The sequence below is a fragment of the Tinamus guttatus genome, unplaced genomic scaffold (assembly GCF_059628265.1).
Source record: "Tinamus guttatus ecotype Peru unplaced genomic scaffold, ASM5962826v1 Tinamus_guttatus_pri_ptg000489l, whole genome shotgun sequence".
NCBI classification, from domain to species: Eukaryota; Metazoa; Chordata; class Aves; order Tinamiformes; family Tinamidae; genus Tinamus; species Tinamus guttatus.
The window spans coordinates 3,241,369-3,360,344 of record NW_028289023.1 but is presented as its reverse complement, the minus strand read 5'-3'; the positions used below and the strand labels follow the sequence as shown (position 1 = coordinate 3,360,344).

The following is a 118,976-nucleotide window of genomic DNA, read 5'->3' as shown; positions in this document are numbered from 1 at the left end:
TGTATAACCACTCAAAAATGTTTTCTAAATCAGAACAGGATGCTAAAAATGAGCCTTTCTGTTGACAATAAGTGGATGATGACATGAATATTCAATATCATTGGATTGCTCAAGGTAATATGTACATCAGGAAGAGTACTTGGTGTGTGATTAATCTGAAGAATAACAACTATCATACCAAGCTCTCACAGTATCATTCATTTAACACCCGATGCTAAGTGTGCTATCAACAGATTGTAATGTAAAAATGACTGGACTACATGACTATTAGTATGAATGTGACCTGCTATAAATGGTGTTTACATAGCATGCAAGGCACTATGAATGAAATTATGCAATTTAGAAATGACCAAAACTAAATGCTTTGGTTTTTTTTTTTCCAGGTAGCGGGTTGTACATCATAAACATCTTTGTGTTCCCTGTCTGGTAACAGGGAACAAAGCCAATACTTTTGCACAGGTCTTCTATCATATGCAATTAAAATCCATATATACTTCAAATACCTCTGAACTAGACCTAAAGCTGATGATATTACACCTCAAACAGAAAAATTAAACTTTCCTTGCAATACCTAAATTACTTGTCATTCTAGGCATAGGCGATAAGAAATCCAGTACTTATCTTTTTCACAACAGAAGGCTGATATTTTAAATTTATATCTTTTCACCTCATCTAACAGAAATCAAACCTGAGAACAGATTCTGCAGACACATTTCAAGTGGGTATGATCAGAAAGTCAGAGCTTCTAAGGAAATAAGTCCTAAATAAATGCAGAGACAGGTGAAGCAGAGACCCACATTTGGGAATACTGTAATTACATCTACTTGGAAATGGCTGGCTTTACAAGGGTCAGCATCCAGTCACAATTTAAACAGGGCTATGAAATTATTTAACATTTTTGGCAGCTTCAGACCTAAAAAGTACACAATTTCAGTGTATGCATGAGATATACAGGTCCAATCTCAACTATGATTGATTGCTCCCTCAGCTAAGAGTATTAGAAGCTATTGACTTACAGAAATTGTGTTTCAGCCACTTCAGAGGTCTCAGTTTCCTCAGCCAAACTGAATGTTGTTTCTCTTCATAAAGCATCATCAGCAATAATGCAGATACCATCCACGTATTGCTAAGGCAGCATCCTTTGTGCCCAGCATCATGGGAAAATCTGCCTTTTATTCCTAACAGGACAAACAGAGCTCATTTGATAGATATGGTCAGTACTAGCAAAGGCCATTCAGTAACACAAAGTTTAAAGAGGTTCAAGTTTTAAGGAAATCCAGATTAAAAATCATCATATGTGGAATTCTTAGTCCCATGTTGCTCATGTTGATAAAAAAAGGCTTTGAGTAGATTTGCACCAGGACTCCATGTGTCTGCTTCTAATCAAGAGAGATCAAAGAGCTTCTCTTACTGAAAGGAAGCTCTTGGGTTCTAATGGAGCTGCTAGGAGGAAGCTGACAATATGATCCCCAAAGCTCAGTACTGCATCAGAAACTGAAGAGACAGGCTGCAGAATTATTAATGTTCTTTTAACTCCCCAAGCACCAAACAAAGCAGACAAGCTACTTGGAAGCAGGTTTGCGTGGGAACTATCTGTATTCAATGGATCTTCACCCATTCTACAATATAATTCATATGTCAGTTCTTATAACAAGTGATTTCATAACAATTCAGAAAGACTTTCTCTTTTTCTTTTCTTTAAAAGATTGTTATTAATGAATAACACAAAATGCAGTACTACTTCCAAAACAGTAAATCTTGGGCACTTGCTCAGAAAAAGGAAATTAGCTAATTATCTGACAATTTTGCAAGTCAAAGTTTTAAGGAAGTTATTTTCTTCCTCTGAGTTTTTTCCCCCTAGACTGGGGAAGCCAATTCAAGAAAAAACACTTGCCTACCAGAAAAAAAAAAAAACTTTTATCTACAAGAAACTCCATTGTTCCATTACAGTTTTATTAGTTTGGCTAGTAAAGATTTTGAATTCTATTTTTATATACACAGCCATAAACACTGCTATCAGACACTTGCATCTTGTAGAGAAGCACTTTTAAAAACCTTCTCTGTGGAGCAGACTCTCCTCACTGTATTTAGCTCCAAGACAGAGTAACTCTCCAGTCAACTCTGAGCTTCCTTTCTAAGGTGAGGAAAGACTCCATGAGTTGAGATACCAAAGGAGAAAAAAAGGATATAATCTAAAGACTGGAAAACTTAGAAATTCCCATTACTTCTAGGTAATCATGGCATTTAAATAACCTCAGGTATGAGTGGCACTTCACTAACAAGAAAAACAACAGGCTTTGAAAACAGGTACTTTAGTACCATAAGCAGAGTTCTTGCAATTATTGATCCATCAGTGTCCTAGGAGACTTTGTAATGAGTTGAAAAATACAAATAAAAACCCAGGAAATCCACATCCAACCCACCCACAGGTGGTTGCAGCATCAGCTGCTGCAGGGCTGGGACCTACTGACCAACCTGATCTGCTGCAGAGCTGAGTTCACCAACTCCATCAGTGTGGAGCAATGGATGCTCTCTCATCTCAAGGAAGAAATAATTACTCGGTGCTAAAAATTGCCCTCTGAAGAATAGAGGAAAGCAGAAAAATGTGGGTCAAGATAAATGCATGTTTAAAATGTTTTTGAATGATGCATTTAACTAAACAATCTCCATTTACACCTAGGAGAAGACAGAAAACAACAGTTCACATTTCTGAAAAGCTACATGTTTTTCCAAGTGTTTTTTTTTCTTCTTTCAGCTGGTTTGAGTTACCAAAACACTTGAATTTCTTAAAGCTGAATAACTCTAGCACATTGCCAGCCAAAGTACCCAACGCAATGACAGATTTTTTTGATCAAGCTTAATAGGGCAGTGTCAAGATTTTCACCTGCCTCACAGTCCATGTGCCATTGTACCAAAACATGATTTTGCATCAAACCTAAAGCAGTTGGGCATCATGAAAACCCCACAGGGAAGTGGAAATTTTCCAGACAGAACCTGTTATTATGTTTTGACCATGTCACATAACATAATATATTTAAAGATTCTGGTAAGTGTTACTGTTACGCTATTACCGTGTTATTTACATAGCCTTTAAGTCTTCACTATACAAAAATTTTGCTTTGCAAATCAGTTCAGAGTCCAGCAAGAATAACGGTAACACAAAATAAAGTAGGCTAGAATTCCCTTTTTAGCCATTAACCATTTCTAACTTATTTCTAACAATTTCATTAAACCAAAAACTTGGGTTTAATGGCACACAATCTTAGACTCTACAACAACTGATTGGCCAGCCCCCTTTATGTTTTTAAAATGCAAGTTAAACACAGAAAATTACTAACAGTCTCATTATGAAACTGGAAAGGTTTCTGCAGTTCTCCCAGTCTTCTTGAGTCTAAGAAACACAAAGATGTAATTGTTTTCTACAGCAGTGGGACAATAAATACCAAATATTAAAAATCTGTTTATATAATCATCAAAAGATAAAAAAGAAATGAGGAATAGCTCTTAAGGGGAAGCTATCCAATCATCTTCTAATTGAACTCCTAGCCTTGAAGCAGCTTTGAATTTAGATAAGGAGAATAGTAAGACTGTTGATTACTTTTTATTTTTGTGAAAATTGCAAGCTACTTTGAGCATCCAGGGTAGAGCTCCTCTTCCAGTGTTACTCCAAGGGCACTAGGACAAGCTCTGAATGCTCCTGAAAAGGGACTAGTTACAAACTCGTAGCTGTTGATGGAGGCCCAGTTTAATGAGTTTGTTAATTTAGAGTCTTTCCAACAGTTACATGAAAAGTATGAAATACATGGTTTATTGCCAGAGATAAAATAAGCCTGAGAGAGTGAAAGGAAATTACCACCATTTCTGTAGAGGGGGAGGGCAATGCAACCACATTACTTGCACATAGCCCAAAAATGCTGAAAGAGATGCAGGTGTCAAAAAAACAGGAAAAAGATGTAGTTTCAAGGCTCAGCTCCAGGTGTTATTTGTGCTTTGAAGACTATTAAATCTGAGGGAGGCATTAGTAACTGCCTGCCCACCACGCATTCAGCAGGGAACCCTGAGGCTCCTGCTGGGCTGTTATTTCTGCCCGCAGTCAGAGGTGGCAGACACTGCTGCAGAGATGTGCAGTTGGCTATAGAGGGGACCTGGAACAGGCTGCAGTGTGCTCAGTGCTCCCGGGTGCTGAAACAGGCTGGGATGTGTGTGCAGTGCAGCCCGTGCTCGCACGGCTGCGCAGCGGCCTGGAAGCACCATCATCCACAGCACATCCCGCAAAGAGCCCTTGGTTCTGTTGTCCCACACCTGTAACATGGCCAGAGGATTTGCCTGCTATTAACTGACTGATCAACCACGAGACAGTTAAAAGTTCTTTAACCCAGCTAGAGAAGGGAGAGATGGAGAGAGAGGCTGTGTGGATCAGGAGACTGAGGCAATCTAGTAAGCAACGACAGGCCCAGAGGGGCCTCAGCTCTCTGGGTGAACAACTGAAGAACAAGAAGTTCAGACACTAAGACAGCAAGGCAGCCCAGTAAGGTTTAACACTTCGAGACAAGAAGGGAGACATCCCTCATTACCCAATTCATGCTTTAAAAATACACAGTTGAAAATTTTCATGTACTTTAGAAGCTACTATAACTACGAGGTAGAAAAAAGTATATGAGCATTAAGAGATCTGTAAAGTGACCTCCCCAGTGACCAAATCTGTTGGCATGAAACAGTTTGGCAAACTCAAGGCCAAAAGGAAGAAGGAGAACCACCAAACCAGAGGCTTTCCTCACGCCCAGCCTTCGCTTTGTGCTGCACACAAACATCAACACGGGAGAGGGGAGTGCTGAGGTCTCAGGCCAGCTACCTGGGAGACAGCAGGAACCACCGGCCTTTGCCAGCCAGGCCAAATCCCAGCAGGATTTTGTCACGGCATGGGGTTAACACGTAAGAAGCTGTTTCAAAAAGTTACTTCTATGGTATTTTTATGGTATCAATCTTGCACATAGACAAGCAACGTTTTTATGATGAAAAAAGACCGGCCAGATGTTTCCATGTGAAATGGGTACCCATCCAGTGAGTTAGAAAAAAAGAGGAATCTCAAAAAAAAACCTTTTAAAAAAACTTTAAGAAACACCTGTGTAGTGATGCACAGCTCCAAATCTAGATGACTGGACAGTTGTTAATGGGAGCAGCATTTCTCTTCTTTGGTCAAATAAGTCTATCAAGAGACTGTGGGTCCTGCTCATTTTATGCATCTTAGTCCAGGGGAACTTTCCCCAAAATGGGGAAAACCAAGCTCTGCTGACCTGCCACCTCATCAAGCATCACTGCCACCTCATCAAGCATCACAACCACCTCATCCTCCTCCACCAAGAAAGGAATGAAGTTTATTTATATTATTTCTATTATATCTACAAATTAAAGCTCAGCTGCACCCAAGGCACTATCCCAGCTACAGCCCTTTGCACACCTTGGTGTCTCCACAACTCTTCCTGCCCACAGACTTCACACGTATAGATCCACTTTGCAACATCGGAAGAACTCAGCCTACAGCCCATCCTCTGGGAAGTCAAGAAAGAGTTAACAGGTTTTGGTGGGTAAAACTCCCCTTCATCCCCTCTCAAACTCTCCTCTTTGGTCACAGCATTAAAAGAGCTGAGTAAGCAGCAAAAGGGCATTTCTCTGAAGACATTTCAAAAACATACCAGGTGCCTTGAGTAAAAGCTGGAAGAAGAGGATTAGCCTCACTTATTTTTAGAGCCATCACACAAAACTGAATTTTGAGTAGGGGGATTTAAGAAGGAGAAAGTGAGTTGTCTGTATGCAGGTCAGAGGAAAAGACTCAGAATATCAACAGTATAAAACTATGAAGTGACAGTCTTTGCCTCCATCTGTCTGAACAGATTTCTATGTTGAGCCTTGTTTTGGCAGAAAATAAAAAGCTTAGACAGGGACCCTGCCATTAAAACCTCTCCTCTCATTCCAGAGCTCCACTTGAAGCCTGTTGATGAGCAGAAGAGGACAGCCTTTCCTTGCAGAAAGTCATTGCACTGTCCTCTGAAATCAAAGATGCTGCAGCTGGCAGTAAGCACACAAATGCATACAAATATCTGGCTTCACACGCACGAGTCCAGCTAAAAAGCCCAGATGTATGGATTTTCCACGTTGTCTATCTGTGTATCCAATAGTAAGGGCCTCTGCCCATCAAATTGCCAGCACCGTTGATACCATTTCCTTACTTCCATAGTAGCTTTAGCATTATCCCTCTGCAATTTGAACTGCTCTTCACTAGCACGACTTGTCATTTGGCAATAATTCTCAATTACTAGCAACATAGCCACACTATTTAGACTGTGCTTGTTTCCTGCTGCAAGTAACAAGACAAAGCTCCTGGAGCTTTGTCCAGGAGCTTCTGAGTGGAGACACTTTCATTCTAGTTATAAACTGGCTGAGATATCATGCCTGCAGCTCCAAAAAATAATTAGGCTCCACAGCATCACCACTGAATTTTTTCTTCACATCTGGTGTGTAGTATGGCATATGAAATACAGTCTAAACCTGTCAAAAAAAGAAAAAAAAATCATAAAACCATCAAAGGTTTACAAGAATACTTCAAGAACGTGTGATACAAAACATCTTTCAGATGTTTCAGCATTGAAGAGCAAAGCTTCACGATGATCAGCACAGCACCATAGGTGTTCTACCGTGACTTCTCATCACAGTTCCACGTTTGATTTCCACACTGCCATAAAACTGATTGCTACACCTGCAGGAAGAGATATGAAGGTTTAAGGAGCATTTCATATTTTTTGTTGAATAGCTGAACTTTGATATGAGATGGATCATGCCCAGCAACCTGCCTTATTATACAGAGCAGCCACGACTCCCCATGCTTGATGAAAATTATACAATCAGTTTCTGTTCAACCATTGCTAGGATTCTGAATATCTAGATATCTTTTTCTTTGAACATTAAAGAACACACAAAATTAGTGCAAAACAGTGCTTGACATCTATTTAGCATAAACCCACTCTTTCAGATTATGGTGTCCAGTGAGATGCTACCAAGCTGCTATCTACTTCCATGCTGCCTTAAAGTCTCCATAATAGTGTCTAATGCTGACACAGTATTCTATATGTTGTTGAACACTTCTGGTCTTCACTGTTGGTCTCAAATACCTGATGACTCTGAATGGAATTCACATTTTATGAAAGCTGTAGGAACATGAGCTGATTAGATACTTTGTGGGTTTCAGTTTTCTCAACAAAAAAATTTCTAACTGATATAGTAAATGTAATGACTTTGCTTTGAGGTTGGGCAATCCTGAAGCTAGAAATGGTCCAAGGATGACTTAGCAATCTAGTGGCAATACATCTGACTAGAAATGTCACTGGAGACAGCAGCCCCAGCCACAGAGACAAGGTCACGGAGAAGATGAACTAGCAGTATCGTTTCCTTGTCTATCAGAGGAGTGATGAAAACCTCAACTGTCTGCATAGCAGCGTAGTACAGAGCCTTGGCACTAGAAAGTGTACACAGCACAATACACTTAATTACATTTTCAGTAGCCATGCAATGTAATTTGTCCATAGCAGTTCTGCCATGTGCTAAACCACTGCAGTATTAGAGATGAGCTTAAATAAAACACACACAAGAGTTAAGCAAGCAAACATAACCAGAAGTCACATGTCTCATGCTGAGAGACAGCCTGGCCCAACACATCGGAGAAAATACTAAGAGGAAATATATAAAAGTCTTCCTGATGGTGGTACCTGGTAAATGACCAGGCATCCTGCATGTTGTGCTGAGTGCAGAAGATCTGTCTATTCTTCAGTGTCACCAGCAAGTCTCCCCCAGAATGACCAACAGATCTAAACCATGGTGGTTTAGCATCTAAACCATGGCGGTGATTCTAAACCAAGATGGTTTCTACATTTCTGAAGCTCAACTGCTGTCAATTTGTAGACTGTTCAGGATAGAAATGCTTGTCACAGCTTTTCTAGACAAGAGAGAGTTGGAAAGGAATTTTGTGTTTTTTTTAAAAAAAAAAAAAAAAAAAAAAGTAGATTGGGACATGCAGTTGAAGGAGGCATGCACAGGAGGGCAGGAATAAAGAAGCCTGAATACAGAATTAGAAAAGGGTGAGACAGAGCTCACCCATTCCTGCCCAAGATTTCAGTCCCTCTAGGGACCTTTCTCCTAGACAAGCATTCAAAGCAATTCCTGCTCCCGTGAGGTATATCCAATTCCTGGATATACCATTGCTGTCTCTGCTAAAGACTATGTCCAAGATCCACCTGAATCTACCAGATTTTGCACACCCTAAGACAGGGTGAGTCGAGACAGTCCTTCATAAACTCTGCAAATCTTAAGCTGAGACGGTTCTTTATACACTAGATATCAAGCAGACCTTATTTTCTTATCTCAGGGCCAATGAACTCACAGTTACTATCATTTATATCACATTGCTGCTAGCCAAGAAATCAAGAGTCACAAAACTGCTGACTGGAGATAGGTGTGAGTTTCTAATTTTATGTGAACATTAGGAATCACATCCATGCAGCTAACTGTTGTCCTTAAAGCACTGCAGAAGAGGCACTAAGCAGAACTTAACCTCATGTAGGCATTAACAAGCCACAAAGCTACCAAGTATTGTCTTCACTATTGTTGTGTCAGTAGGAAATTAGCCTCACTAGGAGAAACTTATGGCAATTTTCTATAAAACACTGATTCTCCAGGAAACAAGAATCAGGGAAAGGCTATGAGCTCTGAACTGCCTGTTCTTAATTTAAGAGCAAATACATTTCACCTAGTCAGAGATTGAGGCTCTCAACTTGTGAGCAGCTCAAGCTTATGCAATGACCTACTCATTTATTCCAGCCCCAGTGGATACACATCATTGAGGATATTGGCATTTAAGATCCAAAAGGCATTTTATGCTTGTTGAAAATATCTGTTCATTCCTACAAATGAGCATGCAACCCCCCTTTTGCATTTCCTCCCTGCTTAGTCTAAGTCATCAGCACTATTTCTCTGCATGTTGACCACTTCCATTTCCTCACCTGCACAGCTAGGTCAGGACAAATTTCTCCCCAGTATTTGCTCAACAGGTAAAATTAAAGCCCAGAGTGCCAGATTACAGCACCACACAAGCAAGTACAAGCAGACCTGCCAGATGACGAGGTTGGATCTACACTGTCCAAGCTTCGGCTCTGCTTCCAAGAATTTGCATCTCAGGAACACTCTGAGCTAGAAGTACATCTTTGTAGTTGTGCTTAACAGCCCTTCAAAGACTTTCCTATGAATTAGTTTAATCATTTCAGGAACCCATGCAAATGTTCACCATTCACAATGTCCTGTGATGAGCAGTCGCACAGTTGAATAGCATGATATGAAGAATTATCTTTTGCTTGGTATGAACCTATAACTCCCTAGTTTCACTTCCCATCCACTAATTCTTGTACAGGAATAAGATCCCTATGCAATCTCTTTGTGTCATTCAGTTTTTACACATCTATAATCCCAAACAATTCTTTCTTTTCCAGACTAAAGAGTCTGGATGAGGCTTCAGTGAATTGTTCATTACACAGGAATCATTCAATTCCTTGATCACTGTCAGTACATCAACCATTTATATTATAGGTAGAACTTTTCCAATTCTACAATATACTTCTTGAGATGAAAGGACCAGCTATACAATGTTCAAGATTTACAGGGTTTCATAACCACTTGGTGATGAGCAATTAAGATATGAGCACAAGAAAAGGATATTGCTGAGAGCAGATGATGTTAATTACATCTACTAAGCTTCACAATGGAGCGTGATGGCTTTAGAGCTGTGAATCTGCATCTGAAGCCCGGGAACATTTCTACCCAAGGCACTGAAAAGGACACTTGTGACAGAATCAGCAGCTGCAAAGAGAATCAAGTAGCATCTACAGAATTTGCTTTGACTTTTTATGAGATCAGTCACTGCCACAGTGGTGATGAGTAGTACCATGGAAACAAAGTTATAGCTGCAATATGCAATGACCTTTCCACTGTGTGTACAAGCTATGAACATACAAACACCGAGTGAATTTTTGCTCCTCGAGGCAAAAGAAATCATATTATAACCCTTTTGCATCAGCATGGATAAATCAAAGGAAACAGTTTTACAATTACTCATTATTTTCATAAACAAGAAGCCATAAAACCCCCTGGAGTTTTAGGACTCTCATGACCATTCAAGAGATTTGTGAGACTTCCCTGACAAATCCACAGCACAGTCGCATGCTGTTTCCAAAAATGCTCAAGCTACTGTTGCTTGTCACAGAACTAGATTTGATCAAAACTCCTCAAAATCTTATCCTGACTTTACAAGAAGTGTTCTCCTTGCACAGTTCCACACTTCTTACACTTTCAGACTGTCATCTTCATCAATTCACTTTTTCACAAAGTAACTGAAACCTGAAAAATAACATATTAGCATGGAATTTTGCTTAGAATATGAATAATAAGGCAACTCTATAAACCCGTCTTGAGGAGGATTGTTCATTTCTAAGACTATTTCTAATAGCAGCAGCAATTACATTTTCATGGTTTCTTCTTCAAAAGAAGTGCTTAATATTCAGAGGTGCCTTCATAAGCACAAAATGCAGACCTGGCAGCCAACATATGCTTCCTGAAGCTCTTCCAAATAAACAATGCTTCTCATTTAGTAAAGATACTTCAAAGTATTATGGAATATTATTATATTATAATTATCAAGAAGCAATACTCACTGAGCACTTCTGGCTACAGCAAAAAGCGACACACACAGAACCAGCAGTGATCCTATCCTTCCTGAGGCACCTCCTTAGCACCCTGTCTGGCTAGGGGGAAAAGCCAACTGAAAAGGCAGCCTGGCAAGAAAGTGCACAAAAGAGAGGAAAGCTGCTTGATTCAGCCAAGCAAGTTGGTAAGAAGCCAGCCAAGCAAGCTGGCCACTGCTAGCACTGATAACAAGGAGATAAAAGCAATTACAACTCCTTGCTGTAAAATGCTCCAAGTGCTCCGTGCTGTTCCTTGCTTTCAAAGGCTCCATTGTCTCCCTCACCCCCAAACATTTTGACATACTTATTCTCGCCAGAAAGAAACAAAAGGCTGGAGGATCTGACTACCAGCAGCGGAGATAAAATATGACTGACTTGCTTGTGGCTCAGTTTTATATTTTAGTGCTAAGATAAGATCAAATGTTGTAAATAAACCACTAATTCTTCCACAGGCTGTGCAACAACAACGTAAGAATGCTCTGGCAGACTCAGTATCAGTGGCATCCTGCGGAGAATCACATTATGCTGCTCACACAGCAAGGCACTTGTTGAAGTTATTTATATGGTTTTCTGACATGTGCATTATAAATTCAATTCCATAATCAGTTATGCACAGTGACTGGAAATGTACCCTTGCTGGAAGTCTACCTACTAGGACACTTTCCAAAGCAGTTTAATGATGGTCTGCTGTGCTACTTGATGGACCATTCTGATTTTTCTCCGCCTTGTCAAAGACCCAAAGATGATCACTCATCACTACCAGCAGCAACAAAAATGTCAACAGGTACCTGGTCAGGCTGGAAGTAGTGACACTGCCTCAGGACATGATAGCAGGACAAGACCCTCCTGCCTATGCACAGGATGGAGAACAGCCACTACAAAATAATTATAGATTAAAACACTGTTTGCTGACAGCAACATTTTTAGATAAAATCTTGAAAAACACAGGATTAATGCATTTGACAGTAGAAAATTTGGGGAAATACTCACAGTAAAGTTGATTGGCACTAAACCTGTGGCAACAATCAGGAGAAAAGAACTGATCGTAGCCCCTTCCAAGTGACAATAGACTAATTTGCTCTACTTGGACACTCAGTTCTATAAGAAAATTAAGGGAATTGTTAACACTTTAAGGAAATCATGATGCAACGTCATTGCTTACAAAGGCTAATGCAGGTACAAGCAAAATATTTTAAAGAAAATATATGAGTAAGCATTACCAACTTACACCCTCTTATTTTACTTCGAGGGTAAGTTAATATTTTTAAATATACTAGATAAACAAGCAAAAACATTCATTAGTGAGATGACCTCTTGATAAACAGAATAGGATATTTTATACTATTCCAACCGAAGACTTGTCACTTCATAGCTAAGCTATTACTTTTGGATTCTTTGATCTAGCACTAGAGCGGCTAGACAGACACAGGACCAGAAGGCACATTACCTGTTTGAGAATCATTTTAGCCCCTTGCTAATCTGGTGAGTGTTTCTCAGAACATTTTTAATAATGTCAACTAATATTTTCATATAAACAAACAGCCTTCAGTCTATAAGAACTGCAAAGATCTACACAGGGCACCAGTGCATTCTCTGGAAGATCTGATAAAGCAGATCTAGGATTGATAATCACAGCTGCAAAAAGTGGGGAAGAAATATTATATAGTAGTTGGCAAACCCCAAAAAATCATTTTTCTACTAACTGCCAGGCAAAACATACCTACTATAAATGCTGAACCCGTGTGAATAACAGCCTATATAAGCGGCAAGGAACTCTTTCCTTACTAGAAAGAGTATAAATTCATCAACAAAATGAACAGGCAGATACAGAGAGAGCTGCAAGATTATGTTGCTGGATTATGATTTATCTCAGTCCTGCATTCTCAAATTCTGCTTCAAGAACTTACACTCTTTTGTATCCCTGCCCTTATTTCTATGTTTCATACAAGCTGATGACAGACAGAAATTACCACATGAGCAAAGGGACCTTAAAAAAAAATCAATTGAGGGACCTTTAAAAAAAAAAATCAATTCAGACACAAAGCTCTAGATAGAGGCAAATTCATTCTACCTGTCCCTGTAAAACTGCTGCTGCCGTTTAGGGTTGGCTCCAGATGTCAAGGAAGTGAGTGCTGCTACCCAGATGGGACAGCGGGGTCCTCCAGCCAGTGAGCAGGGCCACTGCTGCCTGCAATGTCCATAGATCATCCACAGCTAGAGGAAGACAGGCAGTATAGGAGAAGAAATACCTTCCCTTAGACTGAGTGCTACAAAGAAAAAAAAACTGTCAGTTTTTCCTTTTCATCCTTTTTGCAAGTACAGATTCCTTTTGGATCATGTTTTCTTGCATCTCCCTCAGTGTGGGTCCCCAACACGGCCAGACCCCCAGCCTTCCATGTTGTGCAGATCCATCAAGTTAGGACAAGATTTTTAGATCTGCAACCTCCTATTATAGCCTGTTCTTCACTCATGCAGAGGAGCTGAGATGCCATCATGTCATCTAGGTGGCTAGGGCTTAGCAGTCACCGGACCTTTGTCCAATCCCTTGAAAAATACTGATACTCATCTCTCCTCTAAATCTTTTCTTGCATTGCCATTTAGCATCCGCCTAGATAAACCGGAACTGAATTCTAAACCAAAATTCAAGACTTCTCCCAGAAGTTCACCAGTCACACCAGTTATCTTCAATACACAAACAGCGACCCGTGGCCGAAAGCTCTTTTCTGTTAAAACTAGTTTGACATACTTCAGAGAGCCTGTTCAGATGGGAAGAAAATAAGGCAAAAATCCATCCAATATATTACTATATTTACACCCACCACTAGGTGTCACCCCAATTTAAGATATTATATACATATATGTACACATACATACACACATTCTTTTAATAAAATTCATTTTCACTGTACTTTAACTAGACTATGAAGTTTTTGAATAAAGAGATTGAATTTCTGAAATATATACAACAAACTAAGCTGGCTACTAAGGAACATACCCAATGCTATTTGCAGAAAATATCAAATACTATCAAGTACCTAGTGCCTTTCTGAAACATAAGTAGGGCACGTTGCTTCCAAAGGTGCTTTTGGAGGCTGTGGAGACAAGGCACCTTCCCACACAGATGGCAGAGAACAAGCAGAGACTCTTGGACTTCATCTTTTTAAGATTCAAAGTTGACAGCTAAAATGCAAGCCAAAAAGCTCATGCTTTAGAGTGAAGTAGATTACCTGCCTTGCCACCACTGTTTTCTGAAGCAGTGACTCCATTAACACCACAAAACCCTGCTGGCTAAGAGATAAAAGCAGATGGACCATTTATCAGCATTATGTCCACGAGACAATCAAATCACTGTCATATCACCTTGCAGCAGGCCTCGTCTCTGCACTTTCTGCCATTCAAACAGCACCACTTTCCAAGTCACATGGCTTAAACACACAGAACAGGGATGCAACACAGGGAAAATATGCTTACTCAGATATTGTGTCTTCGGACATAAAGGCTCATCGTAAGAAAATTCGAAAATGTGGTAATAAAGTCTCTTTATAAAATATTTTCAATACCTCTCTAGAAGGAAACTGGGACACAAAACTGAACAGGTACTATCCAAGGCTGTACCTGCTTGGAAGCAGCTTGCAGAGGACAGGACAGTCCCCCGGCAGTTCCTACCCCAGCCACTTCAGACCCACCAGTGACAAAGTCCTGCAAACAAACCAGGAAGGAGTGGGACAACACAATGCTAGAAAGAGCCCTAGGAGAGTAAGAATTGCTCCAGAAAACAAATTTTCAACAGTGAAGAAATATCGACCACAGCCTGACCTTCACCTAGCCTCTCTCTCCTCTCAAGTAGAAGGTCCAGTTCATGCCTGTATCACACTGCAACACACAGTCCTTCCATGACAGACCCAGAGCTCTGTTTCCTGATCCCTCTCCATACAGGTATCACACAACACCCAAGCCAGAGTGTTAACACCACAGGTGGAAGTAAGAGCACTTGTAACTCTGCACAAGGGATGAGTCTGAGCCTCAGACCCAAACAAAAACCTCCCCAGGGGAGAAACCTTTTGGCATAGACCCCTTCCTTTGACGGCTCCAACTGGACAAAGTAAATACTGCCTGGGCAATGAAAGAGCAATAACACTAAAACCTGAAACAAGGGTCCAGAACTAGAAGAAAAAAAGTGAAAAATAGGAAAGCTCAAGCTTGCTTTGCCTATTAATAAAGCTTACGCAAAAACATTTGTGGTCACAACGCTGCATTGGTTTAGTGGTGTGATAATCAGGACAGTGTCCTCCCAGTTGAAAAGTATCTAACATCAGAGAAAGACCACTGCAAAGCATACAGCTTACAAAGCAAGTTCCATTTCCTGCAGGCAGGAAAGGTCAGGATCAGGTTATCGTGCAAACTGTCAAAAAACAGAAGCAAAAGTGTCATTTGAACAGTCAGGTGAACACACTCACAAATCAGACACGTGAAGCATGACAACAGTTCAGCAGCATCAGTTCTTTGCTTTGGTCACTGTCAAAAGGATTTCAAAGACAATCAAGTTTAGGATCAGGAGTAGCAACGTAACTATACAACGTGTAGGATTATCAGGATACTAACCACTAAAATAAGAATAGTCAGTAATCACAGCTATAAAAATGCTTCCTTAACACTAAACCTCAGCCTGAACATAAAGGATCTGAGCCCATTTAAGCAGTCCCTAACGATCTTTTTTTAAAGTTATTTTTAATTGACCTAGACTCCTCCACACACCTGAGTTGATCTTGCTGAGTACTTCAGAGGCTCCCCCATAGGAAATAGCCAGGAAAAGCTGCCACTCAGGAAATTATATTTTTAGGTTAAGTCTCATGAAACAAAGGAGCAAAACTAATTATTCACCCAATACAGTCTTACTACTCAACTTGGGCAGTAACAGCACTGACCTCAGACTTGCTGAAGTAAAGGAGAGTCCGAGTTAAATGCCAGCACTGCAGAAGCTGGCCAGGCCTAACAGCTGGCCTCCAGTTTCCCTGCAGGGCATTTAAAAAAAAAAGTCACAGCAAGGAATACACCAACAAGGGTCACGTGTTCACTGAATGCTTGAGGTTGCAAGGGACCTCTGGAGATCATCTAGTCCAACAACCCTGACAATAAAATGGCAGAACTTCTGGAAAGTGTAAAAAGCATCCATCCTTCCATAAATGAAAAAATATCACTTATATTCAAATTTCTCAGGACTTTCACATGAATATATATAGTCAGAATCAAAAGGTTAGACCAAGCCAACATGACATAGTAATCAGCCTCAGCAAGAATCAGCAGGTCACGATATAGCCCAGGTTTGAAGATTTCCAGCTAGTCAGCTGCCTTAAATGTACCAATTCACACAGTATTAATCAATATTGCCTCACTTCTCCCAAAGAGCAATACAACAGGAAAAAAATACAGATCCCCCTAGGTTTGGTGGTGACTAACCAAAACCATACACAGGCTCTATGGAAATGCCAAGTCCTCAGAAAATACTGTCATGCCATAAATTAGACTGTCTGAGGCACTACTATGCTAGCATTTAGTAATAGGCTGAGCAGAGCCCATTGCATTTTGTCTTCAACTGGGCCTCCACAATATTCACTATAAAGTAAGTACTGAGGATGGGGAAATTGTTATGCTGAATCAGAAGAACAACTAATCTGGAGCTATGACCTGTGACCAAGAAACATTTCAGAAAAAGACCAAAAAAAACAACTATGAGACTTACAATAACTGCCTCGTTTTATTTCATGAAAAACGTGTCTTTAGATCTCAAAAAGGGGCTCCATTTTAGCTCAGGAAATCCCAAGAAACATCACACACTCCTTTTACGTTGCTACATTTCTCACTATCACACTGAGTCCAACAGTTCCACCAGGGTACTGTGCAGAAAGTTCCTTTTCCTCATATTACATAGCCTGCCTTTCACTGTAGGAGCTGGGAGCAATGCCTGTGCTTAAACAAATAAGGTCACATGCAAACAAGTGGAGGAGGGCCCTGACAAGGGCCACACTGGGCAAAAAGGAAGGATCAGATGAAGAGCCAGAGCCTCTGAGTCACTCCGTGTGGGAGGGCAAGCGTCTCTCAAACTTATGTAAAGAAGAGAGCTGCTCAGTGCCAGAATCAGCTAATAGTGAACACTAACACGATGGACAAGCACACATACGTCATTGCTCAGGACATTCCAGCTTTACGGGGGGGTCTCTGGGCATCCTCACCTGGCTGCTGGCACTCAAGGTGCCTCTTTGATGCGCATGTTCAATGCTCTGTTACAAGAGACTGCCCAGAAGTGCGAGTCCAAGAAAAACACCCTCACAGCAAGGAAATTCCTTGCTGCATTCCCGGGGCAGACACGATGTTCCTGCTCACAGCGCTGCCACTGTCAATGCCTCAGCGCTGACTCGATGAACCAAGTGCACAGGAAGGCAGCGACCAGAGGAGCAGGTGGTGCAGCCAGGTCGCAGCCCCAACAAGCACTTTGCATGGAACCACATCAGAGGTTCTGTGCAAACTACAGCTGCCTCAAGCCTCACCACGCTCTGCTGCCACGTCATCGTGGCCAGGAACCACACACTCACCCAACACAACCTGCCAGCAGCAGTGTCACAGTGCAGGTGAGCCCTAGGTGTCACCCTCTACATCCAGGCGTCCTTGCAGGCTTCTGCAGATTCTGCAACAACCCACAAACTAGAACATTCTTGAAGGTCATTCCAGTAGGGCTGTCCAAGGGCAGTTAGTTGTTTTTCCTGGAGAAGAGATGAAATCAAAGACATTAGGGCTTCTTGAGCAACAAGTCAGAGGCTGAAACTTGTCTTTTTTGTACACCCTAATAAGACTGCTTAACCAGACTTCGAGATTTGGTTGCCTTCTTTGGGGAGGACACTTTTGACACTCTGCATAAACCTGATCTTGCCAAAGTGAAATTGCTCAGAGTAACAAAAACAAACAAACAAAAACAGTACACAGCAGGTTCATTGCTTAATAAGCCCCACAGCAGCTGCATCACAAACTGAAGTACACCACAGAGGGATCAAGTGGAAAAGCATTTCAAGTACTGGAACCCTGGCTGTACAATGAATTATCAAGGGGAACTGAATGAATCTCTTCAAGAAAATGGAAAGTTTGTATATTCTCTGTTAGTGTTTCCAAAGACTGAATAGGGATTCAGGAGTTATCCAGTCAAGTCAATCCTATTAATAAATTGGAACAAAAAATGGATGAAACAAAATAAATGCAGCCTCAGTTATTACAGTTGTATCTCATATGAAGCCTTTGTTGCCGTGACTATCAAAATCCCTCAGCTTAAGAGAAAAATCTTCCCTAGGACAAATCCTGTTCCATTCAAACTATACAGCTGATTCCTAGAGTGAGCAGTTACCTCTCATCAAATTGTCTTTTCTACAACTATAATTTTTTGTCTATATTTAAGTGTAGTTTTACACTCAAACATAAGCTAGTTCTACTCACTCCCATCCACACTTGAAAATCTACTATATTTGAGGTATGCTTTAGTGGGTAACATGCATCAGTTTGATAAGAATTATATTACTCTCCACAGCAGACAGACAATTCACATTTTAAGGCAGCCTTTGACGTGGCCTGAATAATGCAATTTCCTCCTGGGCTGCTCCGGACATTACAACATGCTTTCCTGGCATACCCTTCACTGACCCTCCCATTTAGGGGTTTTGCAAAGTGCCTCACTAATCCATTGCAACTATCAACTCAACTTTTCAAGACTTAAATGCTATCACTGCTTCTCCTGACACCCACAGAACAGGCCTGTGAAATTTGAAGGTCACTAAGCAAAAGCAACAAGGTGCACGGGTGAGTCATGCTACAGTGAAAACCAGTACAGGGTACTGATTGCACAGGCCTGTAACTCTGGGGAGCTATGTGACAAAGTCAAGTAAGGGGCAAAAAAATGCCACACAGACAGCAGCAGAGCAGTCACATCGAGTGCAAGGCCTGGTAGTACCTCCCTGTATCCCTGTTCTCCACAATTACCTTTCTCAAGGGAGCATGAGGAGAGCTAGTAACAAGGAGAAGGGCTGCCAAATCAAAACCAAATACATCATTCAGAGGATGGCTGAAATCAGCTGCTTCCCTGGCATATAGTAGCAGGGTTCAAAGCCAAAGTGCCTTCACTACAAAGGTAAAACATAAGCCCGGCCTACAGCTGAGGAAGAGAGTCTAGTAGCACAAAGTTTAGGTAGGGCAGGGCCCAGTCTGAAGCCATAGCAAGGAAGGACAGCCCATGCAGGGGTACAACACACACCAGAAATGTCACATTTCTTAAGCCCAGCTTAGAGGTGGAGTTTTCAGGACCAGATTTTTTCCTGCCACAGAACAGGGAGAATGAGGAAGAAGCAGAAACCACAGTAGTATTTTCCCAAGTCACCCATGTAACAACTCAGACATAGGCAGTTCAGATGCATGCCCCCCAAAACCCATTTTCAAATCAAATTAGAATCTAAGCTCCTGTATAGGAGAAGTTTCTAGTCTTCCCTGACCTTTTCAGTTTGGGATCCATCTACAAACAGAAAAATGAAATAACTACTTGTTTCTTGCAGTAAATTATCTGCCAACAAAGAGAACAGAAAGCAAGTATTTTTCATTTCCTCTGTTATACTTAGCAGGACTTACATCTGCACCACTTCTTTCAGACCCAGATGCGCCGCAGATACCGTGTTAAGTGGCCCCACTTCCTCAAATTCGTGATCAGCCTTCACCACATCTATGTATCACACAGGAGATCTGTCTGGTGGCCACCTGGGTTTCCCCAAATGAGCTCTCACCACACACAACCAGCGCAATTACTTCCAACCACATCCCAAGAATCCCAGGCCAAGGGGCCCTAAGCCCAAAAGGGTGAATGAAGCCACCTGCTACAGCTAAACATGGAGCGGGTCTGAGCAGAGAAAGGGGGTTGAACACACCCCCTTGCATATCCCAGCCAGCTCAGCAAACCATTCCAATGCCGGGGTCCCTTAGAATCATAGAATGCTTAGGGTTGAAAGGGACCTCTAGAGGTCATGTAGCCCAACCCCCCTGCACACGCAGGGTCACCTAGAGCACGTGGCACAGGACTGCGTCCAAGCGGGTTTGGAAGATCTCCAGAGAAGGAGACTCCACAACCTCTCTGGGCAGCCTGTTCCAGGGCTCTGTCAGCCTCACTGTTAAAATTTTTTCCTTACGTTCCTGTGGAACTTTTGGTGCTTCAGTTTGTGGCCTCTAGTTCTGTCAGTGGCCACCACTGAAAAGAGACCAGCACCAAAAAAAAAAAAGAGACCACCGCTACCTTGTGTAGCATTCCCTAGAGATTTGGCCCAGTAATCCTGTAAGCTTCCAGCAGGAACTGCTATATGTGTGCATGCCTACATGCTTCCCCCTGAATTCTGAACCTTTCTCCCTTCTACTTTGGTTAGCTACTGTCAATAAAGCTAAATTGCACTTAGCTTTTATCTTGTATACACAAAAATAGTACACGGTTCATGGCTCAGGAACAGGCACCACCTTAGCTGCACACTTTCTGGATCCTCAGACAGAAAAAAAAAGGCTGGTTGTCAAAATAATTGAACCGACTGCAAATTCATAAATAACTGTTATTATTTACCTGGACTTGAATGCCACCATCAACTCACCACTCTCCAAGCAGAGGCTGACAGCAGAGGATGCCTCCATGGACAAAAACAACTACCACCCTCACCCTTGAGGGCAACCTACTCCTGATGCACGGCTCGTGGGAGAGGATATGAAGAGTATCTGCCCCAAGGAAACATTCTGTGAAAATCCTGTTCCACAAACCCAAAGGGAGAGAGGTAATAACATTTTCCATCAAACCCAGCCATAACCCCACACAGTCAATAACTGTAGTTCCTGGATAGTGTTCAGCAACATCCTCAAGATGACCATCCACGTAACTAAAAAAATTCTAACTAAAAATTTATTTCTGGGCAGCAACTTTTGAACTAGAACTATTGATGCAACTTGAATATGGACTGTCCAACATCAGAAAACTTCTGTTGAAAAGCCCTTCAAAAGCTCAACATTTTATAAACTCACAGTATAACTAAATCAGTCTAAGTTATGTTTAATACTCTGCATAGCTTCACAGTGCCTCAAAGAATGTTTATAAGCTATATCTCTAAGTAAAAAGCAGGATGCCCTAAAAGAGGCATCCATTGGTAACTCCACTTCTGAGATACAAGAAAATTTCTTGTTTTAACAAGAGAAATGCCACATCCCCTGAAGAACTCCAGTATCACGTACTTTATTCATTGTGATACAGAAATGCAAGAGTTGAAGGGATTTGTTCTCCTACATTAACAGGAAGAACAAGTTATCAGTCTCTGCTACATCAGTGTGTCCTACTGTGTCTTTATGCCTGCCACACACCAGAGACGATACCTTACATAACACCGAGCATCGGTCCCATCTGAGAATAAGATAAATGAAGCACAGGCCGTTCATCTGTCTAGATAGAAAACAAAAAGGGGAAGCAATCTTTATATAACCAAGGCACCCAGCCTCAAGAAGGAGCCAGCTGCTACACAATTCTGGGAGATTTGCTAAAACACATGAAAAGCCAACACAAGTGTATGGAAGTGAAAGTCATCTGGAGTTTATGCATCAACAGAAGTTAGAAAGTCTTTGGGCATCTAGAGGTTTCAGAGCCAAGACACGCAAAAGAAAATACAGATATCTAAGACAGAAATCACTTTTAAAATACAATTCAAGACTACATTTTAGCTCTACTTTTTATCTTCTTTCCACTTACCAACTTAATACACTCACTTTTTGTTTGCTGAACAGTTTGGGGCCAAACTGTATCAGAAAAGAACAGCAGCAGAGCAAACTCAGCATGTAATCTCAAGGGGCCTACAGCCAGGATGCAGTTAAAAAACCCACCTTAGGTAGGAAAAGGGTTTGGTCTTCATATCTCAGTTTCCCTTAATGAAATCCATGACTTCATTTGACTTAAACACTCTGAAACTTCCAGTCTATACAGAATTTAGACTAACTGATTCCTTAAAAGACAGCAACCTAAAAGCCTGGGGTAGCAGTATACCTAGTTGAAAACTCCACTGAAGATACACAGCAGCCACAAAATTTAGTTTAATATTTGCAAGTTTATTAATATATCACTTCGTCTATCAGTCTCATTAATTATAAGATATAGTTATGCAGATACTAAACCTCCCAACAGACATTTTTGATGAGTACCAATCATGAAGATTGACCTTTAAATACATCAAGCCTTTTGCTCAACTCTGATAATTGCTATGGCTTGACAGGTATTCAAGAAAGCTATTATTGATATAACCTGAAAGACTGTATTTATATTCATAAAACTTGCAAAATAAAAGAATTTTCACAAATTTGTACATAGCCTACAAGCTTTAAATCAATGAAAACAGTCTAAAAATGCTCTTTGTGGCTGAATTACTGCAGAAAAAAAACCCACATCTTTCAAGTAAAAATAGTTTATTTAAATGCAACTCATCTTCAGCCCAGATGTAAAGTATTGCCTACATCTCAAAATGAGTCAGTGCTTCATAGAGCTTCCTCTCATTCCTATTTGTTTTCTGGTGCTTCATAGAAAAGCTTGCTCTCCCCCTAACAAATGCAGCCCTGGTTAGCGGGCTATAATTGGGACACTGAGACAACAGTTTCTTTATGCACAAAAACTTAACAACTCTCAGTGACTGGGATCCAAATTTCCCAGGACTAAAACACCAACAGGATGGAGAGAGCTAACTAGCAATACAAGAGCTCAGAGGCGTTACTGAAAGTGGCTTCTTGATTTTGAGAAATAAACTTTGAAAACAAACTTTTTGTCTTGAGAAACTCAAGTTAATAGTAAGTCAGCTGGTCAATAAACCCTGTACACACCTATCAACCAGGCACTGATATTTAAGCAAAACCTTCAAATGAATTCATACTCCTACCATCATCCTCCAAGAACACTTACCTAACAAAACTCAATTTAGCTAGTCAACTTCAAGTAACTTGGTGTTTCTCCCAGATGAAACCCACAGACCTGCCTGAAGCCTCACACCAGACCATGGTGGTGTACCTGCCTCCACTGAGGCAACTAAGGGGCCAAATCCACTTCTACCTCAACCCCCCCGGTGCACACTCACCCCCTCGCGCCTCCCACCCCAGCGCACACTCAGGCCCTCACCCTCTCCCACCCCGGTGCACGCTCAACCCCTCGCTCCTCCCCATGTCCCTCACTTGCAGCCCAGCCCAGGACGGGACACACAGCCCATGCACCTGCCCAGGCAGGAGGGAGCCCTCCCCTCCTCAAGGAACCTCACTGGGGACATGCAGGCTATACGTGCTCCTTTCTCTGCCTGCAGCCTGGGGCATCCCGTAAAGGGGACTTCCTCCCTCACCGCGCTGCAGCGAGCGAATAAACCCACTCGCCCGCCCAAGCCACCCCATACCCCGCCGAGGGCAGAGGAAAAGCCCCACACGCGCCCCCCGCCCCCTTCACGCCGCTTATATAGCAAACACGGCGAGGGGCGGGGCCAAGGCCAAAGCTCGGCCATCCTATTGGTCGTCGAGGCTGTCACTCCTTGGAGAGGGCTTGCCGGCTCCGCCCCTCGGCCGGCTCCGGCCGAGGCGCCGCGGGCGCCCCCTGGGGGCGGCGGTTCCGCGCGGGCCGGGCCGGGCCGGGCAGCGCCGGTCACGGCCGCGCCGAGAGGAGGGCAGAGGCGGCGCGGGCCGGGCGGGAGCCGCGGCGGCGCGGGCCGGGCGGGAGCCGCGGCGGGGCCGGGTGACGCTGCGAGGCTCCGTTCCGGGCCTCGTCCCGCGGGCCGCGCATGGGGTGAGCGGGTGGCCATGGCCAGCGGCGGCGCGGAGCGGGAGGAGCGGGCGCTCAGCAAGCTGCTCGTGCGGCTGCAGAACGTGCAGGAGAGGAAGCGGCCGGAGACGCTCGTGCAGACGCTGAGCGACCTGCTGGAGCTGGCGGCGCGGCAGGGCGGTAAGCGCCGCGGCGCCGGGTCCCTGCGCCTCCCCCGCGGCGGCAGCGGCGGGCGCTAACGCGGCCTCTCCCCCCACAGCCCCGGAGCTCTTCGGCGGCAGGAACGTCCACGTGCCCGTGCTGCTGGTGGCCGAGCTGTACGCGGGAGCGGCGGCCGTGCAGCAGGTAGGGCGGCCGGCCGAGGCGCCGGGGGCCCTCGGAGCGCGGCCCGGCGGGGGCGGCCCTGGCCCGCGGCGTCGGGGCCGGGCGCGGGGGAAACTGCGGCTCGAACCTCCCGGGGCTCGGCGTAGGCCCCGCCGGCCGGTCCTGAGGTGAAAGTTTCTGCTGGGCCTTTTTTTTCCCCCTTTCGTTTTTTATTTCTGGCGTTTTTAAGCCCTGCCGCTGCAGAACGGTGTGATCTCAGGAGTACGAACCCTCTCCTCGGGGCAAGCTCTGCCTGCCCCGCTGCTCTTGCGGGGAAAACTTGGCTTTTAGCACAGAAGCAGCTCTGCTTGGCGAGAGCGCTAACGTGAGACGTGTCCGCGGCCCCACGCGCCGCTTGTGCTGCGCCTGCCGGGGCTGCCACACGAAACTGCCCCTTCCTGGCAGGCACGTGTTAAATTTATGACTCTGTTGAGCTCGAAGCATGTTTATAAACTGCAGGTCTCTGTGCGGCTCGCTTGCCTTTTTATTAAACAGATTTGTATGACTGCCACGTTTCAGCATCTCTTTTTCTATTCACTAGGAAGCAAACTATAAATTAAATCATAAAAGCCTCCTGAATGATAGCATTATTTAAGAGCATGTTTCTGTAGCTAATAGAGCTTAGCTAGAGGTCACAGACATGCAGTTCAGATTAAAATATGAAATTGTGCTCTTGCCTGTAGTGTGTAATGGTTATACTGGTTGCAACCTTCTCAAATTTCTTTTGAATGCTAAAGTATCTGTGCAGAGTTTGAAGTTTTATCAGGTCGCTAAGAAATACAGAAGGATGCATCATCATTTTGGGGGGATGAAACGTATTATGTATTTAACAATTTATGAAATGAGTGTATTGAGGTGTAGACTGTGAGTATAGTATGAGATCTGACCACAAGCAGGTGTGAAATGACTGTGAAGTCTCAGAAGTGCGAAAAGAAGAAAGTGATTGCATAATTTTCATTTAGCAACATTAAAACACCTCATACACAGAATTAATTAAGTAACGTGGAATTTTAAAGTGAGTTTTAGTCTTCTGTCTGCCTACCTTTGCTGTTTCACAGTCCTTCACTTTTGGAGCACCTATATGTTCTACACTGTACATGAGTATCAATTTCATAATGAGTGCAAAGCACAAATCCTGTCCCTCATTAAATGTCACCTCACTTTCTAGTGAGTAAGACTAGTGAAGACTTATTTCTAGTGAATAAGACTAAATGTCTTCCTTCACTTTCTATTGCAGTATTTACAAAATCTACAATATATTGATTAGTAAACTCTGCTTCCTTGCTTCATGCACTGTGATTCATTTACAGTGCATAAGTTTCACTGTATGGCATAGAGAGGGTAATGTCGACATGATTTGGGTGCAATCCCTTTGCAGTACTAAACGATTTTGTTGAACATATTGGAAAATCAGTCAGTTGCTTTTAGTCTTTTGCTTTTGGCATTATAATGAAATTGACTCATAGAAGAAGATCAATGCAGCAGGCTCTGTAGCTGAATCAAAAATTGTGTTTCCCTCTGCTGGTTACAAAGCATCTTGTGCTGTTGCTACAAACCTTGCAAACTTTTTTACAGTAGGAAGGTCCTGGACTGGAAAGCCAATAGTGCTGTAAAGTAAAATAGATATTTTTAAAGTAAATATGGTAGTTTATTTTTGCAGTTACTGCCTGACAGTGATTGGAGTAGCTTAGAGGGTGTAAAGCAGAGCATGTCAGCAAAGAGCAGTCAGCAGAGCTTTGTTGTCTCACACAGAAGATGTGAGCTAATGCAATATAAATTCACTGCATGCTAGAAATGAGACGGGGCTGATCTTAACAGCCACTGGGTTTCAGTGCTGCCACCAACTGTTCCTGTGTAGGGAAGGGATTTAACTGTAATGTCTTTTTGTGTCCTTTTTTTTTTTTTTCGTGTAGGCTTTATATTCTCTGGTATTTAACAGACCCTTGCTTTCTTTTATTATTATTAATAAGCTGTCTGTAATCTCAGGCTGTGATTTTGTTATTGTAAAATAGGCCTCATGTGAGCAGGTCATGTGTTTGCTTTGGTCTTCTCCACATCCGCAGCTTTTGTGTTTGTCAAAAACTTGGAGTTATGACAACCCAAGTAAAAATGTGTAATATAAATAAAATTTTCTTAAAGAACACTTTTAGTAAAAAAAAAATAAAAATAAAAATAAAGAGAGACTTTTCTGAAGTCCTTAAGCTAATTTTCATCAGGTTCTAAGTTTTACCAGAGTAGTTAGCGAACAGTGGTGTAGGACTTTCAGAATAAAACCTTTGCTAAGTAATAGATGCTACAATGTCTTTGCTCTGCAGTTTTGAAATTTATACCTCTTTGCCTTTCACTAATAAATTGTGTTTTGCTTAGAATATGAATAATAAGGCAACTCTACAAAGCCGTCTTGAGGAGTATTGTTCATTTCTAAGACTATTCTTTGTTCTTGTGTTTGGGAAGACTTTAAGTGCACAATCCAGCCTCATTTCCCCAGATGCCCATAATAAATGCTTCTTGGTTTGTAGCTTTGTTTGCTGACCAGGCAAAAGAAGAACATGGAAACTGCCTTATGGTCAAGCCCTGCTTCTATTGTGAAGGGAATAATCGGCTTGGAACATTTGGCTCTTCACACTTAAGGAGAGCTGCTGAAGGTAGCATGAACATAGTCCCAGAGATCAAGTGTGTGAAATACAGAAGACGAATTCTAGTCCTCAGATGCCTGCATCATGTTTTACATAGACTCAACGAAGTTATCATGCAAGATGCCAAGTTACTAGTCTGTGCTGTTCCTGTGGGAATGCTCTACACTACCAGACTTACAATTTCATGTATCTAGTCTCTCAGAGCGCAGGATTAGAGGTCGTGCAGTTTCTGCGAACGTTGCAGTTAAGTGCTTTGGAGGTGGCCATTTACATTCCTGTTGTTGCTGACTGTCCCATCATGACACCTTTGCTTTACCCAGCTCTTCTCCTGAAACCTGATATAATTACACATTTCTAGGTTACCTTCTGTCCTGACCCCATTCTTACTGCACGCTGGCCAACTTCCACTTCATTTGTTCTCTTTATTTATGCAACCAGGGAAACTTTTATGTTTTGTTTTAATTCCTTTTTGTAAAATCTTCTTTATCTTTACCCTTGGCTTTTCTCAGTTCACTTCCTGTCTTTGAAAACAGTGTTTTATTTCGTTTTTTTTGCTCATCATTTAATTCTTTGTACAGATTTTGCTTACTACTATTATCACTAAAGCTCATTCACTTTTGCCAGCCTGCACATCAAAGACCTAGCAGACTTTATTAATAATAAAGAGCATTGCTACAGCGTTGTGAAAGGGGAGCAGGGGAATCAGGGAGGAAGGACTAGGGGAAAACAGATTTCTCCAGCATGAAAGGACAAGGAGCCTTTTTCAGTTTGTAATTATTTATAGATTTGTGAAAGTAAAGACAATTGCATAAGCTAGAGCAGGTAGTTATTAAGAAAACGCATATTATTTTTGTTGACGGTGGTTTATCTTTCATTCTTCGTAATCTCAAGACTTTCACAGTTTTCGTTAAGTTTTTAAAGCTCACAGAATTCAGGATTGATGACCAGAATATAGTATATAGTGTGTGTGTGTAGTATTGTTTAATTATATCATGCCCACTAAATCATTGGACAACCTTAAAAATCTATCCTTTCCCCTTATAATTTGCAGCAAAATCTTGTGGTGGCAGCTGTACTTCAATAAAGCTGGAGCAGCTGTTACTACACTGCAGTGATCGGTGGTCTTCCCTGGCCCTTGATGACATGCTGTGGATCACATTATGCTTTTCTTGCTGTTGACATCTCTTCTGAGTGTATTATCTGTGTCCTGTAGCCTCAAGTAATGTTGAAGTATATTGAGGTGATGTGTTTCTACAAGCCATGCACTGAGGATTATTAACACATTTGTTTTATCTCTGTCTTTTAATTTTTAATGTCCTTTGTATTGCCTAGTGTTAACTCATTATCCCTATTTAACTAAAAATTAAAACTTCCAAAAGGTAAGAACATTAGAAGTCAACCTTTAAGTTTCAAACAGAACTAAAAGAGCTATGTTTTTATTTTACAGGCGAGTTGGTCACTTCTTTGTAAATTAATAGAAATTTGTCCCAGTACTCTACAGAACATGGCTCCTAAGGATGTTGGGAAAGACTGGGAAGTACTGGGTGTTCATCAGTAAGTATATTGTATGTAAACAGTCTTCCAGAATGCTTGGGTATCATGACAGTGTATATATGCAATGAAAGATAGCATATAAAGTTACCGCATCAGCTTCTAAATGGTTAAAGATTTTTGGTTGGCTTCTTCACCTTGAGAAAAGAAGACTCACACAAGCAGGGATGTTATCACTGTGTATTGATACCTGATGGAGGGAGTAAAAAAAATGGAGCCTGACTCTTCTCATTGGTGTCCAATGAATTGGTGTCCAGTGATAGGACAAGAGGCAATAGGTGTAAAATGAAGTACAGGAAATAACACTTAAGCTTGAAAAAAAAAAAAAAAACTTTGTTACTGTGAAGTTGTTCAAACACCTAAACAAGTTGCCTGGAGAGGTAGTGAATTCTCAGTCTTTGGAGATATTAAAAACTATTGAATGTGGCCCTGAGCAAAGCAGTTGGCCCTGCGCAGAGCAGGAAGGTTGGATGAGATGATCTCCAGTGCTCCCTGACAACCTCAGTGATTCTGTGATTGTGTTTTACTTTAACAGGTCTTGTACTTTACTGCACAGATGCAGTATTGCTTGAGTTCTTCTGTGCTTTCATTCCAAATCTGGTGCATTATATCCACAAGCCTAAAAGTAGTATAAATCCACAGGAGGGTTATTCATCTCATCTAATTTTAGTTGTCTAAAAATTACGTGTTTTAATGCGTCACCTCAACTACCTTTAAAGTCGATGGGCACAATCACCTCCAGAGGATCTTTCATTCCATCTATTTAGTTTAGCCCTAAAGAAATTGCAATCTGAACATACTTGTTTCTCCGTTGACTATAGAGGGTCCCAGGATGAGTGCATTGGGATGAGTCATCCCATAGCCTCCCCTGAACCTGTGCAATGTGAGCGTTTGAGCAGAACATCCTTTTCCAAGTAAACTTTGCTACAGGGAGTGAATGAGCAGATCATATGCTAACATGGCTGTATGCTCTTCTTCCCTACTACTAGCATTGTAGCCAACCCTCTAGGCCTGTCTGATGTCTTGGCAGGTTTCTTTGCTGAGGGGAAACTTGTTCTTAGTGGTAGAGTAGGCTGTAAAATTAGTCAGTGCCAAAGATAGAGCAAGGCAGCTAAATTGTGTCTCAAGTTCCTTGTAGGTGGGAAGAACAAGTACATGCGGCACATCTACACCATATTGAACACATGCTGAGTTGGTAGCCAGGCACAAAACGGTTATGATAGAGAAGAAAACGTCTTTTTTTTTACAAGAGATTTCTACTTTTCTTGCATGATATAACTGTATATTTTAGGAGAATAGGTATCTTAGTTAGAAATAAACATTTAACTTTTTTTCTCAAATATAAGCCACCCTGACATTACACTCATGCTTAGAAGCAGTACTTTTGTATTGATATAGATGTTTTGACTGATAGTGTAGTAAATAATTTAAAAAGCCACTATCACTTTGAGGAAAAGGGAAGGAAGTTCTCTCAGTGTATTTGCATTTTTTCTACAGCTCAAAGAGGTTTCTTTAGATGTTTTGTAGTCAGTTACATTAAATTCCGGTACAGGAGATAAGGTTTTAAAGGTTTCACTTCCTCTTGATTATGCTTGAAAGGGGAGGGCATATGCAGGGAATTTCCTCTTTATATAAAATGTGTCTTAGTATGTGATTATTTACCCTGTAGAGTACTGAGCCAGCTGGTGTCATTCATATATTGGCACTTCACCATCTATAAAATGCTGTTTGCTTAAAGCAAATGCAGTGTCTCCTCCCCATAGCAGAAATGGTTCTTGGTGGATGAAGGAGAGACATTTAATGGCTTCAGAGCATTGGTCAGCTCTAGTTTTGTCCATCCACAAGGAGTGTAAGCAATAAGCGGCCAAAACCACTGCTTCTGAAGGGGTAAAGAGATGAAGGAATCTTGACCAGGTTCACGAGTGTACATGCACACACACAGCCCTGCACCCCCACAGTAGGGATTGCATCGCGTTAGGAATGCTTAAGACTGCAATGCTTCAATCAGGAAGTTAAAGTACATTTAAGAGTGTCTCTTTAGCTACTCTACCAGCTTGGTTAATGTGTTTTTTGATTTATTTGAGTCATCATCCTGCTACTTAGTCCATGCATGAGCTGTGTGCTGGGCCAGGAGTTTGGCTCAGGACAAAGAACCCAAATGCCAGCATCCATCCTTATATGCAGACATACATATAACAAGCCCAAAGTGTATATGCCAAAGGCTCAGTAAAGTATCTCTTCTCAGTGTTTTTAAAAAGAGGTATTTAACTGATTTTTATTTTCCCCTCTTTAGATCATATAGCAATCTACCTAACCCTTAGATTTCAGTAGCAGTTTTGTAGACATAAGCAGTAAAGGATTTAAGCAAAGCAGAGTTCACATGAACAGACTATCATATATTAGAATAATACAGTTGGAAAAAAAATGGCAATCTCCTATCTTGCAAAAGATAAAGGATATTATATCTCCCGTCTGACTTTGCCTCTTCCCTGTACTTTGATCATCACAGCTTTGACATTACTGCTACAACAAAGAAGAGATTAAAAGTAGGAATCGAAAAGAGATTGCACAGAGACGCAAAACATCATTGCCAGAACTGGGGAGTAAAATCAGAATGGAACTCTGAGAGCTGCTTTTTATTTTTTTTAAGAATTATCATGATTATGTATTAATTGCAAATTATTGCATAGTCAGTCCATTTTTACTTGATATCACCCATACAAGGACTCCTACATTTGAAGATGCTAAGAGTGCAAAGTTAAGTTCTCCCAAGACATGAAAATAAAAAATGTCGTCTTTTGAAGTAGCTGATACATTTTTATTAAGTTTTTAGTTACGTGGTGATGCTGTTTTTTTCTGCGTTTTGCGACCCATGCTTCATTCAGTGCAAAGCCAGTGCTCTCTTATTTTCGGTGTCATCTTCATCACTTAGTGTGTGACCCACTGTGTTTTTTCTGCCCATTATCCATATGCTCTGTGAAAACTAGCTGATTAATTTTCTTCTCAGCTTTTCTCAGTGATCATCAGTATTGTCTAGAACATTCAAAAACTTTGTTTAATGAGAAGTTACAGATATGTGGCCACTGCTTTGCAGGTGGTAGTCTGAAGAAAAAGAGTGATGTTAAAATTATCAACTGCTTCTGGGTGTTCAGTTTGAAAAGTGTACGGATTTTTCAGAGCACTTAGCATTAAGTGGCATTTTTATATTTAAAATTTCAGTTTTCACACTGGTGGCAGCATTTCAGAGTGCAGTATCCATGGGTATTGAGCTGGATCACCTAGGAAATAAGGAATATTAATTTGAGAGTCTGAGAAAAGTTTATTTTAAGCGATTTGTCCAGCATCACATAAGGTTCTATGGCAGAAACTTTGGTAGGGCAGAGTTCTACAAGATGCTGCTCAGGTTCTTTGCTGGGAAACTGCCCTTTCTGATGCAGCAGCCCCGTGATATGTGAGCGTGACCTCCCTCCTGCAGCTCAGGCAAAAAGCCCCTGCTGTTCCCAGCTGCATTCCACACCGCCCTCTCTCTGTCCAGGAGGTCCATCCTCAGTGACACTTGTCTCTCCTAGGTCTAAACACATACCTAATGAAAGTTAAACAAAAGCATAATTTAAAGGAAGATAATTCATTATTTTTATCAAGTATAAAAACTGTTCTGAAGTATTAAAAAAAAAAAGTGGTTATTTGAAAAAAGACAATCTGAAAGAAAAAATTGAGAAAATGAATTGAGAGTAAGAACAAAAATGACTTTAAAAGACTTTTGCTTATTTTGTTTCAGTACTTCTATTTTTAATTAAGCATTTGATAAAAGTTTATAAATGTAACCATTTCTTTAGCCATTATATATAAATATATATTTTTTAACTTTAGGCAGATTCTTAAAATGCTTACAATCTACAAAGGAAATGAAAATCTCTCAGCAATAGGACTGAAAGCATTAAATCTACTCCTAATGTCAGGTATGGTATGTTTTACTTTCCTACTTTTATCTAAGCTTTTAAAACATAGAATTGTGGTGTAAAGTGTGAGATTGTACATAGTGGGCCTGAGTTTTCTCTCTTTTGCTCCTAGAAGGTCATTTGTACCTGATACAAAATCAAAACAGTAACATTTTGTGCCTCTTTTACCCCCTTAGAAATGCTTTCCCAAACTGCAAGGCTGTGAAGAACATGACCCATTATTTATGTCAACTTGTTATTAGCATAGACACAAATACTTGCTCTGTAGTTAAATAAATGAAGGCCTTATTTTTTTTTCATGTTGCAATGTAAACTCGGTGACATTCTGACTTGTTTCTTTTAGTACTGGTTAGTGCTTCTAAAAATGAAAATTCCCTGATTTATCTCTATTATTCTGCTCTGCAGAGACTGGATCTTACCAGGTACTGAGAACATTTTGCACTGTACTGAGTTTCTTGATCTTGATCTTCTGTTGAAATTAGAGTCCATAAGGGATATTCTGATAGTTTGACTCTAGGTAGCATATAACATAGGAAGATATTGCTGTTAAATTAGAAATGTATTCCCTTGATGCTAACAGGCTTTCAAATCAGCCTTATTTGCAAAATAGGGATTAGGCTTGACTTTAGGTATTTAAAGCTAAGCTGGCTGCCCAAGCTTCTGCTACAGGTAGTAGAGTGAAACAGCGACCTTCAGAGGATGGTTCCTGCTATTTATTTGTCTATTTTAATAATTCAGAATCTTAATGGTTAAGTACAGAATCTTAATTAAGTACAGTGTTTCACTATAAATGTTGAGCCTAAATCACTGTAACATGTAATCTCTTCTGCTCTTCAGATATAATTGCCTTCTTGCTCTTGGAGGACGAGGTGGATGTGTTTTCCTTGGTATTTAATGCCATGCAGACCTTCCCTAAAAATGAAGAGATCCAGCAACATGGATGTAAAGCACTACACAAGCTTTTTGAGAAAGGTATTTGTATTTTGTATTTATTCAGTTAAAAAATGTGTAGATTGGGAGGGAACTGCAGATGTCTAATTGCAAAGAGTGAAAACTTTGCATTCCAAATTCTGTTTGTATATCTTGGTCTTCAAATGAGTTAGCATAAAATAAGGTTTCCAAATCATATCAGAAATTATCTAAAATAGAGCAATGACTATGAATCTTTTAAAAATGAAAATGTATTTGCATTTCTGTGTCCAGAGTTAGCCGGAAAGATGGGATTCAAAGTTAGTCAGTAACACAGGAGCCGAAGAGTAACGTTTGATTTTTCTTCTTGAAAGAAAAGAAAAAAAGGTTATTGTTTAGAAGCTAGTACATTTTAGTGTTGCCAGTAAGGTATAAGCAAGTCTAAGTTAAACCAAAATGTTCACATTCTAAAAAAAATGTATGACAGCTTTTGGTCCTGACACTGCTGAAACATGCAAGTATGGATCTGTACAACACTCCTATGTTTCTTCTGAAGAATGGAGTCACCATATATTGAGTTTCTGTGGCATTTCCAGGAACTGTGTGTGTGATGGGCAGAAATTCTGTTGTAGCAGCCTTGCTTTGCACTGAAGTTTCTTGCTTCAAACAAACATTGGGAAATGCTAGCATTCCCAGCAAGCCAACTGCCTTCCTTGCTGCAAAGACAGCCTCTGATTCTTCACTTTTATTCTGTCCGGCACCATTTTCTGCAGCTTCGTTTCCAAGTCTAACTCGCATACATCTGTGCCTGGAATTACCTTCTGCTTTGCTTCCCCTATTCCACTCTCCCTAAATACTTTGTCCTGCTATATTTTTTTTTCAGTGTCCACCAGGATATAAGATGTTCTGATAAGATCTTAGATTTTCTGTGCTTGCTTTTTACAGATCTGTAGACTGTTCTGCATGCAGACCTGCATGCCTCCTTCTTGATGATCGTGCTAACGTAACAGGTTGCCAGGCTGCCACGGACATTTTTTTCCTGACTCTAAGCAAGCTTCTCAGTTACACTAACATGAATGTTTACCTGGTCTTATCAGGAACCAGGTTCAGGAAATCATTCTGCTTAAAATGCAAAATTTGGGACTCCTTTTTAACTTGCATCATTTCCCTAGTCTGGTTCCCTGCACAGGCACACAGACAGTTGTGACAACCCAAATGACAGGGAGTAGGGACAGAAAAAACTTAAGCTTATTATTACTCTAAAGCTAAAATATTGTTAAAACATGACTCTAGTCTTTATGGAAAGGATCCCATATCAAAAGAAACTGAAAATTTTGAAATAAAATGGTGCAATATGCAGAGCAGAACGCCTTCAAATTGTTTCCACTGTATTCTTAGCCATTCCTTCATTTGTACACCCTCTCAGTGAGAAATATCTGATGTTCATTTGGTGCAGAAGACCACATTACATCTTTTTATGTCTTGGTTTACATAGAAGCACTTAAATGTCCTAATTTGGCTACATGATATGTAGGCTGGAGAAAGGCTTCTATAGAAGAACTCAGTTTTTAAGAAACAGAGTCTTAATTGTGGAAGGAGATATGTGTGGATAGCCTCTTTCTGTGAAACAGAAAATAAATATAAAGAGACTTTATGAAAACTATTGTCTTTTTTTTGGATTGCGCCAGAATATGAATTGTGTCCTCAAAGCTGTACTGTATCTCTCTTGCTTTTCAATTTAGTTCCAGAAGAGCAGCTGACTGAATTTATTGAAAGCAAAGATCATATGACCATATTGAAAGTATTTAAAGAGTTTCCAGATAAAGAAGAGGTGATTCTTCCTGCACTTTATTCATTACATTCCTTAGCTGGTCCATGTAAGTGCATTATTGGAAGTCATTTTCAACTGCTCACTTCCTATAGCTCACATCAGCTTACTCAGTCTGTGATAACTTTGATGTTATTATGAAAAAAGTTTCAAGCCTCTCTCAAGATAAGCTGTAGGCAATGCTGCAAAATGTAGAGATGTATTTCGGCAGAAGGAACAGTCTTGCAATGAGACTAGTTGAGAGTTGCATTCAAATCGCCTCCCTCGTCTTTGGGAAATACTCGTTTGTGTTTTTTCATGTGAAATTTTCATATTCTGCCATTCTGATGAGGATTAATCTTAAAAACAGAGAGGGACTTTATTCTGCCTCAGAGTGTTATGTGGCTGCGATTTTCATGAAGGTTATAGAGGTCAAAGTTCAAATCCCTGCTGTGCTTTTGGGGGCTTTTTTGCTTGAAAAAGGTGAAAAAGAGGTAAAGGTGGACATCGCTGGCAGAGGCTTTTCCACCGGGGGGTATAGTCCATGCAAATGCAATGGCCAAGGCTGGTGTGTGGATTCAAGATGCCCATCCCTGTCCACAGCGTGGTGGCTGCGAGGAAGGACGCTGGCAGTGCCACCCCTGTCCCAGAGCCTCATGGCGGCCTCACATCTTTGTGGCCTCCTCGTCGTAGCAGCTGGCTGGGCAAAATCAGGTCCTGACGTTTGTCCTTGATGATCTGTGCCAGTTTGTTCACTTGCTATGTGATCTTGTAGACATAAAGGTATCTGTTGTGAGCTTCTTGCTGGTAGTCACAGTTCCAGTAAGCAGAACTCTCCTTCTCTTCTACACGATACATATTGTTGTTCTGCCCTTGGCAGAAGTGAATCCACAGAAACCCTGGCTCATACATTTGTCAGCTCCATAGCAGCCCTCCTGGCTCAGTTCGTGCCACGAAACAGGAACTGAACTGCAGTTTCCCACTTTTCATCAGACAGTTTTTCATAGTTTCTTTCTCAAACTTCCAGCTGGTTCCATTTATGTTAAATAAATAATCCTCAAGCCAGAAATAAATTGACCTTAGCCCAAGAGTTGCTGCCATTTTCTAAGGAAAAGAATGCCAGATTTTAAATGTGTTTTTTTTTTTTTTAAAATTAGTTACTATGGCAATGTGTAGCCGCTCCAAGAGGAGGACATAACAAGAAGTTGTCAGTATTTGTATCCAAAGTAGGAATTTGCTTGGCAGTTAGAACTCTCATTTCAGATCTGGAAGATCGAAAATAGTCAAAGAAGCAAAGCAGGCTACTCTTGTCAGTGTTTATATTCTTATGCTGTGACATCCCATAATACACATAAGAAAAATTATTTCTTTAAAGCCACCACCGGGAAGTCATTCACTGTTAACCTCACACTGTAGCTTATCCAGTAGTAAAATGTTTGGCCCCCATATCCTGACGCACAAATTTCTTTTCTAAATGGTCATACGAAGGATTCGTAGCTCAGTGTGCCTTCTTGCACTAAGACCTATCTGGTTCTACTTTGTATGTCATGAGAAACTTGAAGGGTGAGAGTTTTTCTCAATGTTTTTCTCTTAAATCTGAGACGTTTTGGTGGAATAAGAAAAACATTTGCTGCCTTCAGAGGCTGTGGGTGAACTCTCCTGTATTTAATGGGAAGAAAGAGGTAACTCCAGCAGAAATTCCAGCTCACGCTAAGAGGGCGTGGGCTGCATCACCACGTGGAGCACTCAGATAAGAGGCCCAATCCATCTTTTTGCTAGCTAGACCTAGGAAATGGTGGCTCCTTGCAAACCTAACGTTGCTCAGTTCCTGCAGAATTTAAGCATATTTTTATTTATGTTCTCTCTGTAGTAAACTATTTTAGTGTCTTTTTCAAATTTTGAATATGTTTATAATTATCACTGTGACGTGACAACTTACTATGAAGTGATGAAAAATTATTTTATGAGACATACATTTAAAGTAGAAGATGTTTTTCATTAGAGATTAAGCTTAATAATTTACTGGCATTTTAAAACATTGAGAAAAGAAGTACGTTCCTTCACTAACAAATAGAATGCTTCAAATATCTCCTCCAACTCGGAACTAACTTTTTCAGCTTACTGGGTATGTCATGGAATGAGTGGGGGTGTGGGTGAGTGACCCAATGCGCTTCACTCGTAGGAAAGAAATAGTAATAAGTTTTGTTGATAACAACAGTGGTTTCAGTAGATTCTATGGCAAAGTCACTTATTATTTACTGCATGGAGGTTCAAGATACGCATGGAATTACCAAGGAGATCCTCCCGTTGGGTCACAAGGTTCATAATGGACCCCCTTGTTTTCCAAACCCCTTCTGAGAGGAGTCTGGGTGCAGCTGGATCCAATCCTAGTCCCAGACCTGGTTAAGGGTTTATGACTAAGGGATTTGTGCACAGTTACAAAGTAAAGTTTACGAGTTCAGAAAGGGAGTTCACCAAAGTCAATTACCACAGATCTGTAGTGGGAAGGATCTCTCAACCAGATGAGTATCCTTGAGAGGTGTCCCTGCTCAAGGGGAGATCCCGGCATGCAGCCCTCTGCCATGCAAGGAGAGCTCTGGGCCCTCGGGCTATCCCCGTATTTATGGGATAAGATGATTGACTGATTCTTTCAATTCAGAAATGACCGTTGGCTGGTGTACTCACAGTTAGCCTTATCTCCCTTTCAGGATAGGGCCAACAGGATGTTATTGATGTTTAATGTCTGAGTGGAGGAAGAAATCAGGGAGGCAACCCCCAGGATAATGTGGTAGTTAACACTTGAATAGGGCTATATGTGAGGAGTCAGTTTGAGCTGGGGAAGGAGCACATCTGTCACAGGGTATTATTATTTTTATTTAGTATTCAGAGATATATTACTTTGAAGATCTTATGCTGCTTTAAAAGGACTAATTATCATTAATTATACAGTCGTGATGTTACCGTTACTTTGTATACAGAAAACCAAGTTGTTGAAAAGGCAATTAAGAAAGTTCGTAGCAAAGATTAGACTAGGTCTCAGATAGTAATCCTGACTCCCTTGGGGACTCCATTCATTCTTTGGAGCTATTTTTTTTCCAAGGTATTTTGGTTCATATTTTATTTTACACTCTGGATAGACATACTATAAGGATTAAGAGAACTTTATTATAATAGTTTTTAACTACCATGATGCTGATTTGTCTTAAATTACTATATGCAGAATCTCTGGGCTCAGCAGGTAATAACGCATTCACTCTTTTTACTAGTTCGTGTGAATATTTTATTGGCTTTTGTATCTAGCCTTCATAGTAAGAGGTAAAGACAGAGTCTGTAATGATTTGCAGAATATTGCAGGAGCATGAGATGAATATTTCTATACTGTCACTACACAGTATGCATATGGCAATATTAATTTGAGCCCAGAAAAAGAGCTTTCTAACTCGTCTCCTCAAAAAGTAGAAGTCGGATAAGGCAAACATATTTAAATAAATGGAGGTCAAAGTGTCTCACTCTATTTCTTAGCTGGTTTCCCTGGAAATTGAAATGCTTGATATACTGAAGTATTACTGGAATACCTGAAATATTTAATTGATCATAGTGGTCTCCAATGAGATTGAATTAATTGGATTGAATTAATGCATTTGAATTAATATTTGTAATACACATAGTTCCCATTTAAGAAACATGTTATGTAAAAATGATCTGTGAGTTGGTTCATGTTCTGTGAAACAAATCCATAATTACTAGTATGGACCCTGAACTTGCTGAGTTATTTCACATATTGGTAAGCATGATCGTCTGCTGTGGCAGTACTGGGGAAAAAGGGTCACCTTTCTTACAAGCTGCAAAGGCAAAACTGAAACACAGGCCCAGTTTTCTACATTAATGAATTTGTCAGATATTAGAACCCAGTCACCATGTACTTTTCCTTAATGAGCAGTTTTTGTTTCTCTTTCTTTAGCCAGCAATGTCGAAGTGCTCATGTCTGGAAATGTTCGCTGCTACAATGTTATAGTGGAAACCATGACAAATTTTCCCAATAACGAAACAGTTCAAGAAGTGAGCTGCTGTTTGTTGCAGAAACTTACCTTGGGTAAGTTCACCGAGTTGTTTATAGTCATATTTATATTGCTTTAACTGTATAGGAGCTGGAATTACTGCCAACAAGTAAATTACTGTTCCAGTTGATTGTCAGGGGAATACGCTACAGCACTCTATGTTGCCGATAATGCGAACATATCCGTGTAACACTCGGCCACAGTTCGTATAAAATACTTTTGTGTACCCTGTAACCACTCTCTTACAGGGTAAGGAGGAAAAATATTATCTCCAGTTACATTTGTAATGATGTTATAAGCCAACATTGTAGACAATGAACCTGGAAAGGACTTGCCTTAAAGCATGTTCTTAGGTGCTGTATTGAGTTGGGCTAATAGGACTAAATGGTTTAACACTGGGAGAGGTACTTACCTCTCAGTGAAAGATCTAGACATTCAGCGTAGTCACTGCCTCAAGACCAGAATTGAGGAAAAGAAATGAGACTAGTGTTTCATATGCATGAAATTTTATTTTTGATGCCTAAATATAATAGACTTTAGATTTCTCAATTTCTTACCTTTTTTGCCTTTGAGAGACATTGATACAGATTTTAATTTGACCTTTCATGTTGCTAATGTGATCTTAACTTTTACTAATTAAGAAATAAAAATGAATATCAATTTAGAAAGCATAGCTATCAAACTCTTTTACAAAATAAGTGCTGCAGTATTATATTATGTCCAACATTTGTTTCCAGAACAAATGAGGAAGCTATTTTCATTTACTTGCTTTTTGCAATATTCCTTGTATTAAGCCTACAGTATAAAATGCTGCACATGCTATGGTGAAAAATATGCTTTAAATATATTCATCATCAAAAGATGATTCTACTGTTCCAAAATATATGTACTCCGTATTTGTAGTGCTGACTTTGATATAGAGTCAGAAGCAGAAAAACAGAGGGTAAAACAGGGTTAAGCGACTTCCCTCATAGGATCAGTCATATCCTTGCAGGAATTCAAGATCTGAACTCCATTTACTTCCTGGCAGGAAGTCTGCAAATGATACGCTGACTGTATCCTTGTTATTTTGACAGAAGTGAACTCTTGATTTTGTGCTAAACCTCCATCTTCTTAACCATCTACTCCAGGGCTAATCTGCATTTATTAGAAAAGAAAAGGGGAGAAGGAAAAAAAAAAAAAAAAGCTTAGATCCCAGTTCTAAGATCTAAGAATCCCTAGACTAATTTTTTTTCCTTGACCTCTTTTTTTTTTTTTTCCACAAATAAAACATTGTTGGGTCATGTAATAGCAAATCTAATATCTACTACAGATAAAGTTAATGATTTGTATACTGAGAAATGTATACGTGTGAGATAAGCATGTAAAGGTTGAGAAGTATGTTTATATCCATTTAACATTTTAATCTATTTTCAGGAAATTTTTTTAATATCCTAGTATTGCATAAGGTTCCAGAAGTCATTGTGAAGGCTGTTGAAACATACTCTGAAAATGCGAAGTTACAGGCTGCAGCTCTCACTTGTTTAGCTCTTCTCAGTGAGTAAATTCCTTCCTAACTGCATAAACAAATAAATAGACAGATGAATGTTTTCATTCTAGTGATTTCCCAAATTTTTGCCACTTTCTTTTTTTTCCCATGACATGTCTCTGTTCATACCACATACCCAACATCAACTTCACATTGTTCAGAGCCGGTGCATTAAGCTGATGGATTCTAACAAAGCAACTTGTTTCTTTGTGGGCAAATATTGAATAATCCCTCCTTAATATAATATCTCTAGGGATAGCAGTGCTGGTTTCATGCTGGGATTGCCATGTGTGACAGTACTCATGACGCTGTGACTGTTTGTAGCAATTTCAAAGCAATGCTTCTGTTTGAGTTCTATAATGAATTTTAAGATTTAAATATCTTCTTGAGTATCCTACAGGTAGTAGTTTGAAAGAGCAGTTAATTAGATATGGGCACAAAGCTGAAGACATGATTCTCCTAGAGTTTGGGAAATTGTTTCAGACTGAACTCAGTAGAAATGTTATGTAAGGTTCCAAAAAAATAGTAGATATTAGAAACTGGCCTACATTCTGGTAAACTTCAGATGACATGTTAATGTTGATACTTTAATTTTTCTTAAGTGCTGAAAATCACAAGTATGAAATGATATTTTCTGAATTACTGCCCATCCCAGAGCTAAATATTTCCATTTTAGTAACTGCAATTTGCATTTGTATTTTTTAAATGACACTACTTCAGAGTGAAGATGATTCTCTGTTGAGTGTTTTGCACAAATGATCCATGGTTATATTTTGTGTCTGTAGTATTCTGTATGCAAATACATAAGAAATAAAAATATGTGGGCACCTTTTCAAAGAGTAAATACTGAACGATCTGTAGCTATCTACCTAATTTACTACGTTATCTCATTATTTTTAATCCCTTCACAGTCTTAAATAAACTATTGAGTTCTATGATGGAGTTTGTATGAAAAGTCTTCTCCATTCCCTGTAAAGACTAATTCACACCTGATTTATTTTGTAAAACAGTCTTCAGCTGATTTTCCCACATAGGCAGTGTGATCATCTGCGTGATTGGGAGAATGTAAAATCATACGTGTTTTATTTTCACATTAAGATTTTTTTGTAAATATTTTATATTTCAAGCTGAAACAATATTCTTAAACCAAGACTTAGAGGAAAAAAAAGAAGAGGAGGAGGAAGAAAAATTATGCTGGTTGGAAGCCTGTTACAAAGCATTAGAACAGCACCGAAAAAACACCGATGTACTGGTGAGAATTTCTCAATGGATATGGAAAATCTACATCATGTGTTAAAAATGTTTAGTAACACATTTTTTTTTCTCAAATGTTAATACAGACAAGGCTGAGTTAGGTTTATAATCTGTTTGTTATTCCCAAATTTATTCACCTTCACTCCTCCAGATCAAGAGTATTTAGTTAGTTGAGACTTATTACCTGTAACTTAAATCATTTAAAAACTTCTTAAACAACATTTAAATACAAAAAATATAAATACTCAGCTCTCTGTACAGAGGAGCAAAGCACAGGCTCATGCACAGAGGAATTAATTTCAACCTAAAATAGGCATGAAAATGAAAATCAAATAATGAGAATGCGACACATGCTCATAACTCAGGCCTGTCCCAGATATAAAGACTATCACCCTCTGCAGCTCACTCTGTTCCTACATGAAGCAACTTGAGTAATTGTGATGGAATCAGGAATTTGAATCTGTTTTCATTTTTGTACCTCCTGTCATGGACTAAAAAATAATGACATTATTTAAAAATTCTTAAAAATATAATTCTTTATATTCTAAAGGTATGTTCTCATAGTCCATTTGTTTATTCTTGTGTTAAATTTAGGAGGCTGCATGTTGGGCTTTGAAAAATCTGTTTCTGTATCAACGCAACCTTCATGAGAAGATTGGAGATGGAGAAAATCAGTCAGTATTAATACCTTGAACTATATTTCTTAAAAGGAGAAAAAAAAAAAAGGAAAACCTATTATTAGGCTATGTGAGGTCTCATGTTTCGGTTATTTTTATTTCTTTTCTAATACTTCAAGAAGAGCATATCCACCATCACCAACACTTACAGAAGTATCCTCCATGAAACGCATGCCTTGACTCAGACAAAATTCTGAGTGTTTTAATATGGAGTCAGGACACAGTCTAAGAAGTTCAGTTCACAAAAAGTTTCCTCTTCAGTTGCAACAAAGATAGGACATAAGAGAGGACACAAGAATAGGTAAATAGTGAAGATTAAGACATCTCGTAGTATATGGAAGGGATGCTCGTTTCCCCACAGATCAGATGGCAGGATATAGCTGTGAGTGCTACCTCATCAAGAAGAATCTAGACATGAATAAAACAGAATTTAATTTCACTTGATCTCTTTTTCAGAGCTTAGTAACTCTGCTCTGTGTTCTTTTCTGAACCTCAAGTCACTTGAAGGTGTGATTCCAAATAGATTTGGAACAGGGTTAATACACATAGTTTGCAAAAGACTTTCTATTGGGTCACGCTACAGAAAAATGCTAAAAGCCAAATGCAGTCATCTGAAAATTTAATTATGTCGCTTATTTAATTACGTTAGTACTTTTTAGGAAAGTGAACTACGAGTATGAAGTAACTGTCACCATACAGTCACTGTGCAGTGATTTGGCTCTCTTTATGAAAGGTTCCCAATAGACAGAGAAGTGATGCTATCCATGCTGATGCATTCCTCTTCAAAAGAAGTGTTTCAAGCAGCTGCTAGTGCCTTGGCGGTCTTGTCACAACAAAATGGTAAGGCAATTTAATTACCTCCTCTTTCCTATTCCCTTAGAATGTTATTGCTGTAATATTAGGGACTGTTAAAAGTATGCCACTGTGTTAACACCTTATTCCCTATGGTTAAAATATTATGCAGTTGAATGTAGTAGGAAGTCTGTCCAATGCTCAGAAAAAGGTATTGTTCTCAAGTATCAGAGTATCTGAAGTAAAGAGCTCTTTGTCAGCTCATATTTTGCAATTGCTATTTTTTGGAGGAGACCTGAAAAGAGTGTTCTCTTTATATGCTTGTTTAAATATTTATCAATATATTTGAATTTCATCAAGAGCAGGTTTTGTTGGAACTCACGTGAGTGAGATTTACAGCCTGACAAATATTACTTTCTTGCTTAACACAGGAAATTTGAGCAGTCCTGTTGACTTCAGTGGATCAAATCATGTGTAGAGAGTTAAGCATATGCATAACAGTGTTCAAAGATTGCTTTTAGTCCTGATTGTGTCCCTAACTTGGTTTCCTAAATTTTTTCAATTTGCAGACCCCTCAAAGGTTTTCAGTGGAGATGTGGACCCTTGTGTAGACTACTTAAACCTTCTGACAGTTGGCCTTCTTTTCTTAAATACCTTTCCCAGAGCCCTTTGAAATTGTTATGGACCTCAAGTGGTTTGTAGACTGCAAACTGAAAACCACTGGCTAGATAGGAAGATAAAGACTAGCAGTTAAATACCATTCCCTGGGTGAGAAAGCATTGTTTTATCATTAGGTTAGAGAGCCATCCAAGTTCATACAATGAAAAAATAAAAAGTTTTAAATAAAATAAAAGTTTTAAAATAACTTTTAAAAGTTATTTGTGAGAAATGTACCTGTATTACCTGTATGGAGAAATAGATCTCATAAATGTATGCTTAGTATAATAATATATTATACCAGGTACTTTTATAACCACATTTGGAGTGATCACCATAGCTCTTCAAAAAGACACTGCCAAGTGGGACTTGATTCCCCTTGGAAATCCAAAGCAAATTTTTATTTTCCCTTCTCCCTTTTTTCTTTTTTTAATAAATGTTGTTATAATAAAACAGTACACATAAAGAAGTATAGTAAAACTCTGTGACACAATATAATATTTACTGAATAGCCATTTGAGATGGATATACTGAATCAACAATGACAAGAATTGGTGGTAGTTACCATGATAACATAGAATATTTTTTAGAGTATTCTGGTACAGTATTCTGAGCTCTATTGAGTACAGTTATAGCTCCAACATGCTACAGCTAGGGTGTTTGAATTTAAATTAAATGAGCTAACAAAATTACTTAATTAATATCATATGAGGCATCTGATGATGAGAGAAAGATAAGTCTTCAAAAATAAAAGTAAATATCATTTTGGAAGATACTAGGTTTTTGAAAGTTAAGAAGTTTTCACTATCTTACAAGATAGTGTCCTACAAGTTACAAGAATGAAATATTTTTTAAAATAAGAGAGTGCAGTCCCCTTCCTTTAAGTTAACTTTATGTAAGTAGAAACAGTAGATGCATTTAAACTTATTAGGCACTTTGGGTATTTTAATGTTTTAGACTAAACCATACAAACACAAGTTTTAAATGTTTAAACTATACAGAATCAAGTCAGCTTCTGCTGAAACCTTTAACCATTCTAATATGTACTTTCTTAGCATATATGTTTGGTAAAAAAAAATCAAAAAACGGAAAAGGAATTAGCAGTTCTCTTGTTTTTAAGAACAGAGATAAAATGAAAAACTGGAGCAAATCTTTGTTTATTGTTAGGCCAACATGTTTATATATTTATGTGTGTGTATATATATGTGTGTGTGTGTGCGTGTTTATGTGTATTTAAACATATGTACTTGAGCTTATATTGCTATTTCTTGCTATTTTGTGCTGTAGTAAATATTAGGAAGACACTTTTGGCTAAAGGAATACACATGAATGTTTTGGACATAATGAGGAAATACCCACATTGTCCTGAGGTGGCTGAAGGTGCCTGCAGGATCCTCAATCATGTTTTTCAAGGAAGGTAATGCCCACGTCAAATATATGACTTTAAAAGTGAAAGTATGTGAGATTCAGTGCTATAATCAGTTACATTTAAATTATTGACCACTTAACTTAAAATAAGGTTGTGTTACTATTACTTTTGCATTGGGTTTTGCAAACACTCTAGAAATTCAATGGAGAACTAACATGTGACTCGTAAATACCACTGTAAAGGCTGGAAACATGACTCCAAGTGTCTTGCCAAGTTTGATCAGCCTTTTCCCTAGGACCTGTGTGCATGCTAAGCTGCTTGTGTAAAACATGACAGACTCAAGATTTAGCCACAGAACTTTTTATAAAATATTATAGTATTATTAAAATATTAAAGAATATTGCCATAACAGTAAATTAGTGGCCTTTGGCTACTGATTTCTGGGAAAGTTGATTATATTGAGCTATATTATTTTAGACTTTTTCTTCAAAATTAGAACCTAATGTAAGTGGATTTTTTTTGATTTTGTGAATATCTGTCAATTCATCAGTATTTTATGACAAATGTGAAGCAGTAGGTTAAGGAGGACATGGATCTTTTCATGTATCTGCTAGAATCAAAATGAAACATATGAACCCACTGTTCAAGCACCCAGAATGAATATATACTCTGTTATTTTTCTGTATTGAATCAAAAGTTTACTTCCCAGTGGTTTAGAATTATATTATTTAAATTATAAATTATAAAAATATAAAATTATAAAAATAATTATATACTGCCCTCATGGAAGGACATGAAAATAAAATATTTGCTATGAAGAGGAAAATTACCATAGTTTAATTTATAGCTAAAATCAAATATACACAGTGCTAATTAAGGAAGTACAAATACATTCTTTCTTTTTACTTTATAATATTATTTTCAGTTTCCCTCATTTGGACATAATGACAGTAGCTGTATCGGAAGTTGTAAAAGCCATGAAGAAGCATGGAAAATCACTCTCTGTACAGCTAGAAGCACTTCGTGTCCTTCTACACTTTATGATGCCTGGTAAGTCATCTCAAAACATAATTTGTGTGAGATCATACACTAATTCAGAGAACATAATGTGATGGCTGTGTTTTAGTCTTTTCTTACCTAGTCAGATAATCTTTTCTGGCACTTCAGAAAATTACCCAAAGTTCTATATTTAACACAAACCTTGTATACTCTTTAAGAATATACAGGATGGAGGAAAGCTTCTGAGACATTGATGGCAATGGACCAAAATTACCACTTCTGGTAATCCCCTCGATTCAATCAGTGATAATTTAGCAAATTAATAATTTAAGAATTACTACTAAAAAATCCGGGGAGTGAGTGTGGAGCCTTGATGAGGTAGAGTACCTTCAAGGTAGACTTAAATGAGAGCAAGCAGTGATAATAATTATTCCATCAACATGATTGCACTACAAAATGCAATTTTTTTTAATAGTGTCTCTCAGAAGGAAGATCAGAATTGGATCTGACACCAAAAAATACAGACAATAATGCAAATATATGAAATAAAATACTTTCCATGGCAAAAGAAAGCACAGACCAACTAGCATAGGAAATTCTTTAAAAAAAATCTTTAAAGGCAATCTTCAATGGAAAAAAAAAATGTTCTTTTTTTCTTTTATGCCAGTAATAGAGTTGGGGAAAATCTTTAACTCTTTTTCGTTTTACTGCTGTACATGTTGTTTTTTCCCCAATATCTTGTTAGAGATCATAAGTGTGAGAGTGTAGACATGGAGGTATTAAATTTTTTTTAGAACAACTTTTTGCAAGTGTCTGTTAAGAGTTTTTATTGAATAAATGCAAAACAGGTAACTTTGAACCAGTAACTTGACTAACATGCAGCATGATTTCAGGTTTTCAGTTTCATTCTGTTTTTTTAATTATAGTGGCAATACTTTCAATACACTGTAGAAATAAGACTTGATATGCATTTTTTTTTACATGTACACAAGGATTTTTGTCAAAATTTTAGCCAGGTCCTTCTACAGTGTAATGAAATGAAGAGTACAAAGTATATGTTGGAATTTGAAGTTTGATTAGGGAATAAACATTCATGAGAAAAATAGTAATCAGATTGGATGCTGACATGTCTTTTAAAGGATTTCTATATACTGGTATCAGTAGTGCCACTTGCCTGCAAATACTGATAGCTACAAATTAAATCTAAAAAAAAAATGTGTGTTCTTTTATGTGTGCTTTCCTTCCACTTATGTCATTTGTGGGTAAATGTTGGCCTCTGAAGTGCTGCCAAGGGAAAAAGGGCAATTAGTTTATGGCTCTTTAACAGTCTCTCCTTTTCAGAAGGAAGGTGCATTCTGAAGTGTCAGGAACACCAAAAAAAACCTGTTGTAGCTCAAGGAAGTAATTTATCACAGTCTACCTTAAGTGAAATTCTTTGGCACAATCTTACATTTTTATAGTAAGCAATGAGCAAACGTATGGTGAAATCATCACTTCATACACAATGTACAGTGTAAATCTGGGAGGACTCAGGCAGTTAGTACAGTGTTTTGAAAATACCAGATAGAAATAGGCCTTCCGAGTCATTTATTAAAAAGAAATGGATCAATTTAATTCTAATCCTGGGTTAATAGTGAGACTACTAGATCTGCTCTTCTGAAGAAGCTTGTTTTTTCATTGTTTCAGGTACTAAGAATGAACATCAGAATGGTTCTTCCAGAGATATGGGAGATGCTGCTTTTGCACTTACCTTGAAAGTCATTAAAAGCCAGTGTTTGTTGGAAGGAGCTCACGCCTTGGTCCTTGTTGCTTTGAATAGGGTATAATTAAAACTTTATCCTGATAAATTTTGTCACTATTTTGCACTCACAAGGATTTATAACTTCCACTGTGGTTTTGCTATTGATTTGATAGAATTAATCTTAGCTGAACACTCCAGTTTCATTTATTATCTGGGATTTCTTTTCTTTCTTTTGCTCTGGAGTATATTGGATCATCTTTTATACAGTGATTTTAGAGGATATTTATGGAAGTATTGCTGATTTTTTTTTTCAAGCATATAGCGTAGTTTTGATTTTTTTAATGGATTAGTTTATATATAGGAAAAATACAAGAAAGAATGATCATAGTGCTTTGAAGGGGAGTCTGAAAAGTGAAAGACACCCCTTAGAGAAATGAGAAAGTGCTAGGCAGTTGCACAGCAAATAAACCTTAAATCCTGATGATGGGAAGTATTTAACTTCATTTCCTTCAGGCAAATCCCCCTGCTACAAGGATTACAGGGTTCACATGACCACAGCTGAACCGGATATGGTAATTTATATTTTTTAGCAGCCTCTCAGCTATTTTAGATTTGGCAGACATCTGTAGTTAAGGACATCTATGTCTCTTTCACAATTATTATAAAAGTCAGAGCAAATAATGTATTAGCAAGATAATGGTAATGTGTCTGTAGGACATTTCCTGACCTAGAGATTTATTCTGGCAAAATGATTTGAACTTGAACGATTTAATGAAACATTAAGGAAAACAATCCAAAAAGAAAAAAAAGAAAAACACACATACACTGTTGTAGAATATTTCAGGGAATATTTCAGGATCAAATATGAAAATCTGGGAATGTTGTGAGAAACTGAGGGTTGAAAAATGAACCTGAAATTATTATTATTAGAAATTATTCTTCTTTATTGTCACATAAGCTGTAATTTCACATACTTCAGGAAGAACAAACATAATTTTCCTGTTGTGATTGTAGCAGGACAGGCTGTTGATCTGATTTTGTCTTGATTTCTGTGTTAGTTTATTGGAAACCCCAACATTCAGAAGTGCGGACTGAAATTACTTACCTCTGTAGCTGAGTGCAATGGTGCCCTGGAAATTTTAACCCAGCAAGGAGCTACTGACACTGTGCTTCACACGCTGCAGATGTATCCAGATGAACAAGGTACAGAACATCCGGTGTTGCTGTGAATGATGTGAATGTGAATGATTCACCAGAGGAGCTGGACACACCCTATCACACTCCTTAGTGCAGGATGTGCTCTAGGTAACACTGCCAGAAGAGCCTGCAGTACTGGGTAGTCCCTAGATTTATCCACTTGGTAGTTTTATCTGGCCCTGTCAGAGTTTATGCAAATAATTTTCTAGAATATTAGCACTATAAGCTCAGTTCATGTGTTTATGCCACCCAGAATATCCATATAATCATCATTCTCAATCTTTCTTTTTCCCTCTAGACATACAGTGTTTGGGTTTGAGTCTTCTAGGCGCTTTGATTTCACGAAAGAGTTTGTGTATTGCAACTATGCATGTGCTGGCAGGAGTTCTGGTTTCCACTCTGCGACGATTTAAAGAGGTCACTGAAATCCAGATGCACGTATGTGTTACTTCTTGGTACAAAGTCTAGCATTCAGTTAATCTATAATCATTTTTGAGGTAATCATCATTATAGTTTTGCTCACCTTTTGTAAAAAAGAGTAATTTCCTACTTGCCACGTCTTTCAGCACCAATAAGTTTAATGTTACCCTGAGATATAAAGCTGTGTGTGAATGTTGTGTCTAAGAAGGATACTAGTGGAATCCTATGTCAGAGGGATGGATTTTGCATCTGCTTTTGAATGTGTAAGGGTAGTTCTGCTTACTTATCCTCTATATCCCCTGCTTTCAAAGGATGTCCTATTTGCTGCCAACTTAATTTTTTTATAGTGAGATCAGCTTCTTTCCAGACTTCTAGTACTTCTGATTCAGGCCAATCTGGAAAGATCACAACATGACCTCCCTTCTTCTGTTTTCCCCCTCAACACTTTTAAGTTTAGCTTAGCAACCAGTTTAGAGCTAGATCAAAATAACATGTAGGAATAAGGAAGTTACATAAAGTCATTCAGACATCAGAATTGGATAGAGTTCCATAATTTCCCCAGTTTACCTCCTCCTGCCTGAATTCTGCTTCTAGAATTCTTTCTTTTTAGTTTCACTTTTTTTAATTCAGCCTAGCTATTTTTCTTTTCAAATTCAAGAGCTGCGGAGCAACATAGTGGGATAGGCTCCCACATCCTAAGGGAAATTGTTCCCTCTTTACATTATCAGGAAATTACAAGTGCATGTGTCACAGGCAGGATGTTGCCAGATATTGCTGTGCACAATTTGGCTTTTCTAAATGTCAGTTAATATCTGCATGAGTGGGTCAACTAAACAAGCATGAAACTGCAGCACCAGGTGTTCCTGCCTTCTGTTCTGATCCTCTCCAATTTGTGAATTAGTGTGAGTTTAAAAGCCAGACAAAAAAAAATTAAGAACATATTTTTGTTTGACATTTGATTTTATTGCATGACTTGCTTCAAAATGACATTTTTAGCAGCGCGCTTACTGCTCTTCACAACTTTTTATTGCGTTTTAGGGGTTTCGTACAATCTTGTCAATCCTTGGTTTGTCACCTTGCTTTGCAAAGCTGCTGGTACACGAATCGTTTGACGCAGTCATTTTCTACCAGATGTCCCTGTGTTTCACAGACCGGCGAGATCGACAGGTATTTTCTTTCTTTTGACTGCTCTATATCTGAACAACTCTGATGCTTTTTAAACCTAACTTGATTGTTTATCCTCCCATTCAGTTTCAAAGCCTTTGTTGTAAATGCTTTGCTAAAATAGCTGAGAATGATGATTTAAAGAACATGATGCTGGAAAAAGCCTGTATTGAGTACAACAGCATTATGGCTGAATGTTTGCTCTTGCTGGGAGCTGATGTTAATAAGAAGACAAAGACGAACTCTTTGATCTATAAGGTAGTATATAAAAATATATGTATTTAATCGCTTTAAACTTATATTTTTGAGTTCCTTTCTCTTTTTGTATGTACGTGAATTTGTCAAGACAAGTGACAATTGCTAGTGCAGCAAGTGTCCTGAGTGGTGGGAACCACTGCTGCTCCTGATGACTTTGGGCCCAGTCGGGCGTTCATTGAAACACAGGTCACTGTGTTGAGGCTCAAAGGGATCCTGTCACTTGGAAGGTCTGCCCTGCTAGTTCAGCTCTGATGCAAGTTCATTCTGAAGTCCAGGGTTTCTGGCTGTTCACTACTAGAGTATTTTTGAGCAAGAAAGCTTGAATCCAATCTTTCCAAAGTAAACTCCCATTTTCAACAGTTAAAATGCTCAGTCTGAGATAAGCAGTGGTGCCTGAAGTGAACTAGGAAACGTTCCCATGAAGAGTTCTACCAGCAGAGCTGTCTGGCTGAAAAAGCACAGCTGGATCTGGAACAGACCATCAGTCCTCAGGATCTGAGAGAGGCAAATCCGAGTTGTGAACCACAGTGGAGATGGCAAAGTAACTGATAGTATTTCTAAAAAAATATTTGTAATATCCACAGTCAGCACTGCTGTCTGTAACAGCAAAATTTGAGAAACTGGGAGGAGTAGAACTGACCGACCCCAAATATGCCCGGGGATCTGGCAGCTCCCTAGTATTAGGCAGTATTAGCTGGTGAGTCTCATCGTTTTTGCCTTTTCATTTGGTATCAGAATAACATAGCAGGTTAACAACCAAGTAGGTTTTGCCCATTCCACCGATATGCAGGTGCCGTAGAGAATAGCTTGATGAAATAACAACTGTGGGTTTTGTTGATTAAACTGAAATGCAGATGCTATAAGGAGTCTGCAGTTGTCTAAATACACACATTGCTCTTCGTCTTGCCTGAATAGCTGTGTACACTTATGACTGAAATTACAGTTACATATGTCTGGCATTTGTCATATTTTCATAAAAGACTTTGGGAGTCAATGCTCATATCCCTTAGGCAGGTGCACACCAAGGTGTAGGAGGGATTTGTGTAATTGAAGAATAGCCACAGTCTTAAAAATACAATGAATGTGAATTTGAGTAATTTTTTCCTGAAACCTGAGCTGTTGTTGAACTCCTTCACATATTTTTTATTGTTTCTCTATTTTAGGTTTGTGAGAAAGGAAATAACCCTAAATTGGTGGAATTGCTCTTAACCAATGGTGCTCGAGAGCAGGATGTTCGGTGTGCTTTAGCCATCAGCATAAAGAAGGGGGATAGCCAAATCATCAGCTTGCTCTTAAAGAAGCTTAGCCTTGATGTAGCCAACAACAGTATATGTCTTGGAGGATTTGGTATTGGAAAACTTGAACCTTCCTGGCTCATTCCTCTGTTCCCAGAAAAAGTTACTCCTTCAAGAAAACAAAGTGAGTATGCATAGAATTTGCTCTACTAAATGTGTTAGCAATGCTTGATGGTGTTATATTTGTATTTTAGATCAGGATCTTCAGTTGAGGATCTCTTCTAGTGCTCAATTGGATGTTGAATAACTGTTAAAGCTTGAAAATAAAATCAGTCAGGTATTTCTGTGATTATATTTAATGTGATATGAATTTCTTGGAGAATATATTATCTTTTTGGCTTGTAGATGCAGGTTCTGCACTGGCAAGAATGGTGCTAAGATACCAGATGAAGAATATTTCAGAGGATAAATCAAGACCCTACTCTGATTTAAACTTCTCTGAAGATGGAGTGGATAAAAGCTATGACTGGAATTTCATTTCTGACCCGTTAGTGGACAATGTTTTCCCTTTAAATGATGATATTGATAGTGAAGGTAATTGTTTTATTACATACCAGGGATAGACTGAACTACAAATTATTTCAAAGTAATTAGGCTACTGTGAAATTATCATCTGAGTAATAAATATGCAAAAATGCTCCACAGAAATGTATTATGTAAACATATCCATTAATACCAACTTGTTGGAAATGTTGCTGATAAGGCATCAATACAACAAGCTGCTGTTTGTATTTGGAGCCTGTCAAGATTCTTATAGGGCATGTTAGCATTCTGAGCATATTTCACACAGGATTAACCACTGAGCTAACATTGATGTGTTGGAAATGTCTCTCTCCTTTGTATGTCAGCATCTATATTGCAGTTGAATTCTAAGTCTCAGCTTTAAATATGTTTTCTTATTTTTCTGTTTTCCCATTGTATAGTGCTAGGAAGTGAAGGTTCATTTTTTACAAAAAAGAAGTCCAATTCCATTGCAGCTGCTGATTTATATGGTAGGGAAACAGCCTTACAAAGAGGCTCTCCTACTTTGCCACGTCATTCCTACTCTGTGGTGAGTCAGATCCTCATTCATTGGGCCCTTGTCTCACTGCTACTCTTTAGCATTCCCTTCTACCGCTGTGCAGTTACTGTCCTCTAATGCAAGTCACTGGATGGATAAGGATAAAATCACTGGATTTTGATGGATACCATAAAAATTTATGATCAATAGAAATACATGTGCTTTGTGAATTGCTCAGATTTCCATTCTGGTGTCAGTACTGTACAAACGCAAATACAAAAGCTGGGGTCCTGTTCACAAAGTCTAACCATCCTCTAGTAAAGCTAATCTACCACTTGATGAGTAAAGAGAGATTTAACTGAGGACAAATCAGTAAAATGAATGTCATCTTCATTTAAAGGAGCTAATCTATTTTCATTGACTGTTAAGAGAAACTGGATAGACTAGCTTCCTGAGTTTCTATAAATATCTGTCTCCATCCTGTTTTTACACCCCAGTGAAAGTCATTTTAGATTGCTAAAAATGCATTGAATGCAACCCTTCCATTACATTTGAAATCTACTATTGTTTCATAATGCATGTATCAGCAATTTTTATGATCTATTTTTATTTTTTGAGTTTGTTTCCGTTACCCATAGAAGTTCTCTCAAAAAGAAGCAACAGTCAAATGAATTATTTCAAATAACCACATATATCCATACCTGCTGTTGTTTCCTTCATTTCTGGGATTTTTCAGGGACCTGGCTCAGATTATGAACCGTTAGTGAAGCAAAGAAGAAAATTACTGCTTTTAGATGAATCTCCCAGTAAGTAAATTATACAGTTTAACTCTTGTAACAGATTTTTTTCAGCCTTCTAAGTGCATACGAGTCAACTTCTACAAGCAGATGTAAAGGTTTTCTAGGTTATAGTTTGCTTGTAAGAGAAAGATATGTTTTGAAATACTACAATAGAGTGCAAATAATGCATATATAGTGAGATATTTTCTTCTTGGACTTCTCAAATAATTTATGTAGAATTTTACAGACAATGTAATTTCATGAATGCCCTAATTAGCTTTGGAAAGCTGCAGTTTCTGTTGTACAGTACAAAAATGTCTTTCCCTTCCCTTGTATTATAAATTTGTCTCTTAACAAAAATATTCATTGAATTGTATGTTAATCCAGAAATCACTGTCTTATATGCTTTTTAATGCCAAGATGATTTATTTTAATATTAATTACTTGATAAATGAAATAATACTACTAAATGATTGTGTGTTTTCCTATGCTTTTGTTTTAATAGAAGGAATCTCAAAGTTATCACCACATTTAAGGCCATCAGACAGTCTTTCTTCGCTGTTCTCAGAGAAAGAATGTATTAAATCATTAGATCTTTCATCAAATGAGCTGGAGAACATTGATGCCATCAGCCAGAATAGCTGTTTAACTGGTCACCTGGAACATCTTGAGAAACTGGAGCTCCACCAAAATGCTCTTCCAAATATTCCACAGCAACTTTGTGAAGTAATTTTGCATAATTTTATGTAACATGAGTTGAGATTATCTACAATGTGTCGTTTTTTCAGCAAGATACCAATAATACTCATGAATATGGGGGTATATTTTTGCATGTTTAATTTTGCACTCAATTTTCATTCAGTGGATATATGTGCAGCTAGAAGTGTAGACGTTCATGGAACTTTTTAAAACCATTTACTACAAAGGACTGCTTAGCATGTGTGCGTTGTAGTGAGAATATGATTAAGTAAATGGAACTGAGAACTGCAAGCAATCATGTCAAACTTTATGAAACTGAATTAGTTAATTTTATAGAGTGCTTCATGTTTTATTTTTAAATAGAAATACTACAGCTTCCTTAGTGTAACTGCTGTTCTCTACTATTTTTCTGGTAAGACAAATATAATTAAGTTAATAAATTGGAAAACATACAACTCATTTTGGAACTTAAAAAATTCATATATTTTCTTCTTTTTTAAAGCAAATTCTCCTTTCTCCTTTTCTTTCAGAACTTAAAATGTTTAACATTCTTGGATTTGCACAGTAACCGATTTACATCTTTTCCTATTTATTTGCTGAAAATGAATTGCATTGCATACCTGGATATTTCCCGAAATGACATTGGACCTTCCATCATTTTGGATCCTTGTATCAAATGTCCAACTCTCAAGCAGCTTAATCTCTCATACAATCAGTTGGTGTGCACTCCTGAATTTCTTGCAAATATTGCAGAAAACCTGGAACAACTATTGCTGGAAGGGTAAGAATAGTACCAATAAATGGATAATAGTATAGCAAACAGAGCAGAAAATACTGCGTTTGTCAGCTTGAGTAATACTATTATTGCATAGAAAAGATCATTTAACCAGTAATGAAGCACTGTTGTTATTTCCTAAATGTGTAAATTATTGCAATTTGAATTGTTAAATTGCAAAGTGTATTAGGTTATCTGTTACCTTTAATAGAATTTAATAGTGTGGCAGAACAAGGCAACTTCAGAACGATAATGAAAATGTCATGTAATTGCATTTTTCTACTGTCATATCTCTCATTTAAGGGATTTTTTGTGTTGTCTGAGATTTGGTACTTTTTCTGTATGGTACTTTGTAACATGCTGTGCGAATCCTAAATTCTGCCTACAAAATTGGATTTTTTTTTTTGTTCATTGTTCTGTGATCATAATCCTGCAGAAAAACATTTTTAGTAAACAAATATGCTCACAAATGTATCACTTGCCTTTGTGTGGCACTCTATAATGAGGAAGTGATACCTTATTGTACTTTCTGACATTTGCTCTACAGATTAATTAAAATAATCCAAATATTAGTCATTATTTAGTGTTGCTACATATGCCAGTATTTTGCTAACTTGTCAGTCTTTAGATGATTTTTTAAATTTTGATTTATCTGTGTAAGGATAGCAATGTTTTGCTCTTTACTTTTCTGTTTTAGCTAATAGTTTCTGGGTAATGCATGGATTTCTTTTTCTCCTCATTATCATAGAAACAAAATTTCCTGCTTATGTTCACCCATATGCTTGAAAGAGCTGAAAGCTTTAAACATTAGTAAGAACAACATTTCAACCCTTGCTGAGAATTTCTTCATGGGCTGTACGAAGCTGGAGCTGTTCAATGCCAGGATGAACGTCCTTGGTAAGCACCCAGGAAAGCAGGATCCACCTCCTAGAAACCTTTTCAAGTCGGAGAATTCCTCGGCCACCAGCAGTTGGGATGGCAGTCTGGGAAACTTAGGCTTGTCCTTATTTAAACTCTTCGCTAGGCAGCAGCTTTTGATCTCTGCTGGAAACTGTGTACAGGGCTGCATGGACCTTTGGTGTGACTCAGCGTAACTGATCTTGTTGCTGTCTTCATAGAGGATGCTCTGAAAATGGTTGAGTGCAGTTGGAATGATACAAACCGTGGTGTCTGGCTCAAGACAGTGAAATTGTTTCATATTAGCTTGCAAAAAAAGGTCTGGCACAGTACTGAAATACATATCGACTGTTACCACACTGTATCCAGCACTGACTTCTGAATAAGCTGTTTGCTTTAGTCATGTAAATACATCAGTTTTAGTAACTACCTCAGTTGAGATGCCCTGAAGTGCTTCCCATGGTGCAGAAAGGGCAGGTCTCCCAGGGATCCTGCGCTGAGCCTGCTCACTGCATATGGATGGCTCAGGGCAGCGGCTGAGCAGCTCCCCATCTCACTGGACTCCTGTATTTCAGCACTTGAATTGAGCCCAGAATGTGTTTCAGCAGCTTAACGTGCTTTGTGCAAAAGCCTCAAAATTAATTTACCAATGAAAAACACCATGGATATAAATGAAAATTTTAACAGTATTATGGGAGTTTGTAAGTTATTTTTAGCATTTATTTCCCTCTTCAGGATATAAAATTTTCAATTTTGAAATCTTTTATTGTCACAGTGTTTTGGAATGTAGATCTTATATGTGCAATGAATAAAGAAAGCTGAACCACTGAAGCCATTTTTATGTCCTTATGACCTACCACACACTGGATGAGTAATAAGAATGTTACATACACTGGCAAACAGTAAAGTGTGAGTAAGATTACTTCAGTGTTTAGTGCCAATAGGACACTAAATATAATAGGATGTAATGTGATAAAAGCCCATACTTTGACTCTGTTCTACACTTCTTTCCAGTTGGGAATTCAGTTTTAAATGAGCTTAAAAATGAAGTTCAGATTCTGCCTTTGGCAGCTTGTGTTAAGGACCTTGTGGATATAAGATAACAGACTAGTCTGTTAATCTGCCTCTGATTTTAAAAAATTCCAATCTTAAAAATAATTAAAGCAGTGCTGAAAAGTAACGGAATTAACTCCTTTTTCTATTCTAGAGACAATACCTGATTTGTCATCCAGCATAACAAGTTTGAAATTATCTCAAAATCATTTTGTTAATATTCCAGAAACGATTCTCCTTCTACCACAGTAAGTTATTATTGTATGTAGTGAAGTTTGTTGTGTTCTTGATGAATAAAATCTAATGACAGGATGACTTTTGTTCAACAGAAAATTCAGCATGTTTTACTCATTTTCAGGAAATCCTAATTAAAAGCTTAAATGCAAAAGTTCGCAGCTTTAAACTGAAGCCAGTGATGTTTTCTTCATTATTCAGAGAACTACTACTCCTTGGATAAGGCCAGGCTACACAAATAATTTTTATTAAAAATATCTTCCTTGAGTGCTGAAGCTGACTGTTCTTGCTTAGAAGACCAGAATTAATTTATCTTTTTCTTGATATCAGCACAGTAAAAAGATACCAGCAATTTTTCTTTTTCAACAAGTTCTGCAGAGTCAGATTTTTGCACAAGGCTGTTGAGATTCATGTTTCACTTCCCAAATATAACAAGATATTTATTCTCAAGGAATGACACTTCCCCTAGATAGAATTGTGATAGAGATGCATGTGACATTTCTTCTTCTGTACCTTCGCAGCATTACTCGTGGAAATTAGGACTTCCACTTCCTTAAAGAAGTACTGACCTCAGCAGGTCCTGGAATCAGATGGTAGGAGGAGGGACTGGAAGGGATGATCAGTTGGCTGATAGATGTGGGCAGAGGTGGGTGCTGATGGCACCATGCAGGAGAGCAGGGCAGGAAAGAGGACTAATGCCTGCAAGGTAGCTGAATAAAGTTGGTCTAATAAAGCTGAGGTGAAGAGAGCAGGAGGAAAGAAGCAACAGTCTTCTGAGTGCAGAGACAATCGGGACAGTTTTGAACAATTTTGTTAGGCTGTGTGTGTAGCAGTTCCATTGTTTCTTAAAAAAAAAGACTTGAGGACTTACATCAATCAAATTTAAATACAATATGCCATTATTAACATGATTAACCAAATGCTGTCAAGAATGTTACATTATGCTAACATGGTGATAATTCAACTCACAGGAGCAAATCCAAATTTTTTTTAAAAAGATGCAGCTTTCAGATTCCCCATTTTCCAGCCTAGGCAAGTCAATAGAGAGTTGCATTAATTTCTTGGCATGGTTCAATCTGAGTGTTTGTTTTCATAGCTAGGCAATTTCATTCACAGGTAGACACACAGAAAGCATATTGTACTGAGCAGCCATATGTATTTAAATTTTCATATTTTTTGTTTGAGATATGAAAATCTATAATATCAGCTTAATTATTTTCACTTGTAATAGTAATTCTCTGTCCTCCCATCTACCTTCCTGTCAGAAAATTATCTGTTCTATCTGTATCTATCCCATTTATTTATTAAAACTTTGTATAGTCCCCTTTAATCTCATTTACTAACTTTGCTCTTTTGTATTTTCATATGTTTAGTTTGCGATCAGTAGACTTAAGCCAAAATGAGATCAGAAACCTGCCTGGGCCAGTGCACTGGAAATCATTAAACTTAAGGGAGCTGTTATTTAATCACAACCAAATTAGCATCTTGGACTTGAGCAAAAAGGCATCTGTGTGGTCTAGGCTAGAGAAACTACACCTATCTCATAACAAGTTAAAGGAGGTAAAGTATGAGATTCTATCTCAAAAAATCAAATCACTTTTCATTTTAATGTGGTTTAGTATTCACTTGAGTTTCATGTCACTCCCTCATGTCTCTGAAGATTCTGTTACTAAAATGGTAAATGAAAATCACCACGTTAAGCTTTTCTGTCTTGAATAAAATCATTAAATTAGCTTTCATAAATGAATTCCTTATCAGCTCATTTGTCTATTAGTCAGGAATGCTAACCATGTTTATTAAAAATGTACTACTATAAAAATAACACGTAGTTTTATTAAATACTTAAGGAATTCATGATCATAAAAATGAAAGGTTTTTTCTTCCTTTAATCTTTAGATGTGCATTTTTTTTTTATCTAGATTCCTCCTGAGATTGGATTCCTAGAGAATTTGACTTCTCTGGACGTAAGTCATAATCCCGATTTGAGATTCTTTCCAGATGAAATGGGAAAGCTGTCCAAAATCTGGGATCTTCCTTTGGATGGACTGCATCTTAATTTAGACTTCAAACATGTGGGATACAAAGCCAGAGACATCATCAGGTTTGTTGCCATGTTGTTCTTGAGCTTTCTTGTTTTGCTTCCTTTAGTCAGCAGGAAAGAACCAACACATCCTTTTGAAAAGAACTGCTGGTTTGTCAAATGATACCCAGCTTAGCTGCAGCTCTGTTGAGTGCAGGTTTTACTACACACGCACACACACAAAGAGATTATAACTGTGTGAAAATATAATCACATTATTTCATGAGTGTGTTGATGCTTCTATAAAGTGTGCAATCATTTCTTACATGTTTTTTTGTGTTTTTAAGAGCATTGCTCAGAGCATATTCTGGAATAATTACAAAACAAAAGTATGCATTGTGAAATTCAAAGTAAATAGTGTCTGTTAGGACTTTGGCCTCATCTTGTGTTCTTTGGGTGTTTTTATTATTAGACATTTTTGTGAATTCTGTCTACTATCTCTTACGCCAGGTTTCTTCAACAAAGACTGAAGAAGGCTGTACCTTATAACAGAATGAAGCTCATGATTGTTGGAAACACTGGCAGTGGGAAAACAACACTGCTACAACAACTAATGAAATGCAAACGAACCGAACTGGGGTTTCCAAAAGCTACAGTAGGCATCGATGTAAAAGACTGGATCATTCAAGGGAAGGGCAAAATGAAAAAAGAGCTTATATTAAATGTCTGGGACTTTGCAGGTATTTCAAGAGCTTATTGTTTTTTGTTATTTTTTTAAAACTTTAATGCCTTGCTTATTCTTAGAATTAGCCTGTAAAATTTCAAATTATAGACAACAGAATCATGCAAACTTATACAGGAGGTCAGTTGACCACGTAGAAATTAGTGAATTCTGGAAATTTTCAGCAAGAAACTTGCTGTGTGATTAAATGCAGCCTATACCACAGTGTATAGACAGAGCAGCAGTGTTCAAATTAAATGTCCAGTTTCAGTTGTGACATTGTGATTTCAACTATGTATGTAAATTTAGTCCTCTGCCATTTTGAAGTTGTTGGAAAGATGGGAGGAATAGAGGGAGGAATATTAAAAAGAGAGGATTCAAATTTTGGTATTGACAAGCCCAGTTATGGATTTTTAATAGAATTATAATCTTCTAATTTCTCTTTGAAGTGACCATGTTTATCCAGTCACTGGAACTTACATCTCTTGATCTGTAACTAACTTGCAGTTCAGTCAGTGATATACTCCAGAGTAGCTACCTAAAATTCATTGTTGTTATAGATTTAATGTCCATTTAGATTGACTTTTGTAAGCATTGATTTAATTTGTGGAGTAGTAACCTGACAATGTGTGTTGTCCTGCTGCATTTTTGTGATCTGAAGATGTTGCTAAGAGAAGTCGTAAACTATAGGTATCTTTTACTATTAGGACAAGAGGAGTTCTACAGCACACATCCTCACTTTATGACCCAAAGAGCTTTATATCTTGCTGTATATGATCTCAGCAAAGGACAAGCAGAGGTGGATGCTATGAAGCCATGGCTTTTTAATATCAAGGTATTAAGCAATAAAGGTTTTAAAGAATGGATTTCCATTTTCCAGAAACTGCTGGTAAACAGTGAATTTGCTGCAAACTTTTCTGAGGGAGGGGAGGAGGAAAGGAGCACTTCAGCAAATAACATGCATATTACTGGATATGAAAATACATGCAGACATATAAAGACATAATCAGCACCATTTTGTACTTAAAATGGCACAGAATGGTGTGCAGAAGAATAATGTGCATGTTCTGTCAATATTTAGAATTGACTGGTAAAGTACAAAAGGAGTAGTATTAGATGACACAAGTTACATTTGCTTTTTCTTTCACATCACTGTAAATTCTGAAGAAATTAAAATTTCACTGAGTCCAAACTGAGTAGATTGGGGCTTGAAATCATGCTGCTAAGTGCTTGCATCTTTAAGTGTTGTTGTTGTTATTTGTTTTCCATTTTTTTTCACTTTGAGCAGAGATGGTCAGAGAGTCTCAGTCAGTTTGGTTTGATGAAGACCATTTCCAGCATACTTTCCTTTGCTATAAAATGCTAGTGTTTCATTGTTGCAGTATTCCTGTGATAACTAACACTTCGCCTTTGCAGTTTCCTTAATGAAAAGTGCACTGCTGACAATGTCGATAATCTGCAAAAATGACATCCAGATCTGAACTGCTTCTTTTAATAATTATTTAAAGTCCTATTTTGATTTAGATTGCTCTCTATATATGGAAAAAATATGGTACATATTTATAGACTGTTAGCGTTTTATTCTGTTATACAATCAAGGCTTTTATATGGGTATGGTGTTTAAAATGACTGAAAAAAAAGACATGAAGTACTTATTTCAGATTTAGATCTACCCATTACTCAAACTCATTTATAAGAGCTGTACTTAAGAAGAAAGAGGAAGGAACAGTTGCCTCTTTCAGTTTATTGGGTGATTTGACTAAATTGTTTACATTTTATATGAATATCAAAAAATAACATGAAAATTCACCATTGAGTTAATAAATTATATGGATCTTACTAATAGGCTCGAGCTTCAACATCCCCTGTCATTCTTGTTGGCACACATTTGGATGTTTCTGATGAAAAGCAGCGTACAGCCTGCATGAGCAAAATTACTAAAGAACTGCTGAATAAGCGAGGTTTCCCAGTCATCCAAGACTATCACTTTGTGAATGCTACAGAGGAATCTGATTCCATTATCAGGCTTCGGAAAATCATAATAAAGGAGAGCCTTCACTTCAAGGTAGGCTAGATGCTGTTTGTAATGTTGGAATCATCTCGGTTTTAATTAAATGCATTTTTAAATGGATTAATTAAACACATAATTAAATACATTCGTAGTGTGATAGCAAACTCATAGTAACTTATGTAAAACCTTAGGCAAAATATATAATGAAGGAAAATCACAGCTTTGATTTAATTTCTTTTTCTATCAAAAATGATCTTAGTAAAAACCTCAACTAAGGATAAGTTTTGTTATAAGCATATAACAGCAGGGCCACTCACTGAATATTAATTAAAAATTCCATAGTCTTTTTCTCACAGATAAATTTGATCCAAAAACAATTCATTTTTGTTCAATGGCAGCAAATAATTGCAATAATAAACACTGCAAGATTTGAAGGGCCAGGAATAAGGTTTTGTGAAAACAGGAAAACAGGATCTCCTAGACATAATGATCCTCCTAAACTGCAGAAGCTACACTTGTAGTTCTCCAAAGCCATCCCTGCCACTCGTTGCCTGCTGTCTCCATAGCCACAAAATCCAGCTTTGTCAGTGTGAGTGACAAATATGAAGAAACTAGCCCAGATCTGGAGCTGATAGAAGGACAAGGCCTAATTTATAGCAAAAAAGGAGTATACATAATTTTCTTATTTATACAATGCCAAACATATACAATGCCATTACACATTAAAGAGAAGAGGTGATCTCCTGTGCTACTGAAGTCAATAGCAAAGCTTCATAAATTGTAGCAGAGCCTGAATTTATTCTGTGTTACTGCTCTGCAGATTTTAAAGTACAAATGCTGTATTTTTTAATGCTGTGTTAGGAAGGAAGGAAAGAGTGCAGGCTCCTCCTTCCCTCCTCTCAGCAGTTCAGCAACATCCATAATCTGCCTAACTTCACTCCATAGTTCAAGGGATAATAAACTAGTGCTAAGTGGCAGTTAAGTGGCCTGTTGAGGTGGAATGAATTCATTTCAGTTCTTGTGTATCCAGAAGACACAGACAGAGTGTGTGAAGATACACACAACACAAACACATGTGTGAAGATGTGTGAAGTCCTACCTCTCACCATATCCTTCCAACACTCAGGCAACATTCTGCTTTTTGAAAATACTTCCCTCCTAAATGCCTAAAAATGACTCCCTCTAATATCCACATCTCTTGGCACTGTGGCATTCACTGATGTTTAACCTTTCACTGCATAGAACTGAGGTAGCTAGAAGGAAAGGATATAATTTCCATGTATAATGCAGAAATTTTGTGAAAGGAGAATTACAGGAGATGTGGTTAGAAGTTAGGCAAAGTGACTTGAGTATTAAACATTGTCATTAAGTGTGTTGAATCTTTCAAGATTACATAAGGTAGTACTGGCTTTTTAACACACAAAAAAATGCCACAGTGCTAGTGCAGCTTCTTTGAGAGAAAGATTATAAACTGAGGGAAAAGAAAAAGCTAATTTGGAAAATCTGAGAGAATTCTTTCCTTCCTTTCCATCCCACCCTTCCCAGACAACTGCCCTAGTGCCCAAAGAGAATGAAAAAACAGATGAGATGCCAATATCAAGGGTGAAAGGATGTATCCAAGAAGGAACTCAGGCTACAGGCCACGGGCTAGGTCCTCTGCTGCATTTCCCCTCAGTGTGCTAGCCTGGCCAGACTTGCTCTTTCCTCCCCTCCCATCCACTGATCATCATCACTCAACTACAGAGACTTTTAATTGAGCTACTGCCCTTTTCCCTCCACATGTCTAAAGACATATTTGGAGTCATTACAGGTTACAATGAATACACTACTCTTTTTTTTCATTCTTTTATTTGCCCATTATTCTGTATTACCCCTAGATATGTGGCATCATGTGTTCATACAGTGAATACTTTCCTTTTATTCTTAACAAAAACTTTTATTTGATCTTTTCAGGTGTATGATATTTATATATATTACATTATGGAAATATTCTCTTCTCTGAATGTTCATTTATGGAAAAACATTCATTTTATAATTCTGAATGAAAAATTAGTTTCATCCAGCTTTTAGAAGCCATGTTAGTAATTAAGTGGTTTTGTGCTTGATTGGCATTGCTATTATGTGGAGACTAACATCTTATACTCTGGTTGCATCATAGTTTGCATTTGCCATGAATAAATTAATGCATTTGAGATTATTCTTAATTTTACAGATCAGAGATCAGCCTGTAGTTGGTCAGCTGATTCCTGACAGTTATCTGGAGCTGGAGAAGCGAATTTTACTGGAACGTAAAAATGTCCCAGTTGAGTTTCCAGTGATTGATCAGAAACGGTTACTAAAACTGGTGCAAGAAAGCCAGTTACAGCTGGATGAAAATGAGCTACCTCATGCAATTCACTTTCTGAATGAATCAGGTAAGGTGTTATGTTCAATGTGTGGTATTTGCTGCAAGTCTTCAACAGATACACTCTTATGCATTTTTTTAATCTTATGCAAGATTGTCTCAATATGTTGAGCTGAGATGCTAACCTTGAGTCATACTGCAGTTTGATCTTTACCCAGATCTTTATGTCATAACAGAATTTCATGATAAGGAATCATTTTATTAATAGTTTATACAGCTTACCCCTCTTTGAAAACATCACACTTGCTGGTTACACAACACGACTTCTGAAGAAAGATCACTAGAACAGCTTTAGTAGAATAGCAGGTGAATATTATTTAACTGCATTGATCAGTACCATACAGTACCAACTTCATAATAATAAATAATAAACCACCCTGAAATACCATCTTGGCAAAAAAAAACAAGTCTGATGACCAAGCTAGCAAAAAATATTTGAAATTAAAGGTAAAGCTTAACAAACCATGATTGCATTCTTCTCTCTTGAGATATTGACATAAATTTGATGATTCTTTGTTGTTCAAAATCCTCATATGAAATCATTCGAGGAAGACAGCCCGAAGCTGGATGTTTATATTGCTTCATGTGGAGCTTTAGTGCGTTGCTAATGACAGTGTTCTTTCACAGGTGTACTGCTTCATTTTCAAGATCCAGCGCTACAGCTGAGAGATCTGTATTTTGTAGATCCTAAGTGGTTGTGCAAAATCATGGCACAGGTTAGCCTCTGAATACTTTTTATATTTACATTCATGGGGATCTTTTCTCTGTCCCAAACCATGGTAACTTACCAGCCATTCCTCTTCACTATTTCTTTACAATTTCATGACCTAGTCTTCTCAACTCCCACATTGGTTTACCTGGCTCTTCCCATGCCCTTTACATTCTAGTTAAACATCTGACTCAGTGCTTCCATGTTCTTAGTCTGTAATGTCCAGTAACATTCACACTGCCCTGGGTGCAAAACGTCATGTATAGTAGAAAAACTCCAGGGATGCAAAATAATCCTGCAATATGTTGTGATAGTTTGAGGTAAAACCTGGAAGTTGAAGTGGTGAGAATGGGGGAAGAGGGTCGCCGTGTACTTGGTACGGTTAAAAGCTGAAAGTAAGTGATACAGAATCACATATTGAGGCAGGAGGGTAGCCGGCTGTCTGCTTAAGTGAATCCATCTTTGATATGTTAATTAAAAGTCTCAGACTTTTTATTAAATTTACCAGCTTCCGAATCTTTATCTTGCATTCAGTGGAGGAATTGCTGTTGCTAAAGTATGAGTTTGAGCCTTTAAAAATACTGGGAGTGAGAGAAGATCTAGCAACCTATCACTGTACGCAGGTTCCTTTTTGACAACACTTTCACAAATTAGTGTGAAGAGCAACTTCCTGTATAATGTGAAACAGTGAAAGCTACTGAAGACTGGTAGTGCATAATGGCTTGGCTTAAATTCTTTCACTGGTGTCTTCCTGTTGACTAGCATGAAGTGTTTGATTTCACTGTGATAGGGAGTCCATTCTTTCTGCTCAAATACGCTACCAATTGTTCAAGAAACAAAGCTTTTCAGAAAAATGCAAGCCACTGGTGACTGTACAAAAAATTAGTTTTACTTTTTTCTTAACAGATTCTGACAGTGAAAGTGGAAGGCTGTTCGAAATATCCTAAAGGAATTGTAAAGCGTTCAGATGTCGAAAAATTCCTTTTAAAGAAGAGCAAGTTTCCTAAGGTCTACATGTCACAATACTTCAAGCTTCTGGAGAAGTTTCAAATTGCTTTGCCATTAGGAGAAGATCAACTACTAATCCCAAGCAGGTAAGCACAGAGCTAAACCCACAAATGTGCCATAAAAAATCAATCAGAATTAAGACCTCCTATCAGGCTATTATGATGTTTTAGCTTAATTGATCATAAGGGCAATTTCATCACATATTTTTGTAAATGCCTTCACAGATGTGTTAAACCGTTCTCGTAGCAGGTAAAGCTTACATTGTATTAGTACAGTGGTAACAAGAATGTGTAAATGATATATATTCTTTTACAATTTACCATTTTTGAAGGAACAGCAGAAAGACTATAATAGAGCTTTACATCGCATCACTAGTGCGCCAACCTTACAGATATTTATTGCAATATAAATTTAAACCATAATTCCCTCTAACATGTTTGCTTGAAATCAGAACACCAGTTGAGTTACTGTGTGGCAATAAAGTTAGAGACAATTTCTCCTCTGAACAGTCACCTCATTAACTGTGGTGATGAAGAAGAGTTGTGAATTTGAGTGCTGTCCTTTTGCTTTAATTGAAGCAGGTCACACAGTTTCTCTTGCTTCAGTTACAGATTAGCCAAGCATGTTTAATAAAGCTTATTTTGCTTAATGGGGAGAGTGTTATATGGCTGTGTTAATTAGTATTTTTGATCTGTTCGAAGTGCTGGGGTAGGAGGATTTTATCTGAATCACTTATATTCTTTGGTATATAATGATTCACAGTGAGGTTCTGTTGCATTCAAATTGAGTAGAACTTGACTTTAGCACAAACAGAGAATAAGCAAATATATTATCAGTCTGCTTCATGATCATTTGAATCATTTTTTCATTAATAAGTACATTTAACATAATAAATAATGTACGTAATCACTCGGCTTTGATAAAGTACGTCACTAAATACGGCCTAATATTTTTATTCTTACAGTTTGTCTGATCACAGACCTGTTATAGAGCTTCCCCACTGTGAAAATTCAGAAATTATCATCAGGCTTTATGAGATGCCATACTTTCCTATGGGATTTTGGTCCAGACTGATCAACAGGTTGCTTGAAATATCACCTTACATGCTGTCAGGAAGAGGTATGAATCTTTTAAGTTCAGACAACACTGAGGGTATTTGCTTTGTTGTGCCAACAGCTGCATGTTCAAGCTCTGATCCCTGTTACTGCTTTCCTTTAGCTAATTCCTGGCCACTTCATAAATGCAAGAAAAGAAATAGTGGCCATTTTTCTAACTTCATGAACTTATGGTGTCTGATCTTTACAGCAATGTGCATAAGAAAATAGGGGCATAAGCAGCCTCTTTCACTCTTTCACATGCTAGAGATGGGCAAAATCCTTGTATTTATACAAGATTCTCATTCACTTCTACAAGGAATATAGAAAAGAATGTCTTCCTCACAGAATTAGAAACTACTGTTTTTCAGGGTTTTCTATTCTATCTTTGTGATAAAAACCCTACTTTTATCAGAAATGGATTTTTTCTTTAGTTTTTATCCTAATAATTCCATGCTTTGACATGGGATCTATCTCCTGAATTTTGCAATATATTCATCTTTGGTTTTTAATGTGATTTATTAATATAGGTGACAAGTATGCAAACTATGTATTGCTAATGTTCTACAAATGTGAAATATACTTATCTGTGCTACAGTGATGTTTAATCTCCTCCTTAACCCAGAATTCAGATGTAAGGTAGCACATCTCAATATATTGTGAGTTTGTGATTGCGAGAAAAAAAAATATAATGGTGTTTTTGTCCTTACATTGCCTAAAATATGCTCTGTACTTGAACCCGTGTGTACTTAATTCCCTACTTTCACTACCTGCACATTGACATACCATCTGATTCCATTTTTAGTGTTTGTGAATATGCCTTACAGAGCTGATCACCAGTTGACCTGTGGGTTCAGCTTTTGTGGGTGTATTCCTGCCTGCAGAGCTGCAGTGTTTGTTTTGTTTTTATATGGATGTGCATAAACCTGCAATCATAAATTCTGAAGGAGAATGAATTATTCTCAATATTTTAAAATGACACTGTTAGTGGGGATCATATTTCTTTCTCTTCTTTTTTTTTTTTTTTTCTAGAGCGAGCTCTTCGTCCTAATAGAATGTATTGGAGACAAGGCATCTACTTGAACTGGTCTCCTGAAGCTTACTGTCTAGTGGAATCAGCAGTATTTGACAACAATCCAGACAGTTTTTTGAAAATCACAGCACCTTCTTGCAGAAAAGGTTAGTTATTTGCAAGCCTGATTTTTGTTCCAGCTCGTTTGCAGCTTGGCCCTTTGGTCTGTGGTTCTTTTGCCTTTTGGAATGTAGGGTTTGTTTTTGTAATTGGAAGTATGACAGGTAGGGGCTGTAATTTTCCTATTTTGGCTTTTTAAAGGTTGCATCCTTTTGGGACAAGTTGTGGATCATATAGATTCTCTTATGGAAGAGTGGTTTCCAGGTTTGCTGGATATAGATGTGTGTGGGGAAGGGGAAACACTGTTGAAGAAATGGGCTCTGTACAGCTTTGAGGATAGTGAAGAACACCGAAAAATACTGCTCGATGACTTACTCAAAAAAGCTGAAGAAGGTAAATATTTACCTTATTTGAGGTATTTTGATAATATTATTTAACACCACTTTTATAACCTGTAGGCACTTCACGTTATTTAAAAACATTTAATTACAATAAAAATAGTTACAGTGTGAGTCAAAAACAATTTGTTCTTTTTTTTTAATCTAGAACTTTCTGTATAGCTATGCAATAAGGAACAGATTACTACTCTGTGTATTTATATATAAAGTGGTACTAGTGAAAAGCATCTTTTTGTCATGATACCAATCATGGAACTTCATTGGTGGCACTGAATCTAGCACATAGTAAAATTGATATTAGATCTTGCAATTGAACCCCGTGCAACAGAAGTTTAAAAGGCAGTGTTGATGAGGACGTATCACATTATTGATCAAATGTTTTAATTTTATATATAGAGAGAAAAATAATCTCTCAGTTTGGCATTATCACATAACAACAACTGCTGATCACATTTGATTGTACACAGGACCTTAATTATTTAAAGATGTAAGATAGTCTACAAGTTGAATGGGATACTTAATTAGTATTCCATCACATGTATACATATAGACATATGTGTGTCTATACACAAGGCTCAGTTTAGGTACATTCATCATATGCGCTCCTAGAAATCCATTTATCTTTCAGCGCACTACTTCTGAGTAGTGATAATGCTTTTTTTTCAATGTCTCATTTTTCTTAGGTGACCTCTTAGTAAATCCAGATGAGCCACGACATACCATTCCAATAGCTCAGATTGCTCCTGATCTCATACTGGCTGATCTGCCTAGAAATATCATGTTGAACAATGATGAGCTGGAATTTGACAAAGCTCCTGAATTTCTCTTGGGTAAATATGATTCTATAGTTTCTTTTACAAAAACCTAATGTGAAAAAAAAAATCACTATGGAAATCAGTTCTGCAATACATGGAAAACATTTTAGAAATTTCTCTAGTATATTTTACCATGCTATTCAAAGACACTTTTTATATACTTAGATTACTACTCTTAACACAGTAGCTGGTCCACACATTTTAAAACTGGGCCTTTTCAGCTATTTTTGAGAAATGGTTGATGGCCCTTTGTTTTAAATACTATTTTCACTTTCATCTTTGAACAGGTGACGGTGGGTTTGGATCTGTGTACCGTGCATCTTACGGTGGAGAAGAGGTAGCTGTGAAGATTTTCAATAAGCATACATCCCTCAGGCTCCTAAGGCAGGTGAGAAACGTTGTCCTACTACTGCTGCTCTTGGAATACCAACCTTAATGAGGAGCTTAAAATGCTAAAGTACAGTGCATTCCTTCTCAGAGTTCACCTCAGAACTGCATAAGTTTTGCCCCTTGCACTCTTTCACTTGATTTTACCATTTACAGGAGCTTGCAGTGCTTTGTCACCTCCATCACCCCAGTTTAGTGTCTTTGCTGGCTGCTGCAATCCGTCCCCGGATGCTGGTGATGGAATTAGCCCTTAAGGGATCTCTTGATCGTTTGCTTCAACAAGACAACGCGAGTTTAACTAGAACACTTCAGCACAGGATAGCTCTACATGTAGCTGATGGTTTAAGGTAAATGCAAATTTTACGTTGCTGTAATAGCAGGATATGGCTGCCAACAGGATATACTAAAATGGGAAAGCTTGTCATTTCTGACATTTCAGGTAGGATGTTCCCTGGCTCAGTCAGATACCTGTCTTGCTGTTGTTGATTTCTGTTTATGATTCAGAATGGACTTTTGTCACCTGTTTTTTGTAGTGAGGCTTGTAGAAATGGAGAAATGGGTGAACTATGTTTGGAACTTGCTATGTGGCTGTTGACTCCTCACCAAAATATTAAAGTAATTAATTTGGAGCATTTCTAAAGTCCTTTTAATCACCTTAGGAGTGACGGAAATGCAACAATAAAAACACAAAACCTGAAAGGATCCTGGGACAAATGTAGCTTAAACTTCTGAGATTCATTTTCAAACAGCCAGTGGCGCAGCAGATGAAGTTCAGAACTAAAATTCTGTGATGCTCATGTGCCAGTCAGTAGTATATCAGAACAACTGATAAAGCAAAATAAGTCATTATCCAGTAATTATCCAAACAAGCCATACCTGTGGGTGTCTGACATTTTGTTTACACAGTGCTTAACATTTGCAAGAATGATTTGCTGTTGTGTGAATAATATAGAATGTGTGTGTTAGATACTCAGCCCTGAATTATGAATGTTTTCAGCGTGCACTTTTCTGATTAACAGGTACCTGCATTCAGCAATGATCATTTACCGTGATTTAAAGCCTCACAACGTGTTGCTCTTTACACTATATCCCAATTCAGCTGTCATTGCCAAAATTGCTGACTACGGCATTGCACAGTACTGTTGCCGAATGGGAATAAAAACCTCCGAAGGCACCCCAGGTATGGAAAAACTGCTTCAGTTTACATTGCATTGGCCCAAAAAAAAAAAAAAAAAAAAAAAGAAAGCTTTTGTATTTGAATTCTGTTAAGAAAGAAAGTGATTAAAGTTCAATCTACACCACAGTGAGAATCACTGCAAGTTGTGATGGCAGATTCAGACCCTTTTGACCTTTCCTCCTAGTTATGCTTTTGCTCCTTTTATATGAATTGAACAGTATACTGAAGCTTTAAGAAGAGAACAAAATAAATTAAATGCACTAATCTTGATATTTTTAATCTTGTTTTAGTACTCTTATTGTGATATGATACTGCTAAAATCATTTGTGTTTGCATCTTGATATAAAACAGAAACAGTGAATCCTGGCACTATTCACTGATTTTAAAGGGGAACACAATAGCACCCATGTTAAAACTCTGAACACTGCAACAACTAGAAAAAGTGCCCTAAATAAATAAATTGTTCTTGGATGTAATGGTGCAGTTCATTTTTAACTGCACCATTTAGCTGTCCCTCTCCTTTAGACTGATGGCTGGTGTTTTTGGTAATCTGCCACATACAAACTATTGCCAGCCCAGAAATAGTGCACCCTTTTTGATTACTTCCTATGACATTTTCATCAATAAGTTTTTACTTCTAAAAGGGTAAAAGATGGCTTCAACTTGGTATGAATCATAACTATTAATAAATGATTTATTTGCAGGATTTCGAGCACCGGAGGTTGCCAGAGGAAATGTTATTTACAATCAGCAAGCTGATATTTATTCATTCGGATTACTTCTGTATGACATTTTAACAGGAGGAGGGAGAATAATGGAAGGCATGAAGTTTCCCAATGAATTTGATGAGTTAGCAATACAGGGAAAGTTACCAGGTATGCCTTGTTTCTTCGAGTTTTAACATGGAAATTTGCCCTGCCTTACTTCAAAAATGCGCTCTCTTGTAGTGGAAGAGGCTAAATAATAGCAGCTTTTAGAAGCTTCTCCTAATTTCATGCAGTCCTCAAAAAGTGAGAAATAGGTAACTGTTCAACATCATGCTTGGTATAATTTCATGTAGGTTCAAGGAATATAGTTTGTTCATTTTATAAAGAAATAGGGGTTTCATACACAGGGTCTTCCTCTATACCTGGCTCAAATGGGTGTTTCTGGGTATGTCTTCTAATACCACCTGTGAACTAGACGCATATCATAGAGTAAGATACAGCCAGTTCAGTAGCTATTCTCTTATACATCTCAGAAAAAAATGCTTTTAAGAAACACTTCATGGAACTATTTGTTGCCAGTGACTTTAAAGAGCCTTCTCTCCTGAAGGACTGAAGTAGGAGTTCCCTGTTGAGTGTCAAGAGTGTGAATTCCCTGCTGAGCTACACCACATTGCTCATTGTCCATCTGCTTTGCAATATGTAGTTGTTGGGTTTTAGAAGTAGGACTAGACAGGCTAGGAAGCTGGACCTTGTGTACTCCACTGGACTATGTAGCTCAGTATTTTTGTTAGAGATGTAGAAGATGAATAGATAAATGGCTTAATGCATGGTATTCATATTTATTGCTCATATACGGGTATGCTTATCAAGTATTCTTTAATCCTGTAGTGATGACTGTACCAATGACAGGTCCATTTTTCTGTTTGCTGTATTATGAGCTCTCTGAAATAATGGGCAGTATCAGTCTCTGGAGATACTACAGCTCCATCTGTGTGCATGCTCATTTTTTATCTATTTCCAACACATAAAAGGCTAGCTGAGCTCACAAGTGCCTGTTATTTCTTGAGCAGGATATGCTCAATTGCAGGTTTTCTTCAGCCTTCTTTAATGTTACCTCTGTCTAATTTGAGACTGGAATATCTGCTATACATTGTGATGAACCAAAAACAAAGCAAAAGGTCTGTGTTATTAATGACTAAACTTGGTCACAGAGATGTCAGCATTTACAGCAAGAAGATACATATTCAAAGCAGTGAGAGTGAATTTAACTTCAAAATCTCATAAATATTATATGGAGTTTCTTATCTAAATTGCTTTAAGTTACACTGAAAAATCATCAATATTACATATTACATTACTCTGACCAAACACGGAAGAGTAATTTTTCAAAACAGTGCCATAGGAACACAGGAATTTAAAAGACTAAGAACCAAGTTTTCTGAAAGTCTTGAATGGTCAGCATTAATCAAGTCACTGCTCATGCTTATCTGATACCATCCAAAGCAAAGGGATAGTCTGCAGAATCCATTTGGTGTAACTCCTATTTATTTAAAAGACTCTTGCTCTGTGACTCCCATTTTTCACTAAGGGAAGATGAGCAATTCTGAGCTGTTCATGATGATATTTTACCTAAGGGTATGATATTTCTCATAGCAGCTTTGTAAGAAGTTAGATAAAATCTTATAATAGGAAAAAAGTTATTCAAAACTGTGGTTCAGAACTGAACTGAAATGTCACAGTGACAGCTGCTTAAGGTATTATCTAATTTTATATTTTAGATCCTGTCAGAGAATATGGGTGTGCCCCCTGGCCTGAAGTAGAAAATTTAATTAGAAAGTGTTTGAAAGAAAACCCTCAGGAACGACCAACATCTTCCCAGGTATTATTTAGTGTATTTATGATATGTGTTTTTGTGCTAGATGATACCACGAAGTTACCATGTTTTCTAAAAGGAAATGGCCCATTCAAGTTAAGAAGTGCAGTGTTTTTTTTCATTCTCCTTTTGTGCAATATTGCCTGCTCTTGCCATCCAGGGTAAAGTTCTGTTCTAATCTGCAAAGCTTTTATTTGTAGCCAGTTCATTTTCCCTGCCTTACTGTAAGGGGTAAGAGTGAACAGGATTTAAGTTACATGATGTTTTAGAGTTAGGCAGAAAGGATTCTGTTACAGTACCAGTGCAGCTAGCCTGCCCTGCCCCATGCATAGGAAAGGGTGAACAGTGGTGGATCTGAAACCTGCTGTCTGTTGTCACATACCCCTTTGGTCTGTGAATTAGATGACATTTTCAAACAGGCCATTGACTTCCTGAGATTTTAATTAAAAAAATGAAGACTCAAGGTAAGGCTGCTCAGTACATCATGACTGATCATTGATGGTGGGGTAGAAATGAGCAAACCTGCTGGGATACAGTGTACAGGTTCCATAAAATGTTGTTACCCCTTGCTCGTTCTTGATTTTCCCCTGCACAGCCCCTTGTCGTTCCACTGGTCACGCTGTGCCTTTCTTTGCAGGTTTATGAGATTCTGAATTCCGCAGAGCTGATCTGTTTGATGAGATACATCTCAATTCCCAGCACCTCCACGGCAGAGTGCATGGTCGCTGCCAGCCAAAGCTGCAAGAAGGCAGGAGTCTGGATAGGCAATGGGAACACAGAAAAAGCACAACTTTCATTTGTTAACCTAAATACAGATGGGCATACTTGTGAGGTATGTGGGAAGGTTTCATTTATCCTGTTTCTTTTCTATCCAAAATTGAGAAGAATTAATTGCTTTGAACTCCAGGAGTTCCTCTGAAAAGCCCAGCTTTGAGAGATATTTGATAGCAAAAATATAGCTCATAAGTGAGTCATCCCTGTATCCATGAAATGAAACAAAAATAGTCTTTTTTTCCTCTCTTCCTGCCATCCAGGCTGAATTTTCTCATAATGCAGTCTTTCCACTCCTAGGTTCCTGTCTTCCACTCACATCGAAGCTATTTTTGTGGAGGTGGAACATGGAGGAGTAGTTATAAAACTCTCTGTGTCACTCCCTCACCAGGCAATCCAGCTCCTCTCTTACAGATCCTCTTTCCCCATGGATGCCCCCTCCTTTTGCCACTGCAAGTGGTACCCTCCAGCTCTCTGTATTTGCTTTTTGAACTTCCAAGTCTTGGACCATCAGAAAAGAGAAGATGTTTTACCCAGGCTAGATGCGCTGTGACATGTCTGCCAAAACTGAGTGTGACTCACCACCAAAGTTGTTTAAATAACTATTTCCATAACAGCTGACTGTAGCACTCACAACAACTAAGTTATCTGTCATCTGTTGACCATGATGTTTTTGAATTGAAACCTTTTTTATAAATTATATAGCTTAATTTTCTAAAACTAAATGATAAAAAAACAAGACAAAGGAATTATTAGACCAGTACTCCTATTGTTTTGAGTTAAACTGAATTTATCTTGCAATATAGTTCCTTTTGTTTGATTCTCTGATGGGTTTCAAAACTTCATTAGCACATATGAGGAGAATATGTCTTTTTCAATATTCAGCACAGGGATTTATCTCCTGTACTCTCTGAGGAGTTCTTCCTAGCGCTGAGAGGATAACTGGCTTAGTTGAAGATATTTATGCTGCTTGGAAATTAGATTTCTTAATGGAGAAGTTAGACTTTGTGTCTTCTTTTCATCTTGGAAAATTGTGCCTCATTTTAATTATGAACAATTTAGTAATATTTAGGCTTACAGAAAACATAACCAGTTTTTGTTTGTTTGTTTTTTTGTTTTTCCTGACTCAGGATATTGCAGATAGTAAAATTTTAAGCTTGGTCTTGGTGACCCTTCCTCCTGAAAAAGAAAACTGGATCGTAGCTGGAACCCAGTCTGGTTCTCTGTGGGCAGTTAACACGGAAGATGAAGCAAGAAGGCATCGTCTGCAGAAAATGTCTGATTCTATCACCTGCTTATACTGTAATTCTCTTTCAAAGCAAAGGTATAAATAATTTTTTTAATATTTGGGTTATGAAAATGTGATTAAACAGTGATATTCACAGAATGATAGCCGTATTGTTCAGACAGATGCGTGTTTTGCCCAACATACTCTTGCACCCAGCATAACAGAGACTGCATTCCTGACCTTGAGTGGTTGTATTTGCTTTTAGCATTCAAGGAAGCTCTGGAAATGCTAGATGCTACTGATTTAAATTTTTCTTACCCGATTCAGGGATTTCCTGAATTCACTATTTTATTTTTATTTCAGCAAACAGAAGAATTTCTTTCTGGTGGGTACAGCTGATGGCAAACTGGCAGTTTTTGAGGACAGAGCAGTAAAGGTAGACTTGTTCTTTACTGTCTGTCCTATAAAATATTATTGGTAATATGTAAAGCAGCTACTAATTGTAACTTTAACTTTATTTCATGCAATTTTTAATTGCTTCTCTAAAACGAAAGATCAGCTTTAGTTGTATTCTTAGTGGTGCTGCACATCTTGCAGTATCTGCTTTAACCTGCAGAGGTAAATGGGGAAAATTGTCTCTCATCATAGGTCTTTGAAGGGCAGAGCAGCCTGACTAGAAGAGGACATAATTAGTAATTAAGGAGAATATTTAGCTTCTTGATAGACCACTGCTTTCTTTGGGTATCTGTGATGAGAGTGTGGTGCCTTTTCAGTCACTGATGTTCTGCAAAGAGACCATAATGGTTCAGAAAGTCTGGCCAGGTAAATAACTCTGTAGGTTGTAACAACTCCTGCTTTGCACATGTGCACACTCCCTGTTTCTCTATGTTTCTCCTTGCAGTGTAAGGGTGCTGCACCTCTGAAGATACTAACCATAGGGAATGTTAGCACACCACTGATGTGCTTAAGTGAATCTTCACACTCAGCTGAAAAAAATATCATCTGGGGAGGCTGTGGAACAAAGATCATATCCTTATCGAGTGATTTCTCCGTGCAAAAACTCATTGAAACAAAGACAAGTCAACTGTGAGTTTTTTTTAAATGCTGTCGTTTGGCTTCTGGGTTGTTTTTATTAAAGATTTCTAACAGTGCTTTGATGTACTGTTTTGTTCTACAGCTTTTTCTTTGGAATTCCTTGTTTTTATTTTTTTCCTTTCATAATATACTCAGAAAACTAAACAATATTTAAAATATTGATTGCTTTTATTCATTAAAGTATTCTAACAAAAAATATGTATTTTACTATATATAAGACTCGTGAAGTCAGGATATGTTCAGGAAATGTATAAATGCTACTGAGCCACTTTTTCCCCCTGGATTACATTTGCCCAATCCCCAGTCCCTGAGAGCTGTATACATGCATTTGTCTTTACCAGCTTCTTTATGAAAAGCATTTGTATCTTTGTCCTGTGTACATAAATTGCTGACCTCTCTCTCTTCAGAAAGTAGGAAAGAAAATACCAAGTTATGAGGCTAAAACTGTTATTTGCTGCAATTCTCATGTGGACACGACCCCCACTGAAGTGAGGGGAGCTTTCCTAAATAGGGGCTACACTGTTTGATTTTATGCTGACAGGGATCATTATTCCAGGAGATGAATATGCTTCAGAAAATAACGATGTTAATATAAAGCAAGGGCTAAAGCTTTAAGTAAAATACAGGTGGATGGCAAAACGAAAATTTGTCACAGGAAGAATCTGAGCCTGGGAGCTCTTCTGCAATGTGAGTTGAAGAAGGAGTGTAGTAAAGCAATGAAATTACAGGGCAGTCAAATTTTGGTATGTGCCTGGCATGAGACAAATTCATAGGCAGAGGAGGATCGGAAGTGAACCCAAGGGCAGAGCAAGGTGAACTAAATCTCACTGTTGCCTTTTAGGCTGGGTCATCTTTGTACTGAGTGACCCTTTGCGGTCCTGGGTGTCCTTGCTCTAAGAAGTTGTATCAAAATGCAGGAGGATTACAGCAAACTCTTTGAGTTGTAACCCAGCCCGCGTTGGTTTTAAGGCTCAATCATTCTGAAGCAGTTGCAGGAAAGCTTTCCGCTTGGAAAATTTTCTGGGTGCCTAACGGGAGCTCTTCTCTCTCCTAGGTTCTGTCATAACGCTTACAGTGATGCAAATATTATTTCCATAGCAGTGGACAAATCCATATATTTGGCAAAGAAAAACAGCCATTTTGTGGAAATTTGGGACAGGAAGACAGAAAAACTTTGTGAACTAATTGACTGTGCGCATTTTCTTAAGTAAGTACTTCATATTCCATAGAAGATATGATATATATCTTCTGTATATATAAAGCTGAATAACAGGTTGTTTCTCTAGAATAGTACCTCACCCTGCAGGTTGTTGCTGAAACCACTTCTTTGGGTAAATGTGGAATTTCTTTCCTCTGTTCTGGCCCAGAACTTTGGAAAATTCAATGCAGAACCTCAGTTTTGAGATCTTTATTATACTTCACAATTTGCCTATGATTTCTAGAGGATTCATTTAACTCTGTTGCAAAACTATGAAGTCTTACGTTGTCCTTACCTGATGTGATCAGGCATTAATGCTTATGTTTCCACTTGCCTTCTTCATGTTTCCACTTAATTTCTTCATCCCCTTATGAAGAATGCCTTCTCTCTCCAGTGCACTGATTTAGTAGGACATCAGAATTTCACAGGGATTTACATTTTCATTTTTTCCTCTCTCCTTCTGCAATGTCATTTCATTTTCATGGTGATGTTAGGAGCAGTTGTAGTCATGTACCTCCCCTTTTGCAGTGAGTTTATTCACCCATAGCTCAGGAGAGAATAGGGAGGCGTATCAGCCTCCTATTTAAAGGTCTGTTGAAGCAGACCAACTTTTTGCTGGCTGTTAAAACTGCAGTAGTTTTCATCCCAGTTTATTTAAAGCAAGTCAGTTGTTTAGCACGAGATTTTTATAGCTTGTATTGACAAATGCTCATTTAAAAGACTAGTTGTAAGGGAGTCATCTTAACAGTTATGCAACAGAGTGTATGGAATAGAAACCAAGAAAAAATAATTCACATTCTCTCCATATTCTTAGGGAGGAAGTGACAAAACTAAATAAAGAATCAAAACATAAAGTGGCTTATTCTGGAAGAGTGAAGACAATTTGCCTGCAAAAAAATACTGCGTTGTGGATAGGGACCGGGGGAGGACATATCCTGCTGCTTGATTTGTCAACACGTCTGCCCGTGCGAGTTATAGACAACTTCTGTGATTCTATTCGCGTCATGCTAACAGCCCAGCTAGGTAAGTAAATCCCTCAGGCGACCAGTGCTTCCAAATCAGTGCCAAGCTCCTGTTTGGCACGGTGTTCCGGAAAGGGATTAGCTTTTCCCTCTTCTGTTCATTCATTCTGTGCATCTGTTGTCATCGTCAGTCAACATCAGGTGCTCTGCTGCTAGTTAATCCCAGCAGCCTGTCCTATCTGTGCCCAGATAAAAGCGCAGCTCTGCCCTGACTGGCACTGCTGAGCTTGGGAGCCCTCCTGCCCTTGCTGCGCCCTTTCTGGCACGCTCCAGTTGAGTTGTCACCACCTTCTGTCTGATACTGTTCTTACTCGTTTGTCTCTACCTGTGTTCTTTCTCCTTCTTTAAGTTTTATGCTTCTGTCTTCTCTCTCTGGAGAGCTTGTTAGTTTTTAGTCATTCTTTTTTATGTGCTTATTCTGTGGTTTTCTTCTCCCATCCCCATGGTTCTTCTGGGTTTGGGTCACACACAGGGCACAGCAAAGCAGGGGAAAGGTGACACTCCTGGACTCAGGGTACAGGCTTGTACAGAGGTGCTGTCCCTGCCACGATGGCCAGTGGTTTTGAGCAAACAGTACTGCTTGTTGGCAAAAAGCAGTTGTGGAGTTTTGGTGATATTTGCAAAGAGCCCCAGGAGCGTAGATGAGTATGGGGTGATACTTGGCTGTTCTTATCTCTCCCAGGACTCATATAGGCCGTATGAACTCCAAGGTTCATTCTCCTGCAGTGGATATTTTGGTGGATACTTTCAAAATATGTACATCATACAGGATGCCAAGACCTTACACTGTGTTTTAAATAAAAACTTCGTGGCCTTTCTTTCTGGAGGTCCCATGTCAGTGTGATTGAAGTGAGCTTTCTGTCAAGAAGACTCTGAAGCTGCTGCTGTGGACCCAGAAACACACTGATGATCCTGCCAGCAGCTTGAGCAGCTGCAGGCTGAGATTGCTTTCTCATTGCCATTAGGAATTTAATCCTAGACTGTTTTTTTCTCTCTTTTTGCACCACCAGTATCCATAGAGTACAGTCAGCTCATAATCCTACACGTGTTGTATGAGTGGAAGAAACTCCAGTGTCCTCTGAGCTGCCTTTGCCTGTGGCAGCACGTTTGTAGAGTCTGTTCAGTCCCCAGCTGTTAATGGTGCCAGCCTTAGAGTCCACATTCACTCTCAGCATTTTTGGTCCTCCTGGTCCAGATGGCTACATCATTCCATAAAGGGACTGTTTTATTTTAGCATTTTGTGAAGAGTGTTTTCTATGAAAACAAGATTTCTATCGTGTTATTGTCATTGATAGAAAAAAGTATATTGTATGGGGTAGTATAACTTGAAAAAGTCTTGAAGTATAACTTTAAAAAGACTTTAAAAGTCTTGAGTCTCAAATTCTTTTTTTCCAATCAACATACCATTTTTAATCAAAATTTAACAGAAGGAAAAGTTAATCGTTTATGACAAAAAAACAGCTGTGTTTGCATCACACAATATACCTACAGGTAGGTCTGTAAATCTCAAGAATGGCAAGTAAGATAAATGCAGTTTTGACATGCACTTTTTTCTTTTGATTAGTTTTTTTTTTTTTTTCTGGCAGTTATTATTATTATAAGGTGATGGGCTTTTTCCTAAATTCACAGACTTCACTTCTACTGAGGATTTTGTAGAGTCACTAAAAATGGGTTCCAGGCTGATGAGCTATTGATCAACAGTAAAACATTGCTGGTATGAAAGGAAAGAGCCTAGAGGGAAATATTTTTGTTTTAAGTATTTCAGTCTTTTTCTAATTCTCTCACCTAATACATTGGCACATAATAGACATGAGAGTCTCACAGTTAGAGAATGACTCGTGTAAAGCTGTGATTCATTTTACAAGTGAAAATAGGAAGGAAGGACCCTGGACTGGATAGGAAACATCATACGTTCTGCACTGCCTGTGCATCTGGAATTCCTGTTATTTGTAAAATTCATGTCATTGTTGGGATGGGGTTTGTTATTTGGGAAGCCAGTGTAGCAGCTTCCATGCAACTCACACAATGGATAAACGTAGCTTATTGGGAACAAAGAGGAAGTCAATTTTGAAATGCTGGCCCATAAAACTTATCCCTCTGTGATCACATCACCCTTGTCTTCCTATTACTTCTTTTTTATATTATTTTTTACATTATTCAGTGAGTACCTTACTATGATCCATCTCTTTTTCTATTTCCCTGCTAACTCTCCTTCCCTATTACATGTAGTCATTAATGCAGAATACTTTTAATTAGCCTGCAGCATATTTGGGGTTTGTTTTGTTGTTACCAAAGTGGCACATTCTACTCCACGGTCCCCTCATTTTTGTGGTGCATTGGGCCTTCATTTGCAGCCTGGCCCTGTGGCTTAGCCAGCCCTGCACGTGGCCTGTGCCCAGACCTGCTGGGCAGGCTGGCCAGCTTGGCAGGCTCACCCACTGGTTAAGCCTTTGAACTCCCATAAACACCCCCATGAAATTGGAGGCTTGAACTGACTGTTCTTCATGACTGTTCTTTTTCTTTTCCCATGGTCACTGATCACGAAGATTGGGTCCAGTTTCCTGAACTCTTATTTTCTGTCCTGTCAGTGGCACCATATAATTATACTCTAGTGACCCTAAATTACAAAGTTCTTGTTAAAATTAAAATTCCACATTTCATTTCTTTAAAAAAGGGACTCTCAAGAATGTGGTGCTTGTTTTGGGGTACTGCTATAAAAGTGACACTGAAGACAACAAATCACACAAAGGTACGTGAATGTGGTTTATTAATTTGTATTATTGAAGGAGTAGACAGCATTGTGTTTGGATATCTACAAAGATATGCTTGGAGAGTTGATGATCATCATTTGACATAATTTTACTGAAACACCATTATTTTTGTTGTTGTTGTTGTTGCCTGTTACGTTTCTGGATTCTGCGTAAACTGCAGAAATGGACCAAATGGAGCTACTCCTTGCAGGGTGAATAATTAGCTGGAAAACTGTATTTGGAGAGTAATTATCATTGTCTGAATGTATCAGACATTTATCACAGATTCCCAGAGGGGTGTCTGCTGGGCCAGGAGCACGCAGTGTTTCCATTAGTGCGGTGGCTGAGGGAGGAGCGGGGATGCTTTCCAAACCTGCAGGCAGCGCTCAGCCTCAAGCGCACCGGGACAGTGCAACAGTTCAGAATTGCCTCAACAGATAGAACAAATTGTCTGGAAGGAAAGAAGTTAAGAGTCAGTAAGGGCAGATAAAAGACTTTTCACTTACTTAATTAGAAATAATCAGTTGTACCAATATTAGGAAGGGGCTGGCTTAGACAGCAATGCTGCAGCAAAGGGGTTGGAATCGGCTGCAGGGTGAATGTGACTCAACAGTGTCACGCAGCGGCGGGAGAGGCAAATGCTGCTCACGCCGACCCGAGAGGGTCTCTGTGAAAAGGGAACTAATTCTGGTGCTCTGAGTGCCCACTACGCCGCTCCGTTGGGGTGCTGCTCCATTTGGGGTGCTGCTCCATTTGGGACACAGCTCAGGGATCCAGGCTGTTAGCAACAGTCCAGAGACCTAATCTGGATGGTGAGAAGAGTCCAGGGGAGAGAAATGTGACCTATGAAGAAAGGCTGAAGGAATTAAACTACTTCAGTGTAAAGAAAGCCATGATAATGAAAGCCAGGTATAGAGAGGGAATAAACACTCCTACCTACCCCTGTGGGTAGGAGAAAGAGGAGCAGGTTTCTATTACAGCAGAGGGGATTGAGGTCAGACATCAGGAAATGCTTCCTGACAGCGAAGATGGCAGAGCACTGGCATGGGGAGGTAGGAATCTCCATTCCTGGGGATTGCTGAGGAGAGTTGCACATGACTGTGCCCAGTGCCCTTCTTGGCGTTTCTCCCATCCCGCTTTTTGTAACTCCTGAAAAGGTGATTCTGACAGTATGAAGTTAAAGGTGGTGGGTGAACGTGAGCAGATTGATTGGGATAAAATAAGAATCAAACCATCAGCAGTGTCAAAAGAACACCTAGTGCTTTTTTATTGTATTTAAGAGTTTGATTGTATTTTTATTGGATTTAAGAGAGCACTCAGCGTTTCAGAAGCCCTGGGGCATTATTTCGTGAGCTGCACTCATGCCAGTATTCCCAGTTTATCTTACTCCATTAAAACAATGTGACCTCTCCCTGAAGAAAGGGTTGTTTGCATGAGTGAAAACTGAAGTGAGCCTCTTTTGTGGCATTCTCAGTAGCACAGGAAAAGTTTCCGTTGTCTGTTTTATATGAGTGGGGTTTGAGTCTTGGAAGTATTTAGGGTGTATCTGCTCAGGAAAATAAAGCTGAGGTGTTACCTAGGATTAGCTGTAGCTCGGGGATCAGCACCTCATGGCCCAGAGGCACTGGAAGTGCCTTGGAATGGGGCTTGGGAGCCAAAAGCCAAAGCTCTTGCAACTGGGTCGCCGCACGCAGGAGAAGTCGCAGTCTCTCCCACCTCATAGGTGTCGTGTTGCTTCATAGAGACAACTTAAGAGCAATTAAAAATGAAGCAGATGATAAGCAAGCAGTCTCTGACATACAGTAATTCTTCTCACTGTTACTGTTTTCAGTGTGTTCACTTTTTTTTTTTCTTTCAGAATTACAATCCTGTGTGTCAGTCTGGGATATTAATCTGCCCCATGAAGTGCAAAACCTGAAAAAACATGTAGAAATGAGGCAGGAGCTGGCAGAAAAAATGAGGAGTTTTTCCTCAGACTGAGGAGTCGCCTTGGAAGTGTCGTTCTGCTCTCTAGTCTTCCATCGCCTCAACTTTGTGCAATCTTTGCAACATTGTGTTGCTGGAGTTTTGAGCACAAAACCAAGAGAAAGCCTTAGGAGAGCAACTCTCCAAATCATGAGGTATTATGAAGAAAGAAGAATATTATTTGTAAATTTGAAAGGACTGAAAAATACTAAGAATTTTGTGATCTTAAGTAAGTGCCATCAGGGGTCTGTGTACTTGTGACCCAGTTCAGCTCTCACCAACTTTGACTCTGCTTCAGGATCATTTCTTTCATCCAGCTGCCAACCCCAGTTAAACTGGGGGCCAGGAGACAATAAATCGCTCTTACTTCATTATCTCTAGTGAGTTGACACAGTAAAGAAAAGCAAAATTTCAACCTCTGTATGCTTATTGCAGTTTGCATAAATGAGATTTCCCTGATGATTGATTGATGTTTTAGTAGTAATTCAGAGCTCATGACCTTAAGTATACGAAAGAAAATATTATATTTTATACAATAGCATACAAAAGGCGCATAAACTGACGCCATTACGCCTGGAAAACACCAGACAGAAGAGAGTGTTTATTTTTCCATGAATAGTTGACATTTTTCATTAGGATCCAAAAAAAAGAACATTGTGCTAAAATAATAAAGTGTCTCAGAAAGCAGAGTTCAAATACACGGACGGGCCTCTGCAAGTGGGTGTTCCCTGGCAGCCCTGCCTTGTCCTTGCCCTGTGGCCTCATAGTTGTCACCATTGCTCCTCACGTGCCTCTGTGCGCAGCTGACCCTGGAAAGCTGCAGCTTATATCATTATTTGGGAGGTAAGCAAGGGAGTCACGAGGTATTTAAGAACCGGCTACCTGGTGTGTGTAACGCCACTAGGATTTGCTGCAACTCGTCTGCATTGAGGAGAGGCCTTTTCCTGCTCTGCTGCTCTTAGTCCAAGCATCTTCTTCTGGTAACCGGCTCGAAGCTGCAGTAAGAAGTGCCTTGTGTCTGTCCACCAGAGGACGGGTGTCATATTCTTTTGATACCAGAAGAATACTCTGGGAATAATGTCAAGGAGTGGAAAATCCAAAGCCTTTCCTGAGTTTGTTTCCTAGGGAGCTGAACAGGGTGCAGCAACCAAAAAGTGCTCTGTCCCATTTCTGCAGTTTGAAGGATTTGTGCGATAGGACAACAGCATTTACTGAACTTCTGTGTTCAGCTGTGTTCATTAGATTCAGCTGTGCTTGGTTCCATTTTCTGCCTTTTTTGAGTGAGTGCTCAGGTTTCCTCTCAGATCTCCACCTTAGTTTTTTATGTATTCTCGTATTCTTCATATTGAGAATAATTTGCTATTTATATGGGATTTTATAACTCAGAAAATATATGTTTGTAATGAAGACATTTTAAAAATATATAAGAATATATGTAATATGATGGTGTCTATTTATAAGAAGTTGTTTTAAGATGCAGGCCTTACACTTTTATTATTATTAAAGCTCTGCTTTGTTAATACTGCAGTCCGCTTTCTCATTGCTCAATTTCCAAGGAGGCGCTTCAGCTGCACTCTGTTGAGCTCTGCTGCTTCCAGCAGGATGAGCCAAGGCTCCAGTTCTGTGGGTTTTGTCGGCACAGCTGCATTCCTGCTTCCTTGCTGCCACGTGCTGCCCGTCCCCAGCTTGTGCTGCACGTGGGGATCCCCAAAAGCAGGAGAGCGGCCGTCCTGGCAAGACGGTGCCCAGTCTGTTACATCCTCCCCAAGCCACAGCCTTGGGGTACGGCAGGTAGCGATGTGGAGCAGACCTCGTGTTGGTGCCTCTCATCCTTCTCTGCTCTTCGACACAGTCCAGAAGGCATCTCTAGCAGTTCCGTGCCCGGGGCAGTTGATGCTGGGCATTTCAGGGAGAGAGCAGTGACATCTCTTAATTATCCAGAAAAATCTCAGTTGGCAAACCATAAGGAAAAAGGAAAAAGCTGCAGATTTCTCTCCCCATAAAAACTCTATGTTCTGGCTGGTTTTAGGGGACCTGTTTGGATAAGTGAAACTAGGTGGGTGTGATCTTCACAGAACAGAAGCTCTACAAGGTGCAATGATGTCTGTGGGGTTTTGTTATTATTGTCTCCATCTTTGAGATGACATCTAGCATCTGAAAAGCAAAGGATGACCCTTGGTTACTTTCAAAAAAGAAAAAGAAATAGGGTTTGGCTGTGATTTAGCACCTGCCTTGAAACTTTATTATTAACCCCATGTTCCTCAAAACTGACACTGGGTTTTAGTCTAAATATTTTAATATGTCTATTTAAAGTCATAAGCAGACTGTACCCAATGAACTGGGTTCTTGACTAGATGGTGATTTTAAGATCCTTCCCCTGCAGGGCTATAGGCTTTGAATTAGGTCCATTCTTTCTATTCATTGCTTACTCTGGCAAATTGCAAAGATTTGATTTATTGGTGCATTCATTCTGCATTATTTCTTTTACAAGCACTTTTTCTGGATTAATTCCATTCTAAACAAGTTATGTTTGGGCAGGCCAAGTTCATGCATTTTTCTCAACACTTTCGTTTGAGTTTTTTTTTTCTGTCTGAATTAGTTTCTCATCCATATTATGAACTTAGCTCAGGCCTGTACCTATCAGCACATTTTCTTATATAACTCTTTTTCAAACCCTCTCAAAAGTACAAATAAATATAGTTGGTGGCTGGCCCGTGCTTTATAATTTGTTAACTTTTCCAGATCATTGTATTTGGTTAGCAAGGTGTGCATCTTTCTAACAACGTTGTGGGCCCATCGTGGAGATTATTGATGTGATCTGAGAAGCACATTTATTGTGTGACAGGGGGCGGCCCAGATTGCTTGCTTGGCTCTGGCACCGGTTCTGGGCTAAGGCCACCGAGGCCCACAGGCTCCAGAGCAAACAGGGCAGCCCAAAACAGCCACTGTTGGTGGCACTGGGTCCCTGCCACACGGCCGCCCCATGGACCCCCATCCAGTGGTCTTGGAGCTAGGAAAGGCTCGCACTGCCAGAGAGCTTTGGATCAGACCTTAAGCAAACAAGGAAATCAAATCATAAACACTGGTTACTTTCATGGCAAGCCCTTTTGGCTCCAGAATTTGAGAGGAATTTCCAACCTTGGAAGTGAATGAACGTAGATATGTATTTCCCCCTCATGAGGGCAGCCGCTTCCAGCCGCAGCCAGGTGGAGCAGCAGCAGCAGTACCTGCCGGGCAGGGTGGCCATGGCGGGAGGAGCAGCCGGAGTCCGGGCCGCAGGGTCACCAGGGCGAAGCCGCCACTGGGGCTCCTGGCGCAGCGCCTATCGCGGCTCAGTGCAGGGGCGCCAGGGCACCGCGATCGAGCCCCGGGTCCCAGGCAGTGGAGCCGAGCGGCGGCAGGTGCCACCTCCTCCATGGGGCCCTTTCCAGTGGGAGAAGCCGGGCGCCCGCACTGAGGCATCGCCAGCTGAACAGCCACCTCCTCCATGGGGCCCTGTCCTGTGGGAGAAGCCAGGCACCTGTGCTGAGGCGCCGCTGGGCCAACAGCCACCTCCTCCATGGGGCCCTGTCCTGTGGGAGAAGCCAGGCACCTGCGCTGAGGCGCCGCTGGGCCAACAGCCACCTCCTCCATGGGGCCCTGTCCTGTGGGAGAAGCCAGGCACCCACACTGAGGCGTCACCAGTTGAACAGCCGCCATCTCCACAGGACCCTTTCCAGTGGGAGAAGCCGGGCACCTGCGCTGAGGCGCCGTTGGGCCAACAGCCCTGGCGGCTCCTTCGCGGCCCAGGGCCCCTGGGGGTCTCTCTCTGGGGTGTTCGAAGGCCTTTGGGGCCTCGCAAGCCACCACCTCAATGCTGGAGGGGCTGCCAGGGCAGGGCCTTTGCCCTTAGACTCTGCACAGATAATTTTGCCCAAGGTGCAGCTCTGACACAGCAAAGGCTCTGCTGATTTTTGTCCTTGGCTGGGTTTACTTAAAGACCTTGGCCTGGGGCCGGTGGAACAGAAATAGAACCGGACCTGGATTTGGGATTAATCAGTCTCATTCTACTGAATTCAGCATAGCTGCTTTGATTCCCACTGGGCGAGGGCTGCAGGCAGCACGAACCGCCCAAAATGCTGGTGTGCCTCCTGGGAGCGGGAATCCTGCTCAGAAGACACGAAATAGCCTGAAAGAGCTATTTCAGCTTACAGCCTCGGCTTTGGACACATGTACAAGCTAAGATGGGGATAAATCTCCATCCCTCTGGCTGCCTTTGTAAATAAAAACATGACTGCAAAGCCTGGCTTTGCCCACCTTCAGTGGTGAAGGCCCGTGAGCAAGTATCAGAAATGCCTGTTGCAGGGGAGAGGAAAAGAAAGAACACTTGGTACCTTCATTGCACATTAGAATCATAGAATCGTGGTTGGAAAAGACCTTCAAGATCATTGAGTCCAACTGTAAGCCCTTCAACACCATGCCTGCTAAACCATGTCCCTAAGCGCCTCATCTACACGTTTCCTGAACGCTGCCAGGGATGGAGACTCCTCCACTGTTCTGGGCAGCCTGTTCCAGTGCTCAACTACTCTTTCCATGTAAAAATTCTTCCTACTATCTAACCTGAGCCTCCCCCTGGTGCAGCTTGAGGCCGTTTCTCCTTGTTCTATCTACATGATGAGTTCGAGGAGGAAGTCAGGGACTAAAAACTTAAATCATCCCCCCTCCGCATAAATGGACCCCGTAGGCCAAGGTCAGAGTAAGTGGGTTACGATTTCTCCTGGTCGCAGCAGAAATCCTCCTGCTTGCACCTCTGCCCTGAACTTGCCAGCTAGAAACAAGCAGCTTCTGCAGCTGGTGCTCAGCTTAGAACAACTGCAGAGCGGGTGCTCGAAACAGGAGTGGGGCAGAGCAAAAAGGCCCCTCTAGGGGAACGCGGCTCTTAGAGAAATATCCCCATGTCCCCAGCCCGAAAGGAAGCAGCTGCCACGCCAGCCCTTCGGCTGAGCTCCTGCTTTACATGGAGCAAGCGATACATCGTACAAAACACCAAGTACTGCACCTCCTCTTGCAGCTTGTGATTTTATCCCCGAGTTCAGACGCTCCGACCTTGGCTTTGCCTGTACAGTTAATCGTAGCTGAATTTACACAAGACACCAGTCTGCCCTCGACAGTTCCCAGGCAACTCTGCAGTAGCCACAAGGTCCTGCAGGAGCTTTTTGCCCTAACTTCACTAGCTGCCCCTTGGCCCACGCATTTACACAAGCTGAAACTCCCCTGCTTTGGTTCCAGCTAGAAGCCAGAGCCACCCCCAGCACCTGCGTTTAGTTCTTAGGCCAACTCAGGATCATTTTTCCCCCAGAATGCTCCTGCAGCTCTGCGGTTTGATATTGACCGTGTTCCGCCCAGATCCTGCTGCATTTCCCTTGGTGCATTGCATGGCCTTCCCCTGGCCACTGAGGCGTCGTGCCTCTCAGTTTTCCTGATCCTTACATAGCAGAGAAAACAGGCACCTTGACTGAATTTCTGTAGATAACAGGTCTGGCTGCATCATCTTTTCTGTCTTGCTTTACTTAGCAGATTGTGGACAGGTATTTTAAGAAATACAGCTGGGAGTTGCTCTGCTTCAGGGATCTCCTGCAGAGCTTTCAGCAGTGCCCAGCTCTGGCTCTGCCCTGTTAAAAACCCCACATCGCTCTTTTCTCTTGAGCCCTGAGAAGCAGCAGAGCCACTTGAGGAACATCTGCTCTTCCCCACCTCTGCTCCTGCAACCAAATGGCCTTGGACGAGCCTTTTTACGACTGCAGACAGGCCAATAGCCCAGTCTGGGGTAGGAAGCACACAAGTTTGCCATCCTCCATTTCCTCCGCACCTTGCCGGACACGGGGCTGGTTCCATGCCGGCCTGCTAGTGAATGGAGCGAGACCTGGAGAAACCTACACCAAAAGCAACACCCACAGGCAGGCAAGACCCTGTTCTTACCAACCCCACCTGTCAGCATCAGGAGAGGAGCAGAGCCAACGCAAAGTGTCATGAGCATGTCCTAGGAAGTTCAACAAGGTCTTCCTCAGGGGTCTCTCTTCAGCATCATATTAGGTATCAAAGGTAAGTGTTATTTTGGTCATCTTTCCTGACCCAGTAAATGCTAAACCTTTAACTACCCGTGCAATTCCTTTTTGAGGAAACACATTTTCTTCAAGATAGGCCCTTTCAAGATTTCAGTTTTCCCTTGGTAGACTCATTCCTCTCATTTTCCCCTATTTGTTCTTTATTTACCTTGTGGGCAGAAGGTAACATCACAGAAAAAAAGAAAAATCACTGCAATGAACTATTATCTCTAGATCTCCAGATAGGGTTGGCTCTGCTCTGCGCAGTGCGACATGAGTAGCCTACAAACCGTTTTGGACACAAGCCCCTTGAGTCTTATGTGGGATTAGAAAATAACACTGAAGCTCTGGTACAGAAAGTCAACCAAGATCCAAGCCACCCACCAGCACAGCCTGTTCCAGGCAGATAAGAAACAAGCATTAGGGCAAAGCCTAAAGCAAATCCCAGCGGGGCATGAGCAGGAAAAACATCAGCTGGAAAGTGCAAAGCGGGAAATCAGAGATTTACAGTTTCTGATTTTCTTGCTCACTTAGACAAAAAAAAGAAAAAAAGAGTTTTTCAAGTTGCTTGATTTAATCAGCGTTAAAAAGGAGGGGGACAGAGAGAAGGAGGACACAGACCGTGTAATAGAAAAACACCAAACCTACCAGCCACAAGGACCCAGCTTCTTTCAACTCCGCTCTTTCTCACTAGCCAAGCCAAAAAAGGCCATTCCCCCTTTCCCACACTTTACTTCACTGCATTTCACCTCAGGCCAGGAAGCTCTTTGCTGTTCACAGCAAACCTGCTACTTCCCTTCCACTGTGCTTAGCACCGAGGCCCAAGAGCCTCGCAGAGAGTATTAACAGAAGTGCGCAAGATCTGACAATGCCACAGAAACCTTTATTTTTCCATGGTGAATAAGGCCAGAGTCAGCATTATCTTCCCCTCTCTCTCTATATATATATATATTCACACACATTTATAATTAAATCAGTTTTGTTGAGAGGAAATCATACGTTTTAGAATTTTGACCATGGTGGAGTAACTGCTTAACCACTGCTGTGCACGAGTAGTTCAGCGGTAAAAGGACGTTCCTCAGGTTCTCCAAGCACCTTCTGTATTTATAGCACTCATTCTCAGTAGCATATTTACAATATAAAACCAATATTGCTCTTTTATTTTTACAAAAACCTTCATGAACAGCAACGACTGACAGTCCCCACATCACCTGGCTGTAATGAAGTGACTGGGTCTCCCTGCAGGGATCAGCTCCTGCCCCGGTGGCCCGGGCTAGGGGACCTCCTGCCTGCATTTCCTCCAGGCAGCACTGGGACTCAGGAGGCCACTGCTGCAACCAACATCCGGGCTTGGGCTCCATTTTGCTCCCTGTTCTCCCTCGCCTCTTTTCCAGGATTTTCCCAAATCTCTCCCTGTGTCAGAACACACTGGTGCTTATCTCCCCTCACAAGGAAGGGCACGAGGCCAGCCCTGGCCTCACTCGGTACCTCCAAGAGGAAAGAGCAGCTTTATTAGTTCCTGCCGCCTTGCCTGCTGTGGGCCCTCCCACACATCCACTCCTTGTTCCCATGGGATCTGACACCTTCCTGGGTAAAAACAGCCCCACGGAGCAGCCGCTGCAGTGGCTCACAGCCCTCAGATACTCAGCTCGACCATAAACACTGTGTTCTGCTCCCTTCATCTCCAGCAGAAGGTCCACCTCCATCTCACCAGGCTGAGGACCTCCTACCAATGCCATGTGCACTTAAAACAAACAGTTACACAAATCAGTTTCTTGGGTTTTTCTTTTTTTTTTTTTCTTTTGTAGAGGCTTGATTTGTTTTGCTGCCCATCAGCACTGTCTCAACATATTGCACAATGTTCTCTTTATTATAAAAAAATGTCTTCTTTGTCAGGCAGGAAGCAGAGAGTTTTCCTTGGAGGCGCTAGTGGCCGCTGCTGTTGGCTGGAGTTGGAGGTAAGTGGTTGCTCATGTGGCCATCCGGCAGCGGGACCTGGTCAGGCAAAAATCAAGTGTCACCCAGGGCTCTTTCAGGAAGTGACTCCCACTCCTCCTCTCCCTCAAACCCTTCCTTATTCTTCCACCTTTGCTATAAGGCTTTCGTCTCCCAGACAGCAGTTACACAAGTACCTGCCCTCCCTCCTCTCCCCCGCTCACTTAGCGCTGTCTGCTGGCAAAGCTCACCCAAAATTGAAGGGATGAACAGAAACCTTAAAAGCATTTCATAGAAAAAAAATTAAGAGAGAAAATAAAGCCAAGCGCTTGCTGGAGGAGCAATTCTGTAACACCTAACAGAAGGCAAGGTAAAGACTACTTGGCGTTTTCACTGTTTGGCCTGAAGCTTCTTAGAGAGGCGTCCTGTCTTCCTCTCCTATATGTTAGGTTCTCTTCCTAATGTGTTAAGATTTCCTGACTGGTTTTAAAAGCTGCTTAATCTCTGCACTCACACATGTGTGTGAGTTATTTCAAGTATCAAACTGCACTGGGACCGAGTCCTTAGGTTGCGACAACTACTCCCTAAAATCTTATCACCATCCTCAGGAAGCTGTACTGCTTATTTAATACTTATAAAATGTAGTTTTTCTTACTGATGTAGATCTGTAAGAGCCCAGTCTGAAACGGCAAAAAATAACTTCTGCTACAAATCTTCCAAAGCCATGTAAAATTCCTGCATCAGCAAACAAAATTTCATTTGTCAGAAGACCATAACACTTACAGGAAGATGACAGCAAAATTATCCAATTACTGAAACATGAAATGGTGCAATAAACCACCATGTAAACAATGAGAAACTGACATTAGAATAAAAGGAAGTATCAAGAGAAAGAATTATCTAAAGTATCGACAGTTACCTGTAGTTGAAAAAATCCCCCCAATAATGCCACAAAGCCTCACTAAAAACTGCCAAAAAGGCATGTGTTCCTCTGTCACTGTCACCATAAGGGAGCTGATGTCGTATTTCATGAATATTCCTGATACTCCATGGCTGCCAGCTGCATGGTTAATTACCCTTTCCTGGGAGGAAGATGGGAGAGAAGGGAAAAACACAGATTACTTGCATCATAGCAATCCCAAGGAAAACAATTTTAATAGGTGTGTTGACAAACAGCTGCTTTATCTGAATTAGCCATCAAGGGAAGAACAGGGAGCATCAAGAAAGCTGTGGCTGATAACTTCCAAAAGAAACAAAAAGACCCCCAAGTAGAGAATTTGGCTGCTGTAAATCTGTACTTAAAAAAAAAAAAAAGTCCTACACTGCAATAACTACGCTCTTCCTTTACAGAGGCACAATTAAAAGCCTCTCCAAGCCAAGATGTGCTAATTCTAGCCCAACCCCAACCTAGATATTAAAGGCGGTGGTACAGCAAAGGCAAAACAAGACGGGGGGCGGGGGGGAGGGAGCTTTTCTGTGTGGTTAGTTTCTCCAATATTCTCGCCTCCACCACCAAGTGAGCTGGGCTTTTTGTTTTGTTTCTGAAGTGGATAAGGAGCAGAAACAAATTAAACATTTGTGCTCTACACTCAGCATTACAAGCCTAAAACATCTGGATTTCCCCCCCACACACCCCATTAGCATCTGGAGCAGCAATACTGACTGGATACTATTATCAGTTTTACTGTCGGACCCCAGATTTACAGGTGCTAGACACCAATACGAGAAGTTAGTGTGTGTCACCAAGCACAGCTATTTTTCTAGGAGTATTACACTGTTTGCAAACAAATCTGGTGCACTGGGATATTCTAAGGGGTCTCTGCCCATGCTTGAGGGGTTTTCAGAGGCAAGGTACAATTTTTTCAAACCTGAGATTTTGCTAAGAGCACTACCAGATTTTTCTCTGCATTATTTTCTTATTTCTACTCACCCTTTCTGTCACTGAAAACTGATGAGTTTCTGCTGAAATTTTGTATGTATGGAGTTTGGTTGGCACAACTGTGATAAAGTACTGGAACATCTGGTTGTCTGAAAAAAAACAACTCTCACTGTAGAATTAAGCACAGGGTAAAAAGACCATCCAACACGTATGTGCAAAGAAGTCAAACGAATACCACTTAAAATAAAGTTACAACAGCTGAGCTTTCACACTAGAAACATTCTTCAGGGAGTTCCAGCACTGCCATGCCCACTTCAGCATCACCTGCAAGAACAGGTTCCATAGGCAAGACCACATTTTTCACATTTATACTCAGAGATTTACACTTTACTCGTGTAATAAAAACGTCCCCTGATGTCAGACTACTCCGCGTTTAAAATGAAATTTGCAGACAGATTCTTGCCAGGGACAATGGCTCTATTAGATTCCAGCCACTGAAGTGGGTGGACAACTCTGGAAGCCCTTCTAAACTGGCTACCGTTTTTCCCTTGATTTTACACTGACTTCTAGGAAATTCTTCTAAAGCAATCAGCACATTTTTGCATTTATGATTACTCCCTCTTCATTGAACACCTAAGAGAACAAATAAACTGAAGCAATTTATTTCAAATACACAAAATCAGGGTTGAATATGTAAACATTTCGGTTGCATCCTGGCTGGAACATCCAACAGACCAACGGTCTTTGAAAGAGCAGTAGCTTTTGAAGGGTCTGTAGAAAATGCAGCTTTTGAAAGTCAGGGGGGAGGCACAGGGATCTATGTGAGGTGGGTTCCTATAGACCTTTATTTATACAGGAGGAAGCAGAGCAACTACAAACACTTCATGCAGCCCTCGCAACACGTGAGGAAGTGGCAACCCAGAGCCAGGCCTAGAACGTGAATGTTAGATTTGTAGTCAATTCACTAGGTTTTTTTGTTGTTGTTGTTTTATGAGATCTAAATGGAATCTGTGAATCTCCCTTTTAAGACAGAGTTTATTTTATTTTTATTTTTTTTTTAATTCTATAATAAAAGAAACTGTCCATGTAAGCTGTCATGTAGGTAGGAGAACAATTCACTGTCCACTACCAAATTTATTGTAACAAGCTATTTGTAAACCACAGCATTTGTGAAACATAACAATATTTTAATGGTAATATATGGAACACTATATAACATAAAATACAACACTTACGATCTGAGGCAATTTTTTCTGTTCCATCCAAAGGGTTAATAATTCCTGGAATAAGTTCTCCGAACGACAAATGATCTATTCTGTGAGAGAAGTTGTAGGCTGAAAGACAATACAGAGGAATGAAATAAAGTTTTTAAACGAAACATAAAATTTTGCAAATACAAAGATTTACGATTTTGCAAAGACATATTTATGTTCAACAATATTATAAACTTATGTTAATGTAAATTTATCTGCAGACATTTGCAAGTTTAACCAACTGAACACCAATCTCTCCTTCACAGTAACCCACCCTCATATCAAGGACTGCAGCAATACAGATATAGTATGTAGACTCAGTCAAAAAAAATAAAGTTTCTAAGGACACAAGTTGGATATTTGAAACCTTTTGAAGGTGAATACTATAGACTGAAAAATGCGAATGTCACATGGTACCCGTATAATGGCAAAATACATCTGAGATTGCTCTGTATCGTTATCATTACCACAGAAGTGACGGAAAGATACTGATAGTGTTTGATGCATAAAAATGGTTCTCTCTGCTGAGTTCTAACACTCCCCAAAATATTCTCCACCATCTTTTGCAACGGTGTCCAGCTAGAATATCTCTGCAGCTGAAGTTCGACCTACAGTAGCATTCAAAGGGGAAGAGAGCCAGCTCAAAGCAACAGCCGCAGTTGACAGGAAGGTGCTAGAAGAACTTACACTCGTGGCTCACGAGGGCTGCCAGGTGTGCGTGGCCTCGCGGGTGCGGTATTGCCCTGAAGAGAGGGAAATGCTTTAGGAAACATTTCTTTAGCGCAGCCACACAGAAAGACACAGTTTTTCTAAAGAGGACTAGGTGGAAGTTTCCCCATTTATTTCGCCAAATATTTTTATATGTAAACAATCATTACATTTTTATTACTGCCAAGTATAAACAGCCTAAGTGATGTGGAGACAGACTCATGAAAAACTTCTTACATAAAACCAGCATTTTGCATTTTTAATAATGCCAAAAACATGTGAAACCAGGAGACTTTGAGAAATTTAAAAAAAAAAAAAAAGCTATTAAGGTCTCCAATAAGAAAAGCTGCAAAACTGCCCAAGTGATTAATGTAAACTCCATTATATTTGCTCTACACTTTGTACTTGCTGTGTGACTAAGCAAATTAACTTCAGGTCTGGCAACTTGTTTACAGTCCTGCACAGAAATTACAATCCAGAGGCTGGCAACAGCAAGAGAAAAATAAATAAATAAAAAAGATGACAAACAGTCTGTGCAAAAGTAAAACAGTGTCGCACATTCTTCATTCCCCCCAAGCCAATAATGTAAGAAAGCTTCCTCACTCGACTCAAGATAAATTCTTAAAAAAAAACACATGCAAGTTTTGGACAAATGTAAGGTGGAGAAAAACACCATCAATCAAGAGGGGGCTACAATAAGTTACACAGGAGTCACCATAATCAGAAGGTCAGCTACATCATCCTCCCCAAAAATGCCAGAAGAGAAAGGGCAACATGTTCAGGAGAAGCACAAAGATGAGCAAAAGGAAACAGAGAGAAGCCAAGAGATTATTGAGCACTGCAGATCTTAGAGGTGGGAGCACAGAAGAGATGGGGACACAGAGGTAAGGTTGAACTAATCAGGTCTGAAAATTGCTCAAGAAGCTGGACACGTAGGGACAAAAAGGAGAGGTGGTGTAAGCTCAGAGAAAAGGAATATCAGAGAACTGTCCACACAGACAGCTGTGTGTGGAATCATATGGGGATAAACTGGAGAACACAGAGTAGATGCTAAAATCTCTGATGTCTGAGATACATTGTTGCTCATCATGCTGTCTGATAAAATACGTTGATGGCAACAGATGGCAGGAAGGCAAACGAGGACAGCAGGTTTGGACAGCACATAGAAAAAAACAATACAAATTTGTAGGCTGTGTATACAGACCAACACCATTGTAGAAGCATAACAAAGTATCTCAAATCAAGGCAATCTAGCATTTATGGCCTCAAATATGGTTCTAAAACTATGATATCTCAACAGTGAGAAGAGATTATCTACACCTTAGACATGATAGTTAACTCTGTTCCAACAGAAAGGAGGATAGTTTGGACAAGCCCAAGGAATGGAACAAGTACAAGCAGTCTGTGGCACATGATACACTTACAAATGACCAATTTTCAAGGGTTTTCATCTCATAACACTGGAATGCATTACAACTACACTGCATGCAAGAAGAAATATTTCAATTTTAAAAACTCACAAAGAGGAGAAACTGCAAAATAATACTAACCACATGTTTGGGAAGATAAATAAATAAAGAGCATTACATAGTACATGCATGTATATACTTTTGCTACTAATGACTTTTATTATTTCCAGGAATTGAACAGAACATACTTGCCCACAGTTATATGGAAATTCCCTGCCACTTTATTAACATAGAGATGACCATGAATTCTGCATGCATCTGGTGACTGTAATGAATTATCTTCCCTGCATGGAAACAAAAAGGAAATACACGTAGAAAATATTCACTAACAGAAGTAGAACTACATTTCTTTTTCCAGGCATAAAGGTAGAGCATTACCATCCACCTCTCCTCATCATAATCTCTTTGAATTAAAGAGAGGGTAGAAGGGATAAGAACAAATAGAAAGTTTGTCCCAGGTTTGGTGAAATCCCTAAGCTTTTGTTCATACTTGTGTAGAGAGCTGAGCTACAAAACTAACTTTCGACATCTGAATATTCAAATAGACCATTACTAGAAAAATTACAACAGATTTCCATAACTGTTCTTGAGAGAAAAAAGAAAATATTAAGCATGCCTCAAGAATAAATAGTTGGTCAGAATTTAAAACAAGCAAGACTATAAACCAGGTTGGAAATGCCAGAAGGCTTCTATAAAACAAGAGCTGGTTAAAATAGTATTTTAAACTGTACATCACCTGATTAACTAATAGAAAATATGTTATGTATAAGCATCACACAAATACAGACCAAAATAATATTTGTTAACCTAAAAGTAACCTTTCCATTCAGAAATATGTTAGCAGCTCAAATTTATCAATTGATAAAAATCTAATTCAGAAATGTCATGGCTTTTCCAACATCCACAAAAAAGCAAGTGAAGCTTTAAGATAAGAATTTAGGATCATGGATATCAGAAGCAATGAAAAAGCTTTTTTTTTTTTTTTTTTTTTAAATAACCTTTACAGGAACGAAAACAAATCAAAAAACCCCACCATAACAAAATGCTAAGTCTAAACAGGGCAACGCAGGGGAGATGACCCAGCCCCTTCTTACCGTGGTGGCAGTGCCGTCGAAGCACTTTTAAAAGCACTTTTGAATATCACATCTTGAAGAGAGTGTTCCTCCTGCAGCCTATTCTGAATTAACTGCAACATCCTAAAGATTAGAGAAAAGTATAAAAGTATTTAACTGTGAAAGAGAAGATAGCTTGACAATTAATTATCAGGTACAGTTACAGGCTTTAAATACCAAAGTTGACAAAAATTCACGTCCGAATTAGAAGCATTGTTGGAACATGGAGAATATTTTATACCATTTAAAAATAAATGAATGTAAATGTAACTCAAGCTCTTGGGTTCAGGATAGATGTTACAAAAATGCTACAACCATGCAGACTGCCAAATAAGCTTCAGGTTTTGTTACAGGGCTATCAAGAATACAGATCAAACACACAATTTAACCAACAACCAGTTCACAGAGTTGCATGAAAAAGAAGATTGAAAGTGTCTTCTTTTTACATTGGGCTGTCATGGTTTGCTACCACTGCGCAGCTGTGAGATTTAGATGTCAAGCTAACTTGTCACTCATTCAAACGCCCAGTTAAAAGCTGAGTGACCTAATACTTGTCTAGAACTAGAAGCTGCTGTTCATGAGTCTGTGTACACATCTCCTGGCTCACCAGGGCATGACATTGCACAAGGGAGTCCAAACGCAACGCAGGAACTCTTATCAAACACAGCTATAAGGGCACTCTACAGGCCTCACAAAAAGCATATGGGCATTCTTTCTTCTTTTTTTTTTTTTTTAATAAATGTTTCAAGAGTTTAAACAGTTCAAATAATATATTTATCAGTTGAAGATTCATCTTATGACAGCAAATAAAACAGATTTATAAAGTGAGAAAAAATGTTATTGTGCACAAAGTTTAAAGCAAGTCCCATATATGTTAGTACCACTTAACTACAAAAGCCTAAGAAAGTAGCATTTTAGTAAAAAAACTTACAGTGAGATAATTTATTCATCGCAGAGATCTCAAGTGATGAGAAATGTAAAGTGAATTAATTTCTTCACAATGGTTTGCACTCAAATTAAAAGCAGGGGCTGCCAAACCCAAGCCACAGCTCTGCCATGCAACTCTGGAGCACCTTAAGGCCACTTCCAGTACAAATAAATGCAAACAAACAACTGTCCAAACTATAGGCATATAAGTGCTTTAGAGTCACATTACCTCTGCCACTCTTTCTGTTGGGGGCTGAGATCAAATACTACCTGAAACAAAATAACACGTCTGATAAAACACACTGCCAGGAAGCACCCTGGTCCCATCTGTGAAACTCAGAGGAGAATCAAGGGTTTATAAACAACATCACACTTAGTACCACACAGTCAAGTCTAGGAAAGGCCTTCAAACTTCAGATAATACACTCAGTGTTAAATGAACGTAAATTTCTCATCACTTCTCATTTTTTCCCCACTTGTTTACATTTATAATTGCAGTATCTTTTCCTAAAGCTTTTGTAACTTAGATTAGCAGTTTGTCCCTTTCTAATCTTTACCTGTGGAGTGGATAATCTTTAAATATGGACTGGAAGAAGCAGTGAGTGGCAATTTAATTTTGAGTGGTGCAATTTATATACATGGTTTTAATGCACAGCCATAATGCAAAGAACAGAGGAGCAATCCTCGAGACAAGTGCCCAGGAGCAGCTTGTTCAACACCAGGGTCACCTCTCATTAAACATTCCTGTAACTCCAGCTACCAGACCACTTATGCTCCAGTCAGCACAAGATTATCACCAGAAACACTGTGTGTCAAATCAGTTAACACTGGTGTTCTCTAAAATAGTTCACTGAATCACAATGAATGCTCAAACCTACCCAGAGCTATAGCCAAAAAAGAGTAACTCCATGGAGCTTCTTCTAAGATTATAATCATTAGGGCAAGTGGGAATATTCAGCAGCAACAGCATGGCAGGAACAAAGGTTCAGAAGAAAAGAGGAAATGTTGCAAAGAAGAGCAAATAAACAAGCTCCTTCCCCACCTCCTCACTAACACATACAACCGATGAGGGTAGGAAGAGGTATGTGTGGGGGTGAACTAGAAAGAATTATTTCTCAATAAGGTTCAGATACTATGGTCAAACTTGCATCTCTGCTTTCTACAAACAATGAAGTATTTTCTTTTGGTATAATTATTTCAAAGCATATGGTATTACTTGACAAGCACAGGCTTATATATCCACAGGCTTTAGTTTGTGATAAAGAAAAATAAAACTTGGAGATATTCTGTGTAGCCCAAATGCAGGGAAAAAAAATACCATCAAGCAAACCAACCCAGCAGTGCATTACACCAAGTAAAGAGCAATCTCCTTTATTTAAAAGGGGTGAAATAAACTTACTGGTTCATAGATTAGCCCATCTGCAGAGGCAACCATTGTTTCTGCTAAATCCAGAACATCAGCTCCCACATCTATTTCAAATAGGGAAACAAGTATTCAGAGGCACATAGATGATCCCGAAGAACATTATATTGAAATCAAATACCAGAGCATTTTTTAAACCCAGAAGTAAACTTTCAAAATAAATTAGCGTGGCAAAATCTATTTTCCCTGCTAACAGAGCCCTTGCAGAGAAACAAGTCTGGGAACAAGTACATTAACATTAAAAAAAAAAAAAGATGGGGGAGAAGGAGAGAAACACACATCTTCAAAATCCCAGAATATTACTTTTCAATACGTAGAATCAAATTCAAAATATCGTTGACTGCTGTGCAGTTACAAGGCAAAAAATTCTACTAGTTAATGGACATAACAGTTTCAGGGTGTTATTTGATCCATCAATATGCAAGATTTCTATGATCTGTTATGTGCAGTTAAATAATTCACCTGTTCTACAAGCACTGAATCTAAACCAACGCTCATCAAAACAGGTGAAGTATTATTCATTTCTCATAATTAACAATAGAATTTCCAAACTTTTTCATGCTAAGTAGAAGAGTATTTAAAGATATAAATCTTAAATGAAGAGAATGTGAATTAAAACTCCTGAGACAAATGTAAGTGCTGTACAATTAATTCAAGGTTTAATACAGTCAAAAAAGAACTTCTTTAAGCTTTGCTTTCATGCCCGATAAAAGGAGTATTCACTCACTGGGTCTCTCATGAGGAACTGAAACTGTGTATACAAATAACGGTTCCTTACTAAATTTTGTCAAAAGAAGTGTTCCCTTTAAATGGGAAGCACCCATATGTTCATCCAGAGAATGAAATTACTTGAGGGTTCACATACCGTTAAGCAGCAGACCAAATTAATATTTACTAAATTCATGATTGTGATAAATTCTGGCCTGGGGATCACTTGTGTCTCACCACAGACTTTTAGTATATTCAAGCTAGAGAGAAGCTGACAGGTAAACTAAAGTTCTGGAAGATGTATACAGGACAGCATAAATACTTTTTTTTTTTTTTTTTTTACGCCCCTCCTCCCCCAAATCTCACATCCATTTTATTCTTTCAACAGAGATATAAAAATCATGTTAGCAAAATCAGAAAAAAGAGTCACTGTCAAAATACTCTTAAAAACCTTTCCCTGGTGGAATACTTACATTGACACCTCATTGCAACTGTAATATCAATATTGATTCTTAATTTACTGGAAAGGAAAAAATGCAAAAAGGCCATAAATAACATGAAACATATCACGTTCACTAACATTTTCAGGTTATTTGCAGGAATACATTTGAAGGACAAAATTTACACCAACAGATAAAAACACGAACCATTTAAAACGGATGAAAGTTTGGTGCCTCTTTTTAAGAGCACACAGTTTTCAGTAATATTTCACATGTAGTTTTTCTTGCAGTTATAACACTGCACTAAATTCCACATAATTCAGTGGATCAGGACAGCAAAGTAGTTACAAATCTCAAACTATAAATATCTGAGCACCTTCCTCTTCTTATGTCCTGAAGACGGCCCAGTCTATTTCCCAATCAGAATCCTCAGAAACAGAAGAGATATTCAGGATCAGGCAGAGAAACAGCTGAATTCAGTTCCCAGAAAACACTGCCATATAATAAAGACTGCTGTTTTCACTTGCACCACTTATTTTAAAAGTCTTCTCACAAGCTTGTTATTGTGATACTTTTCCCTCAAATTTCTCATATTCTGTATTTTTTTCGTCACAGGAATTTTTAGTATTTCTAGTATACACGACGGCCAATTAATATACGTATATGTAGCTTGTTACCATAGCACCTAGCTACCCAGAGTTTTTGAAGAGCTTATCACACTGAAGTGTGATATTTAGAGATGCTCAGTATACAGTATCTCCATTAACTTCTAGAGGATCCATGTGTAACTGGCCTTACACAGATCAGCCAACAAAAGAGAAGTTAAGCTCCTTTACTACTTCATTTTCAATTCCAGACATAAACTGCTTGCAACTCATAGAACATTTAAAATCTACTCCTTCCTGAAACGCAAACAACAAACTTTCAAAGGAATTTCAATAAGCAAAAATTACCTAGTAAAATCCTTGTCTACTTCATATTCATATTTCATCCATGTGTCCCGATACACCATAAACTCCATTATAGTCAAGAAAGCTATAGTTGTAAATGCTATTAGAGAAACTGAAGGGGCAGAAAAAACAAAAATACATGTGAGCAGGAGAAAAAAAATAACATTCCAGCAACTGAGTATAACTGGTAAAATACTGTTATTTTTAATTCATTTATAAATCCATAGGCTGCTCTTATAGACAAGTTCTCATATCTACAGCATTTGCTTTTACATAGGAGGGCAAAAAAAAGTACTAATTCTTCAAGTACCATTGACTTTAGAGCAGCTGTGCACAATTTATCAGACCTTCTTGCCAGGCACAATGAGGTCTTGGTAGGAGAGAGCAGGCAAGACAATGGGAGCTTCATCAGTACTGCCTCCCTTTTCCAAATACTGAAACAACAGAATAATGTGAATTTCCCACCTATTTTATTCATAACAATTCCCTGAAATTATGCTACCCAGTAGCAAAGACATGACATTTCATTAAAGAAGTGAAAGATTAGCTCTCAAGAATCAAAACAAGACCTCTCATACGGTAAAGGTCAAGTTTGTTGCTGTTTCCAGTATTCAGTTAAGAGCTTCTATTCGGTTAGAAAAAGCTTAGATAAAAGTAAAACCCCATTCACTCTCGTTAAATCAGTTTGAGACTACTTCAAGAAATCTCTTTATATCAAGAAAAGTCTTTTTTATATTAAACACAGTCAGATATTGGACTGATGGAGAGGCTGTGAAATCCCCATCATGGCGGCTTTAAGAACAGGTTAGATTTTCCTGAACATATAAAACAAAATGCAGACAAATTCTGTAGAAAGTCTAGACGAACTTTGTTCTAGTTTCAAACATCAAGGAAGGAATAACTCCATCTTGAAATCCCTTCAAGTCTCTACATCTCAATAATCTGAGATTTTTTTTTAAACAACAACGAAAAAAATATATATAGTCTCAGAGACAAGAAAACAGCAAACAAACAATATGCATTATATTCACTGTTTGGTTACAAAGCAGCCCTTATTATGTTACTTGTACGCAGCAACACAGTCAGAACTGCCAAACCCAGTATTTGAAAAAAAAAAACTCTAGAGATACGAAATGAGTAGCTATCCATTCTACCAACAGGTGAGGAAATAAGGAACCAAATTGAAATGATCATTAGGAAAGTTAAATGGTATATTCTAACGCTAGATGTGTCCTGTGGATCTCCAAAGCAGCCTGTTTAACATGCTTGCAAAGTTGTATGTGTGAAGGGAAGATTATCCCACCACACTTAGGGCCAGAGTTGTACAGAGGCACTTGCTATACGCCTTTTATTAAATCTTGGCTTTGAGTTGAAAAAAACTTCAGCTTTGCAGCACTGTACTGATTTTTACAGCGTATTTACAACAGTTGCTTTCCACCTGCCTTCCATTGACTTCTACAGACTCTGTGAAAGGCAACTTGAGAAAAACAAGACTGTTGTTGATATAGACTTGTATGGGGAATAATGCTAGAATTCTTTCTATAGGATCAGAAGAGAAGTCCCTGAATGTGGTCAAGACAATAATATTTCAAGCCCAAGCATTCACTTGAAGGTTTCCATATGTGTATGATCATTTATATAGTGTTCATCTCAATGCATTATACCAGGAAAGCAGATGCACCGATCAGTTGTTAACTTTTCTGGCTATCAATTCGCTCTTATAGCCCTGGAAGACAGACCCACCCCAGCTAAGCAGCATGACAGCTGGAGCCACATGACCAAAAGCTACCAGAAAGTAACTACAGTAGTTGCTGCTTTCTGGGTAAACAACGGTATTTGTGAATTTGAGCTGGAAAAAGTGTCTTCAGAATTTCAGAAGTCCTTTTGTGAAGGCTTTGCCCGTTGAGAGCACAAGCCAAAAATCTAAAGGTACAAAAATCAGTGTGTTTGTGAGTCTGAGTTTTCTTTTGCAATGGAGTTTTAAGACACAGCCTGAAAAGAGAATCTCAGCATGTCTCCATCCCTACCATGCCAAAAATGAAGCCTAATGCTTTAATTCTGAATGAAAATATATAAGGAAATACTATATTCTATGCCCTTATGAAATTTGAACACAATCCTATATTGCTATTGATAATGCTACTGGGATAAGCTGGGCAAAGAACTCTAACTTGTGATACTGAGATACAAATGACTACTAAGGACAATAAAACCACATATCCTGCAGTAAAGTGTCTAGTTCCTCAAAGAGCTTCCCTTATTCTCTCAGTCTACTGCATCTTGAAACCAAAAAGCAGGAAAGCTGCTCTTCATCCTGGTGCTAAATTCAGCCAGGTCTTGGGCACCTCTTGACAAGTTTCTTCTCATCTCCATCTATTGGAAGGATAGTGCTGAATGCAGTCTGCATTTCCAAGGGTCTCATCCAGAAGCTTTGTACAATTAAAAGAGTAGGACTCAGTGGGACTCCACAAACAAGGAGTTTTAGTCTGGTTTTAGCACAGTGTACTTCACCTGGAATTGTTCAGACATGTTTACAGTGCACATTTACATTGGAGCATTACTTGTTACAGACAAAAATCTCACTTAAGATGAACATAACTCTGCCTAACAGAAGATAACGTGTCATCATCTGCACAAGAGACCAGCTCTGCTAGACCATAAAAGTAATCAAGATACCAACCCTGGCTATTTTCAAACACACAGATGCCCATCCTCCTCCTATAGAAGTTTCTGTTCCCCAAAATAACATGCTAAACTGAGTCAATAGCCAACATGAATCACACCAACAACTCAGACCTACCTGTGCCTCCGCTTGCTGAAGTCTCTACATAGCTGGCAGGAACCTTTGGAAAGGCATCCAGTTCCTTCATCAAATTCAGGGTCTTCTTCCGATTCAGTCGCCTCATCTTCAGCACCCTCCTCCACTTCTTCCTTCATATATTCCCTCTGATGTGAGAATAAGTGGCTGTGATTAAAAGATGCAAATAATATTGCTCATACCTAACAACAACTATCCATAATGCTCAAACTGCACATCTCGGGTAACAAGAAGGAAATGAAAGCTTAAGAAAGGATTTTCCAGTAACACTGGCTAGATGGTCCTTCTTGCTCCACAGATTTGCTAAAATCGAACACTACACTGATGCTTACATATCAGCCATTTCCAGCACATTCAACCGTGAATTACTATGACACATTTCTTTCTCAATAAAATACCTATTTCTATTGAATATATTGAATTTTTAAAAAGGCTGAGTTCTGAAGTAAGTGTGCTAAACAGACCTGACGATGCATGAAAGTCACTGACTTGGTAGCAACCATCTAATACACTGCATTAATTCAGGAGGTTTTCAAACTGTTCTGCAATCTTTTGTTTAGCCAAGGTGCAGTATACGTTAGAGGAAAATATATGCAATATGCAAAAGGAAAAACACACATTTTGAATATTTACATTTTCAGTACTTTATGATAATAACAAAATTATTTTTTTCTGTGTGTGTATATATATACATTTGTTCAGAAATATATGTCTACCTATGCCTCCCCCAAGCAAATTAAGTTAGTCCTAGTTCCAGCCTTCAGAACTCCTTTTTTTGTCCCCAAACGAGATTTCCGTGAGTGGGACAGAAGTCATTAACATATTAAACAGCACAACGCTGAGAGAAGGAGCCTGTCCAGGAAATACAGTCTCAGACTGTTTCAAATATCACACAAACGTGCTCACAACCTTGCCCTGCCAATATATTGCATGTTTTAACAAGCTGGCGCCACTGTTTTCGTTCTGAAATTCTTTGCCCAGGATTCTGAAGCCAGAGAAAACCATTTTATCACTACACCCTTACTGTAGTTTAAGAATATGTCTTATTATCATCTGCTATTTAATGGCACCGCAGCAGGCAAGCTAATCTACACTCTTGACATGAGAGAAATTCCTCATCAGCATCTTGTCTGTTAATTATTCTCCCCCATTCTAGAAGCATGTGAACTATTTGGCATGGCCCAGAGAAATTACTCAAGAGGTATTCCCTTTTCTGCCCCTCCCTGGTGCTATTTTATGATAAAATATCACAGAAATAGGCTTCACTGGAAATAAAAGTTTACACAAAAAAAATCACAACCTATGCCTTCAGTTTGCTCACTACACAGAATTACTTCAAAACTCAGTGAGAATATACAGACCTTACACATGTTTAAAAATAAAGAAAGTGTGTTCTTTAAAATATTTCATTCAATTATTATCCCATTTGGCAGCAGTCAAATCACCACCAGGAACGAATGAAATACAATGTAGGGTGCACAAGAGAAAAGAAAATGCAGTTAAAGTGAGCAGAGAAGACAGGCCTTGCAGCAGAAGTTTGGTTATACAGCATAAAAACAATAAAATAAAAACAAGAATAAATTCCTATCCTCAGTACACCTATTTCAAAGAGTTCTTGCAAACTCCCCTCCAAGAGGATCACAGAAAAGCAGGAGAAGGTGCTGGAGGCGGGCCACCTGCTTCCCTGGACAGCCGGGCACTGTTTTGCATTCCCATTTTCTCCCCAATTTCACGAAAAAGCAAACGCCAGCTTAAAGGAGAAGTTTAGAAGAACTTTCCTTCTCCAAACTTGGGCAACTCGGGCATGCTTTCCTAGGACACCTCCTGCGCCGCTGTGCGCCAGCGGGCATGTGGATACTCCGAATTTGGCTAAAAATGCCTTTTTCACCCGCAAGCTGCAGAGCCACCCCCCCTCCACGCAGGAGTCGGGGGCGAGGCCAGCCCCGGGTGCCGCACAGGCCGCGCGCTCTGGGGCAGCCCAGGGCCGCACCGCCGCCCTCACCTGCACCGCTGGCGCCCGCGGGCGTCGCCGGGCCGGGCGTGCGCGGAGGCGGGAGCCGCAGGGCGCCGCTCAACATGGCCGGGCCCCTCCGCGGCGGGCGGGCGGGCTCCGCCGCCCCGGCGCTCGGCGCCCCGCGAGCCCCGCCCGCCGCCGCGCATGCGCGGGACACCCCCTTCCCCCCCACCCCCGCGCACGCGCAGGGGCCGCGGGCGGGAACTAACGGCCGCGCGAGGAGGGCTGTGAAGGGAAGGGGCGAGGATTCCCCGGCGGGAGGGATTGAGCTGGGCCGCCACGGGCGGGATGCGCCACAAGGGCCTTGGAAGTGCGCTGGGAAACGCGCCAGGCGCTCGGCGGGAAGCAGCAACAGCGTGCTGGGCACTGGGGGGTCTACAGATAGAAACAGGCAAGGCTTGGAAAGAGGTGGTATTTAGTATTAGGCTGCCTATGAGGAAAAAAAAAAAAAAACACTAATAATAGGGGAAAAACAACGAGATTTGGGACTCACAAGTCAGTCTTCAGACCTGAGGTGGGGGGGGGGGGGGTACTGATTTATACCTGAAAGCCTCTCTGCATGCCATCCCTACTTTTTCCCCCCTCTGTTGATTGGCCTAATAAATAACCACTAACTCTCACCACAAACCTTTTACCCCTCAGTGGCACAGGTGTTCTCCTGCCTCCTGATTTCTCCTCACCGTTACAGCAACAGTGTCCTATGTGGTCGCTCACAACCACACTGCGGCCAAAACAGGCTTCCACAGCCCACAACTCTGCAGCCACAGCTGCTTCACCCGACCACTGCCACAGCACCTGCAAGCCCACGAGCGGCTGAGCCAACGTAGCCACTTCAGCAGCCCAAAAGGGAGGTCTCAAGGAGATCTGCAGAGGTGCTAATGCCTTAATCCAGCATTTAAATTCCTGCAAAGACATGTCTGGTACGCAACATTTCAACAAAACTCAAAATTGTTGTACCAAAGGTTACAACATCCAGAGAGCAGAACAGGGAAAGCCTGAAGACACCAGTGTTTTCTCATGGCAGGACAAGTAAATACAACCTCTGCATAACCTCAGAAACACATAGAAAGACATGAGCTTCACAGTCTGAACGCAGATTTGTTCTTACTGTCTTAGTAGGAAAAAAATGACAAAAGACTCTCAATCAGCATGACAAAGTATATGCAATATGCAGAGGACAACTGAGTCTGCCTCAGTATTTACTGCATTTAAGAAAAGAAACTAGAAATGAGACAGAAATGTGAAATAAGAACAATTGCAGCAAGAAACTTTTGCTTTTAAGGGACAAGCAGAAATTGGGTCTGAAAGAAGAGACACAACAACACACTTACATCCTCCCTCATTTCCCCTCAGTCTGTTTTGATGGGCTTGGCAACTAGGACCAGTATTGGGCAGAAACAGAACGCGGGTGGGAGAATGATATTAAGAGAGGCAGACACCCTGTGCCCGTTGCAGTGCCGCCGGGTCAGGGTGTTCCGACTCAAACACCTTTCCGCAGGCGCCCGGGTGCGTGTTCCCGCTCTCCGCCTATCAGCACCTGCCCCGTTGCCTTCGGGGAACGGGGCCGAAGGAGCGAGGCCGCGCTCGGCACCGCGCCGTGTCAGCGAGACCGTCCCCTGTGCCGGGCACGGTGCTCGGTGCGGCGCTCAGCACCCGCGCTGCGCCGCGTCCTTCGGGGTGGGCGGGAGGGGACACCGAGAGATGCCTCCCGCCGGCACAGTACAGCTAACCGCGCTAGGGAAGAGCCTTCCCGCACACCCGACACGGCAACGGAGCGGCGCCGAGGCGCGAAGCCAAGCCCGCTGCCCCGCGCCCGCGCGGCCCAGCCCGGGGCTTGGCGTTACCGGAGCGCCGCGGGGCCGAGGCGGCATCTGGAGAGACGGCCCTGAGCCGGGCCGGGACGGCGGGGAAGGCGGCGCCGCCACCGAGACTCCCTGCACGGCCGCGGGAGGCGGCGGCACCACCGAGACGCGCGGAACAGCCGCAGAGCGGCGCGGAGGGCGGGGCGGATTCCCCCAGCCAATCAGGAGGCCGCGCTTCCCAGGAACCAGCGAGACGGAGCGGCGGGAAGGGCTCGGCGCGGCGGCTTTCTAGCGCTCGGGCGGCTCTGCACTCGGTGCTCCCCCGTCCTCCCGCGCGCCCTGGCTGTCTCCGCGTCGCTCCCTGACCCCACGGGAGGGGCGCGCGGGCCGGCGGCGGCGAGAGGGGCACGGGCAGCGGCCGCGTGAATCCCGCAGGCCCCGCTGCGCCTCTCCGCCCCCGGCGCCCTCGCCGCTTGCGTTTATGAGCAGCGTGGCCACACGCTCCGGGGCCAGAGCTCGCCAGGCTGCGCCCGTGATGCGCCAGGCGCCAGGACAGCCCCAGCGAGCAAAGGGCGCTGCTGTGCGGGCCTCGCCGGCGCCGCTCCCCGCACGCCAGGCCTCAGCCCGCGCTGCCCGTCGGCCTCTGACTGTTCTGCGGGGTAGCCGCGGCGCCGCTCTCCTCGCAAATGAGCCTGGATGCTCCCATTTCCCTCGGGTGCAGCATTCTGCAATTCTCTAGTGTGCTCACATAAACCAGAGTAGTGATTATTGAAGATGACCATAATGTTCATTCTTTTACATTATTTTTTTTTTCAGTTTGGTTCGACTTGTGGTCTTCTAAGAGGTCCTTTTTTTAAAGTGATCTTCATGGAAACTTCTTTCCATATGATCTCAAAATGCACAAGGATCCACTTGACTACAATAAAAAATGTTACAGCTGTACATACTGTCTGAAAACATCACGGCTAGAATGCATTCATGGGGTAAACAGGACCACCCCGTTTTGTGAAATACTGCTGTGTTAGTAGTTTAATTCAGAACATAGGATTATTTATCACTGCAAATCCTAGGGAAAATTAATCCTACTTCTTTTTCTTCTTTTGAATATTTCTGTGACCTAGCCAAGATTTTTAAATGCAGTTTGATGCAGCTGCTTAATGAGACTCATATTTCACTTGGGAAAGCTGGGATAAGTGCTATATTTGTGTGAAATACTATGAAAGCTGTGCTTAAAGATGGAGCAGTGTATTTTTTTTCTCAAGAATTTAAATTGTTTGGTGTAGACAGATAACTAATTCAAAGTTGTGTCTTTCCTTCAGCACAGATTTGCTCTATATTGTTGACAGAGCGTGTGGCATGTGGCAGCGGGAGTCGCTGAGATGAATTCCTGTCTGGATTACAAATGTCAATTTGGGAGATGATTATCTGGTTAGTAATAAATCCTGATCCATCACTGTTTGGCTATTTTTTCATAATTAGATGATTGTTACGAAAGAGAAATATTTCTATATTTCCTTACATTACTGAAGTACACTAATCCTTTGGTATAAAAGTTTCTTGAATTGTCTAAACACTTAGCAGAAGGCCAGCAACTCTCAGAGACAAAAAAAAAAAGTTTTGCTTGTGTAAATTGTGATCTTCACTATTTCTTTCCTGCTGACATTCCAGTCTATGTAATGCAGTTTTCCTGAATTCTGCCCATTTATAAATATGGTTTCTCAAAGTTTGTTTGAAACTGCATTCACAAATCATGATGAATAGTGGTGGGTAGGGGAAGGAGGCTCTTTTTACTACAAGATTGCTGTGCCCCAGCCTAGAGATGCAGTCTTGAAAAATCTCCACATTCTTAAAAACCTTTCTCTTGATGATAGGAGGCATTTGGGATTCTACAAGGAAATGCAAATTCCATTTGTTAATTACATAAAAGACATTAAAGTCTATTTCAAGGATCAGGGGAAAGCATGGATAAGCCATAGGTGAGTTTACATTCATTCTAGGATATATTATATTAAGAGGTTTCCCATAATTTTAAAACATTTTGATAAAATATCTGTGAGTTGTCATGACCCTTGTGGTGCTACAAATATGCTCCTAACATAAATGTAAGTAAATTACTGTTTAACCAGTAGGATAAAGTTCCACAAATCTATTCTGAAACCTCTGTTTCATTTGACTGTTTGCACTTCAAATAGGCATATACATAAGGAATAAACCTTAGGGATGTTTCAAAAAAAATTCCTTTGATGTTCTGCCAGGCCAAACAGATTGTAGCAAAATCATGACAAATTGCTAGGATGGGTTTGGTTTTATAAGAGTACTACTTTAATTTTAATAATAAAGAACATTAACTCTGTTAATATTAACTTCTTTCCTCGCCTATGCCTATTTCTTTCTATAAGAAGGTTAAGTGTTGGCTAGAGCTGAACCTAGCAAAGGTTTAGCAGAGAGACTCATGCTAAAGGAGGTGTCTGTGGGCTCCTCCCTGCTTGACTCCACTGACAGGGAGCTTGGGGTGATGGTCACAAACTACCCCTTGAGAAAGAACAGGCAACGCGCAAGCAAAGCAGTCGCTGTGGAAATACAATTGCCTCCTTCCACTGAAAACAAACTGCCTCAGCAGAGGCGTTTCTGAAGCAAGAGGTATTTCCTTCTCTCCAGGTTTGCTGCTGCCTTTTTCTGTGTTTGACTGTGTTTCTGTCTGTCACCAGCTGCCCCAGATTGGCAGTGAGAGCCCTTCCCTATGGCAGGGGGAGAGTAGGAAAGCAAAGGGAGACAGTAATTCTGCTTCTTGTTTCCTTCTGGTACAATTAATGTACCCGAGAGAAAGATAAAGCAGAGGTTTTAAATTCATGATCCTGGGAAATTATAGCAAATTATATAAATATATGCACTAGTTGCCACTGTCAGCATGTTGCCTGGCTCATGGGTTGTCCATGACAAAAGTCTGTTCATTCTCCTCATCTATTTGATGCATGAGTTGTGTGATGCTTCCTGTGTTTTGTACAGGTGCAGATGTGACAGGATAGACACAGGTGAGATTAAACACCTGATAGCCAGGCAGGCATCATTCTGTCATACTTTCAGGTAATTAACATATATATGTTGATAGATTTAAGTAGTCCCTGGAAACCATGTTTCACTTGGAACTGGAAATGGAAGATCTCCAAAATATCAGTTTAGCAGCTTATATCGCCCATATATGCAAAATAAGTTACATGTAGCTTATATGTAAGAGGCTTTTGACTGATACCTGGTCAAATTAACTCCTGGCTGCTTTGCGAGCAGTTTTCTGAGAGAGTCAACAACCTTCTCAGTGACCACAAGAGATGGGGGCAGTTTTCACAGAATAGGGTTGTTTAGGCAAACTGCAAAGGGAAACTTCGTATTTACCAGTTACTTCACCATGCAGACCATTCCCTTCCACTAGCCTTCTGCATGTGGGGTGCAGAATCATCCATTTACTCTAAGCGTATTCTGTCAGCTTTCTAGTCCTTTAGACTAGATTTAGACAACTGGGCGGTGAAAAACCTCATGCAATTCAACAAGGCCAAGTGCAAGGTCCTGCACCTGGGGAGGAATAACCCCAGACACCAGTACAGGCTGGGGACCGACCTTCTGGAGAGCAGCTCTGCAGAGAAAGACCTGGGTGTCATGGTGGATGACAAGTTGACCATGGGGCAGCAGTGTGCCCTCGTGGCAAAGAAGGCCAATGGGATCCTGGGGTGCATTAAGAAGAGCGTCTCCAGCAGGTCGAGGGAGGTGATCTAGCCCCTCTACTCAGCCCTGGTGAGGCCACATCTGGAGTATTGTGTCCAGTTCTGGGCTCCACAGTACAAGAGGGATGTGGAGCTGCTGGAGAGAGTCCAGCGCAGGGCCACAAGGATGATCAGGGGCCTGGAACATCTGGCCTATGAGGAGAGGCTGAGGGAGCTGGGCCTGTTCAGCCTGGAGAAGAGAAGGCTGAGAGGGGATCTAATCAGTGTCTATAAGTACCTCAAGGGAGGGAGTGCAGAGGACGGGGATGGTCTCTTTTCAGTGGTGGCCACTGATAGGACTAGAGGAAATGGCCGGAAACTGAAACACCAAAAATTCCATAGGAACTTAAGGAAAAATTTCTTGACAGTGAGGGTGACAGAGCACTGGAACAGGCTGCCCAGAGAGGTTGTGGAGTCTCCTTCTCTGGAGATCTTCAAAACCCGCTTGGATGCAGTCCTGTGCCACGTGCTCTAGGTGTCCCTGCGTGTGCAGGGGGGTTGGACTAGATGATCTCTAGAGGTCCCTTCCAATCCTAAGCATTCTATGATTCTATGATTCTATGATTTTTGTCTTCCAAAGACAAAAGGAAAGGAAACTTTTTTTTTTCTCTGTCTACAAAGTAGCAAGGCCAACAAAAGTGATTTTCATTCTCTTTCATTTTTACTAACTGAGTGTTTTATTCTGGGCCACTCTAAAACAAAATATTCCGTTTTTCAGCTCTTTTTCACATTTTCAGAGCACTGAAAGGCTAGAGCTAGCAGTTCCCAGAAGCGTTCTCCCAGTCACATTCTCTAATCCTAAGGGAGTCTGTAATTTCTAAACACCATGATCAGTTTAACCTTTGCTGAAGAACTTAGTTTAACCTAGAGAAAATGATTTATTAGACCTCGATTTAGCCATTTTTTTCTTTGTTTTCTGGAATTGTTTATTATTGAGCTTATTTCCTTCCTTTTTGCATATCAGTTACCTCTGCTGTGATTTCATACATAATAATCAATTCTTGCCTTTAAAGAGAATAGTTTTCTGCGACTTGTAAGCCAAGAGGTACCAAAAAAAAAGTGAAAAACCTCAGACTTGTTTGTTGATATTAGAAGGTTCTTAGAAATATCATTTTCCAATTTAAGTGCATAAACTCACCAATTTGGAATAAACAAATACAAGATTCAGAATCTTGTATTTGTGCCAGGTGTGTGCCAGACTTCTCATCCTGTCTGACAGTCTTATTTTCAGCTTGGAAATGTCAAGACTTTAGAAATTATCATGAAATTTGACATTATTTCTTCAATAGCATCTTGAAAATTGCACTCATATTTTAAAAGAATCTATCATTCTCTTGTTCTCATCCTCTCTTTCTCTCTTTTTTTTTCTCTGTAGTGTTGATTACGACAGTCATCAATACGGTGCCTGTCAGAAAGATAACATTCAGGTGGTTATGTGAATTCTTGTTTGTGGGGGAGAAACCAAAAAGTAAAAATACTGAACTTGCATATGTGGAAGTTGAAGGGCACTGTGATTGCCATGACTGTTAGAAATCAAAGAACCCTTTCATAAACTTTAAGTATGATTTACATCATTTTTAAATATGGAGAAGCTAGTTTAAGAAGTGACTAAGAGAAAATTAAAAGTACCCTCTTTGCTCCAGGATGCATGAGATGCCAAGTATCAAGGAGCAGCTGGCAGGTGTAACACACAAGCCAGGAGGTCTGGGGAACAGAAATCCCTTTGCTTCTGTACTGACTGCTGCAGTTCTTTGTATCTCCTCAACTTTCCTCATGACTTATTTAAGCTAAGAGCACTAATTGCTAAACTTGCCTGTCGATTAATCATTTCATCCTGCGTTGTGCCTGTTCATAACAGTGTATTTCTGTCTGTGGTCTAGGCTCCTTCAAGATAAGCACCTAATCTGGGCCCACGTAATGCACGGGAACTGGCAGAGAAAATGTCTGCATCTAAACAGCTGGAATTACACAAGGCAGAGGGAACTTATATACAGGGATGCAAGGAAATCACCCTGATAGACATCTCGTAATGCACAGGCAGCTTCATGCCCTGCCTAGTACAGGCTTCATGGAAAACCAAAAGATACACATTCTCTGCCTTTGAGAAGTTGTTTCTGAACATAAAATAGTGCTTGAAGAAATGAGAGCAGTAATAAAAGGGAAAAGACAGAGATGTGGCAAGACGGTTTTGTTTTACAGACCATTCAATTTTATTTATGATTTTAACTAACTTTCTGTGGATGAGATTCATCTCACTGCATTTGAGTTGCTTAAATCCAGGCTTCTGGTCTAAGCTAGGGAACTTGGCTGCCCGTAACTAAAAGAAAATAGGAGATATCGCCAAGAGTGACTTGCCTCTTAAGGCAGGTATTGCAAGTAGGTGAGCGGACAGGCCCCTGGGAGTCACTGTCCTTCTCCATTGATTGTAAGGAAAGCATAGATAATTAATTTAAATTATAGTTGTTGGTTTTTTTTCACAAATCAAGAATAATCCCATGCTGAGATATTTTTTTCTTATCAAAACTTTACATAAAAATTATTTTGTTTGATTTTTATGACATTTTTCATATTTTCATTAAAAGAAAAACGCATTCACTTTGTTTTGGTGTTTAAGGAGGTCTCTTTTTTGTTGTTGTTGAAATCCTTCCAGACAAAGGGTGAAGAGCTTCCATTTACCCCAAGACATATTTTTATCTAGCACATTCACCGGACAATCTTCACGTGGTGCTAAGAAGGAACTGCCTGCGAGGGCTGGCACTGCCTGCCCACCCAGCTCACACATGAGGGGCACCTGGCTCTTAGCATTGAACCGAGTCACCACTTTGGGGCTTCAGGAAGAGCTAAATGGGCTGAAATTCCCAACGTGCTGGAGAGGTGAAAGGCTGAGGGGCAGCAGAGCCCACTGGAGGGTCCTGCTGTGGGGCCGCGTCCTCCCCTGCTCCTTCCTTCCGTGTGGCTGCTGTGGCACTTGTGCTCCTCGAGCGTCTGGTACCACATTTACAGCGTTAATAGGAAATACTGCCAGCGCGTTCCCAAAGCCCCACAGCCCTCCCTTTGCTCGTCGTCTCTTTCCTTATTGCTGGGTTGTGTCTATGTAGATGTGTATTTGCAATGTCTGTCCTCTGTATGTGCTAAGCCTTGGGCCTAAGAATGACAACCTGTGGACCTGCAACAACTTGAAAAATCACACGCTGGTGCTGTCTACCCTGCAGCCAGTGGTGGGACAAGTGATGCCTTATAAATACAGATCCTTTTACCCGTGGAGAGATTAAAGAAGCAAGAAAGAAGTGTCTTAATCCCTGCCTCAAGCAGTTTAAAACCTTTTTTTTTTGGGACCCTACAATAAATCAAAACACAGGACTTGCTATATTCTGCAAATAAATCTTTTTTGATATTAATTTCTCACATAACTTCTCTGTAGCAAAATCTGATTTCTTTATCAAAAAGGCTGATAAAGCATCAAGCATTTTATAATTTAGTAGCATCATCATGGTAATACTTTTTTCAGTTACATGTCATTCATTCATTCGTTGTGCACAATGTAAGCAACACAGTGGACAGTATATGCATCTTTCATACACAAAAGGTAGAATTAATATCGTAATTTATCATGTAACCTATTTATTAATATTGAAACCCACTAAATATAAACCACCTCTCCAACGATAAATCATGTAGGAATACAAACCAAATGCAGATTAAATTACCCCAAAAAGAAGTATCCCACAAGTAATTTCCACATGCACTTCAGGAAAATAATTTCCAAAGTATATGTATATGAGTTACTTCTTTGAGTAATCGGTTACCGCAGAGGACATCTAGTACTGCACATTATGATGGAAGTAGAGAACATATGTCTGGTTATCTCTGAAGGACTAGGGACTACTAAGAGAAAAGCAGTCATCAGCTTAGGAAACACGTTTTGCCCATTTAGCAAACTTTCTATTTGAGGATGTTTTGATACTTTTTGGAGCTCACTGAAGAATTGCAGCATTTTCCCCAGACTGTGGCTTACCCACCAGATCACCCTGTGCCTTGTTTGCAGGGTGGGGTATATATATGAGAAGCTCGTGCTGACATTCAAGTTACTGCTGTACCTGAAGTCCTTAGCTTTAAAATGGAAAAAACAAAACAAAACAAAACAAAAGCAATAGTGCTCACAGCAGTGGCCCAGAGCTTGAGCCATTTTGAGGCTACCGTGTTGCAGCCACGTGAGCAGTGATCACAGCTTTCAGCCAGGCGCATTTAGAGTCATCTCAAAACCCAGATCAGGCTTTTCACCCCTTTGCACCCCTGCCTTGAGAGCACGATCTCTTATAACTGCCCTGACCTTATTCAGATTAACCTGCTGCTAAACTTGTGATTTTAATTAGACAGAAATACTTTGACCTTTAGGTGCAAGATGGAACAATTAAATGGTTGTTTAATGAAACAGCAATTAAGGGGTGCTTGCCAGCAGAATCTCAATCTCCCTCTTTAAACTATATGAACTTCTTCTGCCATGAACTTACCTGTCACAATTTTCTTTCACTGCATGTATTTGCTAATGCCGAAAGCGCCCGCAGAATGACTTCACAAATCAACCCTGTGGCAGGTTGCAGGCCAAGTCTCATTCTCACCTCCACCTTGATGCCTGAGGCGAAGTGCTAGCTTTCCAGCTGAAGTGCACAGCTATGTCTTTACTTGCTCCCCTCATTTTGTTGTACGCACTTCTAGAAGACACACTTGGTCGTCTGAAATACAGGTAAGACCTCTTCAGTATTTCATTCTCCTGCAATTGAGCTAAAATATTTTGTTTTTACTTATTATTGTTGATCTGTTGAAATGTTTACAGTATAATATTTGTAGCAAATGTAACAGGGTTAAATAAGGTAGTGCCTGGGACACATAACTATCAAAATAGATAAATTACTGTGAATACTTGCATTTTACTCTAGCACTGCCACAATGTTTGCAGCTAAAGTCATCTCTGAGTCTATCCATTACTCTGATATAGTGTATAATTTTAAGTCCAGTTCATCAGGAAAAAGTTTCCTTGGTTGTGCCCTGGACTTTGGATCTGCTGCCAACTCTGTGTCATTAGGGAGCAGGGCAGGCTCTTCCCCCAGCAGCAGCCCGGCTTCTGCAGGGCCGCTGAAAATTGAAGGAATTAAACTAGTGCAAAAGGCTGGTGGCCTTTTTATAACTTCCAATAACTACAATTGCTGAATAGCCATGTAGGTACGGCTATTGTATGTATGCACTCTATGCAGCAAAGTGAACTAAACCTACATGGAGCCTGTAATATCTGAAATACGTGGAATGCATTTACCTATGTGAGTAGTTCTCCCTGCTCTGGCACCCTGAGGTAATGTGAAGAGTTCTCCCACCCTGACACCATGGGGTGTTTCGTCTTTGCCTTTCAGCAGGACTGGGGCCTGAGGACCCAAAGGTGGCCCATCCGACTGTGCTTTGGGTGCTCTGGCTGTTGGAAATGGGGTGGCAGGTTGCCTGGCTCACCCGTTACATCCGCAGCTCCCTTCTGTTTCTCCAACAGTCTC

The 118,976-nt window shown here is 40.0% G+C and overlaps 2 protein-coding genes across 4 annotated transcripts; one reads left to right on the top strand and one right to left on the bottom strand.

Moving 5' to 3' along the window:
• The first annotated feature begins 23,642 nt into the window (after positions 1 to 23,642).
• LRRK2 (leucine rich repeat kinase 2) lies at positions 23,643 to 84,222 on the top strand. Its single transcript, XM_088533217.1, has 51 exons — positions 23,643 to 23,784; positions 23,864 to 23,949; positions 28,051 to 28,157; positions 32,025 to 32,113; positions 32,951 to 33,085; positions 34,765 to 34,899; positions 38,791 to 38,922; positions 40,304 to 40,423; positions 41,543 to 41,667; positions 42,264 to 42,343; positions 43,080 to 43,186; positions 45,083 to 45,212; positions 46,090 to 46,214; positions 47,850 to 47,983; positions 48,963 to 49,107; positions 49,400 to 49,539; positions 50,560 to 50,688; positions 50,773 to 50,943; positions 52,107 to 52,362; positions 52,584 to 52,772; positions 53,168 to 53,289; positions 53,975 to 54,044; positions 54,523 to 54,743; positions 55,247 to 55,497; positions 56,240 to 56,388; positions 57,596 to 57,689; positions 59,049 to 59,235; positions 59,595 to 59,776; positions 60,206 to 60,435; positions 61,124 to 61,251; positions 62,263 to 62,481; positions 64,640 to 64,841; positions 65,459 to 65,547; positions 66,447 to 66,634; positions 67,513 to 67,667; positions 68,675 to 68,821; positions 68,976 to 69,167; positions 69,856 to 70,002; positions 70,275 to 70,375; positions 70,531 to 70,721; positions 71,394 to 71,554; positions 72,256 to 72,426; positions 74,037 to 74,137; positions 74,769 to 74,963; positions 76,033 to 76,226; positions 76,494 to 76,566; positions 77,032 to 77,216; positions 78,280 to 78,432; positions 79,238 to 79,446; positions 82,120 to 82,194; positions 84,054 to 84,222. Exons 1-51 carry the CDS (start codon positions 23,643 to 23,645, stop codon positions 84,173 to 84,175), a joined length of 7,581 nt encoding a protein of 2,526 aa, XP_088389343.1. The 3' UTR covers positions 84,176 to 84,222.
• Positions 84,223 to 92,094: 7,872 nt separating this feature from the next.
• On the bottom strand, positions 92,095 to 109,779 carry ERGIC2 (ERGIC and golgi 2). 3 transcript variants are annotated; one of them, XM_088533216.1, is made up of 14 exons: positions 109,724 to 109,779; positions 105,848 to 105,993; positions 103,051 to 103,159; positions 102,131 to 102,177; positions 100,926 to 100,996; positions 99,756 to 99,796; positions 98,582 to 98,683; positions 97,676 to 97,771; positions 95,998 to 96,053; positions 95,293 to 95,391; positions 94,109 to 94,206; positions 93,098 to 93,260; positions 92,834 to 92,913; positions 92,095 to 92,238 (listed from the first exon to the last, which is right to left on the bottom strand). In XM_088533216.1, the coding sequence occupies exons 2-14, from the start codon at positions 105,951 to 105,953 to the stop codon at positions 92,170 to 92,172; spliced, it is 1,137 nt and encodes a 378-aa protein (XP_088389342.1). In that variant the 5' UTR covers positions 105,954 to 105,993; positions 109,724 to 109,779; the 3' UTR covers positions 92,095 to 92,169. The 3 variants fall into 3 exon arrangements, 2 of the variants coding, with proteins under 2 accessions (XP_088389342.1, XP_088389341.1); XM_088533215.1 differs by lacking the exon at positions 109,724 to 109,779 and adding an exon at positions 107,868 to 108,011; XR_015913856.1 differs by lacking the exons at positions 93,098 to 93,260; positions 109,724 to 109,779 and adding an exon at positions 107,868 to 108,011.
• Positions 109,780 to 118,976: the final 9,197 nt, after the last annotated feature.

Bases quoted from the DNA above. Each gene is read 5' to 3' on its own strand.
- LRRK2 (XM_088533217.1), top strand. From the start codon at position 23,643: ATGGCCAGCGGCGGCGCGGAGCGGGAGGAGCGGGCGCTCAGCAAGCTG. The intron at 54,045-54,522 runs GTAAGTAAATTA...TTGTTTTAATAG, and splicing joins GCTTTTAGATGAATCTCCCA to AAGGAATCTCAAAGTTATCA. The intron at 74,138-74,768 runs GTATTATTTAGT...CTTTCTTTGCAG, and splicing joins AACGACCAACATCTTCCCAG to GTTTATGAGATTCTGAATTC.
- ERGIC2 (XM_088533216.1), bottom strand. From the start codon at position 105,953: ATGAGGCGACTGAATCGGAAGAAGACCCTGAATTTGATGAAGGAACTG. The intron at 102,178-103,050 runs GTAATTTTTGCT...TTTCCTTTCCAG, and splicing joins GTAGACAAGGATTTTACTAG to TAAATTAAGAATCAATATTG. The intron at 93,261-94,108 runs GTGAGTAGAAAT...TCTTCCTCCCAG, and splicing joins AGTTTTCAGTGACAGAAAGG to GAAAGGGTAATTAACCATGC.